Consider the following 144179-nt stretch of genomic DNA (forward strand, 5'->3'; position numbering starts at 1 on the left):
AGAGACAACCCTGGTAATTATAGACCAGTGAGCCTTACTTCAATTGTGGGTAAAGTGTAGGAAAAGGTTAAAAGAGAAAGGATTTTTAATCATCTCGATAGGAATAGGTTGATTATGGAGAAGTCAATATGGTTTTGTGAAGGGTAGGTTGTGCCTTCCAAACTTATTGAGTTCTTTAAAATGGGGACCAAGCAGGTGGATGAGGGTAAAGCCATTGATTGCGGTAAGGCAGTTGATAAGGTTCCCCATGGTAGGCTACTGCACAAAAGACAGACGAATGGGATTGAGGGTGATTTAGTGGTTTTGATCAGACATTGACTAACTGAAAGAAGACAAAGGTTGGTGATTGATGGGAAATGTTCATCCTAGAGTTCAGTTACTAGTGGTGTACCACAAGGATCTGTTTTGGGGCCACTGTTGTTTGTCATTTTCATAAATGACCTGGATGAGGGTGTGAAAGGATGCATGAGTAAATTTGCGGATGACACTAAGGTCGGTGGAGTTGTGGATAGTGCTGAAGGATGCTGCAGAGGGACATAGATAAGCTGAAAAGCTAGACTGAGAGGTGGCAAATGGAGTTTAATGTGGAAAAGTGTGAGGTGATATACTTTGGAAGGTGCAACAGGAGTAAAGAGTACTGGGCTAATGGTAGAATTCTTGGCAATGTAAATGAGCAGAGAGATCTTGGTGTCCATGTACATAGATCCCTGAAAGTTGCCACCCAGGTTGATAGGATTGTTAAGAAGGCATACAGTGTGTTAACTTTTATTAGTAAAGGGATTGAATTTCGGAGCCACAAGGTCAAGCTGCAGCTGTACAAAACTCTGGTGCAGTCGCAGTTGGAGCATTGCATACAGTTCTGGTCACCGCATTGTAAGAAGGATGTAAAAGATTTCGAGAGGGTTCAGAGGAAATTTACTGGGATGCTGCCTGGGAAGATCTTATGAGGAAAGGCTGAGGGACTTGAGGCTGTTTTCGTTACCGAGAAGAAAATTGAGAGGTGACTTAATTGAGGCATACAAGATAATCAGAGTGTTAGACAGGGTGGACAGTGAGAGCCTTTTTCCTTGGATGGTGATGGCTAGCATGAGAGGACATAACGTTAAATTCAGGGATGATAGATATAGGATAGCTGTCAGAGGTAGTTACATTACTCAGAGAGTAGTTGGGGCATGGAACGCACTGCCTGCAACAGTAGTAGACCTGTCAACTTTAAGGACATTTAAATGGTCATTGGATAGACATATGCAAAAAATGGGAATAGTGTAGGATAGATGGACTTCAGATTGGTTCCACAGGTTGGCGTAACATCAAGGGCCAAAGGGCCTGTATTGCACTGCAATGTTCTATATTCTATAATCAAAGTGACCTAGTCCCAGACAAATCAGAAACTTTGCCTTTTACAACTCCCCTTGAAAAATCCCAAGGACAACATAACCTTGTTAAAGGAGCAGTATCATCATAAATACAACAACTATATAACGTATTTTGATCCAACGATTCTGAGAACTCAGCCACAGAATAGAATTTTGTACTCAGGCTACAGGAATGCAGAACAGTGTACCCATTGTAGTCTCTTTTTCCCTTTGGACATATTCAATTGTGTCCTAGCAATCTGAAGTGAAGCATTTCCATTCTTGACAGTATTTTGGCTAATTCTTTAGCGTTTAATGAAATAGCTATCATTTTATGGTCTATTTCAATGGTGAAAGGAAGCTATAAGGAGAGTCTACAAGCTTCTGAAAGGCCCAAGCTGATGCATCCTTTTCAATTACTTTGGCCTATTTCAGTCAAAGTATGAGAAGTATTGGACACTAGTCAATGTTTACCAACTCTTTCAATCTGGGATAGCCTAGTTGATAACAAAATTGTAGAAATCAGAGCAAGGAGTTCTGAATCATAATGAGCAAATATATCTGGTGAAATGAATTATGTTTTTTATACTTTTGACTGAAATATGTTGGTTTGTGTCCCAGCACCATGCTTGAGGCTTGCATTACCAAAAATCATTTCAAGTTATATAACATGTTTTCTACTTGATTGACCATCCTGGTAAATCACTGAATCATACAATCATTGGATCCCTACAGTTTGAAAATAGAGCATCTGGCCCAACAAGTCCACACCAACCCTCCGAACAGTATCCCACCCAGATGCATTCCCCAACCCTACATTTTCCCCTGACTAATGCCCCTAGCCTACATATCCCTGAACACTTTGGGCAATTTGGCATGGCCAATTCACCTAACCTGCACATCTTTGGACTAAGGAAGGAAATTGGAGCACCTGGCGGAAACCCACGCAGACACAGGAAGAATGTGCAATCTCCACACAAGCAGGCGTTTGAGGTTGGAATTGTATCTGGGTCCTTGGTGCAATGAGGTAACAGCACTAACCACTGAGCCATCATGCCACCCCTGAAGCTCTGTGACATAGCAAAGCGGTAGACATATTTTAATTGTCTTGGTTTTGTTATGGTCTCAACTGTCATTAATATTGAGCAAGTCATATCCCAGAATGCAATCTGGATTGTTAGTGCCTAACTTTGTTTTTCTTACGTGTGAATGTCAGTTACAGAGCACATTCACAAGAGGCTGCTGGTGTACTCTTAACACAAGAAATAAAACATTTATATTGTATAGTACACTAGACAAAATGAAATATTTCATTATAGATATTAGAAAAAGATTTCAATTCACATAATTTCTTTTAATTCAACAATCTCCTTTCAAATATCCAAACTTCAGTGAAAATTTCTACTAACCCAACATTAAGGCTTTTTGCTCAAACTCAAACTTTTTGCAGCTGAATCTGCCTTCCTTTTAGTGAATTTCTGTGCAGTCATTAGATGCTTTTTCCCATGTGGCATCTCTTCCTGAGACACTTAAAGCTAAACTCACTATTTCTTGAATTTCAAAGCATGAACATCAATTCCCTAAATCTAATCCCAGCATTCGTTCACATTGACTGACTTTTTGGATTGTTCTATCTTGCTCTGTTTATCATTGGATTCTTGTTATGAGGCAACAGCTTTTTAAAAAAATATCCACTTTTTTTGAAATGCGCTGAAGCATTCTCCTCAAGGGTTTAACACCTCAATAAAATGTATGTAAACCAAATAAACGTCCAGACCTCTCACTGGTGTAGCCTCAGGCATGCAAATGACTGAACCTGTCTTCCTGTTCTTAACATGCAAAATACAAAATATAATTTCAACTTGAGGTTATACAATGTTTTCAACAGTTTTTCAAGGATCTGCTCAGATTCCTGATGCATGCACAATGCAACATAGAAATCTAATCGTCTCTACAAGAATTTACATCTATTTTTGAGGGGTAGGCTTGTTTTTTGTACATTTAACATTATTGTCATTCTGGCACCATGCTCTTCTGTAGTGGAACCATGGAAAAGGATACCATCTATGTGGCAAATAATTCTTTCCAATCCTTCATGAAAATTCTATGGGGCAGGTTGGCATCAACAGGTTGTTCATTCAAACAATATCTCCTAAATAGTGTGATGAAGGTTAGAAGCAAATTGGATTCCTCATTCAAGGATTATACTCTTTGTAAATTTGGCAGATTATCATCCATAGAATCTAGTGGATCAGTCTCTTTCTTTATAACTTTGCTCAACTGTATGTTATCAACACAGATTCATCAATTCTCATTTGCTTTCAGTACTGGAACCTTACCCAAACACCAACATGTAGATTTTTTTTGTAGGTAGGTTAACCCTATATTGCAACATTTATTCAATTCTTTGCTTTAACTTCTGCATAAGTGATTCAAAATCTTTCATTGAGGGATCAACAGACACACTGGCTGGACAGCTAACTAATTTGATGTGGTAAGCTGTTTTCAGTTTCCTGAGGCCTTTAAGTAATTGTGGAACTTCTGTTTTGAATTCTTTAAGTTGTCTTGGCTTCTGAATTTCTCTTCATAGATGTATTGTCGATGAGTGCAAAATCTTATACTTAACAATGAAGAACTGGGTCATATCTGGGATTTCTGAGATTTACGTTTCTTTGTGTCAATGTTCAGCAGTCAATTGTATTTTTTATTTTAAGTTGCATGACCCCTGGACCATGGGACTATATAGATGATGGATGGAGGAAGTCTTGCTTTAACCATAGTTCTACAGCAGTAAAAATTGAAACTCCTGCTGTGGTATCTAATTTGAAATTTGTGTTATGTCCACTGAGCAAAATTTTTGCGCTCCAACAGTTTTGTTCTGTTCGTACTTTCTTTGTTTCCTTGTAGGTGCACTTGCACTCTAGTACTCCATAAACTGCATAATATCAGTAATATTCTTGACTAAGATGCTGTGCCCTGAATAAATACTTGATTTTGCCTTTTCGCTTCTGCCTGCCTGGATAATTATATCATCTTCAATAACCTTAAACCTTCCCCCAACTACAGAAAACCTGATAATATGTCCTCTAAGCCCTATCAGATATACCTAGATATTAATGAAGCTTTAACCTGATGAAGCTCCAGCACAGGCCTACCTGCAAGCAGAATTAGTAACAGTTTAGATACAGTTAAGCAAATCCACAACCAATGGGACAGATAATTACCTTTCCAGTTTTGTCACATCCAGATAGTGGTTCATTATTTCACAACTAGCAGTAGGAGGAGTTTCCACAAATATTCTCATCATGAATTGGGAGTTGCAGGTGGTGAGCCTAACATGTTCTGAATTAATCTATCTTTTAGGGTTCTGTATTTGGAATTCTCTTCTAGTACATATAAAATAATAAGAAAGAAGTCAAAACTCTCTACTGGTCATTAGGTGTATTTATTAACTTTAGTCACTCCTTGATAGTGTTTTCTCTAAGGCTGAAATAGGCATCACATGTTCTTATTCATGTCGAAGAGTGTGGTACTGGAAAGGCAGCATCTGAGGAGCAGGAGAGTTGACGTTTTGAGCATAAGCCCTTCAGCAGGAATGAGGTTTGTGGAACCGATTGCCTGAGAGATAAATGGGAGCGGGGTGAGGCTGGGGGTAGGTGGCTGGGTCCATCATCAAATGTTCTTATGACTTCTTCATAATAGGTGTTATTCATGACATCCCTATCTAGCCAAAATGTCATCTGCTGTATGGCCTATGGGTATAGAAGAATGCTAGCTGTCACCATTGTGTCTATTAGTTGCAATGCAGTTCTACACTTCAAAAATATCTAATGTCAGTTCAGACATTTTTCTCTAAGAATCTCTCATTGCAACCCCCAGCTCATCTCCTCTGCCCTGAAGCTCTTCAGCTACATCCTTAAACAAACTTACTACCATCAGCCACAACTCCTTCCTCAGTGCCTGCCTACGGAACCAACTGATCCCATATGGACTCTGAACCACATTTAGACCATCACAGTTTGGATCTAAACAGGACAACCAGTGCAGACTACAAATTCAAAATCTCCAGCAACAATTCTCCTTCCGAATCCTTCGCCCCACACTCGCAGCCATGTACCGCCACCTTATCTCTCTATAGTCAGCCCTGCCTCAACTGAGGACTATACTGTCTCAGAAAGAACATCTCCAGGACACCCGCACCAACCAACCCCACCGTCCCGTGGCCGCACACTTCAACTCCCCATCTTCTGCCAAGGACAAGCAGGTCCTGGGTCTCCTCCATCGCCACTCCCTTACCACCCGATGCCTGGAGGAAGAAGGCATCATTTTCCGCCTTAGGACCCTCCAACCAGATGGCATCAATGTGGCTTTCACCAGTTTCCTCATTTCCCCTCCCCCCACCTAACCCCAGTTCCAACCTTCCAGCTCAGCATCATCCTCATGACCTGTCCCATCTGTCCATCTTTCTTCCCACCTATCTGCACCACTCTCCCCACTGACCTATCACCTTTACCCCAACCTCCATCCACCTGTTTCACTCTCAGCTACCTTCCCTCCAGCCCCACTCCCCCTCCCATTTATCTCTCCACCCCTTTGGCTCCCAGCCTCATTCCTGATGAAGGACTTTTGCCTGAGACATTGATTTTCCTGCTTCTCGGATACTGCCTAATCTGCTGTGCTTTTCCAGCACCACACTCTTGACAGACATTTTTCAATCTGAATCAGGTCTGCTCTGCTTGCAAAGTACCCTAATCATTCAATTTTTTACCATTTCCCATGTTATACTGTCACTTATTATCACTATCTGTGATTGTCATCTAGTTACATTCAGGATTGGGATTGATAGCATTCAAAGGAGACTGGCTCTTGGTAAACAATACATTTTGTTGAATATTTCTGCAAACTATTTACAGGATAAGCTTTATACAGCTTCAGCTGTGAACTATCTCCCAGTAGTCTAACAGTGATGTGCTCTTTAGTCATTGATGATGTAGACTTATTTATTTATTTATTAACATTAACCTTTTGCAGTACAGGTTATTTTCAAATTGCCAAGTAGATGCTTGTGTTTTAACTGTACTGGAACAGGGTGTTGATGGGTGCAGCTAATTGTGGAGTACAAGTAAGTTTTTAGTACTATCATTGAGATGTTATCTGGGCCCGTGTGTGAATATTGTCTAATACAGTGAGACACAGGATGCATTTTATTACAGTTCACTCACATTTGAATACTTGCTGCAGCAATTTAACCATTCAACAGTATTCAGCACACTGCAGGGTTATGTTTTCATATCCATTACATTATAAGGAAGATGTTGTACCATTAGTAGAGACATGGTGCAATATATATTACAGTAAGGATGCAATTTCTAATTGCAGTGTGAGTCAAGTGGCATTGTTTCAATGATTGATTCTCTTCAATGTTGGATTTCTGGATTCATGGGCAAGTTGATAACAGGAGGTCCCTGTTCAGGAACCATCAGTGCAGAAAATATCTAAAGGTTAGTGAGTAATTTTTAAACTAATCAGTGAAATTAAACATCTGACCCAAACTGGAATATCTGGACATAACAGTAGTGTATGGCATATGTGGATAGAATCCAATATAGTAAAAACGGTTAATGTGAATCACATGAAGCTTTCTCACCTTCATTGAAAGATGTCTGACGCAATGTCCACACATTGTGTGTTACACACTGTGGTATTTCTTGGAGTGAAGAAGTCACTAGCACAATAATGCAAAATACATTATGCAAATCCTCTATGGTGCAAGCCACAGTTCGATTATCTAACATTGATAGTGGGATAATTATTGGAATTCACTATCAGGGACAAATAGACTTTCATGTGGAAAGATGAATTAATCAGGGAGGGGATGCATTGACCTAATAAAGGTAAATCATGTTTGGCTAACTGAATTAAATCCTTTGATGAGAGAATATTGAAGGTTGATCGACAGATGCATGCGTGAACCTTTGAAAGTTATTTGAAAAAATGACAAGTATTAGAAAATGTAAGCCCTTGGAATTAAATGAAAAGTAATAGTACCCATATAAAATTGACTCAGGAATGGAAAGTAGAAGGTAATGATGGTTGAATTTTTTAGGCTGCAAGTGTTGTTTCCTAAGGTTTTATTTTCGGTATTTCACTCTTTTCAATTTTTATAAACATTGAGTAATCCAAACATGGCAATGCAGTAATTGTTGATGACAGCAGTTACAGGCTTCAGGATGCAGGCAGAATGGTGAAATAACAGAATGGTGAAATGACGGGATGGTGAAATAAGAAGGAGCATTTGTGAAGGTTGGAGCCTATCATGGATAAAGGAAGAAGGTTACGGTTGTTGGAAGTCAATCAACTCAGCCATCTCTGACTATCAAATAACCCTAACCCAACCCATCTCTGCAGGAGTTTCCCTGAGCCATGTCCTAGGCCCAACCATCTCAAGCTGCTTCAGCAATAACTTTCTCTCAATCATAAAGTCAGCTGTGGGACATTCCATTAATCGTAAAGTCAGAGACAGAAGTGATCCCCTGCATGCCACTCAACATCTGACCTGGAAATATATCATCATTATTTCACTTGTAGCTGTGTCAAAATATTGTAACTGCCTTCCTGACAACACTATTTATACGTATACCGTATGGATTTCAGCAGTTCAAAACGCAGCCAAACACAACTTTATTTTATTAATTCATGGGATGTTTTTATTACTGTTTGGCTGGCATTTGTTGCTTGTCCCTAGTTTCCCTTGAGTAATGGTGGTAAGCTGCCTTCTTGATACAATCCACATGCTGTAGCTACACCCACAATGCTGTTATGGAAACGATTCCAGGATTTTGACCCAGTGAAGGAATAGCAAAATATTTCTAAGTCAAAATGGTGAGTAGCTTGAAGAGGAATTTGCAGATGGTGATGTTCCCATTTATTTTCTTTCCTTGTTATAGAATGTAGAAATACACAGTACAAAAGGAAGACATTTAGACAATTGTTCTACGGTTCCCATAAATGTTACCCAGCTAATTCCATTCTCCACACCAACCTCCGCAGCCCTCTATATCCATCATTTTCAAATGTTCATTTAGCTCTCTTTTGAAAACTTCTGTGGAATTAGTTTTCAGCACTCTCCCAAGCAGTGCATTAGATATCCTAACAACTCTCTGACTAAACATCCTCATCTCACTCCTAGCTCAATTGCTGACAATCTTGAAATTGTAACCTGAACGCTAGTTACTGATATACCATCCTTCTAGATGGAAGTGGTCGTGTGTTTGGAAGATACTGTCAAAAGGCCTTTGGCTAACTTAGAGTCATAGTCATAGAGATGTACAGCAAGGAAACAGACCCTTTGGTCAAACCCATCCATGCTGATCAGATATCCCGACCCAATCTAGTCCCACCTGCCAGCACCTGGCCCATATCCCTCCAAACCCTTCCTATTCATGTACCCATCCAAATGCCTCTTAAATGTTGCAATTGTACCAGCCTCCACCACATCCTCTGGCAGCTCATTCCAGCCACGTACCACCCTCTGCGTGAAAAAGTTGCCCCTTAGGTCTCTTTTATACCTTTCTCCTCTCACCCTAAACCTATGCCCTCTAGTTCTGGACTCCCCGACCCCAGGGAAAAGACTTCGTCTATTTATCCTATCCATGCCCCTCATAATTTTGTAAACTTCTATAAGGTCACCCCTCAGCCTACGACGTTCCAGGGTAAACAGCCCCAGCCTGTTCAGCCTCTCCCTACAGTTCAAATCCTCCAACCTTGGCAACATCCTTGTAAATCTTTTCTGTACCCTTTCAAGTTTCACAACATCTTTCTGATTGGAAGGAGACCAGAATTGCACGCAATATTCCAACAGTGGCCTAACCACTGTCCTGTACAGCCGCAACATGACCTCCCAACTCCTGTACTCAGTACTCTGACCAATAAAGGAAAGCATATCAAATGCCTTTTTCACTATCCTATCTACCTGCGACTCCACTTTCAAGGAGCTGTGAACCTGCACTCCAATGTCTCGTTGTTCAGCAACACTCCCTCGGACCTTACCATTAAGTGTATAAGTCCTGCTAAGATTTGCTTTCCCAAAATGCAGCGCCTCGCATTTATCTGAATTAAACTCCATCTGCCACTTCTCAGCCCATTGGCCCATCTGGTCCAGATCCTGTTGTAATCTGAGGTAACCCTCTGCACTGTCCACTACACCTCTAATTTTAATGTCATCTGCAAACTTACTAACCGTACCTCTTATGCTCGCATCCATTCTGCATTACATCTTGTATTTTGTGTACATACTGCTGCTACTGTTGGTCCAGGCAGGGGTGCCCACATCATTTGATTCAATAAAAGAAAGACGGAGTTTAAATTGAAGAAGTGTGGAATAATGCAACCTGAGCATATTAATATGAAAACAAAACAAAAACAGTCATCAGCTACTAGCAGTCAAACAAAAAGAATAAATAGTGCATTCTCCTGCATTCATTTTTTTTCTTGAAACAAATTCCTGACTTTAGTATTTGGTTTACACAGTGTTTTGTTCTTTTTTCACTCCGTGCTCCACATTATATGGTCACAAACCCTAGACTTTCTAGTATTGCTATCTTATTTTTAAAAAGGATTTAAATGCATTGGAAGCTGTTTGGAGAACATCTGCTAGATTAATACCTTGAATGGTGGGTTGTTTTATGTGAAAAATTTGGATTGGCTTGTGTCTGCTGGCAGGTCAAGAGGTAACTTGATGGAGATGTAAAATATCCTCCAGGGACTTGACAGGAGGAATGTCAACAGAATGTTTCTTCTTGTGGGAGATGCTAGAACAAGAGATTGCTTCTTAAAAATAAAACAGATTGCACAGCTCTGAGATGCAGGGGAATTTGGGACAGAGATGAGAATTCTTTTTCTCACAGAGGGTGATAAGTTTTTGTAAATCTCTTCCTCAATAAATGATGAAAGCAAGGTCTTTAGATGTTTTTAAGGCAGATGTTGGTAGATTTTTGATAGGTCAAGCAGTGAAGGATTATTAGGGGTGTGCAGGAATGTGGATTAATCAGATAAGCTATGATCTTATTTAATGATAAAGCAGACTCAAGGGGCCTACTCCTGCTCTGAATATTTAAGTTTGTAAGTTAATGTTCTGAATATTCTAGTCCGACATCCCAAAGCATGTTTAATCAACAATAGCTGATTAAACCAGATGCTACACACAGTATCTTTGAAAAAAAAATCCTCACCTAATATAAAGCTAACTCTGCTTCCAGGATGCTCAGTGTTGGGATAATGTATACTGAAGCCTTACTTTACTAGTGGATTATTTGTCACAAACCCCACTCATACCTTAGGACTAGATCTTGCAAATGACCTGGGAAAAGAAATATTGAGTGAATTTGCAACTATATAGAAACTTTCACTATTCAGGTTGTGTCAATACATTTGCAGCCAGTGAATTACTTTTGATACGTCATTACTTTTATAATGTAGACAAACACAGCAGCCAATTGTATTCAGTGAAGTTCCACAAACAGCAATGAGGTAACTGACCATATCATTTGTTTTGAAATGTTACTTGAGGAATAGATTTTGACTGGAACACCAACGTCTTACATACTTGAAGTTTAATCTCCCTACTTTTACAGTCAAATCATCTTTCAATAAACAATACCATTCTATTAGCTTTCCTAATCACTGACTTTACCTGCTTACTAACCCTTTGTGAATCAGGTACTTTGGAGACCCAAATTCCCCTGCATCTCAGAGCTGTGCAATCTGTCAGCATTTAGATGTTATACTTACCCTTTATCCTTTCTGGCGAAGTGGACAACTTCACGTTTTTCAACATTATACTCCATTTACTAGATATTTGCATATATCTCCTTATCTCTTCTTCACAACTTACTTTCCCATCCTTCCTTAAGTCATCGGCAAACTTCAAAGTCACACGACTGGACCCTTCATCTAAGTAATTTATATGAATTGTAAAAGGCTGAGGCTCCAGCACTGATCCATGTAGTTATATCACTTGTCACATCATACCCACCAGAAAATTATCAATTTATAACTACTCTCTGTTTCCTGTTAGCTAGACAATATTTATCTACACCATATGTTTACCCTACAGCATAAGCTTTTAGTTTTCACAGTAACCTTTTATCTGACCTTTCTCAAATGCTTTCTGAAAATCTAAGTACAGTAAGTCCTCAAGATTTTTTTTATCCCTATCACATGTTATTTCCTTGAATTGGTTAATTGTGATTTCCCTTTCACAAAAACATGTTGACCTGCCTAATTATTGTGACTTTTTCTAAGTGCCCTGCTATAAGATATTTAATAATTGCTTCTAATTCACCAAGGCTTCTTAGACAGCACTACTGAACCTAGGACCACAATCATGTAGAAGGACAAGAAGCAGCATATACATGGCAATGCCATCGCCTTCAAGTTCCTTCCCAAACCATTCACAATTGGAACTTGGAAATATATCATCCTGGAACTTCCTTCTTAATTGTGTTACGGATGTACCTATACCAAATTAACTGCAACAGTTCAAGAAGGTAGCTCATCACAATCTACTTAAGGGCAACAAATGCTGGCCCAACCAGCAATGCCCACATCATCCAAATGCATAAAATAAAACTTACCTATGACAGCTGTCTGTAGATATTTCCTTTCTGAATCATTCTCGTTTTGAGTAAAGGAGTAGATTCACTATTTTCCATTTTGATAGAATCTTTTCAAAAACTAAGTGATTTTAATTCTAAGACCCAAGTCACTCAGGGGACTTCTTACCCTGGAGCTCCAGCAATTTTCTCAGTACCACTTCCCTGGTTATTAGAATTTTAGTTATTTGATAAAACAAAACTTGAGTATTGCCAAAAGAAATGACACATTTTGTCAAAGTTTTTGATCTTGCAATCATTAAGACAATTCACAAGAAATACCGATGTAATAGGAAATTAACACTTATCCTGTATCAGAGGAGAGTACTGATTGGTTAGCAAGTGGACTCTAAATGGTATAAGTGTAGCCTGGAGAGTGTACTAGTTAGTTTAAGGCTGATAGTTAACTGCCAAGATGAGGTAGGTTGAACCTGATGGGTCAAAGAATTGTCCTGATGAATGAATCAGATAATGGCCTATCATCTATTTTGTTGAGATGAAATAAGTGCAGAATGAATACATGTTCTTTCTGTCTGCAAAGAATAGGGTCCTGTTTATTAGTATACATACAGTAGTTTACAATACATACACATCCACCATAATGCGAGCCTGACTGACTATCCTAATTTGGTTACCAGCAAAAGTGTCTTGCAAAGTTAGGATGATTATGCAAATGGTGTCCAATCATGGAGGGATTTGTCAATTACCATAGACAACCTATTATCGTTTCCTGGCTTTCAGTGCTTCCTAATTGTCATGTATCCTTCAATATTCAGGTCCCAATCTATGTCATTCTGAAGTAATATTTCTGCAATGCCATCAGATCATACTTACATTTACTATTTATGCTATCAGTTCATCTATTTTATTGCAAAATGTTGCATGTATTCAGATGCAAGGCCTTTTTGTTCATTTATTATTTTTGTAACTTCTAGCCTTATCTGTTGATATATCCTTAGACCTGTACTGTCTATCCCTTGCTGTCATAATCTGTTTATTCGCTCCCATATTATTGCTTTCTTCCTTGCCTTATCAATAGTGTTTGACTTACATATCTTCCCAAATTTGATCCTTTGCTTCCATTATTTCATTTAAAGCTTTCTCTACTCCTCCAATTATGTGGCTTGCTAGAACATCAGCCCCAGTATGGTTCAGTTGTATACTATCCAAATTCCACTTTCCCAATACAGATACCAATGCCCGTTAAGTTAAAAACCACTCTTCCCACACCAGTCATTTCTCAAATCTTATTTTCCTATGCCAATTTACTTGTGGCTCAGGGATTAATCTAAACATTATTAGCTTTGAGGTTCTGCTTTTCAATTTGGTCCCTAGCTCAGAATACTGTCTATGCAGAACCTATTTCCTTCTCCTGTGATTCATTGGTACCACTGGACCACAATGACTGGATTCCCCCTTCATCCCAACTGCAAATTGCTCTTCAGACTTTTGCTCTTTGCTGCACCATCAAGGTAACTTATTGCCTCACAAGCCACCACCTAGAAGGACAAGGGGAGCAGACTCAGCAACACCAACACTTGTGACTTCTCTCCAAGTTACACAGCATGCTGACATAGGAACATACGATCAGGAGTAGTCTATTCAATCTCTCAAGCCTGTTCCATGTCTCAATGAGATCATGGCTGATCTATGGTTTAATTCCGTATACCTGCCTTTGACATATATCCCATAATACCTTTGCTTAGCATAAATTTATCTACATCAGAATTAAAATTAATAACTGATCCAGCATCTACTGCCTTTTATGGAAGAGAGTTCCAAACTTCAACCTGGAACTATATTGCTGTTCTTCTGCTGTTAATGTATCAAAATTTCTAGAACTTAGTGTCTAAAAACACAATGGGTGGGTCTCTAACATGAGGAGTCTAATATTTTAAGAAGCTAGCTGACCACCACCATCTGAAGGCATTTAGGAATGAGCAAAAATTGCTGTGTTGCTGATAAATTCACATGCTATGAAAATAATAAAACAGAAAAACTAGAGAAAACAGAACATGAGGTCATATGCCAATTATGTCAGTGAAATATATGCAAAATAGACTACTCTGAGTAGAAATGTCCATAATGAAAACCTTTACTTAAATTCAAAGTTTTCTCTCAGCATCTATGTGAGCTTAAGAAGATTAGTTAGCTTTATCAATAGATTAGAGGATAATGTGAAAACTGAAAATATATTTTCACAAGTGCCTTAATCAAACTAAAGGGATCTTTCCTGACAGCTGGTCAATGGACAACTAATTCATGGTTCAGCATGTTATAAAAACTGAGCGGTTATGTTCATCAAGACCTGATATTTATTAATGATCTAAAACAATAAAACATGGCAAGGCAGGGTGTCGCTGCTGATAATATTGAAAATGTTTTTGGATCTAGAAATAAAATAATGAATTTCAAATAGACAAATGAATCAATTGGAAGAGACTGGTCAAAAACATTTCTTTGAAGTGAAAATTTTCAACACTCAATATGTGTACATCTACACACTAAAAATAACATTAAATGGCTTAATTAATCAAAAGAAGTTGAAAACAAACAAGAGGATTAGTAGAATCAATACTCAAAAACATCTCACCAATACAACTCCAAGAGCAGTAATCAGCAAAACTGATGAAATATTGTACTAGCTAGTTAAAACATCAAATTGTGATTAAATTGTAAAGTGCATTGCTCAAACTCTGGGCATCAAGACAAGAAATGAGGGATGGTTTGGTTTGTATTCACTACCTGGAGATGGTACAAAGAAGGCAAGACTGATCCCTGCCTAAGAGGTTATAAGGAAACAGCTAGCCTCGAGTTCCTTAGCTATGAAAAAAACCTCTAAGAGGTGGTTTTAGAACTATGAAAAAACAGTGGACAAACATAGAAAAGGTAAATTCTGACAATTATTGTAAAGTTTATTGCTAAGGTAGATCATGGAGCGACAATTTTACAACAGTAGCCAGAGTCGTCAATGCGGAAAAGACTATCAGCGTTATGATAGTCAAAACACTTGATTAATTTGAGAATAATTGAATGCTCTACTATAGTCGTCTTTCATAGATGAATGGGGGTGAGCCAAATCAGGAATTTCCTTGTGATTGTCGCTTTGCCATTGTCGAGTGTGCAGGCGCCACTTTTGTTTTGAAGCCCATCGATTTGCCGTCTTCTTGAAGCTGAAAAAAGGCTTAAATTAATTGCAACTACTGGTTAGATTCTAAAACGGAAATCAACCATTCTGATGCCATCAAAATGTACAGGTAAGTCGATTGTTGCAAGAATAACTCAAGTTACGTAGCACTGGGATAACAATTTTCACTATTTCTTCTCTAGGCCACGAGGAAAGCTGGATAGAAAGTAAAATACTGAAATCGCTGTAAATCTGGTGTTAAAAAAAACATCTGGAGATATTCAACAAGCCAGGCAGCATCAACGACAAAGGAAAGAGTTAACGATTCAGATCGATGGCCTACGTCAGGACTTGAGAAAAGTTGGAGAAGTAACCAACCTTAAGGAGCTACAGAGTTGGAAAAAGTTGGGGCAGAGGAAAAGAAGAGACGAGAAGTTCGGGGTCGGGTGAAATGCTGAAAATGTCAAACAAGACGATGCGTAAGGCAAAGAAAGGGTACTGGGACAAGTGTTCGAAGGGAAGGCCACATTCCTAGAACATTAGCTCTAATTATCTCCTCCGACTTGCTGCCAGGCCAATATTTCTAGCCTTTTCTGTTTATTATTTCAGTTCTCTAGCGTCCGCGGCACTTCCTTTTTGAATAAACAAAAGATGGATAAACACAAACAACATGGATCATAGCCATTATTTGGCCAACGATTACCTATGGTCACAATGTAACTAACAAACCGGCAGTCGAAATTTGTCATCATCTTTGCCCCTTTGCATAGATCTCTGAAGTATTTCTGGTACCTCTACATTATGTGAATCTATTCGGAGACATGGACTTTCGTAGTCTTTGACAAATGTCAGTATACCATTTTGATAATTTCCCAGGGCGCATTCTGAAATTTAAGTTGAGTATCTGGGATAACTTTAGTTACCCTGAAAGATGACCTACTGACTGGAGTATTCCGGTTACTTATCACAAAGCCGCTTACCGTTTTCTTTACAACCTCCGGAATATGTGGAGGATCTCGTTTTATCAGGAAGTACACCTGCAACCCACTAATTACTTTTCCAATGTTTGTAAAATCGATTATAGGCATTTTTCTACCAAGTTAACTTCTTTAGTAAAGACAAAATACTATATTCGCAGCATGCCGCCCGCTCTGAGATAGTTTCCCCTCCAAATAACCAATCTAGTGTTTTATCATTTACTTACAAACGCAATATATCTCATAGCTTGACCACATGGAATTTTACCGAATAACTCACTCCGAACAATATAAGGGGTCAATTAATCTACCTTCCAATTGCTATTATTGGATAAATGTCTTCAACGTGAATGTTCTCCCACAAATCTACTCCAAATAGTAACAAACTATATTCCTTTCTAATTATCTTCATGATTTCCGAAAGTTTCTCATTAAATCATTTCCTACTGTCAGAGAGGACTCGTAGCCTCAAACTATATCCTATGCAATGAAATCAAATTCTTCCCAAGTATTCACAGGTATACGGGATGCAGGTACAATATTTCACAACCGCCTCTCTCTTCTCGTTGGCCAGGGCATCTTAAGAAGAGTTACAGGCAGTCAGCAAATAGCAAAACACGTAGTGACCACGTAACTAACAAAGAAGCTTGAGGAGAATTTTAGTGTATGCTACCATCAAATAACACAGTTGCATTCCATGCAAACATAATATCAGAAGGCAATCTTGCTGCCTACTGGTCCGAGTCAGAATGATCGGCTTAGTTCCCAGGTGGCTTCTCCTTCGAAGGCTGCAATCCTTTGACCTGTTGCTGTTTTATATTATGTTCAGCTGAATCATCTGAAAGGGCTCCAACTAATCTCGAAGTTCCTGTTGAGGGACGAACATTTGCCGAAAGTATATGAGGAGACGTTTAGACGTGGGTCCATAATCATATAACCTCATGACTTTGCCTCAGGCTGTGTATTAAGATTGTCCATGTAGCAAAATCCTGGATGAAGTTATATGCCGGTAACTGATGACAAAGACAACTGTTATTAAATCTAGTTTCATTTTAATTCCCAGTGCATAAAATTTCTGATTCAATATAAAGACAAAGTTCCGAAAACACAACAAATTGAAAGATCCATAAAGGTTCTTCGTCAGAATTTGAAGGACGCTTTTGACCAATTTTAAAATAGGAACACTTTCTGATGTAACACACATACCCAATCAGAATAAACTATTGTGAGACTACATGTTAAGTTTACAACACCCAATATAAGGACAGCAAGTTAGAAAGGAACATAATTTCCTCAGTGCACACTAGGGCACTAGGAAATCGATTTTTTTCACGGATATCTGTGCGCATTGGTATTGGCTATTTTAGTATTGGAGTTATTTGGTCCACTCGTGAAAGGGTGAATTGAGAGGAAAAGTAATTCAGATAGGAAAACAATCATGGTTGATACTATATTAATGACCCAAGCAAACCCCAAGGTCTACCCAGACGGTACAAGCAGCGCTCTTGGTTCAATTCCATACTCCTCTTCAGCTTTCCAAACTAATGATTTACAAGCCTAGTCCTAATCTGGAAAATTGAAAATGATAATTTTCCGCCTCTTGCATTTCTAGGCCCACAGATAAGACAAAATATTTATTGTAAATATCTGGGCCTTTGTAGTGCAGTGGTAGTGTCTGGAGCAGGAGGTCTGGCTTTAAGTTCCACCTGCTCCAAAGATCTTTGAATTAGAAATTAATTAGAAAATAATACATATTGTAAATGCAATATGTATGCTTAAAACAAAATGCAAGGTCTCGGAAATTTTCGGGGAGGGAACTGGTGGTGGGCCCATTGAATTTTTAAATGTAACAGGATGAGAGAGTTGCAAATCTGGTATAAAGTCATCATTGCCTTTTAAAGATCATAACTTTACTCAGTCTGCCACATGTTTGAGAATGGTTGGAGGCAACTGTTGCTTAAATACACACACCGCCGGAAAGGTTCTCCTTGCAAACATACGAATTCGAAGCAGGAATACGCCCCTCAGGTCAACTCTGCCATTGAATGAGATCACGGCGGATTTGATTGTAACCTCAAACCCACATTCCCACCTAACTCTTATAAGCTTTTAACCCCTTTGATTAACAAGAATCCATCTACCTCTGCCTTAAAAATATTCATGGAATTTGCTTCCATCACCTTTTCAGGATTCCAAAGATTCATTATCCTTTGTGAGATAAAATTCACCTTTTCTGTTTTAAAGGTAGGCTTCTGATTTTTAAACAGTGACCCCTAATTCTAGATTCTCCCATAAGAGGAATCATCCTCTTCATATCCATATAGCCAAGAACCCTCAAGATTTTATAAGCTTACCTTGACCAATCTTTCCTCATAAAACAGCCCTTCCCCTCTCCCCCATTCTCGGTATCAATCTATTAACATTCTCAGAACTACCTCTATTTGCAGAAAACGTTAATCTAGTTTTCTATAAGGAGATCTGGGCCACGAATACTCAGGTGGATATAACTCCTCAACTAATTCCTGCCCCTACCTCGAATGCTTCCTTTATAAGGAGATCCCGAGCATCACATGTTGAGAAACATGTATAACACGTTTTGCTATCCAATCTAAGACATGGCAATGGATTTTGAGGCAACTAGTTCCTGGCACAGACCTTCCCAACCCCTATTTCAACCAAACCCGAAATAATGTATGAGACAACCCGATATTTTACACTGGTGATGTAAAGCCATTGTTGACTGCACATCTTACAGCAGTTAACTCCCTGATTGCCCTGGCTGTAGGAATTAATTTATCTCGTCTAAAGATAGACTTTTAGGTGGATTGGTCACGCTAAATTGCCCATGGTGTCTAGGAAATTCTAGGCTAAATGGATTAGCCGTGGGAAATGTTGAGTAGGGGAGTGGGTCTGGGTGAGATGCTCTTGAGAGTGTCGGTGCGCGCTCGACGGGCCGAATGGTCTGCTTCCACACTGTAAGGGATTCTATGATCTGTTCAAACGCTCCGCATCATGGTAATATGCTAACGTATATAATCACACTTTCTACTTTTAAAATGATGTGCAGCGGTGTAAAAGAGTTGTTTAAGCTTGAAAACAACTTGCCAGTCGTGAATTTTGCTAAGATTCGGGATTGTCCTTCCTAGACTTCCCCTCGACCTGTACACGTTGCTTTGTTTTTTGTTATGGGGTGATGTGCCCCCTTACTTGCGAAATATTATGTTTAGACCAGCCTTCCCTTAAACCGCTAAATGGTGTGGGCATAATTGTTCCTCGACATTTTTAAAAGGGGCACTTACAAGGTGAGAAAAACTGTGGACGTCCTCCAGGCTCGTGATTACCTTGCACCTCTAATGCACTTAACACAAACTCTCCCTTCCCATAAAACAAGATTGTTCATTTGTTCTCATCTTGTCATTTGAATAGACAAAACCCACACAGTGATTATTCCCTTCAAAGACCGCTTTTTTCCGTTTTGTTTTGCGGAGCTACGGGCTGAATCCTGGGTGCAGGAGCGATCGTTTGCATTTATATACTGTTTCACAGCAACTGTCCAGTGGCGCGTAAAAAGAAAAATCACATCCGATTTAAAATGAATTGAATTATCCTTAGGTCAAGCGCCTCACAGAAAATATAACAATAACAATGATACCAAACTGCATGCCGCACCATCTACTCCGGTCATTGTGAGAACGTGTGCATGTTTGTAAATGCATAAATATCAACTCTTCTACCACACTTGACTGTGTGGGTGTCAGCATAGTCATCAACAAGGAGATTAATGAACATTGCAATTCCTTTAACTCAAACCCGCATTTGTTTCAAATTCAGCCTTTTAAGGGCAAATGGATCAATCGATTACGAAAATAGACGAGGAATTTAGAATTTTCATTGCAGTGCTTTTTGTTTAGTTTCGCAACCTAGAGCAAACTAAAAACAGATTAAACTCACTGTGTCGGTGGCTATTGGAAGTTATTCACCTTGCCTTGAAAAGTCAAAGGACAATCAGTGCGAGTACGGATTGCTATCCGAACGCAAGAAAAGGGACGTCTTATATTTCCGCGAGTAGGGCACTTAAATGTATTTAACTCCTCGGCATGGACGATTTCAATCTTAGCTTGAAGTCATATGGTTGTAGTAACAGAAATCTTGTTGATCACGCTTGCTAATGTTGGTCAATATATATTCTCCATGGATTCAGTTTAAATGATATTCAAAACGATGTGGGAACAAATGTACCTAGTATCAGTATGGGGTATGGTCTTGTTCGTGGGTTACGCTAGAGAATGATCATTTTACAACTTCAAATAGCTGTTGCGTCCAATAAACTAAGTAGAACTGTTCACCTGAAATTAAACAGTCCCCTCAAACACAAGATGCACTTTAAAAGTAACAGTGCAGCGCGCTGTATTTTGAATGGTTTGCTGACAATTGAAAAAAAAGAGCAAGTCTTGGTCGTGGAGACGGTAACTTGTTAATCTACAGCACGTCCCTAAACGGGCCTGCCCTGATGAAGCGAACTGTTTAAAAGTGGTTGAAGTTTTAGCGGCTCATGCTGTTGTGCAGCCGCTGACTCAGCAGAGAGAAGGCTGACTCGGCTGCACCATTTCCCGACCCTCTTCCTGTATCTTTTCATTTTCATCTAACCCAGCCATGATGTCAATTTCTTCCGCTGCCGATGACGCGCTGTAGGAAAGCCCCGCCCTGGAGCTCGGACTTTCGCTGTATTTCGGCACCATGGACAGTTCAGAGACAACAAAGATACAACGTGGTTTCTACTCTTTTTAGACTGCAATTTATTATTAGACTAATTACCTTTTCCCACACATGGTTCCAAAATATCAGCGCCATTTTGAGACTGCATTTTGATCTTGCATGAATCATGACTCCTGTAAAAACAGTCAAATGCAAAAACTGGATCCTTATTTACAAGTTATTTATTCCTCCAAGTTTATCAGCTTCACCGTTGTTTCATCCTCACAAAGACATTACGCGACCAATGAACGCGAAGCATGAATCGAGATTACACTTCATTCTATAATTGTACACAAAACATAGACTGAATTATTTATTATCTAACATCATCTTAAGAAGATTTATTTTCTCACAAAAAGAAGTATCATACTTTTAAAATAGTGTGTAGCTTTTGAACAAGTGACTTCGCTCACTTCCCTATGAGATTAAATGAACAAAGTAACCTCGGGGGAGTGACTGATAGAACAGGAGTTACATTGACACCAGTCTGAAGTCAGATTACGAGTAATTACGTGCAAAACTTTCGGATCATTCCCGCTGTCTCCAACCATCCCAAAATGTTTCCGAGGTTTTACTTGCCGGATTCTTCTATATATTTTCACAGAACTAACATTAACGTCTTATCTGTGTTTATCTGTGACCTAAAGCCAGGTCCTTGCAGTTGTTCAATTCAATGAAGTACCGCGCCGCTTTGGGCTCTGTTTTACTGCTGTTTCATTCCATATTTGTTTTTCCTTCAGGCGAAATGATATGCCAGGGAATCAAAATCACATGTTTGTAGGAATCAAACTACCGAGACTGATGATTCCCAAATACTTATGTTTAAAACCATTTAATAGCACATGGATATAGATATACGTTTGGACCTGGTAATCAAAAGCCGTGCTCAGTATAACATACAGTTTGCCCAGTTGATCGTGCATTCATAAAAGAAATCATGCTTGAGGGCGACAATTGCAGCCCTACAATTCAAAGCAGAAATGACACAACATCGACTGCACATTAAATATAACATGGAAAAGAAACCTACTAATTCTGCCCCATTACCATTATAATCAATCTCAAGTTATCCTGAGCGTTTAACCCAAGCTATCCCTGCCGGGCCCTAGTCAAATCAGAAATAGATGGGGGAGCTGAAAGATTTGACAATTTTTGTAAGAAAGTTCCCGTTGCTGGCCTTCCGCTCAGCTTGTGCCCGCCCTTATTCTTTCGGATTCACCTGACTTTAATCTCCCCTTCAGCGGGTTATTTCATCCTCATCTTTCACGTTTGATAGTGCAAATACGAGGATGACATCAGCCGGTCTGCTAGCTGTGGTTCTGCATTATAAAAATCCATCTGGAAAAACCTGTTCTTCAGATTAACAAATAAATAAATAAAGACAAAGCACCCTGATGTGCGATGGCTGGGATCCCACTGGGTGTGGTTAGCGAGCACAGGCGACCCGGGGGAGGTAAAGCTCTCCAGCAATCACACCCACCCTAACTTGGTGGGCATCCCACCCAGATCGCTGAGGACTCCGCCAAACCCACTCATTGCAAAGCCCCCGTCAGCATTTCTCCACTGTCACCGGCGGGCTTTGACGCAGATTACACGGCTTTCCAGCACCCGATCGCATCCTTTGTGAACAGATCGCTGAAAGAAAAGCATTCTCCCCCCACCTAAAGCGTGCTGTTTTGATGGCCCTGCGCACTGGGACGACTTGGTTTGGTCAGGTCTTGCGCAGAGTTAGATTGCAGGGATCCTGGTCCCGGCGATCGAGCAGCTTGCTTTGCTTGTCCGCCCCCGAGAAAGCCATCGACGAGGATCAGTACATCGCGGATAACTTAACCAGCCGCTGCCGGGATCCTGGCTGCTGTACCCGGGCTTTCTCGGTGGACCTCGCCCGTTTGGAGAATAGCAGGGAGAGCGGACATGAGCCGCTCACAAGCCGCTTTTTGGAGGCCATGAAGCGGCAGAACGTGCGAACTCTATCCTTGATCATCTGCACGTTCACTTACCTGCTGGTGGGAGCCGCTGTCTTCGATGCCCTCGAGTCTGAGTTTGAAATGGAGCAGGGTGGAAAGCTGAAAGAACAGCAGATCGGGCTCAAGGGCAAGTATAACATTAGCGATGAAGATTACAAGCAACTGGAAGTGATCATCATGCAAGCGGAGCCCCACAGAGCAGGAGTTCAATGGAAATTCGCCGGTTCCTTTTATTTTGCTATTACAGTGATCACAACTATAGGTAAGGATGTGCTTTGTGATTTCACTTTGAAACACACATACATACAGACCGACGCTGTCCTTAGTGCTGAAAGAACAGCGACAAACTAGGAGGGAAACCCCTAAAACCAAGATGGGGTTTGATGGCTTGGCACTTCTGAGGGTAGCAACAGAAGTCTTCTCACGGGGATGAGGCTTTTCTAAAGATCATGTTCGACAGAAATACAAATCTATTTAAAGTCTGTCTCGTAATGGAACCGATGATAATCACGACCTTACTCAAACTCTAAACTCCAAATCTGGTGTAGACAGTGTCCATGGGGATAGTGCACTGAATGCAGTTACAAACAGAGCTCATCGTCTTTGTGCATTGTCTGTAAATGAACTGCGAGTACAATTTCACTGAAAGACTGCTTAACAGACTCACTACTTCAGTTATAGAGCCAGACACTCTGGCTTTCACTGTGATTTTCGGCTTCTTGATTACTAAACGTGATTCGCTTGATAAGATCATGCCTAATTTACATCAGTGCATGTTTAAACGCATTCAGATCATAAGGTCATCATACACATTGTTGAGTGATTCTGCATGGATAGTCCTCGTGGCACCAGGACTCCTAATCAAATCGAAACTACGCTCGTATCTGCTCCATCCAATCTTTGCACGGAACTTGAGTCCTGTTGCATTCAGAGCACTAAACCATCTGGTGGCACTTAACGCAGCAGGAGTGCATGTTGCCTTGTGAAGATCCAGTTAGGAGATTACAAACGTGTTTGTAAAGTGTAAGACGAGACGGTGCGGTATAGGATAGAGGGGAGACCCAGGTTGTGGTGGTAGGAGAAGTTCTATTTAGTATGTTGACTGGCTGCGAAATTTGTTGCTTCGCAAAGTCCAAAATGACAAGCCAAATGGATTTGCAACGCTTTCAAGAAAACCGCAATGTGAGCAAAATAGAATAAAACTGCTTCCCGCGTGTGTGCAGTGCAGCAAACGCAAAAGATGACGTGCTATGAAAAAGGAGGAAATAGACTTCCACATAGTAGGATATTCAATGAGGTGCACAACATAGTTTTCAGTTAAGATACAGTTGCAGGGTTTGTACAAAGAAACTGAACATTTAACTCCTACTAATTGCTGATAGAACTACAAGAGAAGAAAGATATTGAGCAATTAAACATTTTTTAAGATTATAGCGAGATATGTTTAGATTTAAAGGAGGTGTTTGTTAATAATAGGCCCAGAGTCGGGTAGATCAGCCTCGTACTGCACCAAATGCAGTGGTTCAATGTTTGGGGTAAAGTATTGCAGTGATATCCAGTGCCTGGGATACATCAGGTAAGCATTTCGCCTCTTGAATTACAACAATAAACATTTTGCTAAAAAGCACCAGAGTAGAGGAAGATGTGGGTGGTATAGGTTGTTGACAGGATGAGGTGATTCACTGTCATATCACCCGTGATCTCATAAACAGACAGGGGAACTTAACTTCTGTGAAATAAAACCAATAAAAAATATAAAGCTCACGTATTGACTTCCTTATGTTAGATTGGATTTAACGTGGTCGTACCAACTTGGCATCCATTTGGGCCATTCTAGCCATTTTGTTATAGTTCTTTATTTCCCGATGACTTCCAGAGCAATACATTATAAACACTTCGTGTTGTTTCACGGCGCGTTTAAAGTGCAAGTTGCTATTTTACATTTTTAATACTTTTTTGAGGAATACGAAAGATGGAACCCCAACTGAATGAATATCTTTCTTGGAATTTGTTCTGAAGCTCCTGTGAACCGTCTTTGCTCTGACAGCTGCCCCTCTTTGCTGAACCCTAAGCGTCTGAACTGACATTTCCTCCTGACTACCCGTCACTCGATCTACTGACTTTCCCTAATTAATTGCTTTAAATGTTTCCACCAACGCTGCTTATTGAATTACCGACAACAAGTCGAGGCTTAGCAATGTAGTTAAGTCATAATCACAACAGTGTCAGAGCTCGGAGGGGTTTCCAGGCAGGTTCAGGTGCTGATTATTTGACTAGAGACTTCCAGTATCCTCATCACTTTGGAGATCCTTGTACGTCTAGAATTATTGGATTTGGGGGATGTATCCATTGTACCAAATAGTCGCACTTGCAATGTGTACTTTTTAATTTTTTTTGTGCATCGAATAGATGTTGCATGCCTTCTTGCTTGGAATACACTGCACGAAGCTGAGAGTTTCAGAATTACTTTCATACTTGATTAAGAGTTCAATAGTTATTGATTCAGTTACTTAAATTAGAAACCATCTTGCGCTTGAAAACTCATGGCTATAATCAGCGTATTTAGGATAGAAACAAAGTGTAATTACCCCTGGATTGTATTCTCGTGCACGGTTTATGCTTGTGAATGCAAGCGGTTCAGAGGTGTCAACCTTAGTGGTAAGAAAACTGTAGCGCCCTCGTATGAGAAGATTTAACATTTAAAATGTGACCCCCGCAACCACCGTCCTCCACCAGCCCCCATATCTTAAATGCTCTTACTATTTCAAATATGATATCGATTAGAACTAATAAACTTCAGGAAAGTTTTGTTTCTTTTCGATACAGGCAACGCGTCCTCTTTAATCTCAAAACTGACTTGCACTTTTATTCTTTCACAGGATATGGGTCGCCCATCTCTAATTGTCTTTAAAATATATTAGCCAACCCCCTTCTTAAACTACAGCGATGCTTGGGCTGTGGGGAAACGTACAGTGCTATTCCAAATGTTTTTAACCTAATGGAAACGAAAGAACAACGATATAGTTCCAATGCAGGATGATGTGTAACCTGGAGAAGAACTTGTAGGCGGTGATATTTCCACGTTATGTGTTGCCTTTCTCCTACTAGATGGCAGGAGCTATGATTTGGAAGTTGCTGTTGCAGCAGCCTTGTTGAGTTGCTACAATGTATCTTGTCGATAATGCAGTGTTGCCAGAGCAATGTTAGAGCTAGCTGGAGCGTTGTTAGCTTTGTTTTTTGAACTATATATCATTCAAGCTAGCTGCAAATAAGTGTTAGGCGTGAGAAATTATGTAATAAATAACCTTTTCTAGTAACTGCTGAAGAGACCTGATAAATACCTGACAAATAGATGAAAAAGGGATAGATCCAGGGACAAATGCCTCGCTTTCTAAAGAGATACAGAAAATATGACTGCACTGCAGGTTTTGAGAAGACCTAACGCGTCAATTTGTTCCCTGGACATTTTTTCTAATTCAACGTCATCTCCCCTAATCATTAAAGCAGGGGACATTAATAAGAAAGACTGAAGATTTAGTAAATATGTGAACTCGATTCCTAGAGTAAGCTCTTGATGACTTTATCTGCTGACAGGTTTGTTAAAGAGCTAGATAAATATCTGTTCAAGAAGGGAACTGGAAGTTAGGAAGATAGATGATTAAGGATGGTGGGAAGAGGGTGATTTCCTTGCTGCACATGAAGATTCCACCAGCGAACAGTCTTGAAGAATGCAAATTGCAATATTAAATTAAATTAGCCTGGATTTTTGTACGATTGTTCTGGAAGGTAGGGGGACATTTCGAAGAACTCCTATTTCATATCATCAGGTAGCAATTGACAATTCGAAACAAAAGCAGAAATTGCTGGAAAAACTCAGCAGCTCTGGCTGTATCTGTGGGGAGAAAGCAGAGTTAAAGTTTCGAGTCCGCTGATTCTTCCTCAGAACTGATAGCAGCTAGGAAGAAGTGGCATTTACGCTGAAGAAGGGGTTGTGATAGAATGGAAGGAGAGGTGAGCGGATAGGCGGAGATACAGCCCAGTGGGACAGAGAAAGATCTCTAGCATTCGCAATTCTTTCTTTGATTTTAAGTTTAACAATTTGACTTTATCAAACAAGCAGAAAGCAACAAATTTGAAATTAGAAGATGGTGACAGTAAAGTGAGAGGTACTTTTCCACTTAAAGGTAAAACTGCGCGCACAGGGATACATCTCCATTAGTTTTATCACTTCAGATTTTTGAATTCCTTCAGACTGTCACCATGTCCTTCTTATGCCGGAACTGAGAAGAAAGACAGTGTAGATTCTTAATTTTGCCCCGATTTACGAACACTCATATTACAGTGAAACCATAGAATGGTTTCAGCACAAGAGGAGGTCCTTAAGTCTGACGGATCCATACTCTCTGCAAGAACAATTTAACAAGTGCCCGCTTATTACCTGAAATCCTGTGTAATTTTTTTTCCACCTTCAATTGATGGTCCAATTCCCAACACAAGCTAATTTTGCGTTTTAACTTGACACAATCGCTTCCTTAGATGCTGACAATCCAAGAATAGTTTCCATTCCTCGTTTATATTGTGGTCAATGGTTAACAATTTTTTTCCCCTCTCTATATTTTGTCCTATCTCAGTATCACTGCTGTCAACTTACCTTAGATTAAATATTTAGAAAAGCAGATTCATTCTAATAGTTCAATTGAACATGATCACAGGTGAGATTTGTTTCCCAATCTTCTAAACTGCATTGTCATGCAGTTAGTACTTTGAATACAAATTAAAACTCCAGTGTGATACGTTCAAAAGCTATCTTTATTGGGATCTGCTTTCAAGTCGATCTGTATCCCTACTGGTTTAGGATGAGGAGACTTTCCGTCGTGTTCTGATTGAGGATTTTCGGTTTGGGATGGAAGCTCCATGAGTTCCATTACTTGGGGATGGAGACCTGTAAAATGACTTATGGCTTGTGCTTATTTTTTTTTCCATAAACGTAGCCAAGGAGGAGTTAAATTCAGGCGTTTTGCATAATACTCTCTTGAACCTTTGTTTGAATTGGTTTCTGGCTGATCCAGTGGATTCATCTCAACTCGAACCCAATAAATTGTCTTTCTTTGCGATCTTCTCATCCATAACCCTCATCCCGTTTCATCCAGTGTTTTTTTTTGCAATCTTACACGTCTCTCTTCCTTATCCATTCTCGTCCTCCTCTTTCCTGACATATCTCGTCCTTATCTCTCCGCGTTCCTCTTCGTTCTGTTATGCAATCTTCAAATTAAGTCACTCCATCTCGTGACTGTGTTTTGTCATAAATCTTGCTCGTTTTTCATTTTCAGCTGAAAATGTTAGTGTTTCAAAATGTATACAAAACATACAATTGCCACTCTGAGCAAAATAGCGGAGACTGGTGGAAAGAAAGGCTGAATTTACATTACCGAAGAATAGTTTGACAGTTTTAACACCGAGGAATAACGGGTCTTCTACAACTCATCTGAAAAGTACATGCAACGCTAAACGAATGTTCCCTGCCTCCTCTTCATACCTATCTAGATGACAAAGAAAGCGTTTGAACAAAGGGGTGGCAAATCTCACTTCACAATCAGAAGCTTAAAGCGGTCGAACGTCATGTACATTTGCGCACCCATCACCCCCCCCCCCCCTCCCCCCCCCACCACCCCCACCACTAAAAGCATTAAAATGCACTGGTTTCCAGTTGGAACTTAGGACTTATTCAAACTTCCATTGCTTGTGATCTGGGATAGCCTCGTCATTCCCAGGTATCTCCCGCTCTGGTCATTATAGTTGAAATACTTTGATTACGGTGCCTCCCAGTTCATGCGAGGAACGGGCACCCGAATGGTTTTCTGTTCTAATCCATTTTTCTTATGAATTGGAAACAAGAAACACTTGCAAACACATACACTGCCTTTGCACAACTCCATCGCCGGATACACGCATGCATACACACGGTAATTCTATCTCCATCTCATTCACATACATTTTAAATGCTTGCACACTACACGCAGCTTGTGCCTCCTTTCATATGCACACATGTTCATCTCTGCAATTTTATAGGCCTCAGCAGCCACAGTTGCCATATTCTTCAATGGTTCCAAGTAATAACGGTGGAACTCTATTCATAGTAATTACTCTTTCACAATAAACAACAAGTCCTGGAAGCCGCACATGCACAGATAAATATAAAAAAGGCAATCTCTAAATTCTATGTTTAACTGTGCACAGGTGGATTCCAGCACTCGTTGTTCATAAACAATGGTGTGCTGTCGGAGTCACTGCAGGCTGTACTAAAATAAGATAAATAAGTTGAGGAGAAATCACCTTTCTATGCAGTTGATCTTATAACACCTATATATTGATTATTAAGATGCAAGTGGATTTTTACCGCTCAATAGCGTCAGTGACCCTGATAATGTAATTTATATTCGTGAAATGTCAAATTTCCCCATTGTGATGAAAAAGAATCGCATTCTTAAGATAATCTTTTCATGGTTGACGATCTAAAGATGTCGTCAGTGGAAGCCCAGGCAAGGCTACCTTCTGCTTCCTTCATCATCTCAGGCACGGACAGCTAGATGGGCATTTTGTTTAGTTTAGAGTCAAAGGCTCTTGACCCTGATCTCCTCACTGCCGTATCTCCATAGCTCGCCTCGGGAGAAATGCCCTGGTTATGACTATTAAGATGAGGCACCGATTCAGCCCCAGGCAGGAGAGTACCTCATGGTGTCAGCAATTAGAGACTTCCTACATTTGCATAAGGTAACGCAGGAATAGCAGGAAGTTTTGTCAAAGTCACCGGACAACTTAACACAAAGGACGCCGGACTGCGGATCATGCACGCTGTTGAATGGGTGCCTCCATGGACAGGTTGACAGCTGTCATGAAGACCCAGGTCTAATAGTGTCAAAATCTTGCTGGATGTCCACACACACACACAACAGATAGAGAGAGAGAGATACCCTGTTTTGGGTGGTGACACTGCCAGCGGAATGGAGAGCAGGGATCCACCTTGGAAAGTGAGTTTCTAAAAGAAGGCACCCAGTCTGGGGCTCAAACCCACGTCATCACTCAGCAGGAATGGCAAGCTCACAGGGAGATGTAGGACCATGACTTTGCCTCTTGGTGCCTATTGCTCAATAAGAGACAGGGTGGTGCCAGTAGGCACCCAGGTGAAAGAGAAACCACACTCACTGCCCAGAAGTCTCCTCTCTAGACACACCAAAGATGGTGGGCTTTCCATCTTCATCTTATCTGCTACATTCAGGCCTGTGAGAGTTCAAACCACTGGGCAGAATACATTTGGCATATATGGCCCTCTGGATGGAATCACTCCCCTCCTCACCCTTGGGGTTGTGCAATAAAACTTACAAGGCCAATAAGTTCTACTGGAGAGCAGGCTTCCTCCACCTGTCTGCAGAACCCAGGAATGCACCAAGACACAGTGGATGAGAAAAAAAAAGATTTTTAACCTTCTGAGATGGCATAGATAGTATGGATGAGATATCTGTGAAAATTTCCAGCTTTTCTAAATTTATGTCATTTTTTTACTATTAAGTGCAAGTGCAAAACTCAGTCCAGCCACAACTACATCATTGAAGATATAGATCTCATCCATCATTAGAATTACACAACACAAATAGACAAGGTGTGAAGTGAAGAGCTCCTGCACCATATGCAGGTAATGGCATATCACAGGCAATTGCTACTTTGGGAAGTAGACTCCATCTTTTCAGCTTGACAGGCTTTAAAATTTATCATTGTTACCTTGGATGACATGCTCAAAAGTGTATAATGCTAGGATCTGGACCACACATGTCTGATTCTCAAAGCATGTATGCTTATATTTCACAGGTAATGGTGTTGTCAATTGTAGGGCCTCACATTGTTTGAAATCAAAGCCTTCTCTCTCTTATAGAATAGAGCACTTACCCTGTCCAACCCAGATGTATTCACTGCTATTTCATCTCTGTTGCTTGTAGCATAATTGAAAACATCAGTGGTTGCTCCTTGAACAGAAGGTTTCAGGCTCAGATTCTCTACCTTTTGCATTCACTTACAAGATACAGGCATTGCTGGCTGGGCCAGCAATTATTGCCTATTTCTAGCTGCCCTTGAAAGTTTATGGTGAGCATCCTTCATGAACCACTGCAGTCAATTTGTTGTAGATACACCCACAAAGCTATAATGGAGGGGATTCCAGGATTTTGATTCAGCAATACTGAAGAAACAACAATATTTTTCCCAAGTCAGGGTGGTGAGTAGATTGGAGAGAAAATTGCAGATGGTGGTTTGCCCTTTCTTTCTGGCTTTGCCCTTCTCGGTGGGAGTGGTCATGGCAAATTACAGGTGATTGTCTAAGGAACCTTGCCGAATATCTGCACTGCATCTTATAGATGGTACGCACTGCATCTTGTAGATGGTACACACTCCTGCTATTGAGCATCAGTGGTAGAGGCACTGAATGTTGATGTGGTGCCAGTCAAGTGGCTAATTTGTCCTGGATGGTGTCAATCATCAGTGTTGTTGGAACTGCACTCATTGGGCAAATGGGGAGTTTACCATCACATTACCGACTTGTACCTTGTTGATAGTGGGGGCAGACCATGGATTGGAAATGGTCATTGCCGAGCATTTGCATGGCTTGAATGTTACCTGCCACTTATCAGCTAAAGCCTGAATATGTTCCAGATCTTGTGGCAGATTGGTGCATCAGTAACTGAAGAGCTGTGAATGGTGCTGAGCATTGAGCAACCATGAGCGAATATCCCCACTTCTAACCATATGAAGGAGGAAGCAGTTGAAGGTAGTTGGTAGGACATGAGGGATTCCTGCAGAGATGTACTGGAAATGACCTCCAACCACAAGCATTTTCCTTTGTGCCAGCTCCAACTCCAACCAGGGCAGTTTTCCCCAATTTCCATTGACTCAATTTTGTTTGAACTCCCTGATATCACATTTGGTCAAATGAGGCCTTAATATCAAAGGAAGGCACTCTCAACTCACCTCTGGAATTTAGATTTTCTGAACATGTTTTGACTAAGACTTTAATGATTTAGATTTAGATTACTTACAGTGTGGAAACAGACCCTTTGGCCCAACAAGTCCACACCAACCCGCTGAAGCGCAACCCACCCAGACTCATTCCCCTACATTTACCTCTTCACCTAACACTACGGGTAATTTAGCATGGCCAATTCACCTAACCTGCACATTTTTGGACTGTGCGAGGAAACCAGAGCACCAGAAGGAAACCCACATAGACACGGGGAGAATGTGCAAACTCCACATAGTCAGTCGCCTGAGGCAGGAATTGAACCCAGGTCTCTGGCGCTGTGAGGCAGCAGTGCTAACCACTGTGCCGCCATCCTGCCCACTAATGATGTTAGGAGCTGAGTGTCCTGGCAGAACCCAAACTGAATGTCAGTGAGCAGGTTAATGTTAAGCAAGTGATGCTTGATAGCACTGTTGATGACCCTTTCTGTCACTTTACCAATGATTCAGAGTGGCAGGTGGGCTGGTAATGCGCCGGTATGTGTGTGCCCTGCTTTTTCTGTACAGGGCTTGGCTGGGCAATTTCTAGGGGTGTGCAAAGTTCTGGAGCACAGAATTTGTTGAAATATAATGATTAATGGAGTATGACAGGAAAGAATTTGTAGTACTATAATTCCATTGCTTATAGGTTCAGTAATAAGAATGCATTGTGGAATACCTAATCTATGATGTTTGGGCATTCATCATTTTTATCAGTTATTGAACATGCATGGTGTGTAGTAAATGCTTTTATAATAAATTACCATCTCATCCTTTTTGACCCAATACAAAACAAATGTTGTTGAAAAATTCATCCAAATTTGAACAATTTAATAGCGAACTGATGGTGTTTAATGCACACATTTAGGAAAACTGTCCACTGATACATCTACCGCTATGGTGTGGATTTTTCCTTTTCTAATATCGTTCGATTCTAATGCAGGTGAAGGGAACTAACAGACATTCAACAACATAGATATAATCAAGCAGCCTAAGTTGTTCTTTGTGAAGTAATGGCATAGCTGGCAAATCAGGGATTTTGTTAAAATTAGTTTTAAATTTCAATTTTTTACTCAATTGAGGGAAGCATATGCTCATACTCTGACAAAGGTGATTACTTGCAGCTATGACATGTTGGAGAATCAGTACTGCATTGGATGAGAGATGCTGTAGCAACGTGGTAGGTGGTGAATGAAGTGACTTTAGGACAATCTTGAAAAATCTCACTACGCCTCATAGAGAGAAGCCCTCTGTGAAACCGGAAGAAATTACCCTTAGCTGTAACATGGGAAGATTCACTGTTTATTTTAGCATTGGTATATGAGAGTCAATGGGGCACTATCTAATTTTTCCTCCTTTACTCCACAGAAGCCTTGGCTGTAATTCTGAGTGGATGTGATATCCCTCTACCTAACTAAAAGTTGGGAGTGACCCAGCCTTCAAAAGGAAATCCAAGTGGATCTTTTTGTTGTTGGGCCATTACTTGCCTCAGAGTAATACTTCTACCCCCAGTCAAGTGGCTAGTAGCTTTCTAGATAACTGCATGGGAATAGTGGCCACTGCTAAGAGTGTAGCTAATCCCAAATGAGTAACATTGGTGGAGATTGGACACCAAACTAAGTGAGGCACTCTTGTCAGGTTGGAAGAAAGTCAGCCAGACCCCAGCAAGGGCAATGGGTGGAAGCTCCAGTGGGGAGGATGTGGAAGTAACAAACAGAGATAGTAGTAATTTGTGCAGAATAATGTTGAACACATCCCACCCCTCAGCTTTCAAATATGCCAGCAGGGGGCATAAAATCCAGCTACTCAATTCATTTGAGTTGCTGTAGTCATGGGAGAGGGTAGACTTGAAAGGCTCCGTGATATTGTAAATGTTAACACATAGTGCCTCATAATTGTAACATGTTGATGTGTGTGCATAATTCATCACAACCACTTGGTTCCTGCTGTCAGCTGTTACTACTGTTATATTCTAATTTATGTTCACAACAGCATAAGAGGATATTTAGAATGCAATGTTGTTGTGAACACAGCTCTGGGATATATGATTGCGTAGAATCCTCCTTACTTTGGTCAGGTTAAAATAGGAACTCACTAATTTTGGCAAATCTTGTGCAGTTACTAATTTATGCCACCACTCATTGACATTTTTAAGCTCCAACATCATTGTATTACTTAAATTTTTTCAAACTTTTCTTTTAATATGCAACATTATTATACATCATACAATATTTAGGTGTCAGGCTGTGACATATATTGCCTTGCAGTGATGGATTCTGTGGTTATTATGTACCAATATTAATTTCTGATGTTTAATAAATGGGATGAATGAATTACTTTTCATTTTCATGACATATCATTGCAAAATTGCAATCATTCATGAAGCATTTCTCTTTCTGAAAACAAAGGGCATGTGTAAGAATGTAATATGTGCATTTTAATTGCGCTTTTGCTTATAAAAAGAAATCCCATGTTTGAAGAACAGTTAAGGCATTTGCTAAAAAAGGAAAATTACTTCATGATTATGCGTAAACAGAAGCAGCTTGTTGGCACACAACATTGATTTCTAATCAACCTAAAAGCACCTAAGAAAATAAATGTTTTAAAGTATATATTCTATGATGATACAAACTCCTTCTAAGAATATACATTGGTTGTCATGATTTAATAAGTATGTTGCAATGCTCAGTAGCTCAATAACTCAAGAAACTTGCCAGTATCACCATCAGGTTTCTAGTTATCCTCTTGTTCTTAGGAAACTTCTAAATAAGTGGCTGGAGTGTAACCAAATCTCGGGTTGTCTTGCCATCAAGCTCAAAATGAATCTCAAATCTGTCTGGATGGATGGTAGGAACTGGGGAACGACTTTACGGACACTGATCAATTAAGAATGCTCATGAAGTGGATTACTATTCACAACAGAGATCTGCTGGTCCACCTTAACTGATACCAAAGTCTGCCACCTTAGCTGCCTTGGCAATGCCATTGATTGAGGTAGCTGCTGCTGATGCACAATTGTATATATTGCATTTTTTATATCTTTCTATCCTTCAGGGTCATCAAAACATCACCAAATCAATCATCTTGTGGCATATAAAGTGTGCTAAGGGTTGGTTACAGATTGCCTTTTGGCTATCATCCTAACCAAACATTCATCATCAGCTTTAAAAGCAACCACTGAGGGAACTGTTCCAGCACCTTCTGTATTTTCATGAATCCTTGAAGGTCATGCAAGATCATTTTAGTGCGCTGGAGTAAGGAAGGCAGGCTCTGAAACTGGAAGGCTGAAACTTTCGGTGGCAAATTTGGAGCCATGAGGATGACTAAAGCAACAGTTATCTCTTCATTGACCATGGATCAGCCAATAAGGGTGACAACTACATAGTCCGGGTTCATCCTGATGTTTGTAAAATGGTAGGGGCATAAAGTTGTTGCCAATTGGCCAATCCTCTGGAGGAGGGTGAACCACCAGAGGTCGTGATTGACATTAGTGTTTAAGACATAGTAAGGGGCATTTGGTCCTACAATTGGAATTTGGGAACCTAGGTGGAAAATTAGCAAAATACCTATCCAAGCCAGATGGGTTGCATCTGAACAGAGTTGGGACTTAGTTCTGTGTGGGCATTCAGATAGTGTTTTTGGGGAGGGCTTAAATCAACTCAGCAAGTCATATCATGGTGCACGAAATACTGGAGAGAGAAATAGCATTATTATAGAGTTAATAGGTGCAGTTGGATAAGGGAAAATGTAATGAAATGAAAGTAATGAAAGGGCTACACTACATGTAAGTTACTGCATGGAGTAAAGTTAATAAGGTTGGTAAGTAAAGGTATGAATTGCTTTGTGGGATTATAATGTTGTGGCATCAGCAAAGACCAGTCCTTCGGAAGGGCTGATCTATCTGTTAAATATTCTGTGTTCCAAGGTGTTCAGAAAAGATAGGAAAAGGTAAAAAAATGAGGAGGTGTCATGTTTGGATAAGGACAGCATTATAATATTGGAGAAAGAGGATGTTTCAGAGGGTTCAAGGGCAGAAGGAATTTAGCTGCAGCTAAGGAATAAATGGTGTTCAGTTACATTTTGCTGTGTAACACACAGAGCATCAGCTAATGGAAATGATGCAGAGAAGCAATTCTATAAGGAAATTATGAAGATGTGTAAACATCATTGAGTAGTTATAATGACACAAACAAATTACTTGTACATCAACTAGGATAGTGGTGGATTAAGGTGCAGTGAGGAGCATATACTTTTAGATTGTATTCAGGAAAATCTCCTAAAGCAGTACATATCTAGCCCAACAAGAAATGAAGCCCTGCTATCCCAGGTTCGTGGGAATGAGGTAATCAAGTAGATCCCCATGAGACAATACTGGAACATTTGGTAGCGTAAGGTTTAGGATGATGGTGGAAAATGACATTGGTCAATCCATAGTAAGAATGATCAACCAGTAATGAGTGGACTTAATGGGGCAAGAACAGCTGGGCTGAATAGATTGAAATCAAAAGTTGGTGATAAAAAAAGTTTTTGAAAATTTAAAGAAGAGATTATTTCAGCACAGTCAAGGTATATTTCCCACAAAAGGAAAAGTAGAGCAAACAAATCCAGAGCTCCCCGGATACAAAGGAGATACAGTTGGCACTTGGTTTATCAGGCAGTGGGACTGCACGAGATGCAGCTAAGGATATTGAGAAAAGTGTAAGTGGAAATTCAAAAGCACTGGCAATTATCTTTCAATTTTTCATGGACTTTGGGGTGATGCCAGTGGATTAGTGACATGTGCCTTTTTCAAAAATGTTTGTAAAGATTATCCCAGCTATTACAGACTAGTGAGCTTAACTATGATGGTAGGCAAATTTATATAAACAATTATTTGGGATAGAATTAATAATCACATGGTAAAAATGTGGATTGACTCAGTAAAGTCAACACAGATATAATGAGGGAAAATAATGTCTAACTAATTTGCTGCAATTTCTTAAAGAGATAACAAAAAGAGTTGATGTGGGAAAGCCTTTTATAGTGGTATTTCTGGACAGATAAAATGTGTTCCAAATTCCAAACAGAGCCACACAACAAACCTGTGAAGAAAATTACAGGTCATGCAATAAGGGAGACAGTGTAACATTGTTATAACATTGATTGAGGTATAGGAAACAGGGAATGGTGGTTAATAGGGATTTTTTCAGGTTGGAAGAAGGTTTGTAATGGAGTTCCACTGGGTTGAAGTTTGGATCCTTGCTTTCACTGATATATAAAAATGATCTAGACTTTGATGTGCAGCAGACAATTTCAAACTTTGCACAGAATTTGGGAGGATTTTAAATGGTGATCATGGTGTAGAACATCTATGATGATATAATGGCTTTAAGAGGTGTATCTTTTCTATGTGAAGAAAGGTTCAGACAGATGTACTGAGTGGTCTGGTGAAAGACAATAGAGTAAACAGCTTGTGAGGCCTTGGGGTAGTTATTTTTAAAGTTGGAATAATAGAAGAAACCTGAATGGGTGGGGTCAATCTCCCACAGAAACAAAAGTTTAAGTTATAGCTGACCTTTCTGCAGTTGCTGAGGTATTGAAGCTGGATGTGGAAGCTCTTAATTCTCTCTCTATTTGAGCTGGTTTTGACTTCCTGCTGCTAGAATTGCATGTGAAGCAATCGATTTTACTGAATTTGTCTTTGCCAAAGTTGTGATAATAGGATATTGTTATATTGGAATAGTAAATTAGTAGCAATTAACATAAATATTATTTCTTTAAGTATTTTATTAAGTTACAGTTAAGCCAATTCTTTTCATTTATTTTTATTTTGTCTATATTTTAACTGTAGCATAAAACTAGACTTTAAACTTTTGTTTAAAGTTGAGTCATTTGACCAATCAAATTGCATCGTGAATGCAATGCATATATATAATATATTTTGTATACACACACACACACATATATTATTTTAATATATTTTGAGAGGAATTGGTCCAGTCCATAACAAATTGGGAGCTCTTGTTGGGATCAAAATCTCTACTTCCAGATTGGGATTAAGATTATTAGACGCAAAAGCTGTGAGTAGTGAATGCTTGTGATTTCTTTTTGGGTATTGAACTTGGTTGGTTTAAATAGGGTGCGCCTTGTGTAATAATGGCTCTTTCAGTCACTAAGAATTTCCAGGGAAAGAAGAAGTCACTTCGGGAGGTTTACAGAAAATGAGAAAGGCAAAGATTTTGGAATTGATAGATAAGCTGGTTGCCTTTATCCATGTGAAAAGGGGAGGTAATAGCAGCAATAGCTCTACACTTAGATTGCCAGAAATGCCACCAGAATAATTGGAAATGGCTAAAATTCATTTACAAATGAAGGATCTTGAATATGAAAAGGAAATTAAACAGAATGAATTATAATTGAAAGCGGAAGAAAAGCAGAAAGAAAGAATAGCTGTATCGGAGGAAAAAGAGAAGGAAAGAATAGACCTGGCAGAATAAGAAGACAAGGAAAGGAAGACCCCTAGCAGAAGAATGGGAGAAAGAGAGTGTTTTTGAACTTCAGATATTGGAACTGAAAACTCAAAGTTGACTTAAAATGGCAAAGGTAGAGGTGAAAGGGAGGAGTAGTGAGGAGGACAATCCCATTGAAGCCAAGATGTGGTGGGGATCTGTTTAAATATGTCCAAATGTTGCAAAATTTCATCGAGAAGGATGTGGAAGCCTCTTTCATTTCATTTGACAAAGTGGCTAAACAGATAAAGTGGCCAGTAACGATGCAGGTATTGTTGATCCAAACTAAATTGGTCGATAGATTTAGTGAGGCATTTGTACCACTATCAGAAGAGATATCTGTGGAGTACAATATGGTGAAAACATTAAGAACATATGTCCTAGTACTAAAGCCTACAGATGTTTTACAGATCTAATGAGGAAACCTGGTCAAACGTATATTGAAAGGATCAAACAAGGTAATTTTGATAGGTGGAGAAGGGCATTGAACATAGATCAAACATGTGATATGCTTAGAGAGACAATTATTTTGGAGGAATTCAAAAATTAGCTTCCTGAAGTAGTGAGAACTCATGTGGAAGATCAAAGTTAGATTGCAAGATCGATGCTGGGTCCACTGCTTTTCGTCATTTATATAAATGATTTGGATGTGCACATAGGAAGTATAGTTAACAAGTTTTCAGATGACACCAAAATTGGACGTGTAGTGGACAGCGAAGAAGGTTATCTCAGAGTTCAAAAGGATTTTGATCAGATGAGCCAATGGGCCAAGGGGTGGCAGATGGAGTTTAATTTAGGTAAATACAAGGTGCTGCATTTTGGAAAGGCAAATCCAGGCAGAACTTATACAGTTAATGGTAAGGTCCATTGTCAGGGGAATTGTCAGTGGGAGGTTGGGGGGGTTGCTGAAGAAAGACACCTTGTAGTGCAGATTCATAGTTCTTTGAAAGTGGAGTCGCAGGTAGATGGTATAGTGAAGAAGGCATTTGTTATGTTTTCCTTTATTTGTCAGGGCATTGATTGGTTGTACAGGACATTGTTTAGGCCACTTTTGTAATGTTGTGTGCAATTCTGATCTCCCTCTTATCGGAAAATGTTGTGAAACTTGAAAGCGTTCAGAAAAGATTTGCAAGACTGTTGCCAGGGTTAGAGGGTTTGAGGACAAAGTGAGGACTGCAGATGCTAGAGCTCAGAGTCAAGAGTGTTGTGCTGGAAAAGCACAGCAGTTCAGGCAGCATCTGAGGTGCAGGAGAATTGATGTTTCGGGCATAAGCCCTTCCTAATGAAGGGGCTGTTTTCTTTGGAGCTTTGGAGGCTGAGAGGTGACCTTATAAAGGTTTATAAAATCATGAGGGGCATGGATAGGGTAAATAGACAAGTCTTTTCCATGGTGTGGGAGAGTCCAGAACTAAAGGGCATAGATTTAGGTTGAGAGGGGAAAAATTTAAAAGGGAACTAAGGTGCAAATTCTTCATGCAAAGGTTGGTGCATGTATTGAATGAAGTGCCAGAGGAAGTGGCGAACGGTGGTACAATTACAACATTTAAAAGGCATCTGGATGGATATATGAATATGAAAGGTTTAGAGAGAAATGGGTCAAGGGCTGACAAATGGGACTAGATCAGTTTAGGATATCTGGTCGGCGTGGATGAGTTGGATTGAAGGATTTGTTTCCATGCTGTACATCTCTATGACTCTATGACTCTATTAGCAGCAGAAATGACAGACTGTTATGAGTAGGTTCATGACAATAATTTCAATCTGTGAAGAATAGAAATTGGAGAAAAGAGAAATCCTCAGGTGATAAGGGAAAAGGAGATTTCTTTGAAGATAGTAAAGATACTCTACCACAGAATAAAATGAGGGAAAGACACAATACAGAGATCTGTTAATAAAGCACACACTAGTCTAGGATTCATGAATAGGTATTTAGTGTATTACTTATGATGAACTTATATAAGACATTAGTTAGACTGGAGTATTGCATACAGTCTGGGATCCACACTATAGGAAGGTTGTGAATACATTAGACAGAGTGCAAAAAATATTTTGAATATGGTTGCAGGGATGAGACACTTGGACACTTGGAAACATTGGAGTAGCTGGAACTATCTCCCTTGGGGAGAAGAATGCTAAGAGAAGATCCAATGTAAACGTTCAAAGTCATGAGGGGTCTGGACAGAGTGGATAGAGAGAAAGTTTTAAAATGTTTTGCAAAAGAAGCAAAGGTATGGTTTGCAAATATACACTTTGCGCAAAGAACAGCTTGGGCCTGGAATGCATTGCCTGCAATTGCGGTGGAAGCAAGCTAAATTGTGGCATTCAAGATGGCTTTGGATGGTTATTTAAATAGAAACAATGTGTAGAGTTACAGGGAAAAGGTAGGATTTTGGCACTAAGCTAAAATGCTCAGAGAGCCAATGCAGACATGAGGGACCAAATGACATCCTTCTGCTATGCAGCAATTCCATGATTCTGGATTAGTTGGTTTAAAAAATTATATGAATTCAACTGGCAGGAGACATTACTGAAATTATTCTGAGATGGCTAAAAGAAATCAGCTTCATCTTTTGATGCTTTCCTTTGCCATTTTATGGAGCCTCCCATCAAGTTGCTAAAATTCAGCCAGTGTTTCCAAATAACTATAGAAAGAGTTAGTGCAAGGTAGCACCAACTGATAAAATTGACAACTGGGGAAGAATGAGTTTCTCTGGTAGGATAACTGCAATTCTGTATTACTTTGCAACAAAAACAGAGTCAACCTCACTGCCAAATGTTTTTCATGTCATGGTGGATTATCATTGATTATTTCCATCTATACACAAAGCCTACATCGATGTTAATAAAAATAAGACTTTAAAACTTAATATGAAACACACCACCTCTATAAGCATATTTAACAGAACAATTTGTAATTAAATTGGTTAAGTAAATTGTGTCAAGTGTAATTTCATTTTGGAACATCAGAAATATTTTATAGAAGTTAAGCTTAAGAAGAATACAACAATGGAAGGCACCTGCTTGGAAAGATTTTGCTTTCAGAGTAAAAAAAATCCAACATTAAGGATTGTCAACTCTCACCATTATAACTAATCACTAGTATTAAAAAAAATCCTCAAAGCTACAGCACTTAAACTGTGTTACCGTACCCTTGGTTTCACATTTGGTTCGAAGACAAGTTTCTGATCCTATTTCTTGCTATCAGCAAGACCATCTATTTATACTCTGGTAATATCATCCGCAATATTTTGATCAGTGGAATGCTGCAAGGATCAGTGCTAGGGCCTCATCAATTTAAAATCAACATTATTGAATGAGATTAAAAGACAGAGTGCAATGTATCAAAGTCTGCAGGTGATACAAAGCTAATTGTAAAGGTAACCTTTAATGTGGACAAGGAGAGGCTGAAAAGAGACATAGACAGGGCAACAAATTCACAGATGGATTGTAATGGATTTATGAAATTATTCACTTTGATCATAAGAATAGAAGTTCAGGCTACTTCTTAAAAGCTGTGACACTTATCACAAAAAGAGATTTAGTTGTACCTGTGGAAGAGCACAAAGTTAGTATGCAGTTACAGCAAACAATTAGGAAGACAAATAGTATGTTAGTCTTCAATGCAAGGGGATTGCTGTAGAGGAATAAAAAAGCATTATTATCAATCATACAGGACTCTGGTAAGTTTAATTTGGAGTATTGTGTACAGTTTCTGTCTCCACATTTAAGAAAATATTACATTTGAGGTGGTATAGTGAGGGGTCACTAAATTGGTGCCAAAGATGAAGGGGTCATCCTACGATGAAAGACTGAATAAATTGGATTATATTTTACGGAGGTTAAAAGAAGGAGAGGCAATGTTACTGAAACTTTCAAGATTCTGAAGGGAAATGATAAGGCAAATACTGAAAGGTTGTTTCTAATGGTCATGGAATTTAAAATACAGGATCAAAGTCTCATGATAAAGGGTTGATTGTTTGCCATTGGGATGAGGAGAAATGACCTCACTCAAAGGCTTGTGAAATTTTGAAAATCTCTGCCTCAGAGGGGATTTGGATACTCCATCATTGAATGCATTTTATGCTGGAATAGACAGTCATTAGTTTCTAAGGGAGTCAAGGGATACAAGAACCTGACTGCCAAGTGGAGTTGAAGCCCAAGATCAGCCATCATCATACTGAATGGTGGAATAGGTTCAATTAGCAATTTAGTCTACCTACCTCTACTTCTATGACTTATGTTCTTGTTATCCTATCTCAGGTCATCTGCTGCTATGATCTTCACTCATGCCTTTGCTGACCCTAGATTTGACTATTTCTATGCATTCTTGTTTCCCATTCTACACTCCATAAATATGATGTCATCCAAATGCCTATGGCTTAACTCTCAGAAAATTGCATTCTTCTATCACCTTACTACTGTTCAATGAAGAATACAGGACAGCATGCCAGGAGCAGCAGTAGGCATACCAAAACATATCCACACTTCTTAACAATGTCTGTATTCTAATTCTGAGCTTCTCTAACTTTAATCACTTCAATCTTGGTGACCATACTTTAATTTGCCTAGGTCTCAAGATCTGCAATTCCCTTCCGATATCTGTGTGCCTTAAATCACTTTTCTTCTTTAAGAAACCCCATAAAACTGACCTCTGTCTGAATATGGCTCTGTATTTTGCTCTATTTTACACTGCTCTTGTAAAGTAATTTATGACATTTCATTACATTAAAGGTGCTTTATAATTATCCTTCATTGTTGTTTTAGATGACAACTTCCCTGAGGCTAATTATATGAATGGTCTATCTTGTTGACTAGCCTGATATGTAAAAACTTGCCCAGAATTTGCTGAAAACAAAATGAATGATGTACACTATGGTTTGTGATGGAATCAGCCAAAGTCTTATTGTGAGAAAGAGATCATGTAAATTATGAACTGTTCATATTGCTGGGCAATTGCTTGTAAGTAGTGACATTAGTTAGGGTTATTGCCCCTGCCTAAGGATCTGCAATCTGAGCAATTTGATTGTTTGGGAATTGGGAAAGCCAACTGGAAGCTTTCTAATTAATGGACTTGATATTTCTGTGGTCCCAGATAGAGGCAAAACACTATCTCTAATTGTAGGGATTTGAATGAAACAAGTGCCTCAGTTCTATGCTTGTGTATAGAGATAGAAATGCAGATGTGTTTCATCACTGTGGGAACATAATTCTTTTTTTTTGTGTTTAGTACTAAACATGAATCTAATTTGTGTGTTCTGTAGTTCCTGATATTAATCTGGGTGCACCAAATAAAACAAAGTATTTTACAAGAGCCATTTTCTACTTTTCTACAAATCACTTTCGCCTCAATCAGTATGACCTATGCTGCCACCATCAAGTTTCAAACTTTCTCCAAAATCCATTGATATTCTCTGAATGCCACCTTGATGATCCCTGAACTCGTCGCCTAATCCCGAGCAACTCCCACCACTAGACAATTGGATCCTGCACATTGTATTCACTTTCATGACAGAAAAATCACATTAAACTTGAAAAATGCTTTGTAACTAGACTTAAATCTATTTTTAATGTAAGAGGACAGGTCAGAGGTTTGAGCACAGATTGTTAATATTATCAATATTGAAAAAATTGCAAGAGCAAAATCATTGTCATGCATTGTAAAGACTGCACAACCGCATTCACAGAATCTCCATAACTGCAGCATACAAGACAATTTTAGCATTAATTGCACTGAATAAGTGCCAACAGAATTCTCAAAAGTTTGGCCGACTAGGGACTGCAAAATTTGAACTATGAGAAAAGGCATTCTGTACATCAATTTTACCTCCATGTAATTCTTATGGGCAGGCAGAAATATAGGATCTACATGACAAATTAATCTGAGTTAGATTTGAGTGAAACCAATGTTCCAAAGCATGCTGGACCAAATCTCTCCTTAAAGGCCTATTACTGCTCCAAGTCATAGAGTCATAGAATCATACAGCACAGACACAGACCCTTCAGTCCAACCAGTCCATGTCTAAAATAATCTAAACTAAGCTAGTCCCACCTGCCTGTTCCTGGCTCTCATCCCTCCAAACCTTTTGAATTTATGTTCTTATCCAAATGCCTTTTAAACATTGCAATTATGCATATATCCATCACTTCCTCAGGTATTCCATATGCAAACCACCCTCTGTGTAAAAACAATTTGCACTTCATGTCTTTTTTAAGTCTCTCTCCTCTCACCTTAAAAATGTGCCTCCTAGTCTTGAAATTCCACATCCTCAGGAAAACATAATTACCATTAATCCTATATCTACCTCTCATGTAATTATGAATTTCCATAAGAACACCCTACGCTCCAGTGAAAAAGTCCCAGTCTATCCAGCCTTTCTTTATAACTGGTCAAAAAAAAATCTGTGAGAGCTTGGCTGAGACCTAATCCACATGATATAGACATTGGAGACGTATGTTAGTTACTAAACCATCTGTAAATTCCAATTTCAGTCAAATCAAATCTGGTCTTTCAGTACTAATGTTTCTCTTTCTTGGGTAATTCACAAGTCTCAGCTGAAAGAATTAATGATGAACTTTTGATACATCATAAATTACATTACAATTTCAGCAACAGACTCTAGCTGATAGTTATGAATAATATTGTCTGAAAAATTGTGAAATAACTGCTCTGTAATGATGTCTCAAATTTAAAAATTGCATAAGTATCCTTGAAGTCGTGATGCATACAGAAAATTAAGGCACAAAACCAATTTATGACTTCTTCATTTCACAGTATAGTGGCAATCTGTTCGTACTATTTCATATTTTTTCTCTGCACTATTGTTATATATTTTTCTATTCTCTACTTTATTTTTTAATAGCTGAAAATACTCTGTAGTATCGTAATAACATTTCATCATGATAGAATGGCCAAATCAATTTTAAACTTGTGGATTTTTAGACAAAATTAAATGAAATAATATGTCCTGCAGCAGGCTAATGAAATAAAAAACTTTACTAACAACTCAAAGGACTAGATTTATTACAAACTTAATTAAAGAGCCAACATAGATAATGTTCACATTAATAATGTTATTTCATACCATCACTCTGAGCACTATTGTCCCTTAGAAACCATTAGTGAACCACAAGATTGCTTGGTAGAGTAATGGCCACGTAGGGCCCAATAAAACTGCAGTCCCATGAAAAGTAATAGTACAGATTGTCTCTCTATGTAAGGGGTGTATGAGATGAGCTAGAGATAGATGTATTGTTTCTAGAATTGAAAGATCTTTACTTGAATATTTCCCAATGCTCACAGATTGCTCACAGGTTCCTTACAATCATACAATGAAAAGCACAATTGCATTATTATTATGCTTTCAAAACTATCACAATGTAATTAATTAAATACTTGGAAAGGAAATGTTTTCAGGATTATACAGAAACAGCAATGTATCTAATTGGACAGTTCTTGCAAAGTACCAGCACTAATACAATAGGTCAAATAGCCTCCATATGTACAGTATGATGCTATACTATTTTCATAACACAATCTGAATATGATAATGTGGGAAGCTCCTATCTTTGAATTAGATTTATTGTCACATGTACTCACATGAGTACAGTGACAAGTTTATAAGTTGCCACTTACAGCACCATCTTACGTACAAAGGTACCAATGTACAGAATCCTTGGCTGCTTGTTTTGATTTCATTACATTTTGTCACTGAATCATCTTATTGTGAGGTGAACCAATGTGGCCTTTGATGCTGACTTATTTTCTCCGACTAAAACAACAGAATCAGATGTCCTGTTGATCAACATCAAAGCAATTCTATCATCTATCTGAACAGCGGCATGCTTCATGAAAGGGTGGAAGATGGAGGAGGAAAAAGATAAATACACTGCATGTGTGGTTATCGTGAATACTGTGTTTATTAACTTAGCAGAATTCTAGGAAGACTTTCTCAATGAGGACAAAGTTAGGAAGTGATGTCTAAGGAACTTTGATGAATTGTTGCAGTGCATCTTGTAGATGTACAATGGCAGCAGTGTGTACTATTGAGGGAATGATTGTTGAAGGTTTTTGATGGGATTCCAATTAAGTGGCCTGCTTTGTTCTGGATTATGTCAAGCATCTCCAATGCTTTTGAAGCTGTATTCCCTCATGAAAAGTATTCTATGGCACCCTTGATTTGTAGACAGAATTAAGGAGTCAGGAGGAGAGTGCCTCACTGCAGAATTATTACCCTCTGACCTGTTGTGAAAGCTACAATATTTATATGGCTGGTCCAGACTTTGTCCAATTTTGGATGAGAAAAATCTAAGTGTTCAGGAATCAAATAGATATTAAAATTAAAAATGTTGTTACAACTAATTTAAAAAGTGATAATGAGTGAAAATAATCTCAGGCAATCTTTGTAACATAAAACAATTAAATTAGAACATTAAAATTAAAATGGAAAATCACTAAAGCAAATGATGTGTTAAAATTGCTTTTTATAAATTTAATGTATGCTGGTTTATTTCTTGATGAAATAGTTTTCTAATTTACAATAAATGTACAAGATGCAACAAAAATAAGATGGAGCATGATCATGTCAAATCCTGTACAATGAAATTGTGTATCCTATGTTACATTATTTTCAGTAACATTGCCTTATGCAATGGAAATTCTCATTTGGATATGCGAAACAAAACAGTTTTTAAATCAAAACAATGTCAGAAAATATATAGTTTACATTATAATTTAAAATAACAGGTTGCTAATAGAAAAATGTCAAATATATTTTCAGTCTCTTTATTCTCCAGACTGTGCACTCTTTCCCTTTGTCTTTCTCTCTTAAGCATGTCCTCAACAAAACAACGAACAAATCAACAAATATTCATGGATATTGAAATGCATACACACTCACAGATGCAGACACATTAGTAAATAGGCGGCACGGCGGCACAGTGGTTAGCACTACTACCTCACAGCGCCAGACACCTGGGTTCAATTCCCGACTCAGGCGACTGACTGTGTGGAGTTTGCACATTCTCCCCGTGTCTGCGTGGGTTTCCTCTGAGTGCTCCGGTTTCCTCCCACAGTCACAAAGATGTGCAGGTTGGCTGAATTGGTCATGCTAAATTGCCCGTAGTGTTAGGTAAAGGGGTAAATGTAGGGGAATGGATGGGTTGCGCTTCGGCAGGTCGGTGTGGACTTGTTGGGCCGAAGGGCCTGTTTCCACACTGTAAGTAATCTAAATAGTAAAATACATGCAAATATACAGTATGGATACACATTCATAGTTGTTAATATTGTGATGTAAGCTGTGAGATTTATATATATTTTACTATAACCTATTCTGAATTTTGAACTAGTGGCAAGTCAGATTTGGCCTGTATGTGTACATGAAGGAGTTTAATGATTAGCTTGTGGTGATTTTTTTCGAAGGTTGAGAAACTAGTTCTTGGAGTCTAACTGGAATTTGTTTATGTTAGGTGAATTTTATGAGCAAACAGAACAAGTAATTATTTAATTAGTTATTAATTAGAAGGTTTTTGAGTGGAATTTGGTTTGGTTTATTTTGGTTTAGGGGATACACCCATAGCTTGGAACAGCTTTTCAGCTCCAAACTGGGAGATTTGCAAAAATCTTACAGAAGACAATTGCTCCCAAAAAAAGAGAGAAACTGTTTAAAAACTATTAAGAAATAGTGTTCAAAGCTTGGTTATAAAGTTTCAGACAGAAGTGTTTGGTTAAACCCTTCATGGATTATTTAAAGTGGAGAATATCAAACCTAAGTTGAAGGAAAAGGTTGTTAGATTCTTAAGATGAAGAATAAAAGCTACTACTAAATTTAGTCCTAAAGATATGACAGAGAATGGAGTGAATATTCTGGTGTGAGTCTTTTAAAAAGAGTGCTGTTGCGATAAACTGGGTTGAATTTTAAAATGTGTTTGAAAATCTTTAAAACTTGTGTTGTATGTAAATAGTCATCTTATTTGATTTTTATCATTTCCTTTGTATAATAAACTGTTTATTTTATTGTTATACCTAAATCTGCAGCCTTGCATGCTTGTGTTGCAGTTCATAAAAACTAATTAAAAACAACAGAAAAACTATCAAACCAGATTTTAGTCTGGAATTTGACTTGTCCAGTAATAACATCAGTTGGGATTGTAATAACATGTATAGACTAATAAGTACAAACACATTCATAAATACGTACGTACTTCAAAGCTATTGACTCCCATGCACATTCACGGATACACAAGCACATTAACAGCCATTGACATACTAATCACTTACAGGTACAAATAGTTAAGAGTCAAGCACATTGTTGTGGATCTGGGGTCACATTTAGGTCAGGTCAGATAGGGATGGCAGATTATATCTCTAAAAGGCATCATAAACCAGATGAGTTTATGCAACATTTAATGTCAATATTACTGACCAGAAACAAACGTTCAATTTCAGATTATTTCAAATTCCACCAATTGCAGTATTGGGATTGAATCCCAAATCATCAGAACATTAGCCTGGGTGTCTGGATTATGAGAACGTGAGGACTGCAGTTGCCGGAGATCAGAGTCCAAAAGTGTGTTGCTGGTCTCCGATCTCCAGCACCTGCAGTCCCCACTTTCTCCTAGTTGCTGCAACCTTATTGCAAAACCTCTTCCAAGGATGTCCACGTCGAAGATGTTTTCCTCCTCCTTCCACAAGGATCTCAGTGAGTCTCTTTCTGACTGCACCCCAAGGTCGTTATTGGTGCCACCTCATGCTCCGACGAGGAGGTTGAACAGTTCATCAACTTCACAAACACCTTCTACCCTGACCTCAAGTTTACCTGGACCATCTCAGATCTTTTCCTGGACCTCTTTGTCTCCCTCTCTGGTGACCAACACAACACAGATATCTATTTCAAACCCACTGACTTCCACAGCTACCTGGACTACACCTCCTCCCACTTCCCACACCTCATGAAAAAGTTATCCCTTACTCCCAATTCCTCCATCTCTGTTGTATCTGCTCCCATCAGGAGCAATTCCACTCCAGGACATCCCAGATGGCCTCTTATTTCAAGGACCGCAACTTCCCTCCGATGTGGTCAACTATGCCCTACTGCGCATCTCCTCCACTTCCTGCACCTCTGCCCTTGAACCCCACCCTTCCAACCACAACAAGGATGGGATCCCCCTCATCCTCACCTTCTACCCCACTAATCTCCTGATATATCGCATTATCCTCCGCCATATCCGCCACCTACAATCAGACTCCACTACTAGAGATATATTTCCCTCCCCACTCCTATCTGCATTCTGCAGAGACCATTCCCTCCGCAACTCCCTCGTTAGGTCCACCCTCACCCCACTAACCCATCCTCCCCTCCCAGCATGTTCCCTCGCCACCGCAAGAGATGTAAAACCTGAGCCCACACCTTGCCTCCTCACCTCCGTCCAAGTTCCCAAAGGATCCTTCCAATCTGGCAGAGATTTACCTGCACATCCAAACACCTCATCTACTATTTCCGTTGCTCTCCATGTGGTCTCCTCCTCACTGAGGAGACAGGATACCAACTTGCGGAACGTTTCAGAGAACATCTCTGGGACACATGTACTAAACAACCCCACTGCCCTGTGGCTCATATTTCAATGCCACCTCCTACTCTGCCAAGGACATACAAGTCCTGAGCCTCCTCCACCACCAGATCCTAGCCACCCGATGCCTGGAGGAAGAATGCCTCATCTTCCACCTTGGGACCCTCCAACTATACGGCATCAACGTCAATTTCACCAGTTTCCTCATCTCCCCTTCCCCCCAGATCCAACCCTCCAACTCACCCTCTTGAATTGTCCTACCTGTCCATCTTACTTCTCACCTATCCACTCCACCCTTCCCACCAATCTATCACCATTACTTCCCACCTCCACCTATCTATCGCATTCCCAGCTATCTTCCCCCCAGCCCAACCCCAACCTTCCTATTTATCTCTGAGCCTCCTTCCCCCATTACATTCCTGATGAAGGGCGTATGCCTGAAACAACTATTCTCCTGCCTCAAGGATGCTGCCTGACCTGCTGTGCCTTTCCAGCACCACACTTTTCGACTCTGGATTATGAGCCAGTAGCATTATCCACTTCATCATTATCTTTGATTTATCATCCTGCTATCTTATTGGCTGCGCTGTAACAATACATTTCCAATAGATTTGGCACTGATATCAATGTAAGGGTGAGAAGTTGTGGCTCATAGCCAGTTGTTAATCACTAAACATGGCTGAAAAAGACAAACTATTGCATTCAAGAATGAATTCATTTTCAATAGTGTGCTAAGTCATAATGACTAACAAACAACTTCCCTGATTACGAAAGCATAATTTTACATGTCTGGAGCCCCATTCTTTCAGTAAGTTTATATAATGTTAGTGATTTTTAAAAAGATTATCTCTCTGTCTCTTTCATTTCTCTGTCTTAATCTAATCCTTTGCTCCTTATTTTATTTCCTGCCTATGAATTACAACCAATTTATAATTACTAGATTATGCTGGGTTTGGAGTTAGGCCCTGTTGGAGCCAGGAATGGTTATGAGTGAGTTCTTCAAGCCTGTGATTCAGTTACCCAGCACAATCCCAAGCCTGAGTCATTTCTCTGGATGACAAAATTGTGAGTCCAGACTGCCACCCTTAAATAGTGTGTAACCAATTAAGCTCATTAAGGATCACTGATGAAGATTTTACAGTTTTCCTCCAGGTTCCTGCATGCAGCAAAGTCAAAGTTAACAGCCTGAGGTGACCTAATTGTGGCAGTCCGGGATCCAGCACTTCAGGCAGGCATAGAGATTCTCCTGGTTTGCTTCACTGCAGTATGAGCTATAGGCCACCCCTCAAAAGGCATTCAGCTCATTTCCCAGCATTAGTAATAGGAAGCCATTTTTAAATGCCATAATACCCTATTCCTGCTTTCAAGATGATGGACCTTTCAGCTTCCAGAAGCTGCCCACTACCAGTGGTTTGTGAGCTCACTCTCCTGCCGCTAATTGATCACCTCGGGTAAAGCACAGATCGGTGACTGCTTCCCACACCATGCAGGCTTTTTTGCACCTATTTGAATTTGACAGAATGGATCAGAAATCCACAGGGAAAATCCAACCCAACATGCTTAGTGAGTATTCTTCATTCTGATTGGTTGCAGAGTCATACTGCTTCAACCCCGCTCACATATATGATAGTTTCCTTGTGGGATGGGGAGGGACAGAGTTCTAATTTAGACTCAAAGGTTTAAAAGTCTGCAAAAATCTGTGCAGGCATCTGTTAGCTCAGAGAGCAGTGAACAAGTACTATTCCTTGCCAGTGTCTGTAAAACCAGTCAATCTTTTAAGTAATGATTGGCTGGTTCATGTCTGAACATCAGTCATGAACTTTGGTTCAATACTTTTAAAAAGATCTATGTAACTCAGATGAGTAAACAAAAAAAAAACAAATTTAACACATTACAGGGCTCTTTAATTATGTAGCAGTGAAATATAATAAAGTACTAACATGGGAGACTTCCTTAAAATAGACTTCCTTTGAAATAGCCTAACATCTGTACAGAAATAATGCATATACTGTATTAAAATTATCTGTGCATAAAGCACATCTATGACCCCAGAACACCAAATTTTTAACCCCTATTCTAATCCTGATATCACTCATCTCATCATTAGCTTTCAGTCCTTGACTGAATGATGTTGTCAAAAGTGCTTTACAATTCTTTACATAGCAAAGGAACAGCAATAGGTATCTTCCTCCATTCAGTGAGATCATGGTTGATTTGTGATCTTTTACACACTTACTCCTTTCCATATGAGCCCTTAACACTATGACAGTCCCAGTCTATGTTTGAAAAGTTAAAATCCCCTACCATAACCACCCTATTATTCTTATAGATTACTGAAATCTCCTTACAAATTTATTTCTCGATTTCAAACTGGCTATTGGGGGATCAATAGTACAATCCCAATAAGGTGATCATCCCTTCCTTATTTCTCAGTTCCACCCAAATAAATTCCCTGGACATATTCCCAGGAATATCCTCCTGAAGTACAGCTGCAATGTTATTCCTATTCAAAAATGACACTCCCCTTCCTCTTTTGCCCCCCTTTCTATCCTATAGGAAGGATGTTGTGAAATGTGAAAGAATTCAGAAAAGATTGACAAGGATGTTGCCAGGGTTAGAGGGTTTGAGGTATAGAGAGAGGCTGAATAGGCTGGGATTGATTTCCCTCAAATACTGGAGGTTGAGGGGTGACTTTATAGATGTTTATAAAATCATGAGGAGTATGGATAGAGTAAATAGACAAGATCTTTTCCCTGGGGTGGGGAGTCCAGAATGAGAGGCAAAGACTTAAGGTGAGAGGAGAAAGATTTAAAAAGGACCTAAGTGGCAACTTTTTCGCACAGAGGGTGGTACATGTATGGAATGAGCTGCCAGAGGAAGTGGTGGAGGGTGGTGCAATTATAATATTTAAAAGACATCTAGATGGGTATATGAATAGGAAGATTTAGAGGGTTATGGACCAACTTCTGGCAAATGGGGCTAGATTAGTTCAGGATATCTGGTCAGCATGGACGAGTTGGACCAAAGGGTCTGTTCCGTTCTGTACATCCTTATGATTCTATGGTCTAACTCCATAAACTCACCTTTGTTCCATATTCCTCAACACCTTTAATGCTACTTGCTGATTGGTGAGAGAATAAAGGTAGCTGTGGATCTGTTAGCTCAGTGAAGCACCACATTTTGAAAGGAAAATGGAACAAAAAATGAAATATGCCTTTGTTTTTGGATGAAAATGCTCTTTTCACTTGTACAAAAGAGAGAAAGAAATCAATTGAATTTAATTATTCACCAATTCTATATCACTTTTGTTCCCTGGTCAATGAACAACATAGATAGGAATATCAGGATTTGAGTGTAAATGTAACCATAATCTTAATCAGTGATGGAGACATGCGATGCTTCATCTTAATTCGTAATGTTGATATCTCAATCACTGGTGTTGCAGCAAATGTAAAAGGAAATTCCTGTTGATATCCTCTGTACTGAGATAATGATCGTTGAATAATATTTAGAAGTAACAAGGTGGTAAGCTTAGAATGTGTATCATGAAAATTATAATGAAAGGCCATTTTCTGATCTACATGCAAGAATGGGTAGATTTTGATCTCATTACTTATGCAGTCATGGACTTAGCTTATGATATAGAAAAACATCCTTTAAGTAATTTAAGAACAGCTTTTATCAATTAACTCAATTGCAGTGAGTAAAAAGGAAATTAATAAAACATTTTTCAAAAAATTATTATAGGTCATAAGCTTTTGTACAAAATTTCTGCAAGATTGCATTTCAATTTCAGAAAGTAAAACTACTCATCAACACAAATCTGTTTGGGAATTCAGCTTTAGATTTTTGCCTTGTTTCAAATTCTACTAAAAATGAAATTAACTCTTTAAAGGTTGAACTGAATACAGACTGCTTTTAATACGAGTTCTGATGTATGCGGGGGTAGGGATGGAATTGGCTGAGAGGTAGTTCTGAATACTTACAAGTAATTCTGTAAAATATGTTCCAATTCCTCTGACAAAGTTTTCTATTTATTACTTAATAATTCTTGTTAACAGACTTCAGTTTACACATATCAATCATAAACTGAAACCTAGCCCTAGGAACTGGACGAGAGTTAGATGTGTAATGTAACTTTGGGTTTAATGCAGCCATCACTTAGGTCTTCAATATACCTTTGGACTGGGAAGTGCATATTGAAATCTGGGAACAACACAAATGTTGCAAATTTAGTGTGAGAAAGGTGGTAGCAGATTTTAGGAAGTCATAGATAAATTAGAATGAATAGATTGGTGGTAGATGCTATTTAATATGGTGAGGCAATGCATTTTAAAAGGAAAAAGCAGTTATGGAAATTAATCCAAAGGCACTGATATATTTAGAGGAGCAGAGGTACCAAAGGATGAAAGTACACAAATCCTGAAAGCCTGACAGAGGATAAGTAAAACCTTAACTTGGAAACATTATTTAGATTTTATAAATAGGGCCTTAGCATACAAGAAGTTGTGATAAATTTATACAATGCTTTTTTTTCACTGTAATAAAACTTGCCACTTTACTCAAATCAGTGTTTGGTGTTAAAGTAAAAAAAAACTGATACCATCCAGATTCTAATGTAGCGTAGCCTAGCAACAAAATATTTGAAGCTATTATAAGTTGGCCTGAAGTAGGTTTCTCAGCCATGACATGTAATGTGATACATGTAACTCAAATCATTGAAAAACATTGTGGATAACAAGTAATTTTAGTCACAGAGTAGCTGTGATAATCAAGATTTTCTTGTCAGTCATGCCATCTCCTTTAATCCTTAACTGTGGTTCACAAACAATTATAGAACCTGTTCATTTAGAAATATTGTTGAAATCAATTAAATAGGCCATTACATTGGAATAAACTTTCTGAAAATAATCAGGTTATCCCCTAGTGAGCAAAACTCAACTGTACTTTGTAAGGTGATTAAGGAACTATTGAGGCTTTGCAAAATATTTTAATTTTGGTGAAATGCACTTCCCTCAGCTTTCAAAAGATAACTAAAGTAGCCTTCTGTTAAAGCTAGCACTCCAGTGTATTAATAGGTATTTAAAAATGAGTTAAAATTGGCAACTGGGTATTACCTTTTGAAATCCAAGTTACATTAACTGATGAAAACAATCATGAGTAATTGTATACTTCAAAAGAGAGCCTCAATTACTGATTCATTTAACTGTGTAGGTTTGTTTATTTTTAAGTCAAGACTTTTCTCTTATTCTTTTTTATGACACTTACTTGTTCTGAATGCATAATAATATAATTATCTGTATATAGCAGTGTGAGTATGTCATTTTAAGAACACTTTAAGTGTATGTTAATGACATTTTTGTGTGTATGGTACCTTAAATAATGTTATTTACTAAACTGCCTCATTCTGCACTGTGAAAGTTCTGTGATTTTAAAGGAAAGGTAATAAGAGTTATGGGTGGACAAATTTCAACCTTTCTGCCCAATTTTTAAACAATTAGAATAGAACAGGAATATTACCTTGGCTTTTCATGCCCAGATCCTACAGACTGGAATTTAAACTGAAGATGCTAAGGGAATATATTGGGAGCAAGTAATAGCATAGAATCATAGCGGCTTACAGCACAGAAGAAGACCCTTTGGCCCATTGAGCCAGTGCCAGTCAAACACAAGAACCTTACTATTCTAATCCCATTTTCCAGAACTTGGCCCAGAGCCTTGTGTATCATAGTATTACAAGTGTACATCCAAATATTCCTTAAATGTTATGAGGGTTTCTTAGAGGCAGTGAGTTCCAGATTCCCATTACCGTCTGGGAGAAAATACTATTCCTCACATCCTCTAAACCACCTACCTTTTACCTTAAATTTATGCCCCTGATCATTGACCCCTCCACCAAGGGGAAAGGTTCCTTCCTCTCCATCCTATCTATGGCCTTCAGAATTTTATACATGTCAATTATATCTCTTGAAACTCTCCTCTTCTCCAAGGAAAACAATCCCAGTCTATCCAATTTTTCTTCATAATAAACTCTGTAGCCCAAGCAACATTCTAGTAAATCCCCTCTGCACCCTCCCCAGTGCAATCACATGCATTGTTAAATGTAGATTCCAGAAGTACATACAATACTTTAGCTGTGGCCTAACAGATGTTTTATACGGTCCCAGCATATCATCCTGCCCTGAAACTCTATGCCTCAACTAATAAAGGTAAGTTATCCCATATGCCTTCTAACACATTATCTAACAGTCCCACTATGTTAGGGGTTCTGTGGACGTGCACACCAAGAGCCTTTGATCCTTGGTGCTTCCTGGGGTCCCACAGTTATCATGTGTTCCCTTGCCTTATTTGTCCTTGCCAAGTGCATCACCTTACATTTATCTGATTGTATTCCATTTGTCACTGATCAGTCCATCTGACCATCCTGTCTATATCTTCCTGCAATCTGAGGCTATATTTCTCCTTCTTTCCCAGCCCAACAAGTTTTGTATTATCTGATATGAACTTATTGATCAGCTCACCTGCATTCATGTGTAAATCATTTATATATATATGATAAACAGCAAGCGTTCCAAAACTTGCAACGTTCAAATCAGATGACCCAGACCAATACAGGAAATCCAGATATTACCTCTGAAAAGCTATCAGGGATGCCAAGATGCAGTACCAGACCAAGTTAGAGGCCCAAAAAGACTCCTGCTGCCTATAGCAAGGCCTAAACAACATTATGGAATACAAAATGAAGCAGAGCAAGATAGCAGAATGCCAGTGGCATGATGACGCAGGCCCCGACAACCCCAGACACAACTGTTTGCTTGGTCACTGCTGCAGCTGTCAGATCAGTCTTCTTGGTAGTCAACCCAAGAAAAGCACCAGGCCTGGACGGTGTCCCCAGCCAAGCACTCAGATCCTGTGTATACCAACCGGTGGAGGTATTCACTGACATCTTCAACCTCTCCCTCCTCCAAGCCAAAGTCCCCACCTGCTTCAAGAAGACCACCAATATTCCTGTACCTAAAAAAACACATGCAATGTGTCTTAATGATTACCACCAAGTGGCTCTGACCTCCATAATCATAAAATGCTTCAAAAGGCTGGTCATGGCCCACATCAACTCTAGCCTCTCTGCCTGCCTTGATCCCCTACAATTTTCCTACTGACGTAACAAGTTCACAGCAGATGCCATATCCCAAGCCCTACACTCATCCTTGGAACATCTGGACAACACGGTCACCTCCTTCAGACTCCTGTTCCTTGACTACCGCTCTACCTTCGACACCATTATCCCCTCCAGGCTGATCACAAAACTCCATTACCTTGGTTTCAGTTCTGCCCTTTGCAACTGGATCCTCAGCTTTCTGACCCACAGACCACAATCAGTGAAGAAAGGTAACTGCACCTCATCCACAATGACACAGAACACTGGAGTCCCCAAGGATGTGTCCTCAGCCCCCTACAGTACTCTCTATACACCCATATCTGTGTTGCCAAATTCCAAATGAAACCATCTACAAGTTCGCTGACGATACCACCATAGTGGGACAGACATCTAACAATGACAAATCAAATAACAGAAGGGAGATGGAGGACTTGGTGATGTGGTGCATTGGTAACATCCTCTCCCTCAACATTGGCAAAACCAAAGAACAGATAATTGAATTCAGCAAGAAAGGAGGAGAATGTGCCCCCATCTACATTAACGGAACGGAGGTTGAGAGGGTGGCGAGTGTCAAGTTCCTAAGAGTGACGATAACTGACAATCTCTCCTGGACTTTCCACGAAGACACAACAGTCGAGAAGGGACAACATTGCTTCTTCTTCCTCAGGTGGCTCAGGAAATTCGGCCTGTCCATAAGGATGCTCACCAGCTTCTACAGATGCACCATTGAGATGCACACTTTCTGGGTGCATAAAAGCTTGATATAGCAACTGCTCTGCCCAGGATCATAAGAAACCACAGATGGTATGCGCAGCCCAGACCATCAGGAAAGCCAACCTTTCATCCAAGGACTCTATTTACATGGCTTACTGCCATGGAAAGGCTGCCAAAATCATCAAAGACTGATCACACCCCAGTAATGATCTCTTACAACCTCTTCTGTTAGGCAGAAGATACAGAAGCCTGAACACATATACCAGCAGGTTCTGGAACAGTTTCTTCCTGTCTGTTATTAGACTGGCGAATAGACTCTCTCTCACCTCAAACAATGCTGATCTTGCTAACACTGGCCTCACTTAGGGCACACCCTGTGCAATGTAACCAATATGTCTCTATCTAAGTCTTTTTGAACAATGCATCCTTGCTCACTATGATCTGCCTGTACTACTCATAAACAAAGCTTTTCACTGTACCTCGGTACACGTGACAATAAATCAATCAATCAAACTGATCCCTGTGGAACTCGATTGGATACAGGCTTCCAGTCACAAAGGTATGTCTTGACCATCACCCTCTGCTTCCTGCTAGTCAGCCAATTCTCAATCCAAGTAACCAAATTTTCTTGGATCCCATGGGCTCTTACTTTTGCTATTAGCTTCCCACGGGGGACCTTCTCAAAAGCATTGCTGAAGTCCGAGTGGACTATGTGAAATTTATTGCACTCGTCCATACAACTAGTCACCTCTGAAAAATTAGTCAGACATGGCCTTCCCTTATCAAAACCATGCTGACTGTTCCTGGCTAATCCCTGCCTCTTTAAGTATAGACTAATTCTGTCCCTTAGAATAGCTTCCAATAGCTTTCCCAGTACTTTTCCAGGTCAGACTCACTGGCTTGTAATTTTCTGGTTTATCCTTTCCTCATTTTTTGAAGAATGGTAGTACATTGGATGTCCTCCAGACCTCCAGCATCTCTCCTGTGTCCAAAGAGGAATTGAAAATAGTTGCCAGCACTGTTATTTCTTCCCTTGCCTCAGTCAAAATTTGGAATACATTTCAACCAGTTCTGGAGATTTATCTATTATTAAGTCTGCCAGATCATTCAGATCACCTCTTTGCTAATTATTCTAATTTCTTTAATTGTCTCACAGTCCTTCTCCCTGACATCATCTCTCTTACTAGTGAGCACTGAGACAAAGTATTCATAGAAGAATTTGATAGAGTCCCTATAGTGTGGAAACAAGCCATGTGGCCCAACAAGTCCACACTAACCCTCCGAAAGGTAACCCACCCAGACCCATTCCCCTACCTATTACTCTGCATTTCCCATAGCTAATGCAACTAACCTACAAATTCCTGAACACTATGGGCAATTTAATATGGCCAATTGACCTAACCTGCACATTTTTGGACTGTGGAAGAAAACCGGAGAATCCAGAGGAAACCCACCCAGATGCGGTGAGAATGTGCAAACTCCACATAGGCAGTTGCCTGCTGGAATCAAACCCGGTTCCCCTGGCACTGTGAGGCAGCAGTGCTAACCACTGGACCACCATGCTATTCTTTTAGATTTCTACCCATGTCCTCCAGCTCCACACACTAATTATCATTGTGATCCTTCACGAACCCTATTCTTATTGTCCTTTATTCTTAACATGAATGAAAAATAACATTGGATTTTCCTTTATGTTATTTGTCATTATCCTCTTATGCCACATTTTTATGCTCTCCTAATTTCCTTATTAAGTTCCCTTTTGCACACTTTATACTCCTCTAAGTTTTCTGTTGTTTTGAGCTTTGGTATCAGCCACAAGCCTCTCTTTTTCTCTTTATCCAATCCTGTATATCCCTCGATATCCAGGGTTCACTGGATTTGTTGGTCCCACCCTTTCTGCTTTGGAATTGTCAACCCTGTATCTCCCTCTGCTTTGTCACAGACTTTCCTAATATTATCTACTCCCAGTACACTTTGACCAAATTATATCTGATCGTATTGAAATTGGCCTTACCCTACTTGAGAACTTTGATTTTAGACCCGTCCTTGTCCTTTTGCACAGGAATCATGAATCTAATTAAATTACAATCACTGTTTGAAAATTGCTCTCCCAATGATAATTCAACCATGTGCCTGGCTTTATTACCTAACATTAAGTCTAGGATCATCCCCACACTTGTTAAGCCTTTTACATATTGATATGAAAAGCTCCCCTGGATGCATATTAAGAATTCTGCTCTCTCTAAACCTTTCATACTTTGACTATTCCAGTTAATGTTGGGGAAATTACAAAATTCTCCCCTATCACTACCCTATTAATTTTACACTTCTTTGAAATGTGCCTACTGGTTTGCTCTTCTATTTCTCTCTGACTGTGAGAGTTCCTATATTTGTCCTGGTTTAAATTTACAGATTGGGTTCCAATTAAGTCAATATTAACTCAACACTTGCATATCAGTAAAATGGTAACACATCAAAATGAATGTACTGGTCATACTGGCACTCTATTTTGAAGTACATAAGACGTGTCAGATCAGTCGGTGTTACTTGCAAGTTTTTCTTCTCTATGTGAGGAAATCGTACAGTTTCCTTATTGGACCAAACCTGCCACAAACAGAATCAGGATTAGAGATGATCCAGCAAGGTTGGTTTTTGAAACAAAATTATTTCCATTTGGCCAAGGAAAATCAGAAATGTTTCCTCGGGGCTTGGAGTGAAACCATAGTTCTTTGATTTCCTTCACATCACTGTCTCTGGATCTTACTTACCTAATGATGGAGCTTAGTTCCTTGGGTCCTTGGCGTTAATTTCATTCTTTGGCCTACTTCTTCATCATTCCCACTTAACTTGGGTGAAAAAATATTCTACAGAATGTAAATGAGACCTAATCACTAAAGTGAACTAGGTAGACTTCCCAAGTATCACATTTGGATATACAAAGTGCTTGCTGGCTTACCTTTTATCTGGGAGTTAAAATCAATCCCATGGTTTCAAAGTGCATAACCTTTGTTCTGGACTTCCATTACCAATATTGTAAATATTCAATCATTGTTTGTTTGTCAATTAATAGCATTTTATCCAGTATAAAGATATGGCTGCAACCTCTTTAGGCATAACTTTGCTATGATATATTGTCAAAAATGATGTAATTATCTATAGAAGTAAATCTACCATCATGAACTGGTCTGGCCTGCATGTGACACCTACAGCAATAGAGTTCACTGTTGGGGCTGGGCAATAAATGCTGACATAGTTCACAAACTCATTAATTTTAAAAATATTCCCTTGGTACAAATTGCATTTGTAAGAGGTGCTGTATAATTTGTTTTAAGCATTAATAATTCATTGGATTTGGGAAATAAATTAAAATAACATGCAATCAGTCAGTAATCTCAATTAAATATCTTTATGTTAAAATTGTGGGAATGATCCAAATCACCTGTTGCTGAATAAGACAACGGACCCACAGGAACAGTTAAGAGAATGCAATAAATCGAAACAATTGACAAGCCATTTAAATCCCTTGACTAGATTGGTATCTTAAGCAAACTGATGGCTAGCTTGTAATATTTATAATGTGAACATGGTGCTGAATTAGTAATTGGCAACAGGTGATCTGACTTCATTGCCAGTTATATGTCATTCGCAGTTCCACTGTGTACCATAGAACAAAATGATTTCTGTTTTACTCAAAGACAGACAGACAGACAGACAGACAGACAGACAGACAGACAGACAGACAGACAGACAGGAGTTATGACAGAATTGATTTATATAGGATTTTAGTAACAAACAAAATGATAAAACAAATCTGTTTACATACCTTATTTATTAGGAAAATGGTATTTATAGATAGACATTAAAAAATATGATGTCTGTGAACTCAAGCCATTCAAGTTGTTTCTGATACTATAATGCTTAATGTAAGAATTTTACAAATCTATGTACAGAAGACAAAATATCCATACAGAACTTAGAAACAAGCCATTTGTTCAATACTGCAAGTTCTATTTAAACAGTCTAGAGACGTCACAAGGGAATAACTGTTGTAAATGAAGGTCAAAGATAATGGTGAAGAAATTCTTTCCCTCACCTCATGCACAAAATGTAATGTAGTCTGAATTTGTATTTGTAAACATCAGAAATAATCCTTTTAAGGCAGTGAAGGAAGGATCGTTTCTGTTTTTTTAAGTGAACAGATTTAAAAATAGAAATTTCAGCTTAAAATCTGAAGTATTTTGACTTAGTGGAGGGTGTGCAGGGGAAGGTGAAATCTTGCCCATTATTTATCTTCAGGTATTTCTCATATTAAAATACTGTTTAGATTTTGCTCCTTTTCTAATTTTGATAGCTTTGCATTTCTATTGTAAAGATCTTATTTTGTCCTTTTGTTTTTAGTTTGGTTCAAATGATCTTGAAATCCAAACCAAGAAAAACCATCAAATATTTGAATTATTTCTAATTTAGAGATTGAACTTTTAAGGTAATTTTTTTCTGTATTGGCTAGTAATACTTGAGCGTGATAGCTACCTTCTAAACAAGCACAACAATGTTTTTTAGTTTAGTAGGTAAGAGGAAAAAAATACTTTCCATGGTCCCAAATACTTTTCCTACAATATTCCTTTTACTTTGTATTTTAAGTTGAGCCTTACCTTTAAAAGTATTGACACTTCTCATTTTTCTTTATTTATATCTGGAACTGTCTAGCTTTTTGCCTTATCATTTTATTTCACTTCAACACTCCTCTTTCTTTCCCTTGCTTCAGTGGATCTGTCAGGTCTTGAGACTTCCTTATCTGCTGGTCATGTGGTACAGAATAAGACACAGTGCAGCTGCAGACATGGTGCGTTTACACCACTGCAACCAATTCAGAATAACATATTATCTATAAAGTGTGCCACATTACTTGGATCATGGTTCAACTTGAAAATTCTCTTGCTGTGACAACTATGTTGATGATGTACATGTGGGAAATGGACACAGATTTTTGATTACAGCAGATCAGGCTGTTAGTTGCATTGCAGACCACAATGTATTGAACCTGAATTGCCATTGCACTCACAAGAAACATTACCATAAAATATAGTGCATATATTGGCAGTGAGTGCAATTAAATTGAACTACAAAGAAAAATGACCTCTTTATTTACGTGATTTGATATGTTTATTTTGAAGCAACATTACAACAGATTAAAGTACTTGCCATCTATACAATCCTGTTCAATAATATTAAGCGCATATTCTTTCTCTTTTGTTTCTGCATAAATAAATGCAGTGTCCAGTTTCATCCCACCTGAAAGATAAATATTATTATAACAGTAACCTTGCTATCAATTTTGAAATTGGACAGTGTACACAACAATATTAAGCAGAAAGAATTCTAAATTAATTTTGCCATTGATATCTTTGGCATGTCATGCCTTCATATTATGACATAGGGGAAGAAAAACAATTTTAAATTTAATTAACCGCATTTTGTGGTTTTCACTTGATACATTTCTGGAGCATTTAAAAAAAGGTTTTTGAGAATTCACTCCAAATCAGATATCAGCTTCCTTCTTGCCTAGAAGACATTGGCTTTTATGATTTTAATAAAGTACTGTCCTTGTATACATATACCAATCTATCCTTAATTGTGTGTATAACCTAAACAGTGACTATTAGCTTATTCTTCAGCTGCAAAGGTGAAGGCCAAGGCCATAATTCTTGGAAACTTAAGTTGATGGACCTCAAAAATTGGGTGTGGAATGCCAGTCAGTGATAAACTCTTGCTTGTTAAATGCAATGACAACCTTGTGCTGCCAGTCATTTCAGAACTAACCAGGCTTTGAGTGGCTGAATATATTATCACAAGATCAATATTGTGGTTGGCTAGCACCACTTAAAGTTCAGTCTGTGTCTGTTAAAGTGGACGGATACCTTGGCTGAATTAGGTGTTGATATTCATGCAACTTGGTAACATTGAAAATGGTGGGTCAACTTGGGAGATAGTGGTTTCCAAGCATTACTGTGAGCATTACTGGTGAGGCTAATGTTTTATTGCCAATTTGCTGCTCAATAATTGCCCTGAGGAAAGTGATGGAGTCTCTGAGCATGGATGCTCCACTTGTGAGTGATGTAACACACTTAAAGGGGCAATTACATTAATCAGGTACTTGCACAGTACAGGTTGAAATCAGCTGTTAAAATAGCACCCTGTATGTGAAATTCATTCAGTGTCCAACTGAATCAGATACTATTCCTGGCCATAAGCAACCTTGACCATGTCATTGGTCATTGCAGATTGAAGATAGTCATCTCTGTGAAGCAGAAGTAATCACAGGCGACCTTAAAAGTGGCACCTGCAGGCCACTATTCACAAAGATACTCCAAGACTTCATAAGCTGTACAAGGACCTGAAGCTGATTCCCTCTCACCTTGAACTGTAAGTATTTGCTAACACGTTGCTGTATGCAATTCTGCCTTTCCTGGGTGATGTAGGAGACAGAAAGTGGGGGGGGGGGGTCAAGATTTCAATACTCATACAACACTTACAATCTCCTACAGTACGTGTATGATATAGATTGTGCTGTGTTCACTGGAATAAGGTCTCTATGTCAAAAGTCCATATTGAGGCATTCCACAGTCCTCTTTGTTGGAGTGTTCCATGTCGGACTGTATGGTGGAGTATATTAAATCATCTTTTGTGAGTGACGTGAATGCTGACTACTCATTATTAAGGATCTATTCTGCTTCTTATAATTGCTACATAGGTTTATTGGAAGCATGACCAATGGATCCAGCCATAGCCAGGTTAGTTCACTGTTGCTGCAGTGCAACAAAGGCACAGAGAAACTGAGGAAGAACAGAGGTGCCAGAAGCAACCCTAAACATGAGCCAAATAACATTTACATAGAATCATGAGTCATTTAGCACGGAAACAGACCCTTTGGTCCAACCAGTCCATGCTGAAAATAATCCCAAACTAAACTAGCTCCCCCACTTGCCCTGGCCCATATCCCTCCAAACCTTTCATATTCATATATCTGTCCCAATGTCTTTTAAACATTGTAAATGTACCCACATCCACCACTTCCTCAAAGTTCATTCCTCACGTGAACCCACTCTCTGTGTAAAGATTTTGCCTCTCATCTCTTTTTTTAAATCTCTCTCCTCTCACCTTAAAAGCTCGCCCCCAGTCTTGAATCTTCTAATCAAGGGAAAAGACAACTTCCATTAACTCTATGAAGGAGTTACGCCTGAATGTCCCCTCAGGATATGTGGGGTACCCAGAGTCTATCATCCTCAATGCTGTTTCCTCTGGCTGAATGAGGCGCAGTGTCACTGCAGACCGAGGACATCCTGGGGAAATGCCACAGAACTATGGCGACTGCTGGATTAGGGCCTGTGATATGAAGGGGTGGGGGGGGGCCTATCCTATCCCAATGACTGTCAAGGAGACAGCTATGCTAAAACTTTATACAGCTGGCTACTTCCAAGAGGCCAATGGGGACTGAGTGGGATCTCACAACCCTTGATCCATAAATGTATTATGACAGTAACTGATTTGTGCCTGATTAAACTGCTTCATTTCCTGTGACGAGATCAGTGCTGCAGTAGGTTTTGCCATCATAGTTGGCTTTCCTATAGCCTGTACACTTAGCATTGAGAGTGCCATGTCATAACAGCTAACCTCATCATGAGCAAAGGGTTGGACTCCATCAATGCACAAGTTCTCAATGATCATTGATTCCATATCCTAGAAACCTGTGCAGGTGTGGAGGAACATGAACGCTGTAATGATATTTGAAGGAGAGGTTTGCAAAATTATAGAAGACTTTGATAGAGTGGGTAGACCGTGAGTGGGGGGGCTAATAATCTAAGGCCAATTAATGTAAGATAGTCACCAAGAAATCCAGTCAAGAATTTTCTACCTTCCCCAGTGCAAATAGACATGGGTAATAAATGTGATGCATCCAGCAACACCTACATCCCATGAACAAATAAAAAAAGAATCATGTTACACATGATAACTGCTTGCTTTGCTATAGACTCCTGCTGGAGTTGCTTGAATAGATATCAGTTTGGTAATGTTCAAGTTATGTGTGTCTTAGGTTGAGGGACAAGACGCATCTGAGGAACAGCTGCTCAGCTCATCACATCTATTTCTGAAAAGACAATCCTTCTCTTGAGTACAGGGTGTAGCTTTTCATTCTTCTAAAAGAGGGATTGCAGGATCTTCACATCTTAAATTTCTCAAGCAAGATCTGTCTTCAAGATTGCAAAGGATCTATACATGATCAGTAACTTGACCACATATGCTGGAACATGTGACAAATTTCAGGACATGCTACACTCTGTTCATTCAAGAATAATCCATTGGTCAAAGTGTTTTTTTTTCAGAAGCCATTCTGCTGAGTTTTCTTTTGCCTTTTCTGAAATATGCATGTGTGTCTATGTTTGGGATTATTTAGAGGGTTAAACATTATGGCTAAATTTAACCAGAAATTGGCCAAATCTCAATCTTGGCAAGTTTCATGGAAGGTTTGTCTCCCTGAGGCCTAGTGAGATTTCTCACACTATTTCCTTATTCCTATGTACCATGCCTCAATGATGCTTCACTCATTCAATCTTCCCTCTCAGAGATGGAAGTCCTGTTGCTGCCAAAACCTTCCAGGATCTCTGGTGCTGGCACTATTTTTAAAACCCAGCCATGAAATCAGTGAAATGTTGCCAGCCGGAAGTTGCCGTTCACTCTCTACAGGGTGGAGGAGAACCAAAAACAAATGCTTTTCAGGGTATATAGTTAGCACAGCTGTCGCTTCATTGGAAGTTCACTTTTGTAAATTGGTTGTAATGTAATACCAAGCTGTGCACCATACACATCCTTAGACAGGATTCTAAGATGGCATGATACTAAGGGAGTGCTCCTCCTTTCCAAATAGGCAGTGGAGCCTCACACCTTCTCATTATTCAATGTGGGACTGTCACATAAAGGAAAACCATCAAATGGTTAAAAACTCTCTCTTTTGATCAGAAACAAAAGAGGAGAATAAACAATCAAATCTGTGTTCACCACTGCTTGCCTTTTGAGATACATAGGTTTACATTAAATGTGTGATCATTGCATCTAGCTCACTTCAATTGGAACGCGTTGTCAATTGAGTCCTGTTTGGCTTGCTACAATTGACGTTGAAGTGCTTTATCACACAGAAGGTATTGTTCCTCTAGTGTACTCATCTTCCTTCTTAGGATACTACTTCTGCTCTCTGTTATTCAGAGTCCATCGCTACCTCTCATTCTTTGTCCATTTGTGCAGAGCACAGAATGCTAGGATTATACAGCACATTTTGTCTGAACCACTATGCAATGCCCCCACTCCAAACTGATCCAAGTATTAGAAACCCCTCTTCAGCAAACTTATTGTCTGTTCCATGATGGCCCGGATCAAAGAATGGATTGCATTGTAGCTACATTTAACCTCATTCTGTAATGAAGTAATCAGCCATAGGTGCGAATGTTAGCCCTGGTCTCCCAATCTTTGCAAGGTGCACAGCCATTGAAACAAACCAGGAACATGAGGAACTCATGGTTATAGGCACGCTGCCAGCTCCCCCATCCCAACGCAGAAATAAACCAAATCTGTTGATTCTTTTCTTGACATGTGTACCCATATATTTCTAATATCATAATTTGGAAATAATTGAGCCTCCTTCTTGAATTGCTGCCATCCTTAGGAAGTACAGACATCAACAGTACTGTCATTCCATAACTTTGACCAAGCGAAGGTGAATGAAAGGCAATTATATTTTGAAGTGAAGATGGTGTTTGGCTTTGAGGCAAAATTGCAGGTGCTGGTGTTTCAATGCATCAGTTACCATTCTCCTTCTATGGGGCAGAAATTGTAGGTTTGGAAGGTGATATTGAAGGTGCTTAGGTAAGTTACATCATGCACTATGTCACTGTGTTGGTGGTGAAGGAAGTGATTACTAAATATGATGGATGGGGTATCAATCCAGTAAGCTGCTTTCTCCTGGATGGTGTCAAGTTTCTTGACAGTTGATGGCCCTGAGACTGCCTGATTATAGAGATATAACTTCTACTTCTTAATCTGGATGATCTCCATTTTTGTTTCATCTCAAATAAATCAAGACAAGAATAGACTGTTTGGTATGGCTTTACCACCTGAATCTCTCTCTCTCTCCACCCACCCCCACTCCGCCAACCACACCTTGATTATCACTTCAAAAATAAATGAGAATTTAAAGTTGCAGATTTCATTGCTCCATTTGGAAATACATTTGGTCTGTACAGCAAGTATTTCCTGTTTGACAGCTTCCCATAGTTTAATCACTACCTTACCCGCCAATGCTTTATCAAAATAAATTCAACATTTCTCATTAAAATTGTCTCTTTCCAAATTTTATTTTCAATTTTCTTGAACCTAATTGTATTGCTTATTCATCTGCTCCCAAGGTTTTGGCTCATTGTCTGAAGTGTCATCCAAAGTATCTGCATTCCACTTTAGCTATACGATATGGCAAATCTTAAATCTACCTTAGCCGCAATGGACATGAAACCTGTGCTATTGATGTTAATCTGAACAATATGTTAGCTGTCCAAATGACTGAGCTTACTGGCCGATTTCCTAATTATATTTTGTTCATTAATTTCTAGATGCTCATCATTCCTTTATAATTAAAAAGTTCTCTAATTAATTTCATAGAACTAGATCTGTCATTGTCATCTTTCTTACTGGACTACAAACCTATTGCAATTTGAGACAATTCATCTCCTTTGCTATTTATGTTACTTAAGTGTAATCCTTCTATGTATGCATATGGTTGTCCCTTGGAATGAGGATGATACTTGCACTTGGAAAGAACTCATGTGTGGGATTGTTTGATACAGGAGCCTATTGTTCTGCAGTTACCACATGGTTCTGGCAGAACAGAAAACATTCCTGCCTGCCATAGGCTTATTGGAAGGATTTATAGCCAACTAATCAATTTGTTTGAAGACAACCATTTTTAGCTGGACAAAACCAAGTCGACCAATTACCTGCCTGTCTTTTGAATATACAAATTAGAAACAGCAGGAGACCACTCTGCCTCTCAAGCCTGCTCTGCCATTCAGTAAGGTCATGGCTGCTCTGATTATTCCACATTCCTGAACAGCTGATCATCCCTTGCTTATCAATAATCTCTGCCTTAAAAATATTCAAAGACTCTGCTTGTACCTTTTTGTGGAACAGAGTTCCAAAGACTCATGGCTGGTGAGGAAAAAATGTAATTCTTATCTCTATGTTATGTTTAAACAGTGAATTCTCGTTATAGATTCTTCTACAAGAAGAAGAATGATTTCTATGTGCAACCTGTTAAGGCCCCTCAGAATTCTATGTTCCAATCAAGTTGCCACTTTTTCTAGACTGTAGCAGATGCAAGCCTGTTCAACTCTTCTTAAGACGACTTACCCATTCCAGATATTGGTCTGGCAAACCCTCTCTGACATCCTGAAAAACCTTGACAAAGTGCATGTGGAAAGCATGCTAATGAAATTGAGTCGAAGATTAGTTAGGATCTCTTCAAATGATAGAACGGATTTGAGCAGCTGAATTACCTATGCCTGTTTCTATGAGCAGAATCTTTTGAGTTAGGCAGATGTCTGGTGTGCTGCCTGCAAAAGATCCGAGACACCTTTATTGACTTTTAGAAGAATACCATATATAGTGACCACCAAGTGCTTGAGTCAACAGTGGCAGGCCCTCCTCCCAGCTGAAGACCTTGTGAGAAAATGTCATGTCTGACTCATCTGCTGGCCACTCAAGCCAACATCTCCAGAACTTGGCAGTGCCATGAGGAACCTGTGGGCTCTCAGGTGGAGGAACAACTTGGGCCAAAGGTAGGCATTGCTTTAGGGTAGTCACACAAAATGGGTTCATAGTTGGAGGGGCACCATAGAAATCAGAGATCACCCTGTTGCCACATCTTAGTGCACATTCAAGGGTATGGACATTTGTAGTGCAGATTGAGAGCTGCACCGTTATCCTGGCTGGAGTCGAGATCATTCTGGGGACCTGACAACCTAAAAGTGTGATAGGAACACTGGAACCTTGAGTCTGTTCCACTGTTCACTGAGATCATACTTGATCTCTGATACAACTCCGTATACCTACCTTTGGACCATATCCCTTAATACCTTTGTTAACAAAAACATATCTGTCTCAGATTTATAATTGACAACTAACTATCTTCTATTACTAGACTATTAATCCAGAGACCAAGGTAATGTTCTGTGCACTCAGTTTTGGATCCCACCATCAACAGCACAGATTTCATGTCCATGGTAGAATTTGAATTTTTTAAAAATTGGGTCTAATGATGGCTGATTGTCAGGAAAAAATACCATCTGGTTCACTAATGTCCTTTTAGTGAAGGAAAGTGCCATCCTTACCTGATCTGTCCAACATGTGACGCTAGACTTACACTAAAGTGTTTGTCTCTCATCCACCCACTGGACTATTCATCAAGAGTGATGAATGCTGGCCTAGCCAGCGATGCCCTCAAATGGATAAAAAAATTACAACCCAATTTGTAGTTATTACAATGAGGTCAGCCAGGTGGATCTGATTCGTCCAGATTAACATCCCCAATCAGGAAACCCTGGCTGACAGATAAAAATAAGAATGTCAGATATCCTGTTCACTCTGAGAATTGGTTCTGAGAAAGCTGAATCATTGTAAAGGACTTTCCATGCACAAATAAAAAGGTGACTTGGTGACAGGATACAGGCCCCCTTGGAGTGATTTCACAATTAATGATCATTAGTTGACCACTTAAGGGACTTGAGTGAAGACTGGTGAGGAAGATAGGTCATTGACCTTCCTGCCCAGAAATTACTTGAGACAGAGCTGACAAGGCTTTGGATATCTGTTCTGAAAATAGCCCACTTAATTTTCCAGGCTTCTTGCTTCTTTCTTTGTCTCATCGGGCCTGGAAGATTCTGCTCTACATTCCTATTGCAAATAAAAAAAGTTTAGCAAATGGTAGAATCTCATTCCATATTTATTTTGACAGATATGAGGAGGGAAAACTTATCTTGCTGAAAGATAAAGAGTGATTTACGTTTATGCTTCTGACATTTCTTTAAATATTTCATACATTGACTTCATGTGAAGTAGAATATCTGCAATGGTAAAGTAAATTTATTAAAAGCTGTTGATGTAGTAAAACTAATGACTAAGTTTTTAATTGTTACATAGACAAATTCTGCAGCTAGTTCACACAGAAGAGGATCCCTCAAACACCAATCAGATGAACAGCTACTTAATGGCTTTTAACTTCCTTCATTGTCTCATGCAGCAATTATGCTGAGGTTGAAGAAATCAAATTATGCCAAAGTTTCCTCAGAAATCTCATTGGTACAATTTAAAAATGGTAAAAATTAGGCAGAGAGGAGTGTAAGCAATTGTTTCTCAAGGGAAAGTGCAGAATATAGGTGCCTTTCATTGTTTAAGTTCCTAGTTTATCTTACTAATGTGATGAACAATAAAGTTTGAAACTATCACAATCACTTAAGCACATTTTAAGCATTGCATATCTAAGAAAATGCAATAGTGTAATATTTTCTCTTTTTAATGTTACAGATTCTGAAGTTAAACATTCTGAATAAAAACATTCAAAAGGTATACAACATGCAGTGCAGGTCTCAGCATGGTTAAATTAGAAAAAAAATTACCAGCAAATGTGACTACAAGTCCTGTTGCATGTATACCTTTGGGAGAAATTTATGCTCATTCAGAACAACTACAGAAAAACCTGCATTCTCTGGATATTTGAACAGGATTATCCATGTCCATGAGTTACTTTACACAGAGGGTGGTGGGTGTCTGGAATTACGGTGCCAGCAGAGGTGATAAAGGCAGGCATGGTAGATTAATTTAAGATGCAACTGGACAGATGCATGAGTAGGTGGGGAGCAGAGGGATACAGATGCTTAGGAATTGGGCGACAGGCTTAGACAGTCGATTTGGATTGGCTCATGTTTGGAGGGCCGAGGGGCCTGTTCCTGGGCTGTAAATTTTCTTTGTTCTTTCCTTGTAACTGTGACTTTGGCATATATAACTAAGAAGTGATACAAATAATCATTGAAAAACTAGCATATCAGTAAAATGCAAATGTCCAAGATACAGCTTTCAAATATTGTTGCTTCATGCTATTTACAACAAATCTTTTCAGGAAATTTCTGGCCAGTGTGTTACTTTTCGATGTTGGAATCCCACAAAGTGAAGGAATCAAACTTCTTCAAAGTAACTTTGCCTTCATTTAAGGAATTCCTAATGCAGATTTTACTGTGTATTCCCCCTCCCATCCCACACACCAACTAGACTTTCTGTTTTGATTAGTAGAATGGGACAGGCTGACTCTCTAACAATCAATGGATTCCGGCATGGTTGTTCTAGTATTATTAGAACTTGTACAACCTTTGTTCACTGTAGAGGATCTAACTTCAAAATATACTTCTATCAAAACCTGTCCTATTTTACTACTGTTTGGAATAACCAAACAAGACAAAACAGAAATAAATTTCTCTCTCACCTTACTACAAGTCCACAGGTTACATTTAACCCAGAATTGGCACCAGAGTTTAGAAGCAGAAATATTTTTGGTTTAGCATTTTCTGCCACATATATTTGAATTGCAAACTGAATGAAAGTATAACTGGTGGCTATTTTTATCTCTGCCATATAGAAATCCCAGTTCAAATATTGGCAATTCAGTTATATATTTATAAGGATTGAAGAGTACATGTTTAAAAGTATTGTAATATTGTCTTTTTACATGCTGGTAGCTGGGCAGTTCTCCTCTCAACTGTTTGATTTTCCCCGGACTAATACTCCCAAAGCATCAGATTGTGTTATTGGCTTTAAAGATTGTCGGTAAAATCAATTCAAACTTGATTGGAATTTGGTATTTTTCAGGGTATAATTTAAACTGATTGGCCTAATTTGAATCTGTTTTGTTGTTTCCAGGCAACCAGCTAATTTAGCTTTTGACCAATTGTTACATTGTTACCTTACTGAGACCATTTGGTGCTGTCTAGTAGCCCTGCCAGCTTTTAACTCTCTTAAAGGGACAGTACACCCACATCTTCATAACACTAGATTGCTTCAACTTACAATAATTCTATGCTTTCTTTTGCCATTGATATTCAAAATTGATGAACTTATTTAGAAATTATAGATAAAAGCAAACCAAAATTCTGGACAACTGCAATGGGTTTGGCAGCATCTGAGAGAAACAATGTGACTCTGCTTCTGATACTTTAATGAACAATTTTTGTTATTTCCTGCTTTTAATGAAAGGTATATCTGAGCATTGCCCAACCCCATGTTTCTCTGAGATGATTGTGTGTACATTTTAACTACTTTTAAAAGCAAACAAGTTACAAGGTAGATAGCAAAATATCTGTTTTAGATGCCAAAGGGCAATGCAAAATAATAATGTTAAATATTTTCAAATAGAAAACTCAGTCAGAAAGGGAGGATACTTATTATCCAGGGTATTTTTGATAAATACTTGAAGATTCTGGCAGCAATTTGATTGATGAGTGCTTCTTTTTGCTTTGCAGGATATGGCCATGCCGCTCCAGACACTGATGCAGGTAAAGCTTTTTGCATGTTTTATGCTGTGCTGGGAATACCACTGACCCTAGTTATGTTCCAGAGTCTGGGAGAACGGATGAACACATTTGTCAAATACCTTTTGAAAAGAATAAAGAAATGCCTCGGCATGAAAAGCACAGACGTATCTATGGAGAACATGGTGACCGTGGGATTCTTCTCTTGCATGGGCACCCTGTGCATTGGAGCAGCTGCCTTTGCACATTATGAAGACTGGAACTTTTTTCATGCATATTACTATTGCTTCATTACATTGACTACAATAGGGTTTGGAGATTTTGTGGCCCTCCAAAAAGATAAGGCTCTGCAGAAAAGACCACTGTATGTAGCCTTTAGCTTTATGTATATTTTAGTGGGTTTGACGGTTATTGGAGCTTTCCTCAACCTGGTGGTTCTCAGGTTTTTGACCATGAACAGTGAAGATGAGCGACGGGATGCTGAAGAGAGAGCTTCTTTGGCAGGGAATAGGAACAGCATGATCATTCACATCCAGGAGGATCCCCAACAGGGCCGTCAGCGGTACAAAACCGAGGTGACAGATTTGCAGTCTGTTTGTTCCTGCATGTGCTACAGGTCTCACGAGTACACCAATCAGGTGGTATCGCACCAGAATTCGTTCAGCTCCCAACTTAATCCCCAGTACTTTCACTCTGTATCTTACAAGATAGAAGAGATTTCACCAAGCACATTGAAGAACAGTCTGTTCCCATCCCCCGTGAGCTCTGTGTCACCGGGTTTACACAGCTTCAATGAGAACCACCGGCTCATGAGAAGGAGAAAGTCTATTTGAAATATTTTTTTGATTTGTTTTTGAGCGTGCTGGAGAAGATGAGGAAAATACAGTCATCTTTCTCTGGGACTCAGAAACCAAGCATGAAGCATGGTTAATAAAAGCTCTACATCAGCGACAATATGCCTTACTGACGGCAAATGGAATTTTAGGACAAGCAAAATGCTGGGCATCCATTGGAACTACTTAAGCAAGAGGACTGGTACTATTGGCAGTATTCTGCTTGGAAGTGATTGTAAACTGTTAGAATGAGGAAGTGTTATTGGTGAAAGTGGGGATGTGTGTGGCATACAATGCATCAGGTATTAATTTTGTAAAATCATTTAACAGAGTTTCAAATCTGACAAACAGAAGAACCCAAATCCTATTGCCAAAACAGCATGCGCATTAGTAAATGAAGCAGTTGGTATACTGGATGTGCCATTGTACTTTCAACAGCTGGCTCATTATTACTGGATTGTAAAATGCTGAAAGATAATCTTAGCATGCCAGTTTAACTGCATGTGCTTTGTACAACTGGTATGCATTATAACTTACCTGAGAACATAAATTAATTAGCAACAAAATTAATAAAACAATTCATATTTATTGATTTTATGAATAGTATTTATGCTTTTGCAGCAATTCTGGCCATTTGTTCTTTCTTGGCTTCTGTGGTTATTTTGACAGAGGGAAGAAGAGTAAAAATGAATGGCTAGATTGCATTTCATAACTTAAGTGCAGTTATAATTGGCATGACATGGAATTAGTTTGTGAATGCCTGGATAAGGACAATAAGTCTAGAAAATCAGCAACAAAAAAGATTTTCCTCTTCAGAAGATCTAACAGTTTAAGTGATTTTTAACTGTTATTTCCAAAAACCATTTTTTTGTTTTGCTGTTCTATGACATAATTCAAGTGATAGGAAGCTGTAACAAAATGTTTACAACTCAAGGAAGCTTTTATGCTCATGTACAAAATGTAATTAATGGGGTTGCTTCTTTTTTGTAATGATTGCACTAACATGTATATATTTTACATTGTCTTTACAATTACTGCAGTGTTGTAAAATAATGCACTTTTCTATATTTTTCATTAAAATATGGCACGTTTCAAAATGTACATTGTTGCTTTTATAACGAATGTACATGGTTAGGGGAAAATCATGTAAATTTGTATCACAGAAGCTAACTTCAGTGGTCGTATTTTGTACAGAAGTACAGACATCTATAGAGATTTATGAATACATAATATATTCAAATTTGAATGAAAATGTACAGAGAAGATTTGACGGATGAATTTACGTATAAAGAGATGTTATAAATGCCAAATATTTTGCATGCAATAAAAATTACATTTTTGACAAATCTTATGTGCAAAGTGACATTCACAACATTTTCCAAATCAGACTTATAGTTAATTAAAAAAATTACTTACTATGCTGGACAAATACACATGTTGGTAACAAAATCCTGTTCCCATGCTGAACCCACCCTTCTATGCAATATAGTAGCAGCATTGGTGTCACCAAATGAAACCAGTCTAGAGAGTTTGATATTTAAAATTATTAATGTGTTACATAATGTTTTTGTTTAATTGTTTAACAATGGGTGACTAGTGACAGCTGGTTTTAGAGAAAATCTGCATTTTCTTCTCAACCTGAGTGCAATAACATAATACAATCAATATGGGCCTCACAGTGAAGTCAAAGTGAATCTCTGTTAGCTTCATTTACACAAAGGATTGATTGCAATTAGATTTCTAAGCTTATTGCAACATACATAGATTGTCGTACACTTACAGTTCATAGTAATGGCCTAAAGATATCAAGTCACATTTCTTAATCTAATCAGCCATCATATACTTCATCAAAGATTTGTTTCATAAAAGATTTAAAATGATGAACTTCAGATGGTACTATACACCTTTCTATTATTTACTGCTGTCTGTGCTTCAATAACTTAACCCTATATTATTCCTTTGATGGCCCAATGAGTAGCTGAGCCCTATTGGACAAGAAGCTTCAAATCATTCTGAAAAAATATGAAATACTATCCACAAATCTATCTCTTATCTCGATCACTCATTTCCTTTGCTAGTACCTGGTCAAATGAGTTTAAATATACCACAGCTTTCTATTTCATAACTTCCCTATCCTGTATGTAAAATAATTTCAGTTAAAAATGTATCTTCATCTTTCCCATTTTGAGCTAAACATTTTTGGCATTTGTGATGTTAGTGGTTGAATACCTGACTGTCTAATACTTCTGTCTGCTATTTTAATGGAGGCATTAAACAGTTAAAATGAATTTGTTAACACCTCTGTTAAACTATCCTGATAGTGAACACAATCATCACTAGTGAATCTCTCTGGTGTTGTCCAATAAGAAGATGGAATGGTCAATGCGAGGATGCTCAGTCCAAGGACGGTTGTCAGTGTTGTGAAGATACAGAACAGAGAGAGTTGGACTGACATATACTGAAGTATGATTTTTATGAAGGTATATTGCCCTGAATTGCTACAGGTTCTTACTCAACTACCATAACTTCATTGGAGAGATATTCAGTGAAGGTAGGTTTATGCCAAATTACAATCAAGGACACAACAACAGTGACAAAGTCAGCAGAAAGTCAGGGCCATATTACATATTGTGTTCATTTTAAAATCTTGCATTCCATTTGTATTTTCAAATTATGCTTTGATTGATATTTACGTAACAAACCTAGGCAGTTTGAGATGTAGAGCTAATGTTTTTCATTTGTTCATTGGGAGATGGGTATCTTTGGCTATGTCCACCCTAATTGCCCAGGCAGCAGTTGAGAGTCAATGGAGTCACATCTAGGTCAGGCCAGGTAGGGGCAGCAATTTCCTCCCTTAAAGTATATCAGTGAACTCCAGATTTTTTTTTCTTGACAATTGACAATGGTCATTATTAGGCTTTAATTCCAGATTTTTATTGAATTCAAATTCCACCAATTTGGCATGGTGGGATTCAAACCCAGAACATTACCCGGGTCTCTAGACTACGTGTTGGTGATAATACCACTGGGCCGTTGCCACGAAAAAGGTGATAAGGAACTGCCTTCTTAAACCACTGAGGTTCTTGGGGTCTAGGAACATTCACAATAACATTATATAGGGAATTCCAGGATTTTCACCCAGTAACAGTGAAAGAATGCTGCCTTGTCCTTCTCAACCAATGTGACTGGGCCATTAACAATGCCCTCTACTATCTACCTCAGATGAGAGGGAAAGCAATCATTGCATTATCTTGGAAAAGTGTACTCTCATAGAATTACATAGTAAAGAAAGGGCCCTTCATCCCTTTTCTGCATGAATAAAAGAAATTACTCTAAACTACTACACTAGTTCCCCTTTCCAGCACTTGGCCCATAACCTTGAATGTTATGACACTTCAAGTGCTCATGCAAGTACTTTTTATAGGTTGTGAGGATTCCTGCCTCAACTACCATCCCAGGCAATTGTCCCATATGCCTTCGTAATAACCATAATAATGTGCCCTACAGCCTTCAGGGATCTGTGGAACAAACACACAAGATTGCTCAGTTCCTCTGAGCTTCTAAGTGTCTTGCCATTCAATGAATACACCCTTGTCTTGCCACTTCATCTAAAGTGCATCAGCTCACACTTATCAGGGTTAATCCCATTTTACACTGATCTGACCACCTGACCAATATGTTCTTCTATAACCTAATACTTTCTTCTTCACTGTCAACCACCTAGCCAATCTTCGTGTCATCCACAAATTTACTGACTGTCCCTTGCTTTGTTTCTGCTATAGTATTTATATATCTTGAACAATAAGTGACCCAACACTGATCCCTGTGGCATGTGACTGGAAACTGGCCTTGAGTCACAAACATCCTTCTACTACCAGCCTCTGTCTCCTAAGCTAATTTTAGATCCAACTTCCAAAGTTACTCTGGATCCCATTTACCTTCTTTATCAGTCGCCCATGTAGGACCTTGGATTATAAGGCCTATAAACTTAATCAACAGCACAAACCTTATTGACATATCTGATCACCTCCTTGAAAAATTCAACCAAATTTGTTTGGCTTGACCTCTCTCTAACAAAACCATGCTGACTATCTCTGATCAAACCTTGCCTTTCCAAATGCAGATTAATTAACTCCATAATAATTATCTCTAATAGTTTCCCTCCCACTGATGTGATACTGATTAGTGTGTAATTCCCTGGTTGAGCTCAGCCACACTTTGAGAAGTGGAACAACATTAGCTGTATTTTAGTCCTCAGGGTACTACCCCTGTGACCAGAGAAGAATTTAAAAATTGGGTCAGAGCTCCTGCAATTTTCTCTCTCTCTGTTCCCACAGCAGACTGGAAAACAACTTATGTGGAACTGGAGATTTTTAAGCTTGCCAAAGCTCCAATAACTCCTCACTCCCTATGTCCATCTGCTCAAGAAAATTGCAATCTCTCTTCTTGAATTCTGTATGTATACCTTCCTTTTCCAAAGTAAAGACAGACATGAAGCACTTGTTTAACACCCAACCAATGTCCTCTGGCTCCATGCGTAGATTATTCCCTTGGTCCCTAACAGATCCTACTATTTCCTTGGTTATCCTCTTTCCCTTAATATACTTACAAAATATCCTGGAATTCTCCTTAACCTTGCCCACCAGTGTTTATTCATGCCCCATCTTTGCTGACCTAATTGCTCTCTTAAGTTTTTGCCTGCACTTTCTGTACTCCAGTAGAGCCTCTGTTGTTTTTCTCCCCTTGTACCTGTTAAAACCTGTTACCCAATATTCATGGGTATTGAGATTTTTTTGGGCTTGTTGTTCCAACATTTCACCCTGAAGAAAAATGATGGAACTGTACTCTCATCAATTCCATTTGGAATGCTATCGCTGCCCACTGTCCTGATGTGATTTATCCAGAAGTAGCTTGCTTGTCCAGATCCTGACTTATTTTAATAAAATCTGCCTTCCCCAAATCCAAAATCCTGTTTTGCAGCTCACCTTTATCCGAGAGTCTCTACAGTTATTTAAGGAAAACATTCTTACTATTATTGATTATGGTGACCTTCTTGATGCAACTGACAAATTAACTTCTATTTATAAAATTTCGTGGATGTATTTTATGCCTGATATTTTCCAATAGAAAATGTAAAAATTAAAGGTGTTTGGGGCACTGTACTTTTGTCTTGTACGTTTTACTGTCTTGTCCAGGTGGCACAGTCTGACAGGAAATTTGGGATACAGACCTCCCCAGTGCAGTACAATTGACCATAAGTCTATAGTTTCTGTTGAGCATTTCATCAATGCTCTGTACAAATTCAGTGTCATATTCTGGTATTTGTGATTTATTCCTCTGGATTTCTATAAAAAAATATACTTGTGCAGCAGCAGTAAATCAGCAATGTGCTAATGTTTCATTCAATGCATCTAGATTCACACTCCTGTAGATTGCTACTGTTAAATTTATATTCTTTCTGCTAGATGTGTACGTTCAATGCGATAGCCACTGAGTTGACAGCGCAATGTCAATGTAATGCATTCCAGTTCAAAAATCACATTTTACATATGCCTGCTTTAGTGCAAATATTTAGTTATAGAAATACCCTTAACATCACAGCCATTGCAACAAACTCTCAATCTTCAAAAGGTCTGTGTTTAGTGGAAAATGAATATAATTGCATTGCTTGTGCAGAAACATGAGTTGATGAAAAAATCATTGTTTTGCCCTAGTCAGCCTTCATTATAATTTAAGTGACAACTGCATCGAAATAGATGATGTTTGTTACTTTACCACTGGGATTTTCCGTGGTTTTAGGGCCATAATGTTAAAACCAAAAGTGGCTTCCAAGCTCACAGTTGCCAGCAACAAGTCTGGCTCAGCAATCCCATCATGGGAGGCAGTTTATTAATTAGGGGCCTCTGAGTTCACTGTCTTATTAAGAAAAGCAGCAGGGTTGTCAATTCTGCAAACTTAATCAAAGGTCCAACATAACATCTCTGACGCCCTGACAGTACTACTATCTCAAACTAGGTGGGTTCCACTGGCAGGCACCAGCAGCTAGACTTTGGTGAGGCTGCAAAATCAACCTCAAATGGGAGCTCAATCACCTGAATTGGCTGTCTGCCTCCATGTCATGGGCAGATTCTCTTCTTCTCAACCCACACCTGCAGAATCTCCTCAGTGGCAAAATTATATTGGAGAACCACAGCAATGTGGCTCCTTGTTATTTTCTCAGTTCTGTTACCTCCAGCTGTGTCTTCACAGTACTGGGAACATCTATCGAAACCAAAAGACTTTGACCCAGAATTGTAGGAAAAACTGAGGATGTGGGCATCTGGGAGGTAGGATAAAATGGCTGAAGGAGCTGCACAAAATGACTTCTACATTGTTAAATTGTAGTGAACCAGACAGAAACAAGAAACCGCAGACTGGTGTAGATTTGATTAATTGCAGAAGTAATGTTTTAACCCTAACTACAAGGCAGGATGAATATAATTCTGAGAACAGGTTGTTTACAAGAAATGTTTACATGATAGGCCAACGCAAAAGTGTACGCAGACTTCGGAGAATTTGATTGATTGTTACTATGCGATCATGCTTCATGCCTGACTGTGAACAACGTATATAAACCCTATGCAAACTCTGTAAGTTGTTTGATCGTTTTGGTGATCTAGAAGTAATCATACATCTGGGCAGATCAGAGCCTACCGACTCGACCATATCAAAGAATAAACAATTGCTTGTGTGATTGACAAAGAGTCATTTACAGGTGTGTTTATTGACTGATTGTGGAACCGAGAGATCCCCTGGGGGTTCAGATCTTCAAAACTACCCACTTACTTGTCCATACTATTTACAACTAGGCTTTCCATGCTGGCTGCCTCTCAATGCCTGTGGACATTGATGTAGCAATCGGAAAGTGAAGGCTCCCCCTTTAATACAGAGGAGCTGGGAACAGCCCTAAAGATAGCAGCAGATTTAAACTGTAAGATGAGTTTAATGAAACTTCCATACTATTTTAAGGTGCTAAAAGCCATTGTAGTAATTACATTCTCTTTTGTTTAAACATTTTATATTATTGTTCAATATTCCTCTTCATTAAATAAGAATGCCACTGTGTTTAAATGTAACTAAGCTATTTCACAGTTCTTGGTGAGTAAGGTAAGTAGATAGCATCAAGCGAGGGTGACACCTAAGAAGGCAGGCATCTGGGTAGGGAAATCATGGGTAAGATGCTACATTGCTAGAGTGGTAGGGTAATAGATGGATAAGGTGGCAGATTGCAAGGGTGGTAAATGGATAATATGGTAGGTTGGCAATTAAGTAGGGTGTTATATGATAGGCTGGTAGGTTGACAGGTGGGTGATGGTGAGTTGAGTATAGATAAAGTAAAATTGGGTGATCAGGTCAGGGACATCATCAGGCAAGTCAAATTGTTGGGGGCAGGGGGATATTGGGAGGAGCATTGAGAAAGATCTGGGTAAGGTGGCAACTTGACAGTCAGGTATCTGGGTGGAATAATGGTAGGGAGGATAGCAGGTGTCAAAGAGAAATGGGGATTTTTGTTTTGGTGGAGGAAGGGAGAGTCTGGGGTAGAGCTAGGGAAATTATGTTACGTTGAAATAGGGTGAGGTCAGGTCAGGAACTGCTGGGCAAGATTGGGGATGATGTCAGGGTGGGGTGACATTGAGTCAGAGTGGTGTCAGGGATATCAGTGTGAGTCTGGGGCTCAATGGCTAACAATTTGATTAAGTGAGTCAGACCGTCTGAAATTTTGGAATCAACATTAAAGATATTTTCAGTGGGTCCTGTTGTTGACTAATTGCTCATCAGAAGTTTTAATTTCTTACGTAATTAATGTATAGTTAGGTATCGTGGAATATTAGTGTAGTCAGATGTGCATCTCCTGTCCACAATAGCTATCTTCCTGTCAGAAACGCAGGGCCTCTATGTTATAAATTATAGGTCAACAAAACCAATGGGTCCAAGCAACTTGTATAAAGGAGTTAAAATTGTAACAGTGTTTATATGTGATTCTTGGTCTAATAAAGTTTTGCCTGATGAAATGACTAGGATTAAACAAAATAATCAAAGTGGAAATCACACAACATTTTGTATAAAATGACATTCCAAGTCTGTTTTTTGCATTCTAGTTCTGATGAGTGCGAGACAAAAACTTTCAGTTTGTCTCTTTTTAGTAATGTTTAAATCACACCACTTGAGATTCTTTCAAAAGTCAAATAAGTACAAAATTATAATGAAGCGAGATATGCAATAGTTCTGACTATTTCTGACAGTTTTTTTTCCTTAAATTGTTTCTGCTGAGCAGTAACTGGTAATGATATCACCATTGAGTACTGACTTGAAGCATTTACTGACACTAATTGCAAGGATGCTAAATAACTTGAGTAGAGATAGAGTCATAAACTTGGGGATGACTCAGTGCTGACTACATATGTGCAAACCAGTTAGCTACAATTATGTCACTATGTCTCACCAAAAATAATCTTCAAGCAATAAAAAGGATTAACTAAGTTATAATTCATTATAACTGATCTGCCAATTGACTCTTGATGATGAGATTCTCAATCAGTTTTTATTAATTCCTTAATGACCTTCAAAATGCTGCACATCTGCTTCCTCATCTATTATCACTGTGTTTTGCAATATTAGCAAAGCAAAATCATTTCGCAGTTAAGGAGGTTCACCTTCAAGTTCAATTATCCTTTTTAAATAGAAGTACTAACTTTTAATGATTTATGTTGCTGAAAACTGTTATTGGCCACATTTTACTCTCAAAATAATGGTGAGGCTAATGGTGCAGTAAGGAAAAGAGCAGATTATTCATTGTGAATATCCAAAAGATGTTGTTTGTGATGCTCCGATGTCTTCCTCAGGATTGACATGCATTAAATGCCATTAATTTGGGGTATTTTCATGGATGAAATCTGCCACAGATATTTAGTGTTGTAGTTACAAGTAATTAGAACCGTGTCCTTTATTGATGTGATAAGCATTAATGATTGCCGATCAGCCTCTACAGCACTGAATATGAACTATTACAACTGTAGTGTCTCATTCCGTTACCTTATAAATTGTTTTAATAAATTTTGATAAGTCAATGTTGAATTTTTTCTAATTTTGAAATTTAATTGTAAGGGTGCACAGGCAAGTTTGAATCATGACAGATGCTATTAAATGGAATGTTTTCGCAAAGACAGCTGATATTTCAGACAACAAAACAATTGTTTTGACTACAAAAGTTCAGTCTACAATGTCTTCATAAAATCCAATTGAAAATTGGTGCTGTATTCCTCTTTGTTCCTTCTTATTGCTCACAAGATTTATCGGGCCTCCAGTGCAGGGAGCATTTTATGTGACTACTGGAACAAACCTATTTGTCTCAATTCTACAATTATTTCATGAAAGTTGAGAGTGCTCACTGCTTTCGTATATAGCACCTTATTCATTTTATAACTTTATTAGAACATTTTCTTTTCCCTGAAGTGGCCTAAGCTACAAATGTTTTAGTACAACTGTGTCAGAAAAGAACAAAAGTTTAACAAAGTTAAAAATTACACAACACCAGGTTATAGTCCAACAAGTTTAATTGGAAGCACACTAGCTTTCGGAGCGACGCTCATCATCAGGTGATTGTGATGAATCACCTGATGAAGGAGCGTCGCTCTGAAAGCTAGTGTGCTTCCAATTAAACCTGTTGGACTATAACCTGGTGTTGTGTGATTTTTAACTTTGTACACCCCAGTCCAACACCGGCATCTCCAAATCAAAAGTTTAACAAACTGTCTGATTTTACCCAAAGCATAAGGATTCTTTATAGACTGAATTTTTCTGTTCAACCTCACAGTTTGTTCTTACCTGAATACTCCCTGGCCCTTATTTGTTTAAAATCTGATTTAACATCTTCACTCATTTGATTCTTCATAGCTGTAGGGCCATTCCAGTTTAAGGGTGTTCACCCCATAGGAATAGCTCCCTCTTTCCTCAGCACTCATGCCAGTACCCTATGAATTGTAAAGCTTGCATTCAACTCTATTCTTTCAAACTAAAGTTTAAACTTTTAATCTGTCTCTCCCTTTGCCATTTTAGGCATGCCACAGGTCGTAATCCACAGATTATCATCATTTGAGGATTTGCTTTTGTATTTGTATCCTAACTTCTCAAATTCTCTCAGGAGAACATTGTTCCTAGATCTACCTGTGTCATTGATTTCTACGTAAACTGTGACATTGAAACATTTGCCCCTTCCTCAACAAGTTTTTGACACCAACTAAAAGGCCTAGCTATGACTGCAAAGGTCAATATTCAGCCCCTGACTACATTATAACTGCCACATTAATTTTTCTTTTCTCACTTGAATGGCCTTCTGTGCCATTGAGCTATGGTCAATTTGCTCTTACTCCCTGCAGAGTGTATTCTCTCCACACCAGTTACAAGTACTTCATATTTGTTGGAACAATGACAAAAGCTGACAGAACTGCATTGAGGACTCCTTCTCTTCCCGAGATGCAATTGCATTCCCTTTTATCTCACTATTAGTAAGTCCAGACCATTATCTGACTAGCTCCTGGATCAAAATGTCATGGGAATTCTTCACAATCTCTGATGCATAGCAACATCTGTACTGCCAACTCTAAATTCATAACAATGTGTTTAACTCTTAACTCTGAAAGAGCCTGATATTTGTATCAAAACTACTTAAAAATCTCAAAATAGGAGGAAGAGATGGAACATTGAGAATTGACCTAAGCACCAGAAATGACAACAGTAAATTCAGCCTTGTCAACCCTGACCTGAATAATGAAAATCAGATAAATACCCATTTATTCGCATTCATTAACTCCTGTCTGCCAACCAGTTTTCTGTCCATGTTAATGCACTAACCCCATCCTATGCACTTTAATTTTTCTCAATAATCTCTTATGTGGGAATATGGCAAAAATCTTCTTAAATGAACCAAATAAACCACATCCAATGGCTCCTCTTCATCATCTCTACTAGTAACATCCTACAAGAATTCTAGTAGATTGGTCAAGCACAATTTTCCTTTCAAGAATCCATGCTGACTATCTGATCACATCACTGTTGTCCAAATGCATAGTTATTAATTTCTTTATAATGGACTGTAGCATTTTCCCCACTGTTAATGTCAAGGTGACTAATCAATAATTCTTGGTTTTCTCTCTGCCTCCCTTCATAAATAGAGAGACGCTACATTAGCTACCTTTCAATCTGTAGTAACTGTTTCAGACTCGATAGAATCTTGAATGATGACCACCACTGCATCCATTATTTCTTGAGCTACTTTCTTAAGTACTCTGGGATTTAGGTTGTCAGGGCTTTGGGGATTTACTGGCCTTTAATCCCATCAAATCCCCCAACACAATTTCCCTACTAATACGGGTTACTCCAGTACTTCCCTTTCACTGAACCCTGTGTTCTCCAACAGTTCTGCTAAGTTATATGTGTCCTCCTTTGTGAACAGAGAACCAAAGTGTGTAATTAGTTGGTCAGCTATTTCTTATTATACATTTCCCCTGTTTCTGACTCTAAGGTCCCCAGCATCACAGATGTTGGTCTTCAGACGACTTGATTTATTCTGTATGACATCATGACATGACAGAAGGCACTGGCTACTGACAAAGGCTAAGGGGCCTGATAATATTCTGGCAATTGCACTGAGGATGTGCTCCAGAACTTGCTGTGTTTCTATCCAAGCTGTGCCAATACAGCTACAATAATGTTATTTACTCAACAATGTGAGAAATTTGCAACCTATGTCCTTCGCACAAAAAGCAAAACATATGCAACCCAGCCAATTAGTGTCTTATTAGTTTATTCTCAATCATTAGAAAAGCAATGGTAGGAGTCATCAAAGGTGCTATAAAGTAGCACTTCCTGAAAAATAACTCATTGATACTCAACTTGGGTTCTGTCAGGGCAACTCAGAACCATGCAAATACAATGGCTTAAATGGGTAGTCAGAGACTAGGAATCTGGCAGCACGTTATTGTCCTCCTAAATCCCCAGAGTCTATCCAATTTACAAGGCAGAAGTCAGGAGAATGATTCAATATTCTTCATTTGCCTAGCTGACTGCACTCAAACAACAACACTCAAAAAAGCTTGACACCATCTAAGACTAAGCAACCTGCTTGATTGGCATCATTTCCACAAACATTAATTCTCTCCACCAACCACTATCCTCAGGATTATGAGCAAGGTGTGCTGCAGAAATGCACCATGGCTCCGTAGCACTTTCTATATCCATGTTGGCTAATCTAAAACATCAAGACCAGTGAATTTACAGGAACACCTGCAAGTTATTGTTTAAACCAGTCAAAGTGCCTATGTGGAAATTTCTTCCCTTTCTTTCCATAATGCTGGATTTAAAACCTCGAACTTCCTCCCTAACAGCATTGTGGGTGAATAGACTGCAGAAATTCAAAAAGGAAGCTCACCATTTTCTTAGCCAGGAAAACTAGTGATGGGCAATAAATACTGGCCCAGACAGCAATGCTTGTATCCATGAAGGTTTTTTTTTTAAATTGTGAATATACAAACACGTGACTATGTGATCACTCAGTCCACTCTGCCATTCAGCAAGCTCATGGCTGATCTGTTTGTGTTTCAATTCTGCATTTCCTTCTATCCCAGTAACATTTGACTCACTGCTGCGAATCTATCTAACTCTGTGTTAAAAATATTTAATGATCCTACCTCCAACATTGTAAAGACAGGGGGTGAAGTCAAAGTTTATTCTAATATGCACTTGTTAAGACATTCCGATTTAATCGACACCATTCAATCATGCACATCTTCATGTAGCTTCTCTAGGTATTTCAATCCTAAATGTATCTCTTGATGAGGAAGCAGATATTGCGTACACCTAGGCAGGCAAGCAAAACTTGAAAAAAAGAATCAGGTTGGTTCTCTGACATATCCCACTTTTCCCAGGGGGGGGCCTGGGAAATCTCAGTGAACACCATACTCTCTGCCCCTTTCAGCAGTGCAGGAGAACCTATAATGTAATCATAAGACTGAGTAGTGGATACATCTCGAAATTTATAGAAATTCTCAGTCCACACATGGGATGCCTGTTGTGCCACGTAGTAAGAGCAGAGTAGAAGTCAGAGCATCATGAGATTCATCTGCAGTGGTAACTTTCAAGGACAACATTGGCAATTCTCAGGGCATTCATTTATGGAAATGCAAGCATTTCTTATCTGTAGAAACATCCAATTAATAATGTTGTGTTCAGGCAATTGGCTAACAGTTCAACCAACACTGGTACCTCCAGTCTTGCTTTCCTCTTTATCACCATCCATGTGAACAGCACACAACATTCACAGTCAGTCTGCAAGATGTCCTTCACTTCAAATACTGATTAGCCCTCTTGATCCTTGGGCAGTCTGTCGTCCATACATGGATAAGATCCAAACAAAATCTATTTAATTGACCTCATCTAGGAATATTATACCAGATGTCACCACGTGTCCATCAGGGTTCAAACCCTGTTGAATTGTGACTCGGATATGAAGCTTCACCCATATTAATGCAGAAATACATATAACCATTTGGTTATTCCATACAATCTATTTGAATAATTGTGCAGAAGTAGTCAGTTTGAACACATTGGTTGCAAAATTTGATAGCACAGAAAAGAGGTTAGAAGTGAATGCAACATGAAGATACATACATAAAAACTAGGAGTGTCCTTCTTGGCCCTCAGAGCCCGCTACACCATTGACTAAGATCATGACTGATTTGATTTTTACTTCCCCTCCATGTTCCTGTCTAGTCCTGATAACTCTTCACCCCTTTGCTTATCAAGAATCGACCTACCTCTGCCTTAAAAATGTTGAGTGTTTCTGCCTCCAGCACCATTTTGAGGAAGAAGGCACCAAAGAATCTCAACTCTCAGAGAAAAGATCTTTCTTTGAACTGGATCTTATATGGGTAACCCTTAAGTTTTAAACAGTGACCCTCAGCTCTAGATGATCCCACTAGAGTACCATCCTTTCCATTTTCACCCTGACAAGTTTGCTCAGGATCTTTGTATATTATAATCAAGTCAATTACTTGCTCTTTTTTTAATTGAAAAAGGTTTTTAGTTTTTACAAAATCATAACAGTACAAAAGACAATATAACAATCTTATGGTATAACAATAACAATAAATTACCTACTACACTCCGTTACAGAATAATCCAAAACTATCGCAAAGACACAGAACAATCTTCCCACATTACAATTCAATAAATAATTAAACATAACAAATTCAATTAACTCAAATTGAACTAAACTAAATTAATTTAATTTAATTTACACTACTTGACGCTCCCCCACCGAAGCTCCTATCAACAGGAGCATCAATTAATATACCCATATTTATTCAGGCTTCTTCCTCTTGGCATCCCTGGGTGGTCAAATCCCGTCTTCATGGCGATACAAAGGCCCTAATCTGCATCGCTGACAAGTCAATGTCTAAATGATTCAAAAAGGGCTGCCACATCTTATAAAAAAAGCTTTGTTTTCTGGTGCACCATGTCATAAGAAAGCCTGGAGGACGTGTCCAGCTCTAACCTATGCCAAAGCTTAAGACCCAGGGTGGCGGGGAGGGGGGGGTGGGGTCCGAAATCGAGCTCATTAGAATATTCATCATTGCGCAATATGTGAGAATGTTAAATTGTCTCTTCCCATCTTCATCTAGCGAAGGCAGATTCGGCAATCCCAGAAGAAGGGATCTCAGATCTGCCTTAACTTCAGTTCCCAAGATCCCCTCTAACACATTCGCTATGGCACCACAATACCTACGGATCTTCTAGCATGACCACAAGCAATGTGTGAAAGTAGCGATGTCTATTTTGCATTTAGGGCACCCTTCAGATGCTCCTTTCTTAAATTTTGCTAGCTGCTCCAGGGCCAAATGGGCACTATGGAGAATTTTTAGTTGCGTGCCTGCGCTTTATTGTAAATCAAAATCTTTTTCACATTCTCCCAGATATTCTCCCATGCTACCAACAATATTTCTGTTCCCAATTGCTAATTCCAGGCTCTGTAACACCTTTTAGGAGAAAGTGAGAACTGCAGATGCTGGAGATCAGAGCTGAAAATATGTTGCTGGAAAAGCGCAGCAGGTCAGGCAGCATCCAAGGAGCAGGAGAATCGACGTTTCGGGCATGAGCCCGAGAAGGGCTCATGCCCGAAACATCGATTCTCCTGCTCCTTGGATGCTGCCTGACCTGCTGCGCTTTTCCAGCAATACATTTTCAGCTCTGTAAAGCCTTTCCATATCTTTCAAGCCACCTCCTCTCTCTAAATAATAGAGTACTGACTAAAAGGGTACTCGTACACCAATGTACTCTTCTCTCTGTCTTGAACTTATATGGCTGAGCCAAAAACATGGTCCTTTTCTGTATGTAGTCCCTAACCTGAAAGTAGGGGAAGAGGTCCCTACTAGATAACCTGTATTTATGGCTCAACTGATCAAAAGACATCAAAACTTCTCCCTCAAATAGATCTCCCAACAGGAGACTTCCCTGGCCTTCCATATCTTAAATCCAGAATTTATCAATCCCGACCTGAATCTTGATGTTTCTACTAAAGGGGTAAACAGGGAGGTTTTACGTAGATTATCCTCATTCTGCCGCATCATTCTTTTACAGTTTCAGCAATAGTTTTCATTCTGTCCATAAATAACAAATTCAAGCGGGGACATTTTGCCTCGGAGGCCTCAATGTTGAGCCATCTTGACCTCGGATCCTTACATCCCTAATCACTCACGTAAGACAAAAAATAACTTATTTTGTATCGCTTAAAGTCTGGGAAACCTCCCCTCCCAATTTCTGTGGAAGTTGCGACTTAGCAAATTTAATAAGAGGACGTCTGCAGTGCTAAATAAAAGATCCAAGCCAGCTATTAAGCCTCTGCAGCGCTTGTCTATGCAGCAACAATGGGAGCATTTTCATGGAGTAAAGTAGACGAGGAAGAACATTCATTTGAATCAGAGCTATTCGACCCAGCCATGATATTGGTAACTCTTCCCAATGCTTAAAGTCTTGTTTTATCTTCTCAAACAATTGCGCAAAATTAGCTCTCTACAACTGGTGAAAAGCGGGTGTAATGAAAATATCCAAATACAGGAAACCTTCCTGTGACCACCCAGAATGAAATTGAGTCCCATCTTTCAGGTCAGTTATTCCCACAAGGTCCTCTAAGGGCATGGCTTCCACTTTCATAAAATTAATTTTATACCACAAAAAAACCAAATAAATTAATATTTTGTATTAGACAGGGCACAGACATTGTTAGGTTAGCCAGAAAAAGAAGAACAGAGTCATAGAGATGTACAGCATGGAAACAGACCATTTGATCCAACCCATCCATGCCGACCAGATAGCCCAACCCAATCTAGTCCCACCTGCCAGCACCCGGCCCATAACCCTCCAAACCCTTCCTATTCATATACCCATCTAAATGCCTCTTAAATGTTGCAATTGTACCAGCCTCTACCACCTCCTCTGGTAGCTCATTCCATACACATACCACCCTCTGCATGAAAAAGTTGCCCCTTATGTCTCTCTTTTATCTTTCCCCTCTCAGCCTAAACCTATGCCCTCTAGTTCTGGACTCCCCGACCCCAGGGAAAAGACTTTGCCTATTTACCCTATCCATGTCCCTCATAATTTTGTAAACCTCTATAAGGTCACCCCTCAGCCTCCGACGCTCCAGGGAAAAAAGCCCCAGCCTGTTCAGCATCTCCCTATAACTCAAATCCTCCAACCCTGGCAACATCCTTGTAAATCTTTTCTGAACACTTTCAAGTTTCACAACATCTTTCCAATAGGAAGGAAACCAGAATTGCACGCAATATTCCAACAGTGGCCTAACCAATGTCCTGTACAACCGCAATCTCCCAACTCCTGTACTCAATATTCTGAACAATAAAGGAAAGCATACCAAACACCTTCTTCACTATCCTATCTACCTGCGACTCCACTTTCAAGGAGCTATGAACCTGCACTCCAAGGTCTCGTTGTTCAGCAACACTCCCTAGGACCTTACCATTAAGTGTATAAGTCCTGCTAAGATTTTCTTTCCCAAAATGCAGCACCTCGCATTTATCTGAATTAAACTCCATCTGTCACTTCTCAGCCCATTGGCCCATCTGGTCAAGATCCTGTTATAATGAGAGGTAACCCTCTTCGCTGTCCACTACATCTCCAATTTTGGTGTAATCTGCAAACTTACTAAATGTACCTCTTATGCTCACATCCAATCATGGAGAGTGATTTTATGCTCCCCTATTCCCACTTTTGGGAGAGCTATTTTTGTGTCCTTCCGGATAGCCTCCGCCAGCGGTTTGATCACTAAAGTGAATAGCAGCGACAAAAGGGAGCACCCTTGTCAGCTGCCTCTCCCAATACTAAAGTCATCTGATTTTATCTCATTCGTAAGGACCACTGCGTTATATAACACTGCACCCACCTGGTGAAGGCCCCACCTCGCCAAGATCAAAATGTTCCAGCACCTAAAAGATATATGGCCAGTTCATCTGGTCAAATGCTTTCTCTGCACCTAAGGAGATCACCAAGCCTGGGACTGATGTCTCCTGGCACACCTGAACCATATTCAACGCTTTTCTGATGTTGTTAGAGGAAATGTGACCCTTAATGAAACCTGTCTGGTCCACCTTTATAATTGAGGGCAGTACCTTCTCCAGTATCAAAGCTAATGTTTTAGACAGCATTTTAAAGTCTACATTCAGCAGTGCGATTGGTCTGTAGGAGGCACAGTCCTCAGGGTATTTCCCTCCCTTAAGAATAAGGGAGATATTAGCTTCCCTGAGAGAGAGTGGGAAGCAGTCCTGACTGCTACGAATGGTTATACGTACCCAGCGTTGACTCAGCCAACAACGTTTACAAACTCCTTATAGAACTTGCTTGGGAATCCACCCGGACTGGGTGCTTTGTCACTTTGGAGTTGCCTTACTGCTGCTTGTATCTTGTGTTGTCAGAGGGGCATTCAAAAGGGAAGCCTGCTCTGCAGTTATCCCTGGGAATCCTTCTCAAAAAAGGACCCATCGCCGACCTATCCTCACAGCCCTCTGACCAGTCTATCTCTGCATAGAACTTCTTAAATGCTGCGTTGATCTTTTTAGATTCACGAGTGAGAGTACCAGTACCCTCCCTAATGGTCATGATAGATTGAGGGGCACTCTTCTTCCTGGCCAGATATGCCAAGAATCTACCTGGCTTATCACTGTACTCAAATACTCTTTGCTTCATGAAGGAGACTTCTCTATTTGCTGCCTGAGTGAGTACAGAGTTCAGAGCGGCCTTGAGAGCCATAACCCATTGTAACTTAGTCTCATTCAGTCTGTTATAATATGCCGACTTGGCTGCCTTCAGTCAGCCCTCAAGTATACGCTGCTGCTCGCCCTTCTGTCTCTTCCTGGTTGCTGAGTACAAAATAATTATTCCCCTTAAATAAGCTTTGGCAGCCTCCCAGAGCACCACTGGATTACTGACCATAGCCAAGTTAATGTCTCAAAAAGTCTTAAACTTTCTTGTAAAGTACTCAATAAACTTACTGTCTTTCAAAAAAAATTGGATCCATGCGCCAATGCTGTGTATCAATTCCATTACCCCTGATCTTGAACTCCAAATACACTGTCACGTGGTCTGAAATGGCTATATTCCCAATCCTTCAGGATAGCATTGAATTCAGAAAAGTCGATGGAACAAAGAACATATTATTCCTGATGTGGCACTTGTGTGGGTAGGAGTAGAAAGTAAAATTCCTACTTTTTGGGTGAAGACACATCCAATAGCCCTAACTCCCAACACAGGTCCACCAACTGTTTGGATTGCGGGCCGATGCCAGAGAGACCCTTTGGCATCCTATCCATCTCAGGATCCATAAGACAGCTAAAGTCTCCCCTTTTATCATGCAGCGTTCACCAAGAGCCATCAATCTAGAAAGTGCATCAATTAAAAATTTGAGGGGTGTGTTAGAGGGCATTAGACATGAATGATGCCATATTCCTCCCCATATATTAGGGTTTTGAGGATAACAAATTTCCCATGTTCATCCTTAATTTAATCCATCAATTAGAATGGAAGGTTCTTCTGTATTAGTATAGCCACTCCTCTACTTTCAGAATTAGAAGATGAAAAGAACACCTTGCCAGACCCTCTCTGCTGTAATTTTAGATGCTTTTCATTCAAGTGTGTTTCTTGCTGCAAAGCAATATCAACCTTCTCCTTTCTGAGATTTGCGAGCACTCTCTTAATGTTCCAGGTGCATCGCCTAAACGAACAACTAGCCATAACCGTCCAAAGCGGTCCATGACTCCAGAGAGGAAGACGTCTACTCATGGTGCGTCGAGTGGAGACAGAAAAGGATTCATAAAATCGAGAAAATACCACTATAAACATGAACAAAACAATAGTTCTAATCACAAATAGTCAGCATGGTTTTGTGCTTGGGAAATCATGTCTCACAAACTTGATTGAGTGTTTTGATGAAGTAACAAAGAAAATTGATGAGGGCAGAGCAGTAGATGTGATTTATATGGACTTCAGTAAGGCGTTCGACAAGGTTCCCCATGGGAGACTGATTAGCAAGGTTAGATCTCATGGAATACAGGGAGAACTAGCCATTTGGATACACAACTGGCTCAAAGGTAGAAGACAGAAGGTGGTGGTGGAGGGTTGTTTTTCAGACTGGAGGCCTGTGACCAGTGGAGTGCCACAAGGATCGGTGCTGGGACCTCTACTTTTTGTCATTTACATAAATGATTTGGATGCGAGCATAAGAGGTACAGTTAGTAAGTTTGCAGAGGACACCAAGATTGGAGGTGAAGTGGACAGCGAAGAAGATTACCTCAGATTACAACAGGATCTTGACCAGAAGAGCCAATGGGCTGAGAAGTGGTAGCTGGAGTTTAATTCAGATAAATGCGAGGTGCTGCATTTTGGGAAAGCAAATCTTAGCAGGACTTATACACTTAATGTTAAAGTCCTAGGGAGTGTTGCTGAATGAAGAGACCTTGGAGTGCAGGTTCATAGCTCCTTGAAAGTGGAGTCGCAGGTAGATAGGATAGTGAAGAAAGCGTTTGGTATGCTTTCCTTTATTGTTCAGAATATTGAGTACAGGAGTTGGGAGGTCATGTTGCAGTTGTACAGGACATTGGTTAGGCCACTGTTGGAATATTGCATGCAATTCTGGTCTCCTTCCTATTGGAAAGATGTTGTGAAACTTGAAAGTGTTCAGAAAAGATTTACAAGGATGTTGCCAGGGTTGGAGGATTTGAGTTATAGGGAGATGCTGAACAGGCTGGGGCTGTTTTCCCTGGAGCGTTGGAGGCTAAGGGGTGACCTTATAGAGGTTTACAAACTTATGAGGGGCATGGATAGGATAAATAGGCAAAGTCTTTTTCCTGGGTTCGGGGAGTCCAGAACTAGAGGGCATAGGTTTAGGGTGAGAGGGGAAAGATATAAAAGAGACCTAAGGGGCAACTTTTTCATGCAGAGGGTGGTATGTGTATGGAATGAGCTGCCAGAGGATGTGGTGGAGGCTGGTACAATTGCAACATTTAAGAGGCATTTGGATGGGTACATGAATAGGAAGGGTTTGGAGGGATACGGGCCGGGAGCTGGCAGGTGGGACTAGATTGGGTTGGGATATCTGGTTGGCATGGATGGGTTGGACTGAAGGGTCTGTTTCCATGCTGTACATCTCTATGACTCTATGACTACTCCTAAGATGAGCAAAGGACAGATAACTGCAGACATCCCCCCTTGCCCATAGGGGGCACTCATCCTATTCATGAGCACCGTCATGACTCCTTCCGGCGAGAGCTGCGCCCAAACCCAAGCAATATAAAAACAAAGAAAACATATGTCTTATACAAATAGAAATTAAAAGTGGACATCCAATCCATCCCTCCCATACGTCAACCCCGCTTGTCATTAATAAAACAAATGTCCATCCCAAACCATGAAAAAACAAAGGGAATAGCAGGGATTAGCAAAAATCACAAGAAAGGGAAAGAAAGAAAACACAACCCAATGCCACATATTATCAGACCACAGCCAGACTAAAAAATAAACAACTGAGAGAGCAAAGGATACACTATTGTCCATAACATTTGACCCAACCAGTCTATTTTAAAGTATTTAAGAAATCCTTTGCCTTCTCTGCTCAGTCAAAGTTTTACACGGATCCTCCATGGCTGAAGCACAACAGTGCTGGGTACCTTACAGAATATTGAATGTTCAAGTCTCTCAGCCTCGTCCTTACTTCATCATAAGATTTCCTCTTTCTGCTCACAGCCTCAGAAAAGTCTTGAGAAAACATGATTTTTGACCCCTTGTACATCAGGGCCTGTGAGTCTTTCCCCGGTGTTCTGGAAGTTTCCATAACCATTTGTTTGTCTTTGTAGCACTGGAATCATTCTAGGACCGGGCAGAGGCAATAGTCTGACCTGGGCCTGCGCATTGTAATCTGGTGAGCCTGCTCCACTGGCACCTGGCCCGACTCGACCCCCAGTTCCAGGAGCTGTGGGAGCCATTGCTCCAGGACGCTGACCAGTTGCTCACTTTCCTCTCGTTCTGGCAGCCCGATTATGCGAACATTCTTTCTTCGACATCAATTCTCAAGTTCATTGACCTGATGGATTAAAGTCCGCACCTGATGTTCCAGAGTCTGGATCCACCCCACTGAGGTCTCTGATGCCGCAGTTCGCTGTTTGACCTCCTCCATGCGCTGATCAAGATGTTGGATCTCCTGCTCATGCTTTTGAAGAGATCAGTTCTAGTCTAGTGCAAGACTCCTCCAGTGCTGACTCAATCTTCTCTTGGGGTTTGACAAACTCCAAGATCAAGTTCTGCTGCTCTGGTAAGTTCAAAGGCGCTTCCATTGGAGCCGGCGTTGTGGCTGCAGACACGTCCATTGCTATAGGGGAGTGCCCTGTCCGTTGTGATCCACGCAATCCCCTTCTTTTTGTCATCTTCTTCTTCTTCCCTGAGAGTTAAAATTAATATTTAGAGATTCTGGGACTTTACCGATTTTTTTCAAAAATGGCTAATAAGGGGAGGGTGAAAGCATCACTTTGCTTGGATTATGGTGCACAGCTCAGCAAGGCAGACCTGTTAGATCACTGCCATCTGGAATCCACCCCATGACTCGCTCTTTTAAACTCCAGTGGATACAAGCCTAGCCTATCTAACCTTTCCGCATAGGGCATTGTATAGTCAAAATTCAATTCTGGTAAACCTTCTCTCCAACAGAGTTACACACTTCCTTAAATAGCTATAGTCATTCAATACTAGACACAATACATCAGATGTGATCTCACAACTGCCCTATGTGACAGAAGCATACCATCTCTACTTTGTATCAAATTCCCTTCACAATAAACATTAACAATGTATTAGTTTTTATTGCTGAAACTGAAAATTAACCTTTTGTGATTCAGGCAGTCGGACAAACAATTCCTGCTGCATCTCAGAGTTCTTTAATGCATCACCATTTAGATAACATTACCCATAGCACATGGCTGACACAGCTTTTCACATATGATTTCATTTTCTCCACCTAATCACTGCATAACCACTACACAGCACAATTTAGCTGTTCAAAGCTACAACCTCTTTAAACAACTGCTGAGACAGCACTTCAGTGTTCCTTGATATGGCACACACTGTCCAGACTACTCCACCCTCACAATTCACCTAACTCTGCCCTTGTCCCAAACCTATGACCAACTATTACAAGTAGCCTCTAGGCATTACTGACTAGTGGCTTGACCACTCTATTTGCAGCTCCTCTGATTACTTGCGATGGTCCCATAGGACAGATTGCTGGCCAAACTCAGACTGTACTGGGACAGAACCCCTGAACATGAGCATTCTGGTGGATGTCTGATTATGGCAAAGCTCCTGTACTGTTTGTGGATGTGTTCATGAATGATGGTACTGGGACCCCAGCCAGGAGTGGCCCCATTGCCCACTTGAATGATTCAAGGACATGGGAACAAAATAGGAATGGGAGTAAGCAATTCAGCCCTTCAAGCAGTTTCGACAGTCATTATGTTGAATAAACATGCAGTGTGTTTTCTGCACAGGCAACTGTTACATGTTAGATTGATATCTTGATGTGCTGTACGTCAAGATATCTTGACACTTTTGGACAAGTATGATATGTAACCTGTGTCTAAATTAAAGAGCATCTCAGGACAGAAGCACTGACAGCTGTCGATTCTATCTGAAACACCAATGCATTGCAGGTCAGGCAGGATCAGGCAATGCAAGGCATGGATGCTATACATGTCTAGGTAGGTGCGAGGTGAGCAAGCTCTATGAAAGCAATTATTAAACACTGTGGTGCAGCCTGGTCCAATTCTTGAGTTGATTACCTGTGTGTGTACAAAGTGCTCCAGCTGTCGTCATTCAATACGAGTTACTAGTGCACCCTGTAGTGAGTTGATGCCAGTGTATCAGTGAGGTGTGATGATGATTTTTAGAGTTTGTCAAATAACGGATATGAATATCAGTGGGCAAGGGATGCAAGTGTCTGGTACACATGGATTGTGCGTATGACCAATTTCTACAATTAGCCCCTAGACACTACAGGCCAGTGCCCTGACCAGTGTTTGCAGCTCCCCTCATTGCTTGACATGGCCCTCCAGGCAAAACTGCTGTCCATACCCCTGACTGCAGTGGGGCAGAATCGCTGACCATGAGCAACTGATTATGGTAAAGCCCTGTACTATATGTGGACTGGTCTGAAATGTAGTCTGGTCTTAAGTAACATGGAGATCCTTTGAAGCATGTGGTCAGCTGAATCTGTCAGGTTCCCACTTTGATTTCCATGTTGTGTTTTTCAACATGTGGCTTGTTTGGTGCACTTGGTAAGACACAAAACTGGATATAAGTGAAGCGAACTGGTCCATGTTGCTCAGATCCCTATAAGATTCTATCCTTTGGAGCTGAAACTTCTTAGGATTGGGAAGAACATGAAAATTGCAGCATTAAAGCAAGTTTACTGACTCAATTATTCTTTCAGCAAATTAGCAGCTAAATCATGACTTTGCTCCAGTATATCAAAGAGAAGATGAATTAGTTTGTAGATTTAGCAAAGGTTAAGGTCCAAAACAAAATCTGTCAATATAGTCAAAAGTGATTTTCCCCAGGAATTGGTAAACACACATCCAAATACATATAAATATCTTTAACTAGATGGTGCCAAAAGATAAATTGTGAAATGCCTTCAGTGATAATGATGGTAATAAAGAGATCTTTGATGTACAGTCTGACTAAAATAACTTTGTGCTATTTTGAAGATTAAGTTGGTGTTTAGGATAAATATGGAGACTTTGCACTTAGTGCAACATAAGATTAATTTTACCTTTAGAACCCTGAGACCAAAAGAAAAAGAGAGACTGATAAACATATAGAAATAAGTGAGAATGGTGTTTCATGCACAAATCATACAAAAAAACGGGAAAGAAGCACTTAAAGAGCAAATGAAAAATAAACTAGACTTATGGAAATAGAGATAAAATAAAACCAGAACAAAGGTGATTATTGTAATGCATTCACTAGGCATAAAATGGTTGACAGTAAATTGACTGCCCATTTGACATCCTGCGTTCTTTTCAAATAAGTTTAATATTTCTTTGTTCAGTGATGAAAGGTAGAACTCATCTTGATGTGTGAAATCAGCATGATGCAGGGTCATTACTTCCTTCTGCTTGTGTTGTTACTCCTCAGATTGCAGCAGTAACTGCTGTGACTAATGGCTCAATGACAGGTGGTGATTAGATCACCGCTGAATCAATGGAAATGCTTTGGTTGGTTAACGCAGTGCAAAACTCCTGACATATCCACTTAAATATTCATTTTGACTTTCAGATATTTCTGCTTGCCTAGTATCCACTCAAGCTAGAATGCAAATCCTGTTTTTTGACGTCTACCATGTTTTCACTTTTCCTTAAAACGCAATTATTTTAAAATGCTTAAGATAATAACGCTAACAAGGTTCAAGGAAAGCAAATATAAAACTTTCAGTCATGCATCCTGTCGTTTTTAATGTAAGAGATGAAACAAACCTAATTATCATAACAGTTTAATGTACATTTCATGGACATTAAATCTTATATTCTGTTACAGAATCATAGAATCTCTATACTGTTGAAGCAGGCCATTCAGCCAAAGCCCACAATGACCCTCTGAAGAACTCCTCTGAAACTCTGCATTTTCCATTTTCCATCCAGACTGTATATCCCTGTACACTACAGGGCTATTTAACATGGCCAATCCACCTAACCTGCACATCTTTGGACTGTGGGAGGAAATCCACACAGACACAGGGAGAATGTGCAAACTCCACACAGTTATCTGAAGCTGGAACCAAACCTGGATTCCTGGAGCTGTGAAGCAGCGGTACTAACCACTGGGCCACCGTGCTGCCCCATGGCTCTTTTTCACAAAGAGGAAGGATAAACGTGACAGCCTTTACCACTAACTGATCCTCCACTGTTCTGTAGGAGTAGGGTAAACAAAAGAAGCCCTTTGCAGTGTCGTTACGATAACAATCCAGGGTAGACAAAAATCTATTCCAATGCTGCCAAAATTCAGACCAATTGGCATTAAAAAGACACTATTCACGTGTTCTATCTGTTCATTGATGAGATCGAGAATACAGTGTACAGTTTAGCTCCACTTACTTACTCAGGGAAATACTTGCATTGATAGCAGCTCAGAGGAGGTTTGCTGGCCTCATTCCTGGGATGAAGAAGTTGCCTTATGAGGAAAAGTTGGAAGCTTAGAACCATGAGAGTTGATCTTATTGAAACATTTAAGATTCCAGTAGGATTTATGAGGGGAGATGTTGAGAGAATGTTTCTCCTTATATTGGAATCAAGAACTAGGGGACATTGTTTCAAAATACGGGCTCTCTTATTTGAGGAGACAGGGAAGAATTTCAACTCCGATGGTCAGTAGCATTTGGAATTTTCTCCACAAGAGCAGTGGAGGTTGGGTCATTGGATTTTTTCAAGGCCAAATAATTTTTGATTGTTAAGGAAGTCAAAGGTTATGAGGACAGGTGAGAAAATGGTGTTAAGGTCATAATTGGATCAGCCACGATTTTACTGTATGGTGGAGTTGGACCAATGAATGGCCTAATCCTGCTAAATCTTTTGGTTTTTTTGAATGTTGGACACCCTGCAACACTTAACAGCTAATGAAGAGGTTCTGAAGGATAGACACTGTTGGAATTTAGCAATTTGTGCATAGCAAGATCCCATAGTGAGATAATGATCAGATCACCTGCTTTAGTGATATTAATTGAATGATAAATAAATAATGGATGGAAGCATTCCATCCTGAAACCTTGTATGTCATGTAGTTACTTTAAACCAGGTAATGCTATAACACCTCTGGTGCAGGTGGAACTTGAATCCAGGCCTTCTGGCTCAGATGTAGGGACATTACTGCCAGATTCTTTTCACTTACAGCATTATGGTTTCTCTAATTGACAGTAATTTTTCGATCAACTCTACTCTGGTCAATACCTTGTACTGCCACCTTGAACCGAGGCTTCTGCAACCACAACACAAGAGTACTCACCATAATACGATCATGGCAATACACAGCAGTTACTGATTCTCTTTTCTTGTCTGGGGCTAAAGGCCTATTTGGTTTATATCAGCACAGTATCAATCACTATTGATTATCAATAAGAAGAAGTTCACGTCTTAACAAGGTGCATTTTATTGCATGATTCTACTTGATGACAATTGGTTGTGGCTGTTTGAGGTGAATTATCTCAATCCAAGGACACCACTTCTTCGGGGAAGGAAGGTTTTCTAATCAGGCTGGAGCATGTGGGACTCCAACCTGACTCAGAGGCAGAGACACTACCATTGCACCACAACAGCCCCAATGTTTATTACATGGGAGCAACTAGGTACAAATTTCACAGCAGTGTCTTCTTTCTAAAATGATCTTTCAATTAAATTGCAATAAATGCAGTTGACTCTTTCGAGTGATGGCGAGATATAGCCATGCAGAGCTTTTGTGGCACACTGATAGTGTCACCACATTTGGGCCAGGAGGCCTAGCTGCTCAGAAATGTGTCATAATATCACTGAACCGGTTAATGAAAAGTATCTGTACTTCACTGGGGGCTCATTATGATTGGTGAAGAGGAGAATGGAAGGATTTTTAAAATTGTGTTAAGTATTCTTCTACAAACACTATTTTTCAGATTCAAATGGCACTGTGAAGCCTTCCTCTGAGCTAGGAGGCCTGGGTTCAAACCCCACCTTCTCCAGAGATGTGTCCTAAAATCTCTGAACAGGTCGATTCAAAAATATCTACATTAACTTGTTCAACATTGTTACGAAGGCTATGAGGAGACCAGTTGGTATATTTCTTATCAAAATGTACAAGATTCTAATGGAATTCCAATAGGTAGATATGGAGAGGATGTTTTCCCTTGCAGGGAAAATCAAGCACAATTTCTAGGTTCCTACGATGTTCTTATCTCAACTCAAAGCAATAAGACATTATCATATTGTGTGGAAATTAATGGAATCATCAACAATAAGTCAGAGTACTGAGAATCTTTGCAGTGTTCGTATGAGCTTTATTCATCCATAAGACCAGAGACCATAAGATATAGGAGCAGAATTGGGCCATTCAGCTCATCCAGTCTGCTCTGCCATTTGATCATGACTGATCTGTTTCTCAACCCCATTCTCTGACCATCTCCCATAGCCATTGATTCTCCTTTCGAATCAAAACCTACCTATCTCTGTCTTAAAAACTTAGCTTCCACAGACTTCTGCAGCAATGCGATCCATAGATACACCACCTTATGGCTGAAGAAATTCCTTCTCATCTCTTTTTAAATGGTTGTCCTTCACTCTGAGGCTGTGCTCTTGGGCCCTAGTCTCTCCTACTAGTAGAAACACATATACATCTACTGTATTCAGTAAATTTCAATTCTCCCTCATCCTTCTAAACTCTAACTAGTACAGGTCCAGAGTCCTTAACTGCTTCTCATATGACAAACCCTTCATTCCAGAATCATTCTTAAAAACCTCCTGTGATCCACCTCCAACACTAACACATCTCTCCTTAAATATGGGACCCAAATCTGCTCTTAATATTCCAAATGGAGTCTGACTAGAAAGTTATGTAACTTCAGCAATACATCTCTTGTTGTATTCCACCTTTCTCAAAATGAATGCTAACATTGCATTTACCTTTCTAACTGCCAACAAGTTAACTCAATCAACATGTTAACTTTAGGAGTCCTGGTTCAGGATTCTCTTACATTTCTGAAGCTTTTCCTCATTTAGAAAATAGCCTATGCCTCTTTCTCCTGCCAAAGTGACTAACCTCATACACTTTCCCACATTGTATTCCATCTGCCACTTTTTTGACTACTCTTCCAGCTTGTTCAATTCCTTATACAGCCTCCCACTTCCTCAAAGCTATCTGTCCTCCACCTATCTTTGTGGCATCTGCAAACATAGCAACAATGTCCTCAGAATGTTAACATGTATTGTGAATAGTTGAGGTCTCACCACGGACCCTTGCGGAACTTCACTGGTCCCAGTTGCTATCCTGAAAAAGACCACTTCACTGCTACTCTCTGCCTTCTGCCAGCCAGCCAGCTAGCTAATCCAGTACCTTCTTCCTAACACTATGAACTCCTATCTCATTTAGCAGCATCTACTGCAACATCTTATCAAAGGTTTTCTGGAAATCCAAATAGATCATGCCCAATAGCTCTCCTTTGCCTAACTTGCTTGTTATCCTTTCAAAACATGCTAACATATTTGTCAGGCCTGACCTCCCTGTGTCAAATCTGTGCTGACTCAACCTTATTTTACCATGCGCTTCCAAGTACTCCACAATCTCAGCCTTGAAAATGGACTTCAAATTTTAACCAATCACCAAGGTCGGCTAACCAGCCTATAATTGTCTGTCTTCTGCTTCCTGCACCCCCCCCACCACTCCACCCCCCCCCCCCCCCCTTACCCCGTCAACCTTTTAAACATCGCTGTTACATAGATTGATTTTCCAGTCCGCTGGGATTCTCCCTGACTGCAGTCGCACCTGAAATATCACCACTAATGCCTCCACAATCTCTTGAGCTATTTCCTTCAAATGTCTGTCGTGTAGGCCATCGTGTCCAAGTGGTTTATCCACCATCAGAACTTTCAGCTTCACCAACTCTTTTTCCTTAGCGATGGCCACTGCACTCACCCCTACCTCCTGACTCTCAAGGTTCTGGCTTGAAACTAATATTTCCCATCATGAAGGCTCTTCAATTGCCTTTCTGTTCTCTACCTGTTTTCACAGCAAGGTACTGGAATGCCCAGGAAACCTCTGAATACAATCATAAATGTAAAACTAATTTGAAATACTAATTTGAGTTCATTGTGCTAAATAGGGAAGTCGCTGAGCTGGAGCGGATTGCCTGAAGCACTTGCATTTTGTTTCTATTAAATCCCTACTCCCAGCAGAATCCAGGCATTTCTCCAAGGTAAGATTTCTCTCAGGGGGCCAGTGTGACAAAATCTTTTGCACCTTATTTAATCGTGCTGGATTATTAAATTACTTTAATAATAAGGTTGGAAAATTTAAATAAATGGGTATCGCTGGCTAGTCCAGCATTTATTACTTGTCCCAAATTACCCGGGGGGAAGTTAAGTGTCAACCAAATGGTTGTGTGTCTGGAGTCCCAGAGCAGATAATAACACCACACTTCCCTCCTTGAAGGACTTAAGTGTGGCACAGAGGTTAGCATGACTGGTTCAGGGTGCCAGGATCCTGGTTTCAGTTCCAACCATGGACAACTGTCTGTGTGGAGTTTGCATGTTTTGAATGCTCTGGTTTCCTCCCAGAATCCAAAGATGTGCAGGTTAGGTGGATTGGCCATGGAAATGCAGGAACAGAGGGATGGGGTGGGTCTGGGTAGGGTGCTCTTCTGAAGTTTGGTGTGGACTTGATGGGCTGAATGGCCTGCTTCCACACTATAGGAATTCTATGATTCTAATGACCCAGATGTCATTGGATTCACTTTTAATTCCACATTTTATTGAAATCAATCTGCCACAATGAGATTGCATTCATGTTCCCAGAACATAGAGCTGGACAGCACGGAAACAGACCTTTTGGCCCAATTTGTCCATGCCGACCAGATATCCTCAGTCCATCTAGTCCCATTTGCCACCATTTTCATCTAAACCCTTCCCATTCATGTACCTACTCAAATGCCTTTTAAATGTTGTAATTGTAACAACCTCTACCACTTCCTCTGGCAGCTCATCCTATACATGCACCACCCTCTGTGTGAAAAAGTTGCCCTCAGGTCCCTTTTATATCTTTCCCTTCTCACATTAAACCTATGCCCAGTACTTTTGGACTAGCCCACTCTGGGTAAAATACTTTGGCTGTTCACCATGTCCATGTCCCTCATGATTTTATAATCCTTTATAACGCCACCCCTCAGCTTCTGACACTCCAGGGAAAATAGTCCCAGTCTATTCAGTTTCTCCCTATAGCTCAAACACTCCACCTTAACAACATCCTTGTAAATATTTTCTGCACCCTTTCAAGTTTAACAACTGTCCTATAGCTGGGAGACTAGAACTGAATTCAGGTATTCCAAAAGTGGTCTAACCAATGTCCTGTATAGCCACAACATGATCTCTCAACTCCAGTACTGAATTAACTGACCAACAAAGGCAAGCGCTACGCTGTGTCCCTGTGACTCTACTTTCAAAGAATTATGAACCTATACCTCAGGATTGTTCAGGGCTTTAGAAGTTTCTACCCACTATCTCTGTTTCTTTCTACACAAACTGCTGAGTATTTACACCATTGTCTGTTCATTCCAGGTCAATGTCTCATAATGTGGCTCAATGTCAAACTTAGCCTGATAAGCACTTTGGAATATTTTGTGTCAAAAAGACTACATAAGGGCAATTTGGTGCCACTGAATGTCCATAGGTATAACTTCCTTTAATAGAAGAGGTAGTGGAATATTTCAGAAAGTTCATCTTCCCAGTATTCAATGTAGATGCAGAAACTTGCTAAATTCCTCTTTGAACAAGGTCAAAGTCTAACCCAGTCAAGCAGTACCTCATTCTAACATTTTAATAGCTGCCTTCATTAGGACTGAAACACTGTAAACAAGTCTAATGCTTCTTATTAATGGGCTTACTGTGGCTCTCTCATTAGCTGAAGCAACCTCTCTTTAGATTAGGTGCCATGAAGCCTTCCATGAGAAAGGTTTGCTTTTCAGAAGATTAAAGGCACAGAAAACAGGCCATTCAGCCCTTCATGTCATCATGCCCCACATGAACCTTCTTCCCCTTTCCTTCACCTAACCGCAACATATTGTTCTGTTGTTTCCATTCTATTGTTCTTATTTGGTTTCCCTGAAATTTATTCATTCACCCATCATCTCTGTTGATGGCAGGTTCTTTGCTTATTGTCAGTGGATACAGCCATCCTTTCACAATTTTGTTATGTCAGGGGAACTTGCCGTGACCATCTGCTCTTGGGGAAAGGCAAGGAGGCTAATCTTGGCAAGGCAGGAATTGAACCCCTACTATTGGGGTTATCCAGTACCACAAACTGGCCATTTAGCTAACTGAGCCATCCCACCGACTTCTCTTCCATGTCCATTCAATCTCTCCATCTGCTAACAGTCTCCATTGTTTTACCAGAGCTCTGCAAATCATAAAAGTTCTAGTCACTATCTTATGAAAATTTCTTGATCTGAAGCTGGGCAACTATCGAACTCTGTTCAGGGTCCTGACTACAAGAGAGTTTACCTACATTTATTCAAAGTACTACCTCAGAATGTCCACAGAAATACATTATGACATTTCAAAAATGCTTGACTCAGGGGGAAAAGAAACCAAGGGCTCAGTTCCTCTGATCAATTGGCATCTGTATCCTCTAGCGATGTCTGCTGTCCATGTGAAGACAATGTGGGTATTCCATGAATTAGTATTGGCAAGGTAAGAATGTGGCAACTTTTTATGAAGTTATCATATTTCACTCACCTCTGAAATAATCCCAACCTGATTGAAGGCAACAGTACATGTGGGTCACTAATATTTAATTGTGTCACCACATAACTAGTATACTCCTGTCTCTCTATCTTTGATAGCCAGTGTGCCAAAACTGCACTTAATTTATGAACTGAGAAAATAGTGGACACAACTTCTGGTTTTCTGCTCTTCACTAATGTTTTGCCATTTGTGCTCCTGAAATAGCAACATTGGAACAGGAGATCGTTGCATCTGCCCTGTCATTCAAAGTAATCCTGGCTCATTGAACACTTGAATGCCTTTTACCCACCTCATTTCCATTATCCTATACCCTATCAGGAACCAGAAATCTATCAATCTCTACCCTAAACATACTCAAAGACTAAGCTTCCATAGCCTTCTCTAGTAAAAAAATTCCAAAGGTTCACAACACTGAGTAAACAAAATAAAACTTCTCATTTTGGACCTAAGTAGACTTTGGATCTCACTTACTTTCAACTTGTGTCACTGGTTCTAGACTCCTCAACCAGGGAAACAACTCTCTGCATATAGCCTTGCTATGCTTTTAATAATTTGTAAATTGTTCAATCTGTCTCTTCAAAGGAGAGTTCCACCATCTCAGGAATAAGTCCAGTCAACCTTTGTTGCAGTCCCTTAATGTAAATGATATTTTGCCTGAAATAAGAATCCAAAACTGCACAGTACTCCAGGTGATGTCTAACCAAACTCTTACACAATTGATGCAAGATTTCATTAATCCTGTATTCAAATTCTCATGCAATAAAGGCTAACATTTCACTTGCCTTCATAATAGCATGTGATACCTTACTCTAGTCTTCAATAGCTTATTGACAAGCACTTAGTTCCCTTTTTTAAAAGTCATTTACTGGATGCGGACATGGCTGGCTGGACCAGAATTTTTGTCCATCCCTAGTTACTGTTGAGCCCTTGCCCATGTACAGTATGATGGCTCAGTGGTTAGCGCTGCTGTCTCACAGCATTTGATTCCAGTCTTGGGTTCCATGATTTTGACCCTAGCAACACTGAAGAAACTGTGATGTATTTCCAAGTCTGAATGGCAAGTACCTTGAAGAGGGACTTGCATACATGCTGGTGTTCCTATGTATCTGCAGCTCTTGACCTTGAAAGATGGTAGTGCCCATGGGTTTGGAAGGTGTATTCTGAGGAGCTTTGGTGAATGGCTGCAGTGCATCTTGTAGGTAATACACACTGCTGCTACTGAACATCTTGTGGTGGAAGGGATGAATGTTTGCGGATGTAATGCCAATCACCTGTGTACATCGACACTTCCTCACCTCTTACCATTTAAGAAATACACTGCATATTCGCTCAGCTTACCAAAGTGGTTAACCTCACATTTTTTTACATTATATTCCATCTACCATGTTCATGCCCATTCAGTAAGTCAGACTAAATCCCCCAGAACCTGCTTTACATCTTCCTTACAATACAAGTTCCCACTTGACTTTGTACCATCTGCAAATTTAGAAATATTACATTTGGTCCCACTTCTAAACCATTGATACATATTGTGAACAAATGGAGTCCAAGTACTGATACTTATGGGACCCCAGTAGTCACATTCTGCCAATGTGAAAATGACCCATTTATTTCTATTGTTTCTGTCTGTTAGCCTGTCATTAATCCAGGCCAATACATTACCTCTCATCAAAAGTCTTATGAAAATCTAACTATACTACATCCATTAACTTTGGTTGTAATATCTTGGGGGGAACAAAAATCTCCCAGGTTAATCAAACACAATTTCCCATTTGTAAATCCACACTGACTATACCCTAACACATCATTATCAAACAGGTATTTATGAATCCCATCCTTTATAATAGATTCTAGTTTTCTCTACTACTAATGTAAGGCTAACAGGTCTGCAGCTCTGATTTCTCTTTTGCTCCCACTTAAATAGTGGGGTCATGTTTGCTACTTTCCCCATCTGTAGGAATCATTATGTATACAATTTTGGAATGATTCCTCTCCAATGCATTGACTAAGTCTACATCAGAGTTTTAAAAGAGAGGCTATAGAATATCAGGTCCTGGTTATTTAACAACTTGCAGTCCAATTAATTTCACTCTTATAATACTAATTTCCTTCAACTTCTCATTCTCTCTAGCCACTTGGATCTCTAGTTTTGGGAGATTTCTTATACCTTCCTCATTAAAAACAGCAGTTCTATGAGCAGCAGGAATAGTATTTATTGCCTATCCTTAATTAGCTGTGTCAAACACAATGCTGTGGGTGGAGTCACATATAGTCCAGTCCATGAAAGACAGCAGCTCCCCCCTAGAGGACATTTGTTAATGAGAAGTTTTTTTTTCTGACAATTGATAACAATGTCATGGTTATCACTCTTAATACCAGATGATTTTTTATTGAATACAAATTTCACCAAGGCAGACTTATCTGTCTCTGGAATTGAATTAATATAATGGAATTACATTGTTCAGTGTAATCTATAGATTAAAAACTAGTGACAAGGGAAGGATGAAAAGGAAGAAATCTATGAGGTAATTAGGGAGATGCCAACATTGAGAGTAGTTTTATTGGGGACTTTAATTCTAAATGGACTGTGACAGTGGTTGTGTAAAGGGTGGAGAGAAGCAAACATTCCTCAATTCCATTCAGAAAAAAAACTACAGTTATGTGTGTCTAGTCAAACTCAAAAGGATGCACCTTTGGGCCTGGTTCTTTGAACTAAGGTGATTAATTAATTACCTTGGTGTGCAAAGGACAATTTCAAAGTTTCATAATGACACTAAACATTAAGAATTGTAAATGCAAAGAGAACAGTGTGGAAATCCAAAAAGAAAAGTTGGAGGAGTGGACGGATACTTGGCAGATGGGTTCAATGCAAAAAATAATGTGGTGATGCACTTTGATCAGATGATCATTGACAGATAATACAAAATAGGGGGTGTAATGCTAAAGTGGGTGTAGGATCAGAGGGACTTTGGTGTGATTACCTTCACAGATCATTAAAAGGTGCCAGGACAGTTGGGGAGAGCAAATTAATAAAGCAGGTAGTGCTTTTGGCTTAATTAATAGGGACATAGGACTATAGATCAAAAATGTGTGGCACTGGAAAAGCATAGCAGGTCAGGCCGCATCTGAGGAGCAGTAGAATCGACGTTTCGGGCATAAGCTCTTCATCATCTGATCTCCAGCCTCTGTAGCTCTCACTTTTTCCTACATAGAGTAAGAACAAGCAGGTGATATAGTGAACTTTTTAAGACTCCTAGATTTCAGCTGAAGTGTGTATACAGTTGTGTGTGCCACATTAGAGGAAAGATGCAGATGCATTGGAGAAAATGAAGAAGCTATTTAAAAGAATGGTTCTAGGAAGGAGAAACTTCAATGATGAGAATAGATTGAAGTAGTTGAAACTGTAATTGTTGGAGAAAAGAAAGTTAAGAGGAAATTCGATAGAGACTTTCCAAAATCATGAGTGGGCTGGATTAATAAATAAGGAGTAGTTGTCTCTACCCAGAAATATTAAAGGAATGTTAGGGCATAGACTTTGAGATATGAAATGAAGCAAGGGTGATGTGAGAAAGAACTACTTGCTGTGTGAAAAAAGTCAAGGTTTGGAATGCACTGCCTGCAAGTGTGGTGGAGGCAGGTTCATTGGGAGCATTCAAGAGGGCATTGGGTGATGTTTTGAATAGAAATAGTATGCAGGGATACGTGGAAAAGGCAAGAGAATGGCACTAGGTAATAGAACCCAGGCATGATGGGCCAAATGGGCTCTTTCTGCACTGCAACAATTCTATGACTCTTTCCTTACTGACTAGAGTGGCAGTAAATCAGGTAGTTAACCACCAGGATAGGTGTTATAATGATTAAAAAGTTTGTTAGATTATGATCAAGGCTTTGAGTGCATTTCCCTCTGGTTCCACTTCACTACATAAAATAAAAAATAGTTTCCCGATAGTGAAATGGCCAATTAATTGACATCTATTTCAGGTTTAAAGTGAAAAAAAAACTCTATCAACCAGGTTTCTTTAGTTAAATATCATTATTAGTTTATCAAAACTAAACTTCTATAATGATGAAATAACCGGTTAACATAGCATGAAGTATCAATAATCCAAGATACAAACACAAATATATACATACTTTGATTCACCTTAACACAGCAAAGCATATAGCCTTCCTACACAAAGTTCCTTCTTATTTTAAATACTCAAGAATTTCATTTATTCTGCACTATTTTTCATATACTGATTAAAATAATTGTGACAAATTCCCATATGTAATATTTTAGCACTGGGAGGATGGAAGTGTTAATTATACATTACTTCTGTTTAATTTTTTGTTTAAGCAGTGGTGGGTATTAATTGCCTTGGAGTGTGGTGAAAGCATATTCAGTCATGGCTCTCAAAAGGAAGTATTTGACTAATTGAAGAGGAGAAATTTGCAGAGCTGTGGGGAAAGGATGAGAAGATAGCTGTGTTGCTGTTGCAGACTGCCAGCATAGACATGAGGGGCTGGTTGGCCTTCTGTGCTGTAGACATTATAAACAGTCCACAGGCAAAATATCTAAGTGCTTTCTCTGCTATATTCCTGCTCTGGAATGTATGTCAATTAGATCCAATTTTCTGCACAATTGATTGCATTGTATACAAGGAAATGGGCTTTGCTCAAGATTGTGGACTCTCAGATTCAGAGAGCACTGAAATATTGTGTTAGATCATCTCAGACAGAAATAATTTAGGCAATTTGGTGTATTCTTAATTGGTGTTCTGTAGAAATAGAAAGTCTCAACTAAGGTAATAAGTCAGGATGGTAACATAGTACACATATAAACACAGAATATAGGAATAGGCATAGATCGTTCAGCCCTATGCCTGCTCTGTCATTCAATATGATCATGGCTGATCATCCAGCTGAGAATCTGTTCCTGCTTTCTCCCTAAAGCCAATGATCCCTTTAGTCTGAAGAACCACATCTACTTCTTTCTGAAAAGTGTTTAATGTTTTGGCCTGAACAGTTTCCTATAGGATAGAATTTCACAGACTCATCACTGTCTGCGAAGAAATTTCTCTTCATCTATCCTAAAAGGCCTATCCCTTAACCTTATACTGTGAAACCTGGTTTTGGATTTCCAGGTCAGAGAACATCCCCAGGCATCTTCCCGATGCAATCCTACTAGAATGTTAGAAGTTTGAAGATAGTCCTAACTGATCCAGTCATTCCCTGAATCTCAGTCCTGCCAACTAATCTAGTAAACCTTCCTCACACTCCTTTAATCGTCAGAGTATCCTTCCTTATAAAGAGATCAAAACTGCACACTGTATTCTAGGTCTGGATTTACCAGTGCCTTATATACTGCAGCAGGACATCTCTGCTCCTGAACATTTGAATCAAATGGTTAAAGGTCATCCCTCATGATTATTTGGAGCCAATTACAAAACCTTGGAGTTAGAATTTTAAAAAGGTACCATTGTTCCTCAATACTTCATTTATTATATGAGGAAAGTCCAGAAGAACAGTTATGGCAGAGGAAGGGCTAGATAGACAACATGGGAGTGATCATATAAAGCACGATAGAGCTATCAACAGGCCAATTGCACAAAGTGAGTCCTTAAATAATAATTAAACACACTTGGTACATACATAACTATGGAGCAATTGTAGCATGTTCTGCAAAAGCTACATGCCAATTTAAATATTGGTTAAGCTCCATGTGTAGTAACTGTAATGAGGTCAGCCAGCTCAACCTCACCAACAGAGTTTCCTGATTGGACCGAGTAAATAGTCCCAATCAGGGACCCCTGGCTGACAGCTAAAAAAGGAGTGTGTCAGAGATGCTAACACTGATAGTTGACTCTGAAGATGCAGTACTAAAGTCAAGGACTGTTTATGTGTAAATAATGGGTGATTTGAGGGGAACACCGACCTCTGGAGAGTTATTTCAGTGGTGACGAGAGTAAAAGATGATCCTAAACCACCAAACACTGACTGAACTTCAGTAAGGCCATCGAAGGTTCTCAAAATGAAGTTGTTGGCAAGACATTGTCTGGTGACTTGGCCTGGACGCAGACATAACCACATTAGTGGGGCAATGCTCAGACTGCCAAAAAGGACAAATTATTGCCAGCAGCTCCCCTTCAAATGTGGGAATGGCTGGGTAAACGTTGGACTTGGTTGTATCTTAACTATGCCGGTGCCTTCATGGGTTCAGTCATTGTTGACACCCACTTGAAGTGGTTGGATGTGAAAAGGTCCATTCGAACACAGGTATGACAAGAGAAAACTGCCCATCTTTTTAAATACATGGAGTCCCAGACATGTTAGATAAAGAGCCATCTTTAACCAGCAGGGAATTTGGGTATTTCCTGAAGTCGAATAAAAGAACATACTATCCATCATTCAATGGTTGGCAGAAAGAGTAGGGTGGTGGCTCAGTGGTTAGCACTGTTGCTTCACAGTGCCAGGGACCTGGGTTTGATTCCAACCTCAGGCGACTGTCTGTGCAGAGTTTGTACATTCTCCTTGTGTCTGGATGGGTTTCCTCCGGGTGTTTTGGTTTCCTCCCACAATCCAAAGATCTGCAGTTAAGGTGGATTGGCCATGCTAAATTGCCCATAGTGTTCAGAGATGTGTAGGTTTGGTGCATTAGTCAGTAGTAAATATAGGATAATAGGGGAGGGGAATAGGTCTGGCTGGGCTAATCTTCGGAGGGTCAGTGTAGCCTTGTTGGGCCAAAGGGCCTGTTTCCATACTGTAGGGATTCTATGATTCAGCAGTCCAAACTTTGAGGACTGGCTTGAAGAAAGCCTACAACCTCACTAGACACTAAACTGTCCTGGTTCCTATTTGATTATAGAACCACCCCACATGCAACTGCTGGATAGCACTGGCAGAGTCACTAATGGGTAGAAGACTCTGTACCAGCTTAAGTCTGATTTTCCCATACCTTAGGAGGGTGCAGGGAAGAGGGTGAAATGTCATTATAAACACTAATACCAGACACAAGACTCCGCCAAGCAAGAGACAGTTTGATACAGGGGATGAGGTTTGGTGTAAGAATCACGGAAATGGTCCCAGATGGGTAAGATGCTTGAGTTCAGGACCAGTGGTGTTTAAGTTCAGGTAGGTCTGTTGGTCCAGAACAAACACGTCATCCATACAAAAACTGTGAATTTGCAAATAGGAGCAAAACATGCCCTGCCTCACAGAACAGTCAGAAAGGTTGCCGGAACCAGTGGGTTCACCCTCTGTCAAGCATTGCAGAGTTGTGGGAAACAAAAATGGACATATCGATGTAGCTTCCTGTGGCAAAGGCATCAAGGCAGAGAGTGAAGTTCTACCAAGGTACTCCTGTTGCAAAAAACAAGCTCCTGTGTGCTACATTTCTTGTATCGGACGCTGAATTGGCGGTACCTGACCCAGTGCTAAAATGCCCCAGGAGGGGCTCCAAGACAAAGAACCAGCCTATGTCCTCAGGCTCAGAGGGGAAAGGATGTAGTGATTTGTAACAAAGGCAGACAGCTGGGCCTCATAGAATGAGTTCCCTGATTGGATCAGATTAACAGCCCCATCAGGGAACCTGAGCTGACAGATAAAAACAGGAGTGTAATAACTGCTGACACTGATAGATGACTCTGAAGATGCAGTACTAAAGTCAAAAATTGTTCACCTGTAAATAAAGGGTAACATGGTGACAGGTTACCAGCCTCTATGGAGTTAATTCACATGGACACACAGAAAGATTTACTGATGAAAAAGTACTGAATAGCAAAGTTTTAAATAAATTCTTGGAATTACAAAAGTTGCTCCCTAGGAGTAATAATTAATTCTGAAATGTTGTTCCTTAAAATGACTTCCATAAATTTAACTTCTAAGTGCCTTTCATTCACAAATGAAAGTGAAATGTAGTCTGGCTTCATTTTGCTAATTCTACACAAATATTAACTCATTCTTTGGTTAAGTTAATGCTTGTAGAAAAGTCATATTAATGTGCATGCTAATGTATTGAAGTGGTTGCATGTGAACTTCTAGAATTTTTTTAAAATATTCTTTGGTACGATGTGAGCATTTGTCAAGGCCATCATTTGTTACTTATCTTTAATTGCCCTTGAACCTAATGGCCTGATGGGTCATTTCAGAGGGCAGTTAAGACTCAACCACATTAGTCCGTATTTGGTGGATTCTTTTGTATGCCAGATCAGCTCAGGGTGGCAGATTTCCTTTTCTAAATGCAGAATGGAAAAATGCTCCCAAAGATCTGGGCAAATATAAAACATCTACTGAAATGTGTTTTTAAGGAAACAGAGAAATAAGAATGGGGAGTGAAATAAACATCTTAGCTAAACTTCTGTGGATATATTTAAGCTTTGCTCAAACAGTCCTACGTAAACTTCTGAATTTCTAACCAGCAGCATTGCATTACTGAGTAGTCATGATTTGGAGGTGCCGATGTTGGACTGGGTTGTACAAAGTTAAAAAATCACACAACATTAGGTTATAGTCCAACAGCTTTAATTGGAAACACTAGCTTTCAGAGTGCTCCTCCTTCATCAGGTGGTTCTGGACTCCACAGTCACCTGATGAAGGAGCAGCGCTCCAAAAGCTAGTGCTTCCAATTAAACCTGTTGGACTATAACCTGGTGTTGTGTGATTACTGAGTAGCATGAACTAGCATTTCAGAAATTCTCACTATTAGAATCATAATCCCCAAAAACCTAAAAAGACAAGATAGATAAAAAAATGGTTGGTATCAAAATAGTCAGCTTCCCCTTATGTATTGAAACTGATTTATTGCAAGTCTGCAGACTGTGTGCTTTAAATATTAATAAGGAGCAGAAACTACTGTGTTTTATTAGTTTAAGCCTTGAACTGGTATTTAGCTCAAGCATGTAGATTGACTATTATTGACATAATAGTTACTTGGTTCTCTAAGTCTTCTGTTTAAATCTTACTGATTAAAAATTGACATAAGATCACTGAGAACAGTAGTCCTCTTTGCTCCAAATGGATAATTTAGTTCATCCTACTCCCTCTCTCATGATCCTTTAGATGCCATCACTACATATAAGCCATTGGTCAACATTCAACAGTTGTTTTGAACTCTCCTCCAGAAACTGCAGCATTTAAATGAGACCTGTGAGATAAACCACTCTACACCCAACAAAAGATTGTAAGTGAAAAAGAGCACAGGAGTAGGCCACTTTAAATAAGATCATGGTTGATCTAACTGTGGCCTCAACTCCACTTTCCTGCCCATCTCTCATACTATTAATTTCCTTATAGATTTTTAAAAAATCAGCCTAGAATATATTCAATGAGTCAGCTTCCACTGCTCTCTGAAGAAACTTTCAAAAGTTTAACCACCCTCAGAACAAATTCTTATTCATCTTCATCTTAAATGAGGGATCTTTTATTATGAAACTGCGACCTCTGTTTCTGAAATGTTCCCTCAGAATTATACACTAGTCAATTAAATTGCTTCTCATTCTAACCTCCAGTGAGTATAGGTTAAACCTTCCTTCATATAATAATGTTGTCATTGCAGGAATCAGCCTTTTGAACCCTGTCAGAACAGTCTTCAATAGTATATCCCTCTTTATGTAAAGACACTTCTTACAGTACTCCAGGGGAGGTTTAACCAATGCCCTGTACAACTGTAGCAAGGTTTTTGAATTTCACTGCAAGTGGGATGAAGCAGAAAAGACGAACATTCCACTTGGCTTCCTAATTCCATTTGCTGTACCCACATGTTAACATTTTGAAATTCATGTATGAGGACACCTAGATCCCTTTGTATGTAACATTCCTGTTACAGTCTGTTTATCTAAAGGTTCCAACAAAATGAACAAATTCTCATTTTCCATTGAACTCTTACATTTGCAAATTATTTGCCAATTTACTTAACCTATCTATATTCTTCTACAGATTCTTCATGCCCTCCATTTTCTTGATGTTTGTATCATCAGCAAATTCAGCTACAGTAAACTTGATCCTTTCATTTAAGTAATTGATATAAATTGCAAGTAGTGAAGATGATCCCAGTAGTGATCCCTGCAGCATTCCACTAATGAGTATGTCAACCTGAAAAAGACTCATTCTGTTTCCTGATAAATAGCCAAAGCTTTAAGTATCAAAAAGATCCCAACACCATGTATTCTTATGTCAAATGCATTTTGGAAATACAAATCACACTCCCTTCATAAAACACTGAATGTACCTAGACCCCAGTAAGCACAATGTTTCAATTACACAGTTCATTCCAACCTTCTCAATGGCAGTTGGTTTGGGCAAGAAGTGCTGGATGAATATAAAACTTTTTATGCTTTTTACTGTACACACTTAGAATTCTATTAAATTGTTAAACATGTTTTTGACCTTACAAAGCAAACAATGAAGTGCACTTCAATGAGATCTTGGCTCCCATTCCATTTTGTTTCCGAAGATACGCTCGGGATTGAAATTGATCATATGAAGTGCTTTCAGAGAGTAATTTTCAGGCCAACAGGTATTGAACTCCATTATAAAGTAACAAGGAAACTACAATGATTTATCTTATTCATATAATTTTCAAAGGGGCTAATGGACCTCTCCCAACCATTCACCTACACACAAGTGCACAGGGAGCTCTGCATCAACTGAACTAAGTGTCTCCTATCCCCACTCTCAACTGTTCTGCAGCTGTGCTACTGAGGCATTGCCACTGCTAGCTTACTTGCTCAGTAGTGAGTGAACAGGGTTTCACATTACTTATGCTTCTCTGAAATTTGTGTTTCAATCTAACTCGGGTTATTTAAACTGACATTTTGAGAAGGTCCTATGCAAAATGGGGGATTGTGTTTGTGTTGTAATTTGGTTGTTAAGTGAATGAAAACTGAAAGTCCCTCCTCTTTGGCAAAAACTTTAACAGACTAAAATGTGATGGTTGTGCCAGTGTAGGAAATAGAAAAAAAAATCAAACTGGTAGATAAGTCATGGTTCTCAGATATTGGCACCTGTAGTGTATATTTGCTAGTAGCTAACTACATCATCAGTAATGTCAGATCACGAGGCTGAGACTTGAGGAAAGAATGCTTCAGTAAAGCCCTGCAGGTCACATTCACAATAGGACTGTCAGCAACTCACCAAAAGCAGAGTCAAGAGCAGCAGTCGAGGACAGCATAGCATGATGGGAAAAGCCTTGTCCTCTCCTGAACCTAACCAAGTCACACCCTGGATTGATTGGCATTGTTGCTTCAATGAGTACTGATCTTCAACCCAGTAAGGATGAGGGTAGTATACTGTTATATGGAATCAGCAGCAGTGCCAATACCACTCTGATTAAACAAGGGATCAAAGAAGAAACCAACTAACATTACTAAGTTGTTAAGGTCTTTGATTCTCATTTTCATTTAAAAGACAGTCCCATGTTACACTGGGAAACATTTGGGAACAATAACCAGGGTTTTGCAATAAGTTTTGCATCTTTTCAAAATAACATCAATTCACTACCATCCATCTGGAAAGAAGAGAGAGCCTCCAGAGTGCTTACATTTAATTAGAGTGGGAAGACAAAGGATCCAGTCACTGACATTGTTCTAGGTCCAAGTTGTGAGAGAGAAGAGCCTCTCTGGTGCCAGATTCCCATAACCATAACTGTAGATGCAACTCCTACAAGCAAATAGGGCATTTTGAACTGGTATCCCACAGGAATCTAATTACAGATTAATATCTGTTGCCTTTCCTGGGTGAATGTGCAAAGCTCTAAGAAAACTTCAGGAATACTAGAATTCTGGTAAATGGTCACTGAACAAATTTAAAATTGGACTCCATTGGATGTCAATTCAGTCCAGTTGTTAACTATATGATGCTACAGTCCAGGAGACATCCATCTGAAGGTGAAGGTGAAGGAGCAGTTGATAACTATACTTCAATATAAGTTTGCAAAATTCTAGGAACATTTTATGTTATACCAAATCAGGATTGCTCATTGAGCCAGACAACCTGTTTGGATTTGTAATGTGTCCACAACAAACAGTGAAATTCAAGTTAGAATCTCCAAATTTATTTGTGGATGTAGGGGGATTAGAATAGCTTACCATGTTATATTAAGGCCAGATGCCAAACCACTATTTATCTGTTGATCTGAAAAGTGAGACTAGAAATTGATTCCACAATATACTGGGGACTCTTCTCACTAGTAACACAATCCACTGGATGTTGTTCAAACGCAGTAACTATATCCAAGTTTAATAGCTCACCACAAATTTGTGCTAACATCCCCAGTTGAACAATACTGTAAAAAAAAGGAAATAGACTCCATAGCATACATGGCCAATAACTTTGTGAATTTAACTATGAATTTGGTTTTTCCTAAGTTAGATGCCAAAAGCATTTTTTTGCAGCTACCCCTGGATGACCTATCAAAGTTATTAACAACATTCATCATGCTTGTTTCAATTAGCTAATCATTTGAAATTACCTTGGTGACAAACTTTTCAACAGGCCATTACCAACACTTTGGAAGGGCTTAAAGGTGTCATCTGTCATATGAACAACATTCTCATTTATAGATCCATTGAGCACAATGCCAGGATTAGAATATATCTCAATGCTTGCAGGCTGCAGGCCTTTGCATTTCACCAAAATGCTCATTTCCTAAGGCTAAAATCAACTTCTTAGGTCATATCATTAATGCTTATTGCATCAAGCTTGATACTCCAAAAAGGTAGACCCACCAATGACTTCCCAGCACCCCTTAATGTTACAGCACTTTGCACTTATGTGGGTTTGGTAAATTAGTTGAAGAAGTTCCTGTACAATCTAGCTAATGTTAATGAGCTGCTCCATCAATTGCTCTAGCAGACCACACCTGGTACTAAGGTAGAAACCAGACAGCCTTTGATAAAATGCTCATCCACTACAACCCAGACTTATCCACCCCATGGATGATATATCCAGCATCACTAAGGCTATAAGGACAATTTTGCTTCTAACACAGTGTGATAACTCCCACAGGCCAGTTTCTTAAGATTGGGCACTGACAGAGATGGACCAGTGGTATATGGTCATTGTAAAGGAGGCTCTAACCCCATCAACTGGGTTTGGTAAAAAAATTGATGTATGTTTATTATTCAGATGAACATAAACCAGTCACCATTCCATTTAAACCCAAGGAATTCATGAAGATGTCCTAAAATTGAGATTTTTCACTGGTGACTCAAGGTTTATTGCCATTACAGATTACATCCAAACAACTCCAGATGCTTCATCCCCTCTGGGGATGCTTACACAAACAACATACATTTGCTGAGAATGTGGTACCCTCTTTGACACCTCACTTCCTGCTTGCAACCACCCAGAAACTCACGGAAATTCAAGCAGCTCAAAAAGCTGATGCTGAGTGTATACAGGTATGACAGTTCCTTGTTACAAGATGTCCAACATATCCATCTCATAACTGTATCCTAAAACAGTACTTCGAAAAGGCCAAGCTGTTCAGTCTTCTGGATGATATGTTGATCTGTGGTGAAAAGGGCATCACCTCTAGAGCACACAAGCTGGATACTTTTCAGCAGTTACATTCGTAACATTTGCAAATCACCAAATGATGAGACAGGGCCCACGATTCAGTTTGGTAGCTAGGATTGTCAAAACACTTGAAAACATGATTTCTAGCTACATAACTTTTGCCATTCATGGGAAAGACACAAGGATGGTTATATGAATAGGAAGGGTTTAGAAGGATATGCGCCAAACACTGGCAAATGGGACTAGATGAATTGAGAATATCTGGTCAGCATGGACTAGTTGGACTGAAGGGTCTGTTTCCATGCTGTATCTCTTTATGACTCTATAAGAATGACTGGAAGACTGTTGGAACATCTTGAATTGGATCTTTCCATATTCCAGTACAAATATTTCCTGATTGTAGTGGGTTATAACTTACTGTGGATGGAGATTGAACAAATGCACCCAACCTTGACTATGGTTTTAGAGATGCACAAAGAATTTTTTTCTGCACACGGTATCCCCTGTCTAATAATCTCTGATGGTCTGCTGTTTGCCAATGATTGCTTTAACTGCTTTGTGGACAACGGAGCTTATCCACATTGCCAGTTTACCTAGATACACACAGGCAAATGGGGAGGCCAAAAGAGGGTTCAGCCCATGCAATCTTTGTTAAAAGGGAATGTTGACATTACTTCAGTCCTGTTAAAGGTACTGTCCATGCCCCATGGTTTTGTTTCATCAGAACTCTATGAACAGGAGATAATAGACACAACTCACAACTCCTCCATGTACCCTTTGACCATGATGAAGGTGGTAAAAATCAAATTGATTGAGAAAAATAAATTATGGCTGGCCAAACCAAAGCATGAAATTCAATTATCATATAATACTTATTGGATATCCAGCCAGGGAGGCAGTGTGAGTCCATAACCAGAACTGATGAAACCAGGTTATGGTTTTATCTTACACATATTTAGCAGGGGGCTCTCTGAAGAAACAGATCTGTACTAGTATGTTATAAACACTGGTCCTTCATTAGATTGGGCCAATATTCCAAACCTCTAAGGCAGCAGTTTGTCCGCTCCACTACATGGTTCACATCTTCAGTGATCCTTAGTCTCCTTCAAAGATGATAAGAACGAGATTGTCTGTCTTTATGACTCAGGGATGACTTTGAATGACAGACGATGGGGTGTGGTGAGGGGGCTGAGGTTGCAGTGCCAGATAATGTAAATAGCTTGTAGATAATTGATGAGGTGTAATGGACAGGGGAAGGGGGAGGGATGAGGTGCTGTGTATAGCACTGATAGTTATATGTTAAATCAGTGATGACAAATGATGCCAGATCACACGTGATCGGTAACTGAAAGGTTTCAGTGAAACCCTACATTGTAATGTTACTGTATATAATTTCAGGATTAATAAATGTTACTAATTTACATTAATGTGGTGTCCAATCCTGTCTGTCTACAGATTCCACAGCCAGCAGCGCTGAAGCACAATATTTGGACAAAATGGAAGGAGCCTGTCTTAACATCTTGGTGTTGTAATTGAGAACTGAATATGTTTGATGCTGACAATCAACAACCATCAAGTTTAAAAATAAGGGGAAAATAAACAATTTAAATTTTTGTTTGACTTGCAAACTTTCTTTTAAATAGTCCCTCTAGAGTGCTCCTGTAATTATTAATTTAATTTAAGTTTGATTTCTCAAGTGTACAGTTCATTAACTTGAATAAAAATTTAATCAGTTTCTTGATATCTTCTATTGGATTTCTTACACAAAAACCTAAAATCTTTGACAAGGCTCACCTACAGATTGTCAAAAATTTAAAGTAATCTTCTAAATTAGATTTTTAAGGGAAATATATTTAATTATATACTTCTCCAATGTAAGCTGAAGGTGTGGTCAACATTGCTTCACTGGATATAGAAAGAAAAATAAATACATGAAGACCTGAAAGGATTAAGGTCACAACATTGGCTTTGCATTTTAGTTATAAAGGGATCTATGGAAAATCCTGAATTTTTACATTGAAAGATGTTTATAACCTTGCCCACCATTGAAAACTGGGCAGGTGGGACAGTAAAGCTGTCTCATTCCAGCACAACTGCTTCACTGGTGATTTTGATCTTAATTTCCCTTTTGAGAAGAGGAGGGCACCCAGCAGAAGCCATGAGGCCCTACTTGAAATATGTGGATTGAGTTCAGATATTGTCTTCAGGGTCTAACTGCAATCTTCACTGCAGAGCTACATGATGAGGTCTTGTGACATGGTGGCTAGTGCAGGTGTTCCAGGCCGAGTCCCATTCCATACTTGTCAGCAGTCACCAGCCAATGGATGTACATGTTACTGCATGGCACTGTTCTCTATCAATTTCTCACCTCTGCCATGTGCCAGTCGAAACACAATGTATTTGTTGCAAGCAAAGAATCATGTTTCAATGTCTAAGGGGAGTGGTCTTCAGTCAAGTTCGGAGAGATACCATTCAGTCAGCTGGTCCCAGCACAATAAATCAATGGCAGCCTCTGATATCAGTCCAGAGGCATGAATATGATTAGTCAATAGAGAGGTTACGGTCAGGAGTTTTGTAGCTCTGAAGTCCAAGGTGAGGATCACAGTCAGCTCTGTGGGCCTAACACAACCTGTCCAGGGAGTTAGAGGAAGACAATCAGGTATCTGTACAGATCTTAGTCAGGGGTCATGTCACTCATCATTTAGGCCTGGCTAAATTGCTCAAGGGAGTGGGCCATAGTCTGTCCACTAAAATTCAAGAAAGACTTATCAGGGATCTGTGCCTTACCGGTGGGGTGGGGGAAGGCGGGTGTGAAGATACTGAAAGTAATTATGGGGACTGGAATCACAGTTCAACAATGCAGGGGGATAACAATACTTAAGTGGGGGGTGGCAACTCAAAATACAAGGAAAGGAAGAGTGGCACAGTGATGGTGTCCCTACATTTTAGCCAGGAGACCAGGGTTCAATTCCCACCAGCTCCAGATGTGTGTAATAGCATCTCTGAACAGATTAATTAGAAAATATCTAAAAGGAACGGTGAAATTGGACTGAAGAGGGAACAGGGTCACATGGGAGGGGAGTTGCCATTAAGAATAAGCAGCACACTGGCTCCCACATGGTGACAATGTAACACCAAACCTGGTATGTTTATTTGATGCACCTGGGGCTGAGTGATGTAAAATTAAGCAGATGAAAACTTAGAATCGGTGATTTACCAAGATGGAAAGAGTGAGACTTGCTGTTTGATACCTTTCATTGTTCTGTAAATAACAAGTACACAGCGAGATGAAAATGGTTGTGACCAGACCTAGAATGCACAGGATAAGTGTTCTTTCTGTGAATGATGGGGGCTTCAAGTTCAAGCAGTGTGAGGCCCAAAGGGTCTTTGATTCCATAGACACCCATTCACTGAAGCTGAAAATCACCAGTGACTCTCACATGCTTTGGCATCAGCCTGTATTCAATTCAAATTCTTGCTCCATGCATCATTGAGAATGTCATGTAAGAAAACAAATTAATCTCATTAATGTCTGCAATGAAATAACTAAGAGGATGGACCTCAGTTGCTGAAGTAGCTATCACCTACGATGCACCTGTTTGTCGACATGTGGTGCAGGAGCTGTCCATTTCACACTTTGGGCCATTAAACATTGTGGAGGCATCGTGGTGGGCTTGGTTTCTTCAATCTTGGAGTTACAGCTGAAAGAGACTCTCAGCTGATGATAAAAAGTGAAAATTCAAAAATGTGGAAGCTTATATATACAGTAATCTCACTCTTACCATATATGTGCCTTAAGAAAATTGATCAAGTGAGGGAAGATGTTGCAAGCAACACTGAGAGTGTTAGAGTAGGAGCCTTGGTGACTGGTGGGTGTGGTAGCAGAGATCAGATAGTTACACTAACTCTGGTTGATCTTCTTTCTGCAATATTGCTGGATGTGTTGATTGTACTCACGTGGGTGGCAACCTCGGACCAGACTGCCAGTGTCTGTTGTGGTCTCCTCTGCCAATCCTTTTGAGAACTTGACATCTCTCCTCTTTACCTTCCCATTCACCTGGACCTGCAGGTGCCTTTCTGCAAAGCAGGATGCCAATTTTCCTTGTTTGCTATGTCCAAGTGAATGTCTGCAATAGTGCATGGCAGTTCCAGTCTAACACCAGATGTGCAACGACTATTTAAATATAGCTCCAGTGCCAGAGATATCTATATATCCTGGGACATCCTGACAGCGTTACAACACTGTGGGCTGCACGGTGGCACAGTGGTTAGCACTGCTGCCTCACAGCACCAAAGACCCGGGTTCAATTCCCACCTCAGGCAACTGTCTGTGTGGAGTTTGCACATTCTCCCTGTGTCTGCGGGGGTTTCCTCCAGGTGCTCTGGTCTCCCCTCACAGTCCAAAAAAAAATGTTCAGGTTAGGTGAATTGGCTATGCTAAATTGCCCGTAGTGTTAGGTGAAAGGGTAAATGTAGAGGAATGGATCTGGGTGCGTTGCTCTTCGCAGGGTCGGTGTGGACTTGTTAGGCCGAATGGCCTGTTTCTACAATGTAAGTAATCTAAATCTAATCAACACATGGTAAACTTTCCTGCTTAATTTAAAGCCAGCAACACTGAAAAGGTTTATCCTGTGCAGCAATTTTGAAAATTTGATAAGCTAAGAACTAGTTAAAGTAAAAATTAACAACTTCATTTCTTAAATTATAAGAATAATTAATTAACAACTATTTACAACTCCTTCCTCTAACCTATCTTTTACCTTACCTTCTATAATACTAGTCTGATAAAACTCACGATTAAGATTTACAAAACAAAACTTATCTCAAAACCAGGCCACTTTCAGTTTTCTCTGAATTCCTATCTTCTTCTTCTTGGGAATTTTGTTTCACAGGTTACTGATTGATTAAGATAGTTATTTCCTGGGCAGTGTGCAGATAAGGTTGGCTTGGCAGTTCTCCTCTCAACTGTTCATTTTTCCCCAGTCTTATACCCCAAAGCATCAGGTTGTGTCATTGGCTTTTAAGATTGTTAATATACTAAATTCAAACTGGATTGGAGTTTGGTATTTTTCAGGGTATAATTTAAACTGATTGGCCTAATTTAAATCTGTTTTGTCATTTCCAGACAACTAGCTACTCCAATAACTGAAGCACATGTTACATTGTGTCTTATTGAGAACACTTGGTGCTGTCACTGTTAGCTTTTATTCTCTTAAAGGTACAGTATACCCACATATTCAAAACAACAGTGACGTCTGTTATGGCAAATGAGAGAATCTGACTCGCCTCAGACGAGTGGGACACCATAGAAGAGTGGTAGATAGTTGCTGAGGCAGGTTTGGGGGTGATCGCATGAGAATTTCTTCCTAGGCTTCATGGAGAGGAATCTTCCATGAAACTCAATAAAACGTATACTGCTAAAACATGGAAAGATTTTGCCCATTGCTATTGACACCATGAGGCAGAGCTCAACAGTAGGTCATAATCTTTAAAGATCCAAAGTTGCTGACTCCACCTGAATCCATGTCACATTATCATATTGGTTGGTGCTTAATACACTCCTCAGCATTAAACCTTTCAGAACCTTACACTTTCATACAATAATTGTTCATGTATGTGAAGGGGATGCTCAGTTATGACTATATTGAGTGTACATGCTCCTCATTCTCAACATCTAGAAAAGCAGAAAAGAACATATTCAACAATGAAAGTGATAAGACATCTTTTGAACCATCACCCACACAGAAAAAAAAGCATTATAATATGTTACATTTAAATGCTGCATTGTCTGATTTATTTTTCTTTCATGGAATGCAGGTATTTCTGGTAAGGCCAGCATTTGTTGCCCATCTCTAATTGTCCTTGAACTATTTCAGAAGATAGGCAACACTATTGTTGTGTCTCTGTAGTCACATCTAGGCCAAACTGGATAAGGATTATTGATTTCCTTCCCTAAAAAGGATAAGACAGGTCTTTATGACAATTGCTTATAGTTGTCAGTGATCATGATAACAAACATGGTACTAAAAACCTCTGATTCACTAATATCCTATACCGAAGTTACATTTAAGCCAGACCAGGTAATGATGGCAGTTTCTTTCCCTCAAGGACATTGATAAACCAGATGAAGTTTTCCTGGGAGTCAACATTGTGTTCATTGTCATTGTTAGAATTTTAATTTGCAAAGTATTCTAGTTATGCTGTTGGAGAAGACCACCCTCCACAATCCTCACATTGGGTAAGATCTGTTGGCCGATGTTGAAATTAGGATTCCGAAACAGTCCCGAGCCCGCACTTGCTAGGATCTGGACAGGATGACCTATCTTTCTTGAATTGGACATCTAATTGATCACCTCTGAGCTTGCAGTTCAGTAAATGAAAGCTGATGTTCTCTGTTGCTACCATCCCAATCACTGGGGGACATGAGGATGCCTGAAAATGGTGGCATCCTAGGATAGTGAACGTTTTCTTAAGCAGACCAAGTAGACCTTTCTAAATGGAGGGTATATACATCAAGTGCAGCTTTTTGGCAATGGGTACAAGCATTGCTGCTGACAGCCTACTCTTTGGGAATGATAGGGTCTCAATTTTTTAATGGTTTCTTCAGACCATGGCAGCAAGGCTGCCTCCATTAAAGTTTGATGAATCCTGTCTCACCTACCCATAATGCCTAAAAGCAGATATAAAAGAAACATGTGCTGGATAAAAGGAGTAAAAGAGAAGATGAATGCACAGAATGGTAGCTACCTCATGCAAGTATCTGAAAGTACAACATTAAGGAACTTTGTGCTGGCATAGCATACATTATTGCATGACATGCTCAGCATTTTGCTATAACATACAAACTCTGCGTATGTTTTTATTACCTTCAGTTTAAGTCACAGATGAGACCTCAATGGAAGTCTCTTTCGTGTCCACCATGTTAGTCTTTATTTCATAAATAGTAATTTCATGTGCAAGCTTGCTATCTGAAATTGGTTCTTAATTTCTTCACTCTTGACCAATAAAGGAGAGCATTTAAGAGTATTGTATAAAATATTAAAAATTTGATAAATGCTCAGAAAATGTGCTGTCAAAACTGAGCTGGCTCCATTGCAGTAATAAAATATATAACTATTGTATTCAGCTGGGGGTAGATTTTCTTTAGATATATTCTTATAAATCTCAATATTAATAAAAGCTTTTCTTAATCTATTTTGTTTCTTGCTTCTTTTCTTTCTTGGAAGAGGTACATTTTAGAAAAGCATTTAATGGCACTTAGAAATAATGCATGTTGCCTTTCAACCATTTATTACATAATAAAACTGCTTGAATGACGTCCTATCGAGGTTCAGTGTGTGGGAGGAAATCTCAAGATGACGGTCTCAACATAAAGATAAGTGGCTATGAATACTTTCTATTAGCCTCTATTAGAAACATGGAAAAGTACTAAATACAAAGAAAAGGAATTTTTTGTCAAATCTATTATTAATGGCAAATATATATTGTCAGAAGTAGTCTTACAAAGCTTTAGTTAAATCATTAATACTTCTGGGGATTGACTAAAAACTGAACTAGAGTAGTGTTGTAAAAGCTATGACTATGACAGCAGGACAGAGGCTAGGAATCCTTTAACGAGTAACTCAGCTCCTGACTCTCCAAAGCCTGTCTACCAGGTACAAAGCAAAAGTCAGAAATGTGATGGAATACTCCTCACCTGAATGAGTGCAGCTCCAACAATGTTGATCACCTAGGAAAATGCAACTCACTTGATTAACGCCACTTCCACAAACCATTCACTTCCCTCCACCATTGACACTGTAGCAATGTATGTACCATCTACAGAATACACTACTGAAATTCGCCAAGTTCCTTCGACATCACCTTCCAAACTTATGGCCTTTAACACCAAGGAGGACAAGGGCAGCACATATTTGATAACACCACTACCTGCAAGATCCTGAACTTCTGATGCTGACTTGGAAATATACCATTAGTATCACTGGGTCAAAATCCCCTGTCAACAGCATTGTGGGTGTACCTACACTAAATAGACTGCAGTAGCTGTGGACGTTTGGCCAAAGCGGGCAACCACCCAACTCTTGATTCTAGCCCACTTCTGTAAGGTCAGAACAATTTATGCATGTAGGGTAGAAGCTGGGAGCACTTCCAATTCAATATGAGAGATAGTGGAGTCACCATGAGGTGGGGCATAACGTGTGGGAAGCAAAATTACTGTGATTCTTTGCTGTAATGCAATGTAGTTAGTACTGCCAGCTGGACATAGAACAAAAATTGTTTCAAAGTTTTAAAGGTTACTCTTTGACTAAAGTAATCAATTCAGGTACAGTGAACTTAGTGAAAATGGCATTTCCCTTCCTTAAATCTCTGGCCCAGCAACATCAGTCACCAAAATTTCAATCTTGGCACCTAGAATTTCTAATATGCAAACAATGGGAAATGGGTTGATGCTATATTCCCTGGTCAATTTAATCATTTTAAATGTCACATCTATAGCATGAGGTTTATCTAATACTGTAAATCTGAAGTGAGAACACCATTACTCATACTCCAACATAAATTTCGACAAAATTTTGTGCCACTCTGCCATTATTGTGCACACTTGGCATTATGAAAAGTTAGTTATTGTACCATCATATTCCAACAGTTAAATTAATGGCTATTCTAAACTTCCCAGATTTACTACTACTCTTGTTGCAGCCATTTGGACTGAAAAATACAGGTTTAAGTGAATATATTTCTGGTTGGAACAAAAATGGATTAAAACAGAAGTGTAGGAAATATAATAGATGCAATTAAGTATCTTGTCAATTACAATAAAAGGGTGTTTTTGCTGACAAGAAATGATGCATCAGATGCAACTGTGTGGAAATTTGCCTCATTAGAACAGCTTCAATAGAAGCAGAGAAATTAGAGGAATTGAATAGAGTTTTTACAGGAAGCTGAAGAGTTGGTAGAGAATCATTAATAGTTTTTCAACAGCCAATTCCTAGACATGGAGGCACAGATATTGAGGAGGGGAAGAATTGGTATTGGACCATGCAAAGATGTGGGAAGGGTGAGTTATGGTAGATTATTTCAATCTCAGGAGCCTCAAAGTACAGATCAACGATTATCTCCAGAGCCGTTTGGGAAGCCTACTTCAAAAAAACATTTCCAGGTAGCAATCTGACTCAATGTTTCTACATTGAAAGTCACATAAGACAATACATTACCCAAATTCCAAAATGGTCTATTTTAGACAAACATCTTGTTTTTCCACACATTTCAAAAGTGACAAGGTGCCTATTACCACTAGTCTCACCACTTCCTATCCAAAGCTGGTGCTTCATTCACATCCTTGATCAAACCCCATTGCTTTGTCTTTCTTGGTGTGATACAGGGACATTCTCACATTCTATTTGCATATAAGGCCTCAGGGTTAATGCTGGTTCAGCCTTGTTCAATTTTCACAGAAATACTGCCTGCCTGCTGCATCACCATCTGAGCATGTTGAGGTGGTTTAACTAATTTTTCTTTTACCCTGACTACCTTTTTGAAGAATGAATGAATGAAAATTAATATTAAATGACTTGTGTCTATTGCTTAACTAAAACTCTACCTCATTCTCATTCCACCTTGAACTTCGCATGACTCATATCATACCCAAATTTCCCCCCTAACAGGTGAAAGTTAGAAGCATAGCTGATGAATTTTTTTTCAGTTTGGGGCAATAGCAGGAAATATGGACCTAATATACCATAAAAATATGAGAAGTGAATAGGATTGGAATAATAGACCCAATTCCTGCTGTAGGAAAGATGTTGTTAAACTTGAAAGCGCTTAGAAAATATTTCCAAGAATGTTGTCAGAAGGTTGAGCTATCAGGAGAGATTGAATAGGCTGGGGCTATTTTCCCTGGAGTGAAGACTGAGGAGTACCTTATGGAAATTTATGAAACTGGGCATGGATATGATCTTTTCCCCAAAATAGGAGAGTCCAAAACTAAAAGGCATAAGTATAAGATGAGAGGGGAAAGATTTAAAAGGGGCCCAAAGGACAACCTTTTCACGCCAAGGATAGTGCGTGTATGGAATGAGCTGCCAGAGGAAGTGGTGGAGAGTGGTACAATTACTACATATAAAAGGTATCTGGATGGGTACATGAATAGGAAGGGTTTAGAGGAATATGGATCAAATGCTGGTAAATGGGACTAAATAAGTTAAGGATATCTGGTCAGCATAGATGAGTTTGACTGAAGAGTCTGTTTCCGTGCTGTACACCTTTATGACTTCATAACCAAATAGGAGGAAAAGCTCTAGGTTTCTGTAGAAACACATTTAATCTTTTCAATGTTAGGGTAAGTTCAGACAGGTGGAGGAGGGTATTGGGAAGAGATAAATGCCCTTCTTATTGTTTACTTGTATATGTTTTGGGGAATGGAGACAGAGATAGTGAATGTCCTCCCTTCCAAAACTATGATAATGTGCCCCTCGTCTTCATCCTCTACAAGACCAGATTATCTGATTCCACTACCAAATAAATCTTTTCCACCCCCTTCCTTTCAGAATACTGGAGGAATCATTCCTTTATAGCAATCTAGTTCACTCTTCAATTTTTCCCCCAACCCCTCTCCTTCCCATCGTAGTTTTCTCTGCAAATATTTGAGTGCATATAAATACTTGAGTGCAACATGCCCATCCCTTTGTATTTAAATTCATTGCAGATCAAAGCCAACACTCTAATAGCCTTTTTAACTTATGTTTTATGCTGATAATTAGCTTATAGTAACACCATGGCAGGAATGTTGCTTGGCTCTAATTTCCTTCTCCATTTCCTGTCTTACAAAAATTTTTATTAAATGTGGACAGAATTATGAATATTCAAGTACCATCTGTTCCCAGAGGGTAGAAAGGCAAGAAAGTTGCAATATGCACAATTTCACCCTTGGGGGCATTGAAGGAAGGACAAAGAGAGTATAGTGTGAGAGTGCCAACAACCCACCCAGAATTATTATTCATGCCATCTGGAAGAGGATGATGTTGCCAAGTACTGTCAATGCCATCATCCCCAGGACTGTACATCAGTGCCACAAAGAGCACCAAATCATCACAGGGCAGTCAAGCCACAGAATATACACCTGTCGCCTTCTTTCCTTACCCAGTCTGGGCGCCAGTAGACATGCAATCCACTTAAAGCAATACTTCTGTAATTTTCACCCTTCACAATGACTGTGTCATGAAATCTATTGGGTATTTGAAACAAGAGAGTTCAGTATTGCATGGGAAATCTGGAAGTGCACCTAATGGGTCTTCCTGTGACGTTTTATTATAGATCTCATCGTTACCTTACCGCAGTTTGGCATTGATGTGATTTCAATTCCAGGACTTAAAGGCTTAAGCTTAACCCAAAGATAGAATCCAAAGCAATTCGAATTGCAAAAGGAAGACCTTTGACAGTGTTTTCAGGATGATTAAAGGATGCTCCATTTAATAATGATAGCTCACTTCTTGTACTGCTGGGGATGTCAATGAGTTGCAGACCCAACAAAGGAAAGAAGAATCCTGCTGCCGGACAAAGGTGCTAAGTCTGGGAGTTGCTGCAGTTAGTTGGTGAAATCAGCTATGAACCATGCTCCTAGATTCAAGGCAGCAAGAGATTTACTAACTTCCAGATTTTAAAAAAAGTGAGTATTTACAAAGATATGAATATACAAACAAACAAATTAACAAGACCAGGATTACGTCCCTGGCCCCTTGAACCTAATATGGCATTCAACAACATCATAACTGATCTTATTACTCCACATTCCCATTTATGCCCTTGCATTTCAAGAATCTATCCACCTTTGCATTAAAAATATTCATAGACTCTGCTTCCAGTGTCTTTTCAGGACAAAGATTTTAAGGACTCTCAATTCTCTGCGAGAAACAATCCTTCCTTGTCTATGTAGTAAATGGGAGACACCCTATTTTTAAACAATGGCCTTTTTTTCTCATTACAGAAACAGAAATTGCTACAGAAACTTAGCAGCTGTGGAGAGAAAACATATTTAACGTTTTGGGTCCTGTGAGCCTTCTTCAGAAGGTTGCTAGTAAAACATGGCATAAATACACAATATAGTAGGTGAGGGTGGCAGGGTAAAGGAGTAAACAATAAGTGTGGACGGTGCCCAGAGAGAAGGAAAAGCTGATTACGGGGTTTGGAGGGAGGTTGCACTGAGCCTTCCTGGAGGACTGTAGCAGGTCTGCAATAGAAATGTTGGCCAGAGAATGCATTGGTGTGTGGAAGTGGCAGACAACTGCAAGTTCATGGTCATTCTTTTGGACAGTACATAGATGTTCAGTAAATCAGTTGCTCAGTCTGCACCTCGTTCGTCTCAGTGTAGGGGAGACTACATTGTGAGCAGTGAATACAGCAGACAAGGTTGAACAATGTGCAGGTGAATCACTGTTTCACGTGGAGGATTTGTGTGGAGCCATGTATAGTGAGAAGGGTGTGGGGGATTGGGAGTTAACTGGCAGGCATTACACCTTCTGCGATTGCAGAGGAAGGTGTCGGAGGGATTTTGAGAATGCAGCAGGAATGGATGAAGGTATTCCAGAGGGAACATTCCCTGCAGAATGCTGACAAGGGAGGAGAAGGGAATACATGTCTGATGAAGGCATCCGGTTGGAGATGGTGGAAATGGCAAGTTATGATCGTTTGAATCTGGATATTGGTGAGTGAGGACCAGGAGAGCATGTCTGTGTTATGGGATGGAAGTGAAAGGGTGAGGTTAGAAGTAAGAGAAATGGGTTGGATTTGGACAAGGACCCTGTCAACCATGGTAGCAGGGTATCCTTAGTTGAGGAAAAAAGTACACATTTGAGGTTCCCTGCAATAGATTGTATCATCAAAATAAGTATGATGGAAATGGAGATACTTGGAGAATGAAACAGAGCCCTGACATGAAACAAGGTGTGAGGCTGTATATTCAAGATAACTGTGGGAGTTGGTGGGTTTGTAGTGGTTACTGGTGGCCAGCCTATCCCCAGAAATGGAAACAGAGATGTCAAAGAAGAGAAGGGAGGAGTCAGAGGTGAACCAGGTGAAGGTGATGGCAGGGTGGAAATTGGAAGCAAAATTGATCATTTTTTTCCAATTCCAAACAAGAAGGATGCATCACTGATGATATCATCCATATCTTCATTTTCTATCCCACCAACATCCTCATCCAAATATCATAAGCCATCATTTCCACCACTTCTAGTGGAATGCCACCACGAGACATATTCTTCTCCCTCCCTTGTCAGCATTCCACAGGTATGTTCCCTCCGGGACACTTTGGTTCAGTCCAGATGTATTGTCAATACCTCCCCATATCCTCATGACATTCTATTCACAAAAATTACCTTGAGTTACTGGTGCCTTCACCAGTTACTTGTCACTTCAACACACTACCACATTCCCTAGTCAACATTTCTGTTTTGGGCCTGTTGCAGTGCTCCAACGAGGTGAGGCTCAAGCTTGATAAACAGCATATCATTTTTTGCTTGGGACTCTGTAGTTTTCAGGAATCAATAGAGTTCAATAACTTTAGGGCCTGAACACCACGTTCTATGTCCTTTAACACCCTCTAGGATTTGTCATCACATATTGCTTTCAACCCAGCCAAGAAATTTTCACCTACTTGTAGTCTCCATTATCAGTTCTTCTTTGTCTCTGGCTTACCATTATCCATCCTTTTGTCAAGCTTCATCTCCCTCTGAGCTCCATCTCTGCCTATTGTTTACTTCTTTACATCCCTACACCCTGTCTTTATCATATATTCTGTTTTTCCGTAACTGCTCTGCTCTGAAGAACAGTCACTGAAGAACAGTCAAAGTTTGATTCTGTTTTCTTTCCACAGGTGCTGCCAGACTTGCCATTTCTGTGTTTGTTTCAAATTTCCAGCTTCTGTTGTTCTTTGCTTTACTCTCGTTCTTGTTACTGCTAGTACTTGTTGCATGGGAAGGTGAGATGTTTTCAATTTAGGCACTAGGGCACTCAGATCCCTCTGCATCGCAGAATTCTGCAATCACTCTCTATTTAGATAATAAACTTCTCTTTCATTTTACCTGTCAAAATGAACAATTGCACACTTTCCCACATTATACTCCATTTGCCAGATCTTTTCCAACATCTACATATTTTTATAGTGTCTTTTTCACAAGTTATTTTCCTACTGATCTTTGTGTCATCAGCAAAAATAGTAAACAAACTTTCTATCCCTTCACCCAACTTCATTTGTAAACAGTTGAAGTGCAGTTCTTATCCCAATGGCACACCATTCATTACAATTTGCCAACCTGAAAATGACTCATTCATTCATACTCTGTTCCATGTTAGTTTGCTAACCCTTACCATAAACTTTGATTTCCTATAATAATCTTTGATGTGGCATGTTAGCAAATGCTTTTTGTATTCCAAGTGCAGAGCATTCAATTCCTCTTTACTCACAGCACATTACTTCCTCAAAAGATTGGTTAGAGATGATTTGTATTTGTCCATAGGCCGTAAGACATAGGAACAGCAGTAGGACATTCAACCTGTTCAGTCTGCTCCACCAGTGAGATCATGGCTGATCTGATTATTCTCAACCAACTTTCCTGCCTTTTCCATTACACCTTAATGATTAACAATATGCCTAATGCAGCCTTGATTATAGTTAGTGACCCAGCCTCTACAGCACTCAGTTATAGAGAACACCACACATTCACCATTCTCAGAAGAAATTCCTCCTTACCTTGGTCTTAAATGGGTGACCTTTTGCTCTGAGACCTCTGGTCCTAGCCTCTCCCACACAGTAAAACAACATTTCTGCATCTACCCTGTCAAGTCCGTTAAGAATGTCATATGTTTTATTAAGGTTGTCTCTTTCTTCTAAACTCCAAAGAGTACAGGTTCAACCTCTCATGAGAAAGTCTCTCTGTACCTGGGATCAACCTAATGAATCATCTCTTCACTTTCCCAATGCCACTATATATTTCCTTAGATAAGGGGATCAAAACTATTAACAATATTCCAACTGTGGTCTGAGTAGTGTTTTGTATAAATTTAGCACAACTTCCCTACTTTATTTCAAAAGAATTGAAGTATAAAATGTAAACATTCCATTTACCTTCCCTATTATCTGCTTAACTTGAATGCTAGACTTTTAAGATTTATACCCAAGGACTCTAAATCCCTCTCTGCAGTAGCTTTCTGCTATCTTCCTCTATTTAAATCATATTCAGCTCCTCCATTCTTCCTGCCAAAATGCATAACTTCACATTTTCCCATATTATATTTTATCTGCCAATTTTTTTGTCCAGTCACTTAATCTGTTTATACCCTACTGTAGACTCTTTATCATCCCCATTACGTGTGCTCCCATGTGTTTTTGTGTCATTTGCAAACTTCGCTATAGTACTTTCCTCACCAAGTCATTAAAATGTATTGTACATCATGTGGCCCCAGCACTGGTTGCGGTAGCATTCCTCTAGCTACAGATTTATCTTAAGAATGTCCCCTTCACGACATTTCTCTATCTTCTATTAGTTAGCCAATCAGCTATCCATCCTCATACATTACCTCCAACACCATGTGCTCTTAACTTATTCAGCAGCCTAATTTGTGGTACTTCACCAAAACATCTTCTGGACATCAATGTATGATATTCACTATTTCCCATTTATGCATGTAGCTTGGTATCACTAGAAAGAATTTGAGAAAATTTGTCAGGTATGATTTCCTTGTCTGATTCTGCCTGATCTTCTGTATCTCTAAATATTCTGTTATAATTTTCCCTACAGATTCCTTGTTTTTTTATGTTTCCTTTAATTTTTAAATAAAAAGGAGTTACATCATCAATTTTCTAATCCTCTGCATTTTTTCCAGATCATTGGAAAATTATTACCAGTAAATCCACTGTCTTTGTTACTAATTTTTTGATGTCCCAGGACAGACCCCATCAGTCTTTTCATAAAACATGTTGCCTCTGCCTGATTAAAACATGTAGATTTTAAAGAGTTTTGAATACTTTCCTAATGGCAGATATTAAGCTAACTAGCCGGCAGTCTCCTGCTGTCTGTCTCCCTACCCTGTTAAGTAAAAGGGTTACATTTCTCATCATCCAATTTAATGAACCCTTCGCCCAGTCTACGAAATTTTGGAAAATTAAAACCAATGCATCAACTATCTCACTAAATCATTTTTAGATTGAAGGATGACTTCCACTGGGTTCAACATTCCCTTGAAACTATGTGGCTGTGCAGCCACTGGGAAGCTCTGTGCATTTGGATGGTGTGCTGATGAATTGCACTGCCATGGATGACCTTGGAAGTCTGCGCAGTAGCAAAGAATTAGAGGGAAAGTTGATCAGGACCTGAGTAATTCACATCCCACAGCTCCAAAACTTAATTCAGTATCACTTTTCTGGCAATTGTCATTTTTCTGAAATCCTTCCTCCATTCTATTTCTTGACTTACAGCTACTTCTGAGATGATACGTATCCACTATAATACAGATTGTTGCAAAATACCTGCTCATTGAGACGTCTCTAGTTTCCATTATCAATTCTCCAGACTCAGTTTGTACTTGGTAAGCTCTTTTCTTTTTTAAGTAAATAGTTATAGAAACTTAGTCATTGAATCTTACCTATACTAATCAAATTTTTCAACATTTGGTTCAGAGTCTTATAGGCCTTGTCACAGGACACATCTAAATCATCTAAATGAGAATTTCTGCCCTCTACTACTTTTAAAGTCAGTAAGTTCCAGATTTCTACCATCCTCTGGGTGAAAACCTCTCTCTAATATCCGCTCTAAATCTCCTGCTCTTTACCTTAAATTATGCTAACTGGTCATTGATCCTTCCACGAAGGTGAAAAGTTCCTGTCCACTCTCTAGTCCTAATAATTTTATGAATCTAAATTATGCACTCCAACCCACCCCCTCAATTGGGTTTCTTCTGCTCCAAAGAAAACAATCCTAATCTATCCACTCTCCCTTCAGCCCAGGCAACATCCTTGGCTAGATTAGTTGACCGGACAACTGGTTTGTGATGCAGAGAGATGTCAACAGCGTAGGTTCTATCCTCTTCTCAATCTGAGATGTGGTGACCCTCAGGTTGAATCACACTAATTGTCTTTCTTTAATGAGAGCAGCCATGTAATCTGGTAGGACTGTGGCAACTTTACTGTAACCTAAAGCTATCTTCCTCATTCTACACTGCCCTAATTTGCACATCATCAGCAAACTTACTGATTTACATCCAAATCTAAATCATTTGTATATAACACAAACAGCAAGTTCCCCAATACAGATCATTAACTGGACATCTGTATCCATTGGTCTTCTGCACAAAAACACGCCTTGGCCAAAACCATCTGACTAAGTTGCAGGAACTATTCTGGATCCAATTAGCCAAATTTTCTTGGATTGTATGGGTCTTACTTTCATTATCAGTCTCCCATGTGGAACCATCTAAAAAGCCTTGCTGAAGTCGAAGTAGACTTAATCAAATGCATTTCCTTCATCTACACAACAAGCCACTTCTGAAAAGCTCAGTCAAGCTGTCAGACATGACCTCCCCTCAACAAAACCATGCTGACTGTTCTTGATTAATCCCTCTTTCTCCAAGTACAGATTAATTCTGTCTGTCAGAATTATTTCTAACAGTTTCTCTAGCACTGAAGTTGGACTGACTGACCTGTAGTTTCCTGGTTCATCATAGAACATTACAGCGCAGTACAGGCTCTTCGGCCCTCGATGTTGTGCTGACCTGTGAAATAATTCTGAAGCCCATCTAATCTATACTATTCCATTCTCATACATATGCCTATCCAATAACTATTTAAATGCCCTCAAATTTGGCAAGTCTACTACTGTTGCAAGCAGTGCGTTCCACACCACTACTACTCTGAGTAAAGAGACTACCTCTGACATCTGTCCTATATCTATCTCCCCTCAATTTAAAGCTTTGACCCCTTGTGCTTGCCATCACCATCCAAGGAAAAAGGCTCTCATTGTCCAACTTATCTAACCCTCTGATTATCTTATATGTCTTAATTAAATCACCTCACAACCTTCTCTCTAACTAAAACAGCCTCAAGTGCCTCAGCCTTTCCTCATAAGACCTTCCCTCCATACCAGGCAACATCCTAGCAAATGTCCTCTGAACCCTTTCCAAAGCTTCCATGGCCTTCTTACAATGCGGTGACCAGAACTGTACGCAATTGTCCAAGTGTAGCCGCACCAGAGTTCATACAGCTGCAGTATGGCATCATGGTTCCAAAACTCAATCCCTCCACCAATAAAAGCTAACACACCATATGCCTTCTTAACAACTCTATCAACCTGAGTGGCAACTTTCAAGGATCTGTATACCTGGACACAGATCTCTCTGCTCATCTACACTACCAAGAATCTGCAGTCCTGTTAATCCTTCCAAAGTGAATCACCTCACACGTTTCTACATTAAACTCCATTTGCCACCTCTCAGCCCAGCTCTGCAGCTTATCTATGTCGCTCTGTAATTTACAACACCCTTCATCACTATCCACAACTCTACCGACCTTCGTGCCATCCTTATATGACCTCAACCAGGTCACTTAGAAAAATGGCAAACAACAGTGGATCCAAAACAGATCCTTGCAGTACACCACTAGTAATTGAACTTCTGGATGAATATTTCTCATCAACCACTACCCTGTCTTCTTTCAGCTAACCAATTTCTGATCCAAACCGCTAAATCATCCTCAATCTAATGCCTCCGTATTTTGTGCAATAGCCTGCTGTGGGGAATCTTATCAAATGCCTTACTGAAATCCATATACACCACATCAACCACTTTACCCTCATCCACCTGTTTGGTCACCTTCTCAAAGAACTCAGTAAGGTTTGTGAGGCATGATCTACCCTTCACAAAACTGTGTTGACTATCCCTAATCAACTTATTTATTTCCAGATGATTTCCAATGGGCAATAATCCATCTTATGGAACTCTTTGAGAATATCCACAATTCTGACTTGGAATTGATGGCTTCAGAAAGTCCCGACTGACTTCGTTCAGCATTACTAATGAAATGTTTAAATAATTAAAATTTGCTCTACCAACTGAGTAACACTTAAACTGATTTCTCTCAATTCACCAATGACTCAACACTCCTGCCAGACCTTGTTCTCCAGTAACCAGCCTCGTAAGGCGAGTGGATAGTCAAACATACCAGGTACCTGACAGTGTTCTAGTATGTAGGAGACATGACAGCTCCAGGGTAATGGGCACACACCTCTAGTAATTTGGAACAGTGATCATGGATCACCAGGACATTAAGGGAATGTAATCCCTTCCTATTGATGAATTCTGCAGTGCTGTCATATATCCCTCACTACCATGCTTGCGTGCAGTCAGTGGCTCCCTGCAATTAGGGAAACTAGCTAAGTTCCCAAATCCTAATGCATTACAGTATTGACCTCATCAAGGAGGAGCAAATGAATTGCTGTGAGCTTATACAGATGGAATTGATCACTGTCGTGATGCATTTGCGGGTGTATAACCCCCACAGGTCACTCATTGTTCACTGGTGGAAGCCAGTAGCATAGAAGTTCAGTGTAGCTGTCACCTTCACAGCCAGCATTATAAGATAGCCTTGCAGTCTTGTAGTCCTCAAGTCCTGCTTCAGCATCTAGCAAAAGTTCTATCACATGGGATGTAGGGCCTCAAACCTGCATCTCGGTCATCCTCAGAGTTGAACCTAAAATGTTCTGGGCCTCTGGCTTACTCTACCAATCCTGAGGGGCTCTGTGACAGTGACTTCTACCTGGGAGCAATTCCTCATCCTCTGTGACTGCTTGCTGCAGCTTCTGGACATGTGTTCAGACTTGGTGCCCCTGTTACTGCCTTTACCTCCTTAGGAATAAAGCTTCAGCAACCAACATTTTGCCAGCAGCAAGGCAGAGGGATCTCAGTGGAAATGACTGACATCGGAAACAGGATAAAGGTTCTTAGATCTCAGAAGTGTCATCATGGCCTACCCTACAGATGAACTGAGCACATTACTCTGTACAATGAGACATTGGGAAACTTGGTCCAAAGGGTCTATTTCCACACAGTTTGACTCTATGGTACACCCTGATTACGAGGGGCATAGTTCCATCATCCATCCACATTCAGGATCAGCCTGTGTAGCAACTTGGTGAAGGGGCTGCGCTGCCTGACAGACTACCACATATCATTGAGAAGAGGATGTCAGAGTGCTGTAGACATGCCTTCTCTCCCAGACTCACCTCTAATGGACAACGTTTCATTGCATTCAGTACAGGCTATCATTACACTTAAATGACAGATGAAGTGATATAGTGTGGCCTCACAGAAGACTCTTGGAAGTTGCACAAGTAATGGTTTCCTTTTGACCAGCTTTGACCCTAGCAATGTTATTGCCACTAACTTCAAATCATTGAGATGCCCACGTTCAGACTGCAAATATTAGTAGCATGGTGTAAATTGCCTATGACCAGCATCTGACTCCCAAGCTCTTTCTCTTTGCATTCATGGCAAATGGGCAATGAAATGATTGCAAATTAAATATAGCTGGGCGTTGCAAGCAGCTGCTTCATGCATTTGTTGCCAAAATGCTTTAGCATCAGTAAACATAGATCCTGCTCTTTGGCCCATCTAATCTGACAGACTTCACCAACCCTGGGCATCATCCCAGACATTTTGTAGTTGTACTTCACAACTAGCAAATGGAAAATGAAGGTAGAGACCACAACTTGCAGTGAACGCTATCAGCATTGAGTTCCACCATGTCTCCAGGTAGCTGTCAAAGCTTCCATGTCCTCCTTTACCTGGCACTACCCAACAGCCCATTTCCAGCTGTTATCTGCGCTGCCCATGAACCCCAGAATTAATGACGTACACCCTACTCCTCCCACTGTGGCGGCAGTAAACCCCTTTCTCTTGTGTGCATCTCCATTGCTTTTCTGTATTTTATCAGTTCAATTCAAGTTTCCATGTCCTTGTCAGCAGTTCTACAAATACATCTGCTTTGTGCACCCTCAGTCTTTTCTCCCACACCCCTTTTGGCAGTGATTTCACTACTGCCTCTACAGGTCCCTCTTTAACATTCAACAGACATGACTGTATTTGCCTTGGATCTGTGACGGACTTCAACAAGGAGTTCATGTTGCAGCTGTACAGGATGTTGGTTTGGCCACTTTTAGAACACTGTGTAGTTCTGGTCTCCCTGCTACAGGAAGGTGCAGAAAAGCTTTACAAACATATTGCCAGGGTTGGAGGGTTTGAGCTATAGGGAGAGGCTGAATAGGCTGGGGCTGTTTTCTCTGGAGCTTTGGAGGTTGAAGGGGTGACTTATAGAGCTTTATAAAATTATCAGGTGCATGGATAGGATAAATAGCAAGGTCTTCTCCAGTTTGGGGGACCCAAACCTAGAGGATATAGGTTTAAAGTGAGAAGGGAAAGATTTAAAAGAAACCTTTTCACACAGAGGGTGGTGCATGCGTGGAATATGCTGCCGAAGGAAGTGATGCAGGGTGGTACAATTCCAACATTTAAAAGACATCTGGATGGGAACATGAATAGGAAGGGTTTGAGTGACATGGGCCAAATGCTAGCAAATGAGACTAGATTTATTTAATATATCTGGTCAACATGAACAAGTTGGACCAAAGAGTCTGTTTCTGTGCTGTAGATCTCTATAATTTTATGACTCTGAGCAGCTCCTAGGCATGACAGATGAAGCACCTAGCTGCTGTGTTTGCACCTGCCGACTGATGGTATGCAATTCTCATGACTCTTTTTGTTGGCTCAACAAGACTGAGTGCTGCACATAACCCAGATCCCCTGACCATGATCTGATAAGTGATTGCCATGAAGACATTGAATGATGTGTGTACTGTGCCCTTCTCAGATGGTACCAGAACACCATGATCAAAAGTAGCCCTCCCTTGACTAGATGGAGGGCTAGCCCCCGTCAGTTTCCCACATGGCCAAATGGTTGAATGGACACCATGTGCTAGTCACACAGCAGCTGGCATGTATTTATAAATGTGATATAAATATCTCAGTGTACCATGCATCAAGATATGCTGCCACCGCCACCTCCCATACCTCATCTCAACCCAGCAGATCCTACTGACAAACAGCTTGTGTGTCTGCAATAAAGAACACACCAATATGGCAGTAATGATACCTTTTGGCTCTGGATAAAGCACCAATACACGAACAGGGAGAGCATAACAATGCAAGCCATGGTTCTTGCGAGCATGCAAGGAGACATGGAATGCTAAGTTTCTCATTCGGCAGCAGCAAGTTGCTGATTAAGGAAGACTGCAGCCTTGTCATAGCCCCACCCAATGTAGATCAACTTTCTATCTTAAGCTCTCCAAACTAGATGTCAAGAAATATTGACATGGGAAACAAAGCAGATGCCTATCAGATTCAGTTCACCACTTGCTCCAAACAATTTCTGTATTTTCTCACATACTCTCACATCCGTCTTCTATGTGTGGTAGCATCTGGCATCTGTCAACCTCTGGTTTCTATCATAGCATCTCACTGGTATATTTGCAGGCTGCTCAGAAAACTGTAGCCCTGAGATGCAGCTTGGTCCATTCGATGAGCAAGTTTCCTGATCCTGATTACAAGTATCCCTGCGTAGCCTTTAAATGATAGTTGCTAGTGCACCCTGTAATATGACTCTGCTTTCTTAGCAGCCTGCAAATATATCAGTAAGGTACTACGATAGTCACCAGAGGTTGACAGATGATGGATTTAAGAGTGCAGTGGATCATGGCCTGAACTTATATAAAATATAGAAATTGTTTGGAGCAAGTGACAAACTGAATCTGACAGGCATCTGCTTTGCTTCCCATGTCAATATTTCTTGACATCTAGTTTGGAAAGTTTGTTTAGAAAGTTGATCTACCTTGGGTTGGGCCATGACAAGGCTGCAATCTCCCTTAATCAGCAATTTGCTGTTACCTAGTAAGAAACTAGCTGCGCTGCTTTTGAAAAGTAGAAAAGATGGAGTGAGATGCTCCTAACGAACAAAATGGCCCTAACTGGATGTCCTGACCAACTCTGCGACATATCTCCCCAGAGCCCACATCTCTCAGGTGAAATGATTCCGCCCCTCAATTTCAGCTTCACACTTCTGATTCCTTGTTTCAAACTATAGAAAAGCAAATTACAGCAGATGGACAAATTACACAGTCCAAAGATGTGCAGGTCAGGTGAATTAGCCATGCTAAATTGCCCATAGTGTTAGGTAAGGGGTAAATGTAGGGGTATGGGTAGGTTGCGCTTCGGTGGGTCGGTGTGGACTTGTTGGGCCGAAGGGCCTGTTTCCACACTGTAATGTAATGTAATCTAATCTAAAATGACAAGAACGAGGGTAGGTCCGATCAAGGACAGTAGTGGGAGATTGTGTATTGAGTCGGAAGAAATAGGAGAGGTCTTGAACAAGTACTTCTCTTCAGTATTTACGAACGAGAGGGACCGTATTGTTGAAGAGGAGAGTGTGAAACGGACTGGTAAGCTAGAAGAGATACTTGTTAGGAAGGAAGATGTGTTGGACATTTTGAACAACTTGAGGATAGACAAGTCCCCCGGGCCTGACGGGATATATCCTAGGATTATGTGGGAAGCAAGAGAGGAAATTGCAGTACCGTTGGCAATGATCTTCTCGTCTTCACTGTCAACGGGGGTGGTACCAGGGGACTGGAGAGTAGCGAATGTTGTGCCCCTGTTCAAAAAAGGGAATAGGGTTAACCCCGGGAATTACAGGCCAGTTAATCTTACTTCTGTGGTAGGCAAAGTAATGGAAAGGGTACTGAGGGATACAATTTATGAGTATCTGGAAAGACACTGCTTGATTAGGGACAGCCAGCATGGATTTGTGAAGGGTAGGTCTTGCCTTACAAGTCTTATTGAATTCGTCGAGGACGTGACTAAGCATGTGGATGAGGGTAGAACAGTGGATGTAGTGTACATGGATTTTAGTAAGGCATTTGATAAGGTTCCCCATGGTAGGCTTATGCGGAAAGTCAGGAGGCATGGGATAGAGGGAAATTTGGCCAATTGGATAGAAAACTGGCTAACCGGTCGAAGTCAGAGAGTGGTGGTAGATGGTAAATATTCAGCCTGGAGCCCAGTTACAAGTGGAGTTCCGCAGGGATCAGTTCTGGGTCATCTGCTGTTTGTAATTTTTATTAATGACTTGAATGAGGGAGTCGAAGGGTGGGTCAGTAAATTCGCAGATGATACGAAGATAGGTGGAGTTGTGGACAGTGAGGAGGGCATTTGTCGTT

General features: G+C 39.7%; 1 protein-coding gene across 1 annotated transcript; it reads left to right on the top strand.

Moving 5' to 3' along the window:
• The first annotated feature begins 22209 nt into the window (after positions 1-22209).
• Positions 22210-75556, top strand: kcnk9 (potassium channel, subfamily K, member 9). The gene is made up of 2 exons (XM_072570420.1): positions 22210-23095; positions 73410-75556. The coding sequence occupies exons 1-2, from the start codon at positions 22546-22548 to the stop codon at positions 74249-74251; spliced, it is 1392 nt and encodes a 463-aa protein (XP_072426521.1). The 5' UTR covers positions 22210-22545; the 3' UTR covers positions 74252-75556.
• The last annotated feature ends 68623 nt before the right edge of the window (positions 75557-144179 follow it).

The sequence above is a fragment of the Chiloscyllium punctatum genome, chromosome 5 (assembly GCF_047496795.1).
Source record: "Chiloscyllium punctatum isolate Juve2018m chromosome 5, sChiPun1.3, whole genome shotgun sequence".
Classification (NCBI taxonomy): Eukaryota; Metazoa; Chordata; class Chondrichthyes; order Orectolobiformes; family Hemiscylliidae; genus Chiloscyllium; species Chiloscyllium punctatum.

Excerpts from the sequence above, each read along its gene's own strand:
- kcnk9 (XM_072570420.1), top strand. The coding sequence starts at position 22,546 with ATGGCCCTGCGCACTGGGACGACTTGGTTTGGTCAGGTCTTGCGCAGA. Across the intron at positions 23,096-73,409 it reads TACAGTGATCACAACTATAG|GATATGGCCATGCCGCTCCA; the intron begins GTAAGGATGTGC and ends TTTGCTTTGCAG.